The sequence below is a fragment of the Pleurodeles waltl genome, chromosome 9 (assembly GCF_031143425.1).
Source record: "Pleurodeles waltl isolate 20211129_DDA chromosome 9, aPleWal1.hap1.20221129, whole genome shotgun sequence".
Lineage (NCBI taxonomy): Eukaryota > Metazoa > Chordata > Amphibia > Caudata > Salamandridae > Pleurodeles > Pleurodeles waltl.
This window is the reverse complement of record NC_090448.1, coordinates 127,129,507-127,273,685: the sequence shown is the minus strand read 5'-3', so window position 1 is coordinate 127,273,685 and position 144,179 is coordinate 127,129,507.

Below are 144,179 nucleotides of genomic sequence, written 5' to 3'. Positions count from 1 at the left end.
CGAATCTAGTGAAAATTTTAAAAAAACAAGTGCAATCTCCCGCGCTTGTTCAGGATAGCCCCGGGTGGGCCATGTCCTGGAGGATTGTGGCAAACTAAAAAAAGGAGGGGGACACATGCGGTTCCCTTCCAAGGCTTTAATGAGCCAGGGGGACCACCACCTCCTGGGGCTTTTTTAAAAAATTTGAGGGGGCTACATGGAACCACCCTCTTGGTGCTTTAACATGCTCCAGGGATCACCACTTCCCTGGGGCCCAGCCAATATTTAAATGAGGTCCCCAAGGCTTGGCTATCCTACCTGGGTGATCTAGCACCACCTAGGGCACCCAGTATGCAATGATGGGGACCATGGGAGGAACCTGAAGGCCTAGGTCGTCCTAGCCGGCTCTTGGCCTCCTGTGAGAGCAGCCATTTGTCCTGCACACAGTGTGTGCAGGAGCAATGTTTCATCTGTTTCCCTGCCAGTATGACAACTTTCAAGACAACAACTGAAGAGACTGTTGTACTAATTTTTAAAGTTTTGGGGAGATTTGTCAAATATATATATATCTCTTCACACTGAGCGTTGAGGTTTCGAGTTCAGCTGGACTTGTTTCCCTTTTTTTTTTAAACTACAGATCTTTAAGGCTCATACTGAAACGTAATCTCACTCTCCTTAAATAACAAATACATTTTTCTTTTTAATTTGTCCAGTAATATCTCTTTCTAAGTATGTCATATATCAAAGTCTTAAAAACTATCTCTCTTCCTCTAACGCTCTTCCTCTACCTCTCTCTTTCAAATCTTTTAACTACTCACACGCCCATTCAGACGCTTATAGTCTAAAGCAGTTATAGTTGAGAGTTATTTCAAGTAACTATAACTCGTGCCCTAAGGTAATTATAACTCGCCCCCTGCCATGCACAGTTTTTTCCTCAATAATTTGACTGCTAATGTTTCACTTATATTTTTAGTGATGATATAGAAGTTGTCATGAGCGCTGTAATATATGGGGTAATTAGCAGTGCATGGTGAGGGCACAAATTATTGTTACCTTGGGGTGCAAGTAACAGTTACTTGAAATAACTCTATCTAACACTGCTGAATTTCTAAGGTTCTGTACAAGTAAATTCAGAACCCAACTATAACATCTGTCTAAACTTTGTTTTTTTCAGTGAATTTCTATGTTTTTTTTTAATGGAAAGGAATTTTAACTACTATACAGTAATCCAACCACTGCAATGCATGGCCTCAGACCATGCCGGCGGGTGTTGGCTGCAAGGCCTGTCTCTCTGGGTCTGAGAATAGGTGTAAGAGGATGTCTCTGGGTTAGACAGTAGTTGTGACAGTTTCTGCCTGGGTGTGAGAGGGTCTACGTGGCCATGAGAGTGGGTGTGAGAGTGTCTTTCTGGGTGTGAGCGTAACAGTGTGTCTATAGATGTGAGAGTGGGTTTAAGAGCATCTGTATGGGTGTGAGAGTGGGTGTGCGAGTGTCTGTCTGAGTTTGCGAGTGGCTGTGAGAGTGTCTCTGACCCTGGTTCTCAGGCAGGTCGCTCCCCTCACCGCCACGCAGCCTCCAGTGTGACCGCTCTCGCTCCTGTGCCCTGTGCTCCTGTGCCCTGACTGCCTTTTCCCGCCTCCAGTGACCTAGCACCAGCGTCCTCTTCATTTTGTGCCCGAGTGCCTGTGTCCGCTCTTTCTTCTGTACCCCGAGTGCCTGTGCCCCTGGTATTGTTCCACTGTACATTTTACCTTTTTGCCCTTACTGTGTTCTTTTTTCTTCCAGCCTCGCCGCGTCACCCCATCGCCGCCCGTTTTTTCCCGCCGCTACACTCCGGTAGCTCCGCCCCCTTGCTCCCCATTGGCCGCCCCGCTCCCACCTCCCAGCTGCTCCTCCCTCCCTCTTCCCCTCATATGGAGGCCACGCAGCGGCCGCGCCGCTGGTGCGACGCTGGCGCGCCAAAGGCAAGCCCGTCTGCGCCCGTCCGCGCCTGGACCGCGCCCAGCGCCAGACCCCCTGGCCCCCGCCGCTGCGAGCCTACCCGCCGGACCTACGAAGCCGCCACCCTCATCGCACTCAACACCGGCCGGATCCCCGGGTGCTGCCGAGCCGCCCCAACACGCATCCACGGACCCTTCACCTGCCAATCCTGCAAGTTCTCCTGCATCCAAACCCGCACCGCACCCGCCAAACCAAGCACCAGCAGCAACCATCTGAAGTGCATCCTGCTCAACACACGCTCCGTCCACAGACACGCCATGGAACTCTGGAACCTGCTCGACACCACATCTCCAGACGTCGCCTTCCTCACAGAAACCTGGATGAACGCCTCCTCAGCGCCCGACATCGCCATCGCCATCCCGGACGGATACCAGATCACCCGGAGGGACCGCGTCAACCAAATAGGAGGAGGCATCGCCATCGTCCACAAGAACACCATCCGCATCACGACCAACTCCGACGACACCCTCACAGCCGCCGAACACCTTCACTTCCAGATACACACCGACCCCAAGACCACACTCAGAGGCACCCTCATCTACAGACCCCCAGGACCCCGCACACAATTCAGCGAAGACCTCGCAGACTTCATCAGCCCACACGCCCTCCTCTCCGCTGACTACATCCTCCTAGGGGACCTCAACTTCCACCTGGAGAACAACAACGACAACAACACCACCACCCTGCTGGACAACCTCACCAACCTCGGACTCAAGCAACTGGTGAACACCCCCACCCACTACGCCGGACACACGCTGGACCCAGTCTTCACCTCCAGCAAGTACATCTCCTTCAGCCACTCCACCGGACTCCACTGGACAGACCACAGCTGTGTCCACTTCAGTTTCAGAAGAACCACGACTCACCACCACCCAAAACAGGCCCCCCGCAGGCACTGGAACAAGATCACCACCAACCAGCTCTCCACATCACTGAGCCTGAACCCCCCCGGCAGCTCAACGGACCCCAACCAAGCAGCCAACAACCTCACACAGTGGATCACCAACTGCGCCGACCACCTCGCACCGCTGAAAAGCCATCCCACCAGACCCAACAACAAGAAAGCCCCCTGGTTCAACAGCGACCTCAAGAACTCCAAGAAGAACTGCCGCACCCTCGAGAAAATCTGGCGAAAAAACCCAACTACAGACAACATGACCGCCCTCAAGCACGCCTCCCGCAAACACCACCAGCTGATCCGCACCACCAAGAAGACAGCATTCAAAGAACGACTAGACAACAACGCACACAACAGCAAGGAACTCTTCAACATCGTCAAAGAGCTCTCCAACCCCAGCGCCGGAAACAACGACATCACGCCCTCACAAGACCTCTGCGACTCACTCGCCTCGTTCCTTCACCGCAAGATAGCCGACATACACAACAGCTTCGGCGCACAGACCACGCACCCAACCACCAAACCAACGCCCCCAACACCACCCTCCGCGCCTGGACCCCGGTCAGCACCGAAGACACTATCCACACGATGAACACCATCCATTCCGGATCTCCGACCGACCCATGCCCCCACCACGTCTTCAACAAGGCCGACTGCATCATCGCACCCCATCTCCGGGACATCATTAACTGCTCCTTCAACACCGCCACCTTCCCGGAGAGCAGGAAGCATGCCGAACTCAGCGCCCTCCTGAAGAAACCCGCAGCCGACCCCACCGACCTCAAGAACTACCGCCCCATCTCGCTCCTCCCGTTCCCTGCCAAAGTCATCGAGAAGACCGTCAACAGACAGCTAGCTGCCTTCCTCAAGACTAACGGATCCCTCGACCACTCGCAGTCCGGCTTCCGTGCCAACCACAGCACCGAGACCGCCCTCATCACAGCCACTGATGACATCCGAGCCCTGCTCGACAACGGGGAAACAGCGGCACTCATCCTCCTGGACCTCTCTGCAGCGTTCGACACTGTCTGCCACCACACCCTAGTGCAACGCCTCAGCAACATCGGAATCCAAGAGAAGGCACTAGAGTGGATCATCTCGTTCCTCACCGGAAGAACCCAGAGAGTCCGCCTCCCCCGTTCAGTTCCGAGGCCACCAAAGTCATCTGCGGCGTACCGCAAGGATCGTCACTCAGCCCCACCCTATTCAACGTCTACATGAGCCCCCTCGCAGCCATTACACGCCAACACAACCTCAACATCATCTCCTATGCCGACGACACCCAGCTGATCCTCTCCCTCACCAACGACCCAGCCACCGCCAGAACCAATCTGCACGAAGGGATGAAAGACGTAGCCGAGTGGATGATGAATAGCCGCCTGAAGCTGAACGCAGACAAGACGGAAGTCCTCATCCTGGGATCTTCACCCTCTGCCTGGGACGACTCCTGGTGGCCCCCTGCACTGGGCAGCGCACCCAAACCAACGGACCACGCACGCAACCTGGGCTTCATCCTGGACTCCTCCCTCTCGATGACCAGACAAGTCAACGCTGTTTCATCATCATGCTTCAACATCCTACGCATGCTCCGAAAGATCTTCCGATGGATCCCCACCGAAACCAGGAAGACGGTCACCCAGGCACTCGTCACCAGTCGACTGGACTACGGAAACACCCTTTACACCGGAACCACGGCCAAACTACAGAAAAGACTCCAACGCATCCAGAACGCCTCCGCACGCCTCATCCTCAACATCCCTCGACACAGCCACATCTCCGGACACCTGAGAGACCTGCACTGGCTCCCCGTCAGCAAGAGAATCACGTTCCGTCTCCTCACCCACGCACACAAGGCCCTCCACGACATGGGCCCCAGGTACCTCAACAACCGCCTGACCTTCTACACTCCCACCCGCCAGCTACGATCGATCAGCCGCGCCCTCGCCGCCGTTCCACGCATCAGGAAAGCCACCGCGGGAGGAAGATCCTTCTCCTACCTGGCAGCCAAGACTTGGAACTCCCTCCCCATCCACCTCCGTCTGACCCAAGACCACCTCTCCTTCAGGAAGCAACTCAAGACCTGGCTGTTCGAGCAGTAGCGGTCCCCCCCTCCCCCAGCACCTTGAGACCCTCCGGGTGAGTAGCGCGCTTTACAAATGACTGATTGATTGATTGATTGATTGTTAGGGTATGAGAGTGGGTGTGAGAGAGTCTGTCTGGATGTCAGAGTGGATGTAAGAGTGTCCGTCTGGGTGTCAGAGTGGATGTGAGAGTGTCTGTCTGGGTATGAGAGTGTCTAGGTATGAAAGCAGATATGGGATTGTTTGTCTTGATGTCAGAGTGGATGTGAAAATACCTGTCTGGGTGTGAGAGCGGGCCTGACAATGCCTGTATGAGTGAGAGTGTGAGAGCGTCTCTCTGGGTGTGTGAATGGGTGTGAGGGCATCTGTTTAGGTGTGAGAGTGGTTCTGACAATGTCTATCTTGGTGTGAGAGTGGGTGTGAGAGTGTCTCTCAGCATGTCATAGTGGGTGTAAAAGTGTCTGCCTGGGTGTGAGAGTGGGTGTGGCAATGTCTGTCTGGGTGTGAAGTACGTGTGAGAGTGTTTGTCTGGATGTCAGAGTAGATGTGAGAGTATCTGTCTGGGTGTGAGAGTGAGTGTGAGAGTGTCTCTCTGGGTGTAAGAGTGGGTGTGACAATGTCTGTCTGGGTCTGAGGGTGAATGTGAGAGTGTTTGTCTGGGTATGAGAGCAGGTGTGACAGTGTCCGGGTGTGAGAGTGCATGTGAGAGTGTTTGTCTGGGTGTGAAAGTGGGTGTGCCTGTGTCTGTTTAGATGTGAGAGAGGGTGTAAGAGCATCTGTCTGGGTATGGGAATGTATTGTCTGGTGTGTGAGAGTGGGTGTGATAATGTCTGCTTGGGTGTGAGAGTGAGTGTGAGAGTCTCTCTCTTGGTGTGAGAATGGGTGTGCCAATGTCTGTCTGGGTGTGAGAATTGCTGTGAGTATCTGAGTGTGAGAGTGGTGAAAGTGTCTGGGTGCGAACGTATGTCAGAGTGTCTGTGAAAGTGTCTGTCTGATTGTGAGAGTGGATTTAAGAGTGTGTGTCTGGGTGTGAGAGTGGGTGTGAAAGTATCTCAAAATCTGTGGATTCAACTGCGGATTTACCTGCTGGGCTCCGTGCGGACATCAGGTAACAACAAACAAAATTGTTTAGACTATTTTGACCCATTTATTAATGTTTTATGACATTTAAATAAACCCCTCTGGGGTCAGGGAACCTCTACACTGATTACTTTATCTCCATTGCAGCCGCATTTCTGACCTGGGGACTGTTCCCTGATAAAACAAAATGGCGGCTGCAACTTCCCTGATAAGTTGCAGCCAGCCAATCAGATTCTTGGTTTCCCTGTTGATTCCGTTGAGTGATCTGGGGGGGATCCACGGAGTATCCATGTGCCCAGATATCTATATTTTGTGCCCTTTAATATCTCTAAAACTACTGAATGGATTTACACCAAATCACAAAAGCACTCTTTCTTGTCCAAGAGCTAGCGTTCTGTCAAATTTGGTGTAATTCTGTCCAGCTGTTCAGGCTGTAGTCATGTTCAAAATCCCTGTGGGAAAATGCGTTTTGGGACCTCCCTTTTTCCCAGCCCCCGCTTGACAGATCATCCCAAAACGTTCATGACAGCAGCTGAAGTGACCAAAGTATATATGCTGAAAATTACATAAAGATTCGTCAAGTGGTGCCAAAGTTCTGTGGAAACTAAGTCCTAAATATAATGACCTAGTGGACTTAGAGGCGATCGCCACTAGGTAATAAATATTTTTAAAATGTATGTGTATATATATATATATATATATATATATATTTACACATATATACGTATATCTATCTATGTATATATATATATATATATGCAAAACAGAGGAGAGAACTCAGAGTACTTCCCAGGTTTAGGTGGAGAGCAGCTCTAGTAAGGAGCACCCGCAGCTCTAGTAAGGAGCACCCTGCAACACCAGCAACACTCTAGATTTGCTCACCTCAAATGTCTGTTTTTCTAGCATAAGGTAATATATATTACCTTATGCTACATATATATATATATATATATATATACTCCACATAGAATTCAAACGCTGCCACTCAATGCAGATTCCATTTCATGTCAGAAAATCCATAATGCCATTGAACAAAAAATAGGGCAACGCGTTTCAACCATCATGGTCTTCTTCCTTGGCCCTTCAAGTATACAGCGCATGTGGCCCCTCCTACTCTCTATAGATCCACTGGCCCATAGACATAGAAAAAATCTCTCTTTTTTTTTTTTTTACCATATAAATGTGATTCTAAAATAGTAATAATTATCCAATAGCCTAATTCATAACTAGTATTTATAATTCTAGATAGTCATAAAAAATAACCTATCCCATTTAAACAATATACTAACGTACTAACAACATTGTTAATTGAACTAGTCGGGCAACCACATGAATTCCTGTAAAAATAAAAAAATAATAAGACTAAAAATAACCAGATCTGAAACCCTGCACAAATTTTCTCATATCTCTACAAATTCTGACTAACCAATGTGAATAAAAAGTTCCTCATCCTTATTTAATCCCCAAGGATGTCGGAAATTCAGCCGAATAATATATTCCGACTCCAACTTCCTCAATTGTTTTTCTCTGTCACCCCCTCGGGGTACCCAAAACCCTGTCAATACCAAAAAATGTCATCTTGTCCACCTTCCCATCATGTGCCAAGTTGCAGTGCTGCGCTACTGGTATGCGGTATCCTTATTCAATATTGCTCTCCAATGTTCAAGAATGCGTTTCTTGAGGGGAAAAATTGTGCTTCCAACATACTGCAGTCCACATGGGCACTCAATAACATAAATGGCAAAATCTGACTTGCAATTTATAAATTTCTTGATAGTCTCTTTTCTACCCGTGGGTAGCATGTACTGCTTACAACTTGCGCTGTATCTGCATGCTTTGCACTTGGCACATTTGTAGAAACATTGTTGTGTATCTAAAAAGGTTCCTTTTTCTTCCTTGTATAACTATGTACCAGGATGTCTCTCAAAGAGCTACTTCTTTTTACGTTATCATTGGAAGAGGACTGACTAACTGACCAATTGTTTTATCAGCCTTGATTAGATGCCAATATTTGATAAGGATCTTCTTAACTTCCAAAGAATATGCATTAAATGTTGTCACAAATCTCGGGGAATTAATGTCAGTATCTTTCTTTCTAGGAACTAGTAACTCTACCCTCTGAACTTCTCCTGCCTTACTGCAGGCATTCTTCACAATTTTATATGGGTACCCCCTGGATCTGAACCTCTGTGTCATTATCACTTGTTCCCTATCAAAGCTTTGTGGTGTGCTACAATTTCTCTTGGCTCTAAGCAATTCCCCAGAGGGTATGCTCCATTTAACATTAGGTGGGTGGTGACTTGAGGCGTGTAAAACACTATTCCCAGCTGTGGTGTTTCTGAACAATCTGGTATGTAGAGTGCCTTCTTCTACGCTAACCTCTACATCTAAAAATTCCATAATCTATTTGTGTGTTTTGTGCGGAAAATGCAAGTTCAAATCATTGTTTGGTAACGAATTCAGAAAATCACACAATAATAATTCAGGACCATCCCATATCATAAATATATCATCAATACATCGTGTCCAGAAAATAATATGCTGGAACCATTTCAAATTTTCATCCGCCATCACCAATTGTGTTTCCCACCACCCCATGAAGAGACAGGCATAACTAGGAGCAAAGCAACTCCCCATCGCAGTCCCGGTTATTTGTCTATATATATATATATATATATGGATGATGGATGTTTTGATCTATGGAACTCATAAATATCAGATAACTGGAATCCTTGGAGTGCCGCGTTTTGACTTCATTGTCAATTGTTGAGAATATATATATATATACGTATGTATATTATATATATTCACTTAAAAAACAAAGGTTACAGGGACTTTATAGCTAGGTTCCGAATTAACTTGCACAAACCCAGAGAAATTCAGCAGTTATAGCTGCAGGTATTTCATGTAACTATAACGTGCAGCCTATGTTAATTATAACTTATGCCCTCGCCATGCACTGCTTTTTCTTCAATAATGTAACTTTTGTTTCATTGATATTTTTATTAATGTTATAAAAGATGACATGAGTGTTGTTATATCTGGGGTAATTAGCAGTGTATGTCAAGGGTGCGAGTTATGGTTACCCTAAGCTGCAAGTTAAACTCCACCACTAACATGAACATTACATCCAGTGTTGCTTCCAGTACCTGACATAACTTGAGAGAAGAATTCATAGACAATGAGAATTGGTGTTAGTCTCGGTTTCAAAAGAAGTCTTTGAGGGTGCAAAGGACAGAAGAATGGCTATATCAAATCAGACCTTATGTTCCAGTGACTACATATTCATTGGTGTAAACTATTTTGCATTATAAAGTAGGGATTCTGTGTTCTAGCTGCTGGACTGTCTTCAATGCAGCTATCCAGTGACCTATATAGCTGGTACTAGAAAACTTAACAGCAGTGTTTTTATCTGGGACAATAAAATCAACACTGCCACTATCTCTTATGCCAGCCAGCAGAAAATGATAGCTGTAGCAACAGCTGCATCATTGATAATACATGGGAACCAAGGAATGAACGAATAGATCACTCCTCCATAATTGCTGTTTCAGGATCTGCAACCACTAAGGCCAATCTGAGTGATAGTCATTCTTACCTTTGCACTTTTTTATACTTCTTAACTTTTTCTGGCTTGAAGTTTCAGTAAGAGAGTAGTGCAACATCGCCTGTGCTCAAACAGGCATTGGAACATTAAAACTGGGAGGAGGCAGAGGCCTGATAGCCAATAAATAGATTATATGGTCAAGAGCAGCAGCACAAGCAAGTGCTGGACCATCCATCATCTCTACTACTTAAAACCTAGACTTCTACTTGAATGCAGATGGTGAATCACAAGCAGAGGAATCGTTCATTAATTCTGACCAAGATGGATGTAAAACCAGTGGCAATAAGACATCCATTTGATGTACAGTGAAGGAACTTTATTAACAGAAGACTTCATCTGCCAATGCCTCCACCAACTATTCACACCGCAGACTGAACATCCAAGATGCTACAGTGCAGCAACCACATCTCAGAAGAAATCTGATCAGAACCAAGGGGAAGAGCAGCAAGCACGGGAGACTGCGGTACTAGTCTCAATGTACGGGACTCTGTTGTTTTCAAGATACATGAATCACTTCAGCTTGCTTACTAAAGGGTCCAGATCAAAACTGTCAGAAACTGGGTTTATGGTTGGCAGAGGTTTCCACGCTGTCTAAGCAGCAACAACAATTTTAGTCGGGGTAAGTTACATACAACACCATAAATTAACCTGTGCTTGCCTTCTGGTAGTTTGGCACAGAGCAGAAAGGCCTAACTTAAGAGGCAATATGTAAAGTATTTGTGCAACATTTCAAACAGTAACACGGTCAAAATACTGCACAAAAAGACAGCGCACCTGGTTAGACAAATAAGGGTTAATTTCATGAGCAAAACAAGACCAAAACGACAAAAATCCAATAAGCAAAAGTTGAAATATACATTTTTCAAGATCGAAATGCAATATAGTGCTTAAAAGCATAAAGTGTTAACCTGGGACATCTGGTTGCACTAGATCAGGTTAAATCCAAAAGTTCAGGCCAATCGCAATGGAGTGTGGGTCAACCACAGTCCTTGGTAAGTCCTGCTGAAGTTTTACCTTCTCAGAAGTGAGCCAAGAGTCCCATTCACAGGGAAGGAGCAAGGAGAGTGTTGCAGGCGGTGGTCTGCGGCAAGGAAGAGTCGACCATGCACTGTGGACACGTGGACTGGAGCCTCCCAGTTGCAAGCAGTGATGCTTGCTATGCGATGAAAGAAACTTGCAGTGGCTCACACTGATTCTTTGTGTGAGCAGTGCAGTCATGAAGAGCCCAAAAGCTTGCATTCAGGAACCAAAAACCACTTCCAAGGGCCAACATCTGGAGAGGCACCTCTTGGGGGTCAGGAGCTGGTTGAAGATGGGTCCAGTAGCTTGAGCAGCTGAGTGGGAAGTATTTTGTATCCCTTAGACTTCAGAAAATAGGAGGCAAGCTAGCAAGCCCTTGGAGTCACTTTGGTTCTGGGATGTAGAGATGCAGGTCCAGTCCTTCTCACTATGAGGCAAGAGGGCAGCGGGCAGCAGGTCAGCTCAGCAAACCAGGAGTCCAGCAGAGTAGCAGCTCAGAAGAGTGGGAGTCCTTGTAGCAGTACTTCAGTCCTTTTTCCTGGCAGAGTATTCACAGATCCAGAAGTGTACTGAGTTGGTGGTATCAGGGGTCCAGTACTTATACCCAGTTGTGCCTTTGAAGTGGAGGAGACTTCAAAGCAATGGCTTTGAAGTGCACAGAGGTCATTTGTACCTACCCTGGCTCCAGATTCACTACACAGGGGTAGGCAGCCCTTTGTGTTGGGCAGGCCAGGTGTCAGCACCTCACTCTTATCCTGCCCAGAATCTCCCATTAGGCTGTGGCTGGGCTAACAGTCACCGCTAAGCTCCTTTTATGTTTGGCTGTCTAGAGGAAATCCACAAGCTCAGCTTTCACCCCACCCCAGAAATGGATTGGAGACAGGCAGTAGGCACCAAATGGCGAAAGGAAGAAAATGCCAACTTTCCAAATGTATATAAAAGGTATGCAATACAGTGATGAATGGAATGCTTGAATTAATCACAGCCACTAGTCATCCCTCAGAGCTGCATCCCAAGTGATTCCCAGCGATTGCCCACTATGCCAAAACTGAGGTGGCATGGTGCGCAAAACAATTATGGATTGGGTTGCAGACCTGAGCAACTGTCAGTGGCTGGGATTAATTCAAGCATTCCACTCATCACCTTGTTACTTTTGCATTTGCCACCCTAAGTGCACCGGGTATGCCCAGACATAGGGCCTGGGTTACTGTGCCACTGGGGCCAAGCTATACTTGTCTGAAATGCCCTAACTAGAGTGAAACTGGTCCTAGGTTGCTTGTGTTCTGGTTCAGGGAGGACTGGGCCTAACAGTTTGGGCTGGACTGTTCCCAGGAGGAGCAGGATCAAGACTGATGTTCACATGGCTGGGCCCAAACTGAGGTGGCATGGTAGGCTAAAAAATTAGGGATTGGGATGTGGCCCTGAGCGATTGCCAGTGGCTGAGATTAACTCAAGCATTCAATCCATCATCTTGTTTATGCATCTGCCATCCTATGTGTCCTGGCTACGCCCAGACCTGGTTCCCGGGCTCACTGTGCCATGGGAACTGAGCAGTACCTCACTGAAGAGCCCTACCTAGGGAGAAACCAGTCTTAGGTTGCTTGTGTTCCGATTCAGTGTGGACCTGGCCTGGCAGTTTGGTCCGAGCTGTTCCCATCAGGGGCAGGGTCAAGACTGATTTGCATATGGCTGGGTTCAGACTGGAATGAATGGTGGACTAGAAAATCATAGATTGGGATGCAGCCCGGAGGGATGGCCAAAGGCTGAGTTTAGTTCAAGCATTCCATCCACCACCTTGTTCTTTTTGCAGCTTTCTAAAAGTGGCATTTTCAGACCTGCAATTCAAATCCGAGTTCACCATAAGTTGTGATTTTAAATTGTGAGTCCATGGACCCCAAACATGACAAACTTATCTCTTCCAGATGTGAATTACAAGTATAGGATGTAATGAGGTAATCCCAATTTTATCCTTTGGGAGCGATATGCCTTGCAGTGGTGAAAAAAAGGGAATTTGGCAGTCTTTCACTACTAGGCCATGTAAAACTTAAAAGTACATGTCCTGCCTTTAAATACATTGCACCCTGCGCTGTGGGTCAGAGAGGGCCTACCTTAGGATGACTTATATATATATAAAAGTGGAAAGCTTGGGCTTGGCAAGAGCTTTATCTTGCCAAGTCAAAGTGGCAGTGTAAACTGCACAGACATGTTCTGCAACGGCAGACCTGAGACATGGTTTAGGGGCTACTTACGTGGGTGGCACAATCAGTGCAATTGGCCCATTAAGAGCATTTAATTTACAGGCTCTGGACACATGTAGTGCACTTTACTAGGTACATATAAGCAAATCGAATTTGCCAATGGGTCAATGTTACCATGTTTTAGGGGAGAGAGAGCACAAACCCGTTTGCCCTGGGTAGCAGTAGTAAAGTGCAGAGAGTCCTAAATCCAGCAAAAACGAGGTCAGAAAATGGAGCAGGGCAAGCAAAAAGTTGGGGGGAAGACCACCATAAGGCTGTCAGGTCTAACAAAAGGTTATAATAACAAATATTCCCAATACCAGGAAAGAGTTGATCTCTGAAATGTAAACACTTGGAAGCAGTGCCTTAGCAAGCCACCTATGTAACTGCATGAGGAACATCTTCACTGTGCACCTCACCACATGACTACTTCTCCTTGCTGGAGTCACTTGCCCAAACACAACACAGAACGTGTTACCTTCCATACATTTTACCCTCTCCCTACAGCATCCCCATATATTAGACTAAGGTTCTCTAGGCGCTACTCTTTTAATTTGAACTGAATTGTCCCTCTAGTGCCAGCAACACTTGATCACTAGTTAAGTAACGGTAAAGTTATTTAGATTTTACTATAGTTGTGTGGTAAATCTGACCCAGCACCGTCTAATTATGAGTAAAACACCGTTGAAATAAAAATGACTGTGTGAGACTGATATTCCCGGTAGTAAAAACCACACTAAATTAACAATTCTGTGGTGTTTAATATATACATGCACCATCCGATTTGAGCAGGTGGTAAATGCCTGCATGAACTCTGGGAGGAGTTGGTGTGGAGGGAGGGGCTTAAGGGCGGAGAAGAGGGAAAGGAAAGTTGACCTCTGTTAGGAGGGCATTATAAGCTCCCCATCAGAAAAAATGGAGCAAGAGGTTGGCTGTTACTGCGGGCAAATCCTCGTGGGATTTTACCGCCTGGTAAAATGTGGTCACCTCACTACACACCTAAATTTCACTTTACCTGCCTCATAATACGTACCACGGGTGATGATATGGAAACCACTGCTTGACTTCCATCCTTTTCTCTCTCTTTTTTATGAAGAGAAAATGTCCGGAAGTTAGTCTTAGGCTTGAGATAAAAGCACAAATGTAAAAGATGAGAACGAGGGGTCCTCCTGTACCGGTAGTCTGTGTCAAACTTCTACTCCATCAAAACATGTTGGTTGCTGTGGGAAAGTGTGTCTCAGTCCTCTTTTGACTTCCATTGCCGAATGACATTTTGCTTCCGTCATGTTTTTTGCTTCTATAATAAAGCTTTTGCACTACAGTGAAAGGTGAAATCAGGGCTATTTTTTCCATTGGGCATTTCCCTGGGGGCGAGAAGGGTACCAGTGGAGGATGCTTTATGAAGGCCGGTGGCGCTCCTGGGCCCTGGGGCTTATGGCAGCAGGCACAGTGGGGATAAAAGTAAAGAAAATAATAGTGGAATGAAGAAGCTATTGAGAGAGAGAGAAGTTGAACGAGTACGAATAAAAACAGAGAATGAGGGGTTGGGGCTGATATGAACAGTTTTGCTTCCTATTCCGAGACTGGGTGCAATACTAAGTAGCGTGCATTATTTTCCCTCCACTGACGCGACAAACTGTACGCAAAACCAAAAACGTTGTTGTTCATGAAACCTTTTACTCTTTACATTATCCTTCTTGCTTCATTGGCTTAGAACTTATGCTGTTTTATTCTTTGAAAGTACAGTGAAATTTACAACTGTAATTGAGGCAAAATGTCTGGCCGCCGTTCCCTGAGCCACACAGTCTGGATCTCGCGACACAGAATCATTGAGGTTAACTGGTCATAGGTCACAGGTCTGATTAATCCTTTCCTCGGACAGTGGGTGTCATTGTGGCACATTCTTCCGACATGTCTTTATCCACCTCATTTTCCCCTTAGTAACTTTTCTTCATTAAACAGATCTTGTTTTGTTGCCTTGGCTAGAGGAATGCGCAGACTTTTGTCATCCTTTCTTTTGTACGTATAACAGCATTGGTCCACTCTCTACACAATAGATTTACGTACACCCCACGTCATCTAGCGTGAGAGCAATTGCAGCAAGAAATGTCACCAGAAGCAGCAATTGGTTCATAAATAATTGCATTCCAATTGAAGCAGAGTACTGAGTGATATCTGAAAAGGCACACATGCATGCCACTTGCTGTTATAGTTGTAAACATTAGTCACGTTGGCGTTTCCACATTGTTTCCAATATGTTCAATGGCTGCATGGGTTTTACACACGAAAAGGTAAGTGCACTACCACGTGTAAATCACATCTGGTCTTCTTTCTATGTGCTCAAACACTTCTGTTTACCTTCCCATTGGCGGTATTTAACCCAATGAAAGTTGAGTTTTCTCCCTTTCGTGATGTCATGCACTGGACCACAGAGGGTGAAAATAAATCAGAAAAGCAAAACCACCCACTCTTACAAAAAGAGAATTATAAAAAGAAGGATGTACACACTTTTCATATAGGAAATCCACTCACTCCTGTGGTTGTGCTTTCCAGATGGGAAATCCACTCACTTTTTCGTATTGCAAGAGGGGTGGTCGCACTTTCCAGATGGGAAATCCACGTACCCTTTTGTATTTCAAGAGGGGTGGTCGCACTTTCCTGATAAAAATGCACTCACTCCTATGTATTGCCAGATGAGTGGTTGCACTTAAAAGATAGGAAATCCACCCACTTCCTCCGTATTGCGTGAGGGACGGTTGCACATTCTGGATGGGCCACATTACCAGTGCCAACTTAATTAAATTCTAATTTGCGTGCAAAATGGCAGTTCTGCATAGATGGGAATTCCCAACATAATGCTAGATATCACGCCTCCATCATTTGTGCCTACACTGATTTTGCGAGAAATAACCTGGTGGAATTTATCATCAGAAAATGGTCAGGAAAAATGAAAAAGTGGTACTCGGGGCAGGCGGATTCAATAATTCAAGTAACACTTGCAAACTCATCCTTAACTAATTGCTCCATTACTGTGGATTGCCCATGGTGACCCTCTTTTATGGAGCATGAATCTGATTGTACGAACGATACATAACTAAAGTGCAGTTCAAGAGATATTTACTGATAGCATGCAGTCCATCGGTCTGAAAACAAGTAACCTCTGCTGCTCTAGTAATAGCTATAATTCTGTTGCAGCTATAGGTTTGCGTGTATAGAAGTCACATTGTGCACCTATAACAAAAGCAGGAATAGGGTGACTATGAAGATGCAAGGGTCGTGGATGGCAGTGCGAGTAACTTCCCACAAGTCAGTTCTCTGGAAGGTTCTATCACTTAATGTCACATTTTTCTGCATGTAACAGACTGGGATAAGGATTGAGTGGAAATGATTGAGAATAATATTTTGTGACAGGAGACCACAGAAAGATGTGCATGGTCATCTGCACAGTGACTACTGCAAAGTCTTCAGGGGGGCTTCAAAGAATCCTCATTCAGAAGGGAAGTTCTGCCCTAGCCTGTTTGCCTGGACCTTTTGAACGTGGATGACATAACATGATTGTCAATGAGTCATGTCCAAAGTGCCTGGACTTGGACATATAGACTCGAGATACACTCAAGCTTGTGGAACTCCTCTTGGACACAAAGCTGGATGGTCATTGCTACTGTCGATGGACTCACAATCTGTAGCTCAGTGTTGATTATTTTCTCCTGGCTAGGCCAAATCTGAAGGTTCATGTTGAGTCTGTTGGCCTGCACCTCAGATACTACTAAGCTTGATTTCATGGAAATCCCCAGGCAGCCCAAAGATTCCAGAGACATGTACACAGCAGCTACAGTCCTCTCTAATCCTAGCCAGGGACTGAAAGAGGGCTGCCCAAGAGAACATCTGCTTTACGTGTAAGTAAGCTATTTAGTGACTGTCAAGCACACAACCTCAGTGTTCCACTTTTTGTTATTTCATCTTTTGATCCTATTTGTGTTGGAGTGGTGCAGCATCTATTTGCTTTCTAAGTTGCCCAGTTGGTGAACATGTTTGCCAGTGGCTTGACACCCATTTCCACTGCTCACGTGGCAATCTTTCCTCTTCATAATTGAATTTGCACCCAGATGCCCCCGAATGAGAAGCACTGAACAGGATACTTTCAGCAGTGAAATATCCATATTGTAGGAGACTGATACTATTAAACCTAAATTTAAGTAGACTTACATCTGTTGACCCTGAAACACAATTAGTATATGTTTGTGATCATTGCTGGACCAATCCATTGTTCTAGTAAGTGTATTGGTATTGTGTTTTCACTTCTAGGACTGTGGTGAAGTACACAATGACTTAGTCAATGAGTATGTGGTGTGAATAATCTGTGGCTTTGTTTTCAGCATTGTATTTTGGTTTGAGTGCCTATTTAATATTTTGATTTCTATGTTGTACCATATTTATATATCTTCGAGTTGTTATTTAGGTGCTGCACTAATCTAGCTGCACTGTCACTTCTTTATTGCTTGTGTCATAATTGTGTTATAATTGATCTTGACTTAGCTCACACCGCCATTGAACCATGCGTAGCCCCACATTTACGTCTTCTCACTGACTCTAGGAGGCTCCTTTTCCATTGCAGACCAAGTGGCTAGAATGCCAGTTAAGGGAGAGCACCAGCACTTCCGCCTGTAATAGCACTTGGTTGAGACTGTGACTGCACGTGGTGGTGACAACGTCTGGCACGTGCCCATTAACCTTTCAATAAGACTCGGGTGTCTTTTCAGAGGTGGAAAAGAAGCAGAAAGAATATTTTTGGGAGTAGTGAAAGCAAGATAACTGGAGGGAAAAAGAGAGGCAGCCACATTGGTTGTTACTCTCTCGTAGGAAATGGGTGTAGTTTGTAGAAGTGTGTAATACCTGATACATTCTTAGTAAGAATAAAGACATGGGACGTGTTATATTCTTAGCATTATTAACAAGTAATCTTGTGAGGAAAATCGGCGTCAGAAGAGCGTTAAAATAAACACGCGCATTGTTAATCGGTGCCTAACTGCCGTTCTAGCGCAAGCACTAGAATCTTTATTACTGGCTCCCTGACGTCATAAAAACAAACAATCGAAACTGAACATTGAGAGGGGTTTCTACGCGACCGCATACCAGCGGCTCGTGTAGATTACCCCTCACGAAATAAACTATCGGTAGTAAACATAACATTCCTCCACCACTCAAAATAAAATAACAAATTAACAAAACAAAAAAAAACACTGCAATGCATTTCAAAAATTCCTGAATACTCTAATTGCACACATAGGCCCTCATTCTGACCCTGGCGGTCGGCGGAGAGACGGCGGTCGGACCGCGAACAGACCGGCGGTATTAAAAATGGCATTCTGACCGCGGCGGTCCCCGCCGCGACCGACCGCCACTTCTCCACTCCGACCGCCACGGCGGTCATGACCGCCGGGCTGGAGTTTGCGCACTCCGGCCCGGCGGTCGTCCCAAGACCGCCAAGGGTATTATGACCCTGCCTACCGCCGCGGTTTCTTGCAGGCGGGAACCGCCGTGCGAACCATGGCGGTAAGCACTATCGGGGCCAGGGAATTCCTTCCCTGGCACTGATAGGGGTCTCCCCCACCCCCCACTACCCACCCGAGTCCTCCCCCCACACCCTCCACCCCCCTGCCACCCCTCAGAGGTGGTACGAACCCCCTCCCCACCCCCAGCCCGACATGCACATACATGCACCCCGACATGCACACACCCCCAACATGCACATATACACACCCCCTACACACACATACACAACGGGGACACATACCCGCACACATACATGCAGACATGCGCACCTGCCGAACAGCACACATTACCCATAGACACAGCAGCACCCCCCGCCCGCATACACGCACTCACACACCCCCTCTACACACTCACACGCACACCCCCATGCACGCCCACATCACACAACACCCCCCCACCCCCTCCCCTCACGGACGATCAACTTACCTTGTGCGTTGGTCCTCCGGGAGGCGACGGGAGCCATGGGGAGGTGACCGCCAACAGAAGACCGCCAACAGAAGACCGCCACACAGAAATGTGGGTCGTAATTCTGTGGGCGGTGTTCTGCTGGCGTGGCGGTGGAGGTTGACCAGTCTCCACTTTCCCGCCGACCGCCAGTGTGGCTGCTGGCGGTTTTCCGGCGGAACGCTCCCAGCGGTCAGAATGCGCACAGCGGCATACCGCCGCGGTCGGCGGTCTTCACCGCGGCGGTAACTCGGCGGTCTTGCGAAAAGACCGCCAGGGTCAGAATGAGGGCCATAGTCTTTCATTTTAACAGGAGCTGATATTCGGGAACGCAAAGTATATCTATCCCTGCCTCTTCTCGGCACAGTGCCAATCGGGGAAGAACTGTCTAAAGACTTGCTAATAGGCTTCTCTGTAACAACAACATCATCAGATGATTCAGTCTCATCCAGGGGCAAACACAGGTCCGCAGCAGGGAGCCTGTCTTGTGCTGGAGAACCCTGAGTCATACATTCCTTCGGCAGGACAACAGGTGTACTCAAAACTGGCTCCCGAGAATCATGTATGGGCAAATAATAGGGTTTAAAGAAAGATATATTCCTAGTCACTATCTCCTTGTCTCGTTGGACAGTGACCATCGTGCCTTTCACATTCACAACTGTCCAAGGGCTAGCTTCAAATGGGAGCTTGAACTTGCCTCCTGCATGTCTATTTTTTACTAACACCCAGTCTCCCACTCTCAAACGTCGCACCCAGGCTCGCCTCTTCTTAGACATCCGATCATTCAGCACCTGACGACTTCGCAAACGACTGGAAACTTGATCATGAAAACCACTCGAAGCATTCACTTGGGGCAACGTATCTCTCATACCCTGTACACGACACACTTCACTGGGAATAGCACCAGTGGTGCCATGGGGAGTCAGGCAGTACTCCCTTAGAAACTCAAACAGAGCACATTCTACATCCTTTTCCTGAGACACTGCAATTCTTAGCACCTTATTTAAAGTTCTCATAAATCGTTCAACTTCCCCATTAGCTTGAGGCCAGCGAGGGGTGATTTTTCGATGATGAATATCATGTGACACTAAATATTCTGAAAACTCAGCTCTTTGAATATGCCATGGGTGGCCATGATTTTTTCTAAACATGGCACAACTGGATCGGTAGTAGTAGAGGTCAAAACCTCCACCTCTGGGTATTTGGAGAAATCATCTTTGGCAACTAGCATATGGCGCCCATCAGGAAGACTGCCTAAATCCACACTCACTCGATGCCATGGAGTGGGGGGAATTGGTTCTGTTATGATCGGAGCAGGCAAATCAGCAGGTCTGAGGATTTGACATGTGTGGCAATGTTGGATCGTCTGTTCTACCCTAGCGTCCATGCCAGGAAACCATACTTTACTTCTCAGTCTCGCTTTGGTCTTTACAATCCCCTGATGGGAGATGTGAGCTAAATCAATCGTTCGTTGCTGCAATGCTTCAGGAATCACCAAACGATGACCTCGCAGTAAGCACTCTTCCGGGGACACCACCAACTCTTGGCGAATATTATGCAGGGAAGACAAAGTTACTTTGGCTTGTGTCGTTCTACGACCCATGTCTTGTTTTAGTAAATGCCACCTTCCATCACGAACACACGATATGGCTAACTGCAGCACTTCATCTACTCGGGTGGCCTCTTGAATTTCCTGGATTGAAATGGGATGTGGTCTTGACCGTTCCACCACCAATCTTACGTATTCTTCCACCTCCTCCGATTCCTTTTCCTCCTGAGTAGTGAGGGGTCTGGTGTGTCTAGACAGATAATCTGCCGGGTTTTGGGCTCCTGGTCAATACAGCACCACAAATTGATATTCCTGGAGCTGGAGGATCCATTTTTCTATCCTGGGTGGGGGTTGGGATGTTGACTTATTGAACAGGGGTATCAAAGGCTTGTGATCAGTATTTACTGTGAACGGATGGCCATAGATATACAAATGAAAATTACGACAGCCCCAATGGACCGCCAGCGCTTCTTTTTCTATGTGAGAGTAGCGTTGTTCTGTGGTCGTCAAAGCTCTACTCGCATAGGCTACCGGGGCCCATTCACCATCTGTTCCTTTTTGAGATAAAACTGCTCCCAATCCTACGGGACTGGCATCCACAGATATCTCGGTGTCTTTAGAAGAGTCAAAATACACCAACGTGGTGTCTGCCGACAACGCCCGTTTAGTCGCTTGAAAAGCATAATCCTGGCGAGCCGTCCACTCCCACGGAGTGTGAGTTTTCGTGAGTTCTCTTAATGGCGCTGTGAGAGACGTCAGATTAGGAATAAATCTTCCGCAGTAGGTCACCATTCCTAGAAAACTGCGAACACCTGTGACGGAGGTAGGAGGACGTGCCACCTGTATGTCAGCCACTTTTCCTGGATCAGGCCGGACCCCTTGTGTCAAGAAATGATAGCCAAAGAATGTGATATCTTGTTTCAAAAATTCGCATTTCTCCCTGTGTAGTGTCCGTCCGTTTTGTCTAAGTCTGTGGAAAGTAGCACGGAGTCTTTTGAGATGCCCTTCCACAGTAGGGGCATGCACAAGAATATCATCACTCACATTGATGACCCCTTCAAGCCCAGCTAACGCACCACGAATCGTGTCCTGAAACACTTCTGCGGCACTAGCAATGCCAAAACTGAGACGCTTGTACCGCCTCAGCCCCACATGAGTTGAAAATGTTGTTATGGCCCTTGATTCAGGAGAAAGCAACAGTTGGTGATATCCGGCCCGAAGGTCCATTTTAGAGAACCACCGTGACCCACTTACCTCTGCCACAATGTCATCCACCGTTGGTGTGAGGTGCCGCTCTCTCCGAATGGCCACATTCGGCAACCTCATATCCACGCATATGCGCACCTCACCTGGTTGTTTTGGCTTTCGAGTGACAACTATGGGTGACACCCATGGTGTCGGCCCCTCAACTTTTTCAATAATGCCAGCTTTTTCCAATTTGGCCAATTCCTCTTCCACCTTTGGCCTCAGGTGAAATGCTATGCGTCGATGTTTCAGGGCTACAGGTTCAATCGTTTTGTCGATGTGTAGTTTCACTTGTCGCTCCTTCAAACAACCAATGCCTTGGAAGATATCTGCATATTCTTCTTCCAGACTTTCTACGGCACCCACATGAACACTGAAAGCAAAAGTGACTAGTTCCAGTTCCTCAGCCGTGCGACAGCTCAGTAACATCCCTGTTCCAGTTTTTGTGACATACACCTTTGCTCTGGTAGCAGTGTCCTCATGTACAATGTCTGTCGTGAACACACCTGCCAAAGGAATTGGGGTTGCCGATCCAAATGCATATACCTGCACAGTGGTGGGCCGAAGTTGGGGACGATTTGGAAGCTGCCGGAATACCGACTGTGCCAGTATATTTATCGAGGCCCCAGTGTCAATGAGAGCAGGCACTTGATGACTATCAATTTTCACTGTGCACCTTGGAATTCTCTTCGCCCTACCATTGCCTGGTTGTGTGGTGTGAATAATATACACTGTGCCTTCCGGTTCGTCATCATCATCCATGTCTAGAACCTCATTCTGTTGTTGGATGGTTTGAGCTTCATGTATCATTTTCCGTCCCCCTGACTTAGGCTTCTTAGCTGACCTGCATACTTTCGCAAAATGGTTGAGACGTTGACAATTTGTACATTGCTTCCCCATTGCTGGACATTTTCCTTGGTGCGGATACACTCCTCCACACATGTAGCAGGTGCGACCCCCTCCCTCAGATTTATTCTTTTCTTTTTTCTTTATAGGTGTCGCCGCCACCACTGCGTTCACAGGTTCTGTCTTTATAGGTTTTACAAGTGCTGACTCCATATGGGCCGCCCTCACACGCGACAATTCCTTGGAGCGCCCCATTGTAAGTATGTCCACCATTGACATGCCTGGGACTTGTAAGATATGTTCCCTGAGCTTGGTAGAGTGACAGCCTTGAATAAACTGCGCACGAATCTCGTCAGCTGTATCAGGTAACGTACATGTGCTCGCTAACTCCCTGAGTCGAGCATAGAAGACATCTACAGACTCTTTCGGAAGTTGCCTGGCTTGCCTGAGAAGGTCACGCTCATAGTCTGGATTCGCCAATGGCTCGAAATATGCTGTAATTGCACGTTTCATAGTTTGATATGTGAATGGGGGACCATCTTCTACCACTGATTTGCTAACCTTGTGAACCCCAGGCCCTCCCAAATGTAAAAGCATCGGCCTTCTTCTTTCAGGGTGTATTGCTGCTGCCTCAAAATAGTTCTCCAAACGCTCCACCCATGTTCTCCATTTGGCAGTATGTGCTGATGGAGGACCATCAATTAGGAACGGTTCCAACGCCGGGAACAAATTCATGTTGCTGACAGTGTGTACTTGCCAAATAGGGACCACTTGCAACTGACGTTGACGTCCACTCAGTAATCTAAAGTGTCCCAAATACTCTGTGTTGTGTTCACAGGCACCTAGTTATTTTATTATTTATTTATTTATTTTTCCATCAAATGTGCAGTCCTACTGCCACGCCATGAAAACCTTGAATATAGGTTTATTTTTCCATTTCCTCACCTGCACTGCCTCAATGTTGTGTCTTCTCCCTGCTCCTGTCACTCATCAATAGTCCAGTGGCTGCAGCCCCTGTCTGAATTTCTTGAATAGCGCTCTTCCCATGTACTTTCCTCTAATCTCCTGATGGGGGCGTGGTTGTTTTCTTCTTCCTTTCTCTTTTTCTTTTTTTTTTTTTTTTTTTTTTAACAACAATTCTCTTGATGAGTTGAACTCACGTCAGCTCCTTCTGCCGCTGAGCGATTTAGAAACACGGCTGACTGCCCATGCTTCTACAGAGTCTACCACTTGAGAGACTCACCTCCTGAGTTTCTGCTCACCGAACACCTCAAAACGATGTCACATCAGCCACGCACCCGTCTGTTACACCAGCACCACAGGCCACTTGAGGTGAGAAAACAAATCTAAACTGGCATTGATTGGGGTGCGAGGGTCGTATCCCGGTCCTCGTCGCCAATTTTGTTATATTCTTAGCATTATTAACAAGTAATCTTGTGAGGAAAATCGGCGTCAGAAGAGCGTTAAAATAAACACACAACACGCATTGTTAATCGGTGCCTAACTGCTGTTCTAGCGCGAGCACTAGAATCTTTATTACTGGCTCCCTGACGTCATAAAAACAAACAATCGATACTGAACATTGAGAGGGGATTCTACGCAACCGCATACCAGCGGCTCGTGTAGATTACCCCTCACGAAATAAACTATCGGTAGTAAACATAACAGGACGTTGCACATATAAGCATTCAGTGAGTTGCACCAATAGGGTGTGTATGGGTTTGAAACAGATAGAAGAAGGTTGGAGTCACTGGTGGCTGGATGGGCGGGACCTTTTCCTCCGAAGAATAAACTTCAAGATCATACTGATGAAAAGTTTCGCCGGTCATTTGACCCCTGAAACCATCTTTATGGCGCTGGCGAGGAGGATGGAAACTTCCGGACTATAGTGATAGGAAGTTTCAGCGTGTCACTTGACTACTGAAACTATCTTTAATACATACTGTTATCTCACAAGGACACACTCATTATTAACAAAGTGAACAGCGCTTAAGTAAGACTAAATGGCCATTGTATATCATCTAAGAAAATATACAAATGTAGGGTGAGTAGAATTTTAAAGACAAAAACCGGGACATTTTACAAAAATAGAAGAAGGACTACAATTTAACCTCAACTGAGCGCGCATCAGCGTAGATTTACAGAAGAGGCACTAAGAACATAAATAAAATGTAATTTTTAAAGACAGTACTTTGACAGTTAATTAATTTGCTGCTAACTATCACTGCTTTGGAAAACATACCAGGGCACCTCTCACTGTTTTCAGTCGGACCCCTCTAAAAACCGGGACATGAGCTAATCTGTCGGACAGCTGGTGAAAAAACGGTACTATCCCGGCAAGTCCGGAACTCTTGGTCACCGATACAAAAGGCATAGAGTGATGCTATGGTGTACTCATGTTCGTGCATTAACGGCTAATGAAATAATTCGTTGAATACTGAAGTGGCTTATGCTGGCATAAAGGAGCGTTCAATAAATACGGAAATAAATGAGACGCACATACATGTAAAACCTTTGTATTACTTGATAGAGAGTAGAGTTGAATACATTTTTTAGATCTGGAGCACACCACATAAAATGGTGAAGACATTTCTGAACTGGTAAAGAAACCCATGATATCTGGTGCTCAAAGGGCAGAGAGTGAGAACGCTTAATTAAATATTCATGATAAGAAAATCAATCAGGCCTTAAATAAACCGACAGAGTGGCGGAATAGACACTGCCTTTTTAAAATCGAGTCTCCCCAGAGAAATTGTTCACATTGTAAAATGTGTCATTCTAAAATTCTCAATAGGCACTCAGAAAAAAGACTTTGCCGATTGGTACAGTGTCCTGATTTTGATGTGATAGTTTCCTTACAGATGCAGCAAATAGTCCTGTTGAATCTTCCGTCAACGCTTCCGGTTCTTTCTACTCACAACAGTGAATGGTTTGCCAATACCGCTCCTTCCTCGGCCCCTCTTTTCCTCTCGTCACGTATAGTAGCCCCCCTTCACTCTGAGAATGGGGAAGTCTACCTAGCTGGTGTAATCTACTCGCCACCGCAAAACACTGAAACAAACCAGTCATACTGCACAGCTCAGCATTTATATGAGACAACCTTAGGGATGAGTGGAGAGTGATAAACTGCAGCATGTCTACATTTGTGAATGAGAGACGAAGTCAGGGTGTTGTGTTAAGTAAATAAGCTATTATAGATACAAATAATAAAGAAAATATTTTGCATTTAGTCACAAGTAATTGAGGCTTAGTACAATATTGCACATCTCAAAATATACCTAGAGTATCGTTTCATATACCTTTTCAATCATACTTAGGAAGTACAAGCGTGCACACACACCATACACACACATTCCATTTGTGCAAGGCAGTAATACATAGAGAAATGAAGCACAGATAGTGCACTGTTGCATAAATGTTCCCTAAGAGATGCATACTTATTTATTCCCTATTATGGAGGGCTTCCACCTACTATGGGCTTGGCCATCTGAGTGTGCATAGCACACAGGGATCTATACTGATACACATTGTTTCACCAGAGTTGGCATGACCATGATGTTCTGAAACTCAAGTTGCCACAGATTGTTTCATTATTACACACTTAGGTATTTTGTGTGTAGAAGAAATCTTACATATTGTCCTTCTAATTCCAATTTCACGATGATCCTCTCTGAGATAAAAATTAAACCCCAGTGACACCATATTAGGTACCAACAGCCGACCAGCATCGGAGTATGGCTAACAAGATGGTTTCAGTGTTACAGATGTAGCAAGTTTTTGCTGAAAACATGTGGCAGACAAATGTTATAATTTTGATAGGGCAAGAGCAATAGAAGCATTATGATAAATAATTTCTTTACTTGTGGCACAAAAAATTGTATTTACATGATTATTGTGATAAAAAAATATGTGGGATCTGCTAAACGTTCCCAGAAGGAACCTTGGCAAGAGTTCCATATTCTCTAAAAGACATGACGTGAAATATCCAATAAGGTCTCTCTTCATGTTCAAATACACACATGAAGATATTAAGAGTGCAAACATAATGGCAGTCGTAAACATATGTAGAGAAAGAAGGAACAGAACTAAGCATAAACTAGTAAAAATGTCGGAAAAAATGGATTGAGCAATTTGTATATTGTCGATCATGAATTGAATAATGATTGTCAATTATTTTGTATGATTTAGATCAACATAACTGAACTGTGTACGTGTACCCTCCTGATGGCATGTAACAGGCATGGTAAGTGACAGCCTAGGTGTATCTTTCCATGTAGGATTCTTCTCATCATTACTTTATATGCATCTAGCTTGCTCTTGTCTCAATTCATATTCCTCTGTCTCATATCTAAGATTTGGCACGCCCTCCTGGTACATGGGAAATTAACATTTTCTAAGTTTGTAAGGCCTAAATTATTCTGTAACCTCTTCTCTTGTGTTCGAAAAGTCTCCTAATGTTGGAGAATGTCTTCTTACATACCAGGCCAATGTGATCAAGTTGTGTGATGATTTCCACAACTCCAAGGCATATAAACAGTGGAAGGTCCAGTTGCAACTGGTTCCAGGGTATCTTCTGCAACAACTCCAACTTCTCCTGTCTACAGGTCATTCGTTACTCCCAAGATAAATTTCACATAGGGTGCCTGGAGAAGAAATAACCTGTTGCCACACATATAATGGTGACCAGCACTTAATGTTCCTCACCAAATATTTACTGCAAGCAAGAGAGAGAAAAGCACACAAACAGAAAAAAGGTGGAATTTGGTGCACCGATTTTTTATTGCACCGCCGTAGCAGAGCTTTGGTCACCGACACTTAGGGGGTCATTACAACATTGGCGGTAAAAGGCGCTTACCACCATGCAGAAGACCGCCAATAAACCGCCACGGCCGCGGAATTCCGCCACAGCTATTATGACACACATCTCGGAATCCGCCGAAATTAAGACACCCACACAACTCCGCCACACCAAAGGTCAGTGATAAACTGGCGATAACAAAACTTCCACCTCCACACCAACAGAAACACGCCCATGCTATTACGACACACGAATCCACGCAGCGGTCTTTCAACCGCGGTATTCCATTGTCGGTGCACACCGCTGCGCTCAAAATACACACACTTCTACAAAACAGAGCCACATTGGACATTGTGAAATACACACACCTGATACACGTACACACACCACTCCCACACACCCAATACAATATAAAACACACACCCACATCACCCACAAACCCCTACGACCAAATAATCACGAACGAAGGCCAGAGAGAGAGCACAGAATAGACAACCCCATCACACAGAGGAACACGACACCATCACCCACACAACATCCACGCACAAAACACCACACACCACTACACTCACCACACTCATCACCACATACACCACCCCACACCACCCCATGTCACGCCAAAGACACCCCCGCTTCTCACAGGAGGAGCTCAGGGTCATGGTGGAGGAAATAATCCGGGTAGAGCCACAGCTATTTGGCTCACAGGTACAGCACACATCAATAGCCAGGAAGATGGAGTTATGGCGCAGAATAGTGGATAGGGTGAACGCGTGGGACAGCACCCAAGAAATAGGGAGGACATCAGGTAGAAGTGGAACGACCTACGGGGGAAGGTGCGTTCAACGGTCTCTAGGCTCAACATCGCGGTGCAGTGGACTGGCGGAGGACCCCCACCTCCTCCCCCACAACTAACAACATGGGAGGAGCAAGTCTTGACCATCATGCATCCTGAGGGCCTCGGAGGAGTCGGTGGAGGATGGGACACTGGTAAGTCAAATCTTAACTATCAGATCCCTCACCCTACCTGCATGCTCTCACACACCCCCACCCTCACACCCTCCCCTATCACTCCAAATCCTCACTAATGTACCCATAACACAAACCACCCATCCCAACACCAAGCCCTGCATGACACAACTAAGCATGGGCACCCCTCACTAAAGCATGCCCACTGCACATACCCAGAACACCCCACAACCATCATCACACAAACCCACACACAGGAATGCTTGCACTGGGGTACACAAACACCCACCCATTGCACACCATTACACACACACATGCAATAATCTTGCTCTTATGCCCCTGCAGGAACCCGAAGGACCGTCACCACACCAGTGGGTCCAGACAACACCACTCCACCCCCAGAAGAGGCCCACAGTGACGAAAGCAGCTCTGCCCTACTGGGTCCTGATGACCAGCCCGGACCATCGTGGGCCTCGGGACAGTCGGTTCCCCTTGCACAGGCACAGACCAACACCGACCTTCCACCCTCTGGTAACACCAGCACAGCACCCACCCAGCGGGCCCATACCTCCCTACCCAGGACAGGTCAATCAGCGGTGTGTCCACCACTACAGGGACCCCAGGGCAACCCACCACCCCAACAACAACAGCGACCTGGGGGCAGTGGTAGTGGGCACACGGTCCAGGGGACGGATGCACAGGAACACAGGGGAACTGGGAGGGCTGCTGTGCGACAGGGGACGGACAGGCCAAGGGAAACCACTCTCCACGAGGCCCTATCCTCCATCATGGGAGCATACCACCACTCCCAGGAGACGATGGCGATGGTCCTGGACAAGTTGCAGGAGACCCTGTGCCTGCAGGAGGAACAGTATTTGCAGTTCAGGGAGGAGCTCAGGACCATCAGCTCCGCCTTGGGCACCATCGTAGGGGTGCTGAAGGACATACAGCAGACCTTGAGGGACACCATTGCACTCCAAGGGGCCCCTGACACTAGCCAGGACGATGAACTGCCCACCACCTCCACCCGGCGCTAGTGGACAGGACGCCCGCCACAGGACCACCACACCAGCACCCCACCCCCTGCAGATGGACAACCACCACGCAAGCGGTCCCTGAGATCCAGGAACAGGACAGAGCAAGATGGCAAGACCCCGCTAGGAAATGAGACCACCCTGTTTGTCCTCCCACTGTACCACCTTGTTACCCTGTCCATACTTAAACTGCCCCAGCTCCACTTCCTATGCCCAGATGGGCAGTGCACCTGTGAGACTAATAGACTGGACTCTGCCATGGACATTCCTCCGCCATCACCCATCACCATTTTACAAACCCCTCACATTTCTGAGCACTTCAATAAACACCCTTGAAACACAAAACAATCTGGAGTCAGTCTGTGATTTAGTAAATATGTATTATCAATGACAGTGTCATAATGGGTTTCCCATTGTAAGGCTAACATACCTATGTCACACATCACAAGTCCTTGAAGGATGCAAGCAGATGACACGTTGGTAACCACACGTGTGAAACCGTAATGGAAGGGTACACAACTCAGTTACCAAATAGTGATTGAAATCGACAAACAGGATAGATGTAGACGTGTGAAAGTTAATGAAATGTTAAACATGAAAATGTTCTCACCTGTGTGTCACTGGAAATATTGCTGTATGACTGACTCCCTGTTGTCGTCTTCTTCCTTAGCTTCCTCCTCATCACTGTCCACAGGCTCCACAGACTCCACAGCTGCTACAACACCGTCATCTGGATCATCCTCCTGCAGAAAAGGCACCTGGCGTCGCAAAGCCAAATTATGGAGCAGGCGATGATGATCTCGCACACCTTCTTCGGTGAGTAGAATAGGGAACCACCTGTCATATGGAGGCACCTGAACCTGGCCTTCAGGAGGCCGAAGGTGCGTTCGATCACCCTCCTAGTCCGCCCATGGGCCTCATTGTACCGTTCCTCTGCCCTGGTCCTGGGATTCCTCACTGGGGTCAATAGCCAGGAAAGGTTGGGGTAACCAGAGTCCCCCAATAGCCATACACGGTGCCTCTGGAGTTGACCCATCATATCAGGGATGCTGCTATTCCGCAGGATGTAGGCGTCATGCACTGAGCCAGGGAACATAGCATTTACCTGCGAGGTGTACTGGTCTGCCAAACAGACCATCTGGACATTCATAGAATGATAACTCTTCCTGTTCCTGTACACCTGTTCACTCCTGTGGGGGGGACCAGAGCTACATGGGTCCCATCAATGGCACCTATGACGTTGGAGATATGTCCAAGGGCATAGAAGTCACCTTTCACTGTAGGCAAATCTGCCACCTCAGGGAAAATGATGTATCTCCTTACGTGTTTCAGCAGGGCAGGCAACACTCTGGACAACACGTTGGAAAACATAGGCTGGGACATCCCTGATGCCATGGCCACTGTTGTCTGAAAAGACCCACTTGCAAGGAAATGGAGCACTGATAGCACCTGCACGTCAGGGGGGATTCCAGTCGGATGGCGGATTGGTGACATCAGGTCTGGCTCCAACTGGGTACATAGTTCCTGGATTGTGGCACGGTCAAACCGGTAGGTGACGATGACATATCTCTCTTCCATTGTCAACAGGTCAACCAGCGGTCGGTACACCGGAGGATTCCGCCATCTTCTCACATGTCCCAGCTGACGGTGCCTACGAAGGACAACAGCGAAGAATCAGTCATTATTCCTCCAGGTATGTACCCACAGTTACACGCAAGACTACACCACTCACAAAACCCTTCCTGTATGTGTGTTGAGTGTAGGCCTAGCTATGTGTGACGCAGTAGTAAATGAAGCCATGTGGGCCCCTGAAATGGCAGCTGCCTGACCTATAAACTGGGACAATGGGATTGTGGGGTAACTGCGCTGGCGTTGCACACCGTCGCGGTAGGCGGTCGTAGACCGCGGTGCAATGCTGCATTGGTTAACATTGGACCCTATGGGTCCCAGGAGCTAATTAATAGGTGCACCGGCGGTGATGATGCGCACCGCCGCGGACGTCACCGCCATTTTCTAGCTGTTCACTCACTAGATACCTGACCTTCGACAGGAGAGGACCTACACTGCAAGTGCTGCTGTGACCACGGTCTGGAAGCGACGATGGCTGCTGCGTCTGGGGAAAGGGCCCCTGCCTTCACTGCACAGGAGTTGGAGAAACTGGTAGACAGGGTCCTCCCCCAGTACACGCTACTCTACGGTCCTCCAGACCAACAGGTTAGTACACAGGGAGCACGTTGTATGGGCTAGGCCTGGGTGGAGAGGGCTGGTTGGAAGAGGGAAGGGGGCAGAGTTCATAGAATATTTATGCATGGGAATGAATGGGCCACATGGCCAGAGTAGGGAGGGGGCCACTCACAACGACGGTGCAGTTGGTAATGACTGTTCCTCTTTCCTTGTGCATGTCATGTAGGTCAACGCCCACCAGAAGAGGGACATTTGGCGTGCCATCGCCAAAGAGGACCGGACCCTGGGGGCCCACCAGAGACGGGGCACCCACTGCCGTAAGAGATGGGAGGACATTCGCCGCTGCAGCAAGAAGACGGCGGAGGCTCAGCTGGGGATGGCCTCCCAACGTGGGAGGGGTGCCCGTCGCACCATGACCCCCCTGATGTTTCCGGATCCTGCCGGTGTCCTACCCGGAGTTGGATGGGCACTTGAGGGCATCACAGCAGACACAAGGGGGTGAGTACACTCTCATTCTGCGGACTTTGAGTGCAGTGGAAGTGTCTGGGTGGGGGAGGTGGGCTGTGGGTGTCCCTAGGCCAGGGTGAGTTCACCTCACGACAGCCTCCAGGACCTGCACCTGCACCCAAAACAGCTAAAGTGACACCTCCGACAACCACCTCCTCTTCCTCCACTCCCAGGCCCCCTCCAACTACCCATACCAGTGTTCGTCAGAAACTGTCCCTCTGTAAAGTTGACCTTTTTGCCCCCACCCCCCCCTCCAATTCATCAGTCCCATCGTAGCGCCTCAGCCAAAAAGCCTCCAATACCAGTGGTGCCTGTTCAAGGTTTGTGGAGTGCACCAGCCACCAGGGCAGGCAGTGTGACCCGGAGACAAGGCACTGGCAGCCCATCCCCTGTAAAGGCTCTAAAATTGGAGAGTGGACGACGGGACCATGTGAAGACTCCTGGTGGGAAAACAACTCACATGGGTTACAAGGGGATTGGAGAGTCAGCTGTGACTCCACCAAAGGTGGGGAAGGGCCAGAGGAAGTCTGCCCAGCCTGTTGTGAGTGTCACGGCGGAGAAGTGCGCCATCATTTCCGGCGGTCGAGACACAACCGCCAGCACCGTCGTCACTGGTCCAGAGACCACCGCCGGAGTCACAGCCCAGGAGGGCCCAAGTATCGTCAATGGTCAGGAGACCACCGCCAGAGTCATAGCCCAGGAGGGCACAAGTATAGTCACTGGTCAGGAGACCACAGCCAGAGTCACAGCCCAGGAGGGCCCAAGTATCGTCACTGGTCAGGAGACCACCGCCAGAGTCATAGCCCAGGAGGGCCCAAGTATCGTCACTGGTCAGGAGACCACCGCCAGAGTCACAGCCCAGGAGGGCCCAAGTATGGTCACTGGTCCAGAGACCACCACCAGAGTTACAGCCCAGGAGGGCCCAAGTATCGTCACTGGTCCAGAGACCACCGCCAGAGTCACAGCCCAGGGGGGCCCAAGTATCGACACTGGTCAGGAGACCACCGCCAGCGTCATAGCCCAGGAGGTCCCAAGTATCGTCACTGGTCAGGAGACCACCGCCAGAGTCACAGCCCAGGAGGGCCAAGTATCGTCACTGGTCCAGAGACCACTGCCAGAGTCACAGCCCAGGAGGGCCCAAGTATCGTCACTGGTCAGGAGACCACCGCCAGAGTCATAGCCCAGGAGGGCCCAAGTATCGTCACTGGTCAGGAGACCACCGCCAGAGTCACAGCCCAGGAGGGCCCAAGTATCGTCACTGGTCAGGAGATCACCGCCAGAGTCATAGCCCAGGAGGGCCCAAGTATCGTCACTGGTCAGGAGACCACCGCCAGAGTCACAGCCCAGGAGGGCCCAAGTGTCGTCACTGGTTCAGAGACCACCCCCAGAGTCACAGCCCAGGAAGGCCCAAGTATCGTCACTGGTCAGGAGACCACCGCCAGAGTCACAGCCCAGGAGGGCCCAAGTATCGTCACTGGTCCAGAGACCACCGCCAGAGTCACAGCCCAGGAGGGCACAAGTATCATCACTGGTCAGGAGACCACCGCCAGAGTCATAGCCCAGGAGCGCACAAGTATCGTCACTGGTCAGGAGACCACCGCCGGAGTCACAGCCCAGGAGGGCACAAGTATCGTCACTGGTCAGGAGACCACCGCCAGCGCCGGAGTCAGTGCCCTGGAGGGCCCCGGCTGCCACAGCCCCGCTGGGCAATGATGGAACGTCATGCCACACACCAATGCCCAGTGTAGAGAACCTCATGCCACACACCAATGCCCAGTGTAGGAAAAGTCATGCCACACACCAATGTCTGTTCCAGAACCACCATGGCAAAGCACCGCTGAACAGGTCAAAGACCACCATGTCAAAGCACCGCTGAACAGGGAGGGCAAAGACCGCCATGGTAAAGCACCGCTGAACAGGGCAAAGACCGCCATGGTAAAGCACCGCTGAACAGGTCAAAGACCGCAATGGTAAAGCACCGCTGAACAGGGCAAAGACCGCCATGGCAAAGCACCGCTGAACAGGGCAAAGACCGCCATGGCAAAGCACCGCTGAACAGGGCAAAGACCGCCATGGCAAAGCACCGCTGAACAGGGCAAAGACCGCCATGGCAAAGCACCGCTGAACAGGGCAAAGATTGCCATGGTAAAGCACCGCTGAACAGGGCAAGCACCGGGTACGAATGAATGGACCGCCACATCAGGCATCCTTATCCCATGTGCAGCTGGGACAGTGACAGGACAGGAACTTTCACGGGGAGACTCATCCAGTCTGGGCACCAGTCCCCACCAGTACCAGTGGAGACCTGCATCTACTTGAGAGACTGTGGCTTTGCACTCTCCAGGATGGCACAGTGGGCAAGCCACCCACTGTAGAGACTTGAGAGACTGTGGCTTTGCACTCCCCAGGATGGCACAGTGGGCAAGCCACCCACTTGTGCGACTTGAGAGACTGTGGCTTTGCACTACCCAGGATTGAACAGTGGGCAACCCACCCACTGTAGAGACTTGAGAGACTGTGGCTTTGCACTCCCCAGGATTGAACAGTGGTCAACCCACCCACTGTAGAGACTTGAGAGACTGTGGCTTTGCACTCCCCAGGATGTAACAGTGGGCAACCCACCCACTGTATAGACTTGAGAGACTGTGGCTTTGCACTCCTCAGGATGGCACAGTGGGCAAGCCTCCCACTATAGAGACTTGAGAGACTGTGGCTTTGCACTCCCCAGGATACATCAATGGGCATGGAGCCCCGTCGTGGATCTGGCTTTGCAGTCATCCGGCTGAGGTGCCCCCCTTCCCTTCCCCCTGAGGTGCCTGTAGTATTTCTATCTGATGCCCCGGCAGTGTTCTCTCCGATTGTGGTCAGGTATCCTTTGTGGGCCTCGCCCATGCATTTTTGGACTGTTGGTGCACGGACATTGTTATGTACATATCTGCACTACTTCTCGTATTGTATATAATTATGACTGATTTTCATATATATCTGTATATTTTTGCATGACATGTATATTGCCACATTACAATGTTTGACCGAATTTCGCTTTGTCTTTTCATTCTTCCGGGGGGATTGTGGGTTGTTACTGTGATTTTTGTGAATGCATTGGTGTGTATGTTGTAATATGCGAGGGTGGGGGTGTTTCGTGGGTGTCCCCCTAACTTTTGCCTCACCCGTGTCGTAGGTGCAGTACTCACTGTTGTCTTCAGCGCCTACGTAGCTGTTGGTCGTAGAGGAGCAGAAACACAAGCGCAGGGAGTATTTGGAGTTCCGGGTCCATGGAGTCCTCGTTCCTCGTGGGATGTGTTCAGGTGAGCGTTTTCCCATTGCAAAAGCTGTTTCCGCCGTGTTTTTATCCATGGTGAATCCGCCCCGGAAAAGGTGGCGGATTGGCGGGTTGTGATACTATGGGCGGTACATTGTCTTCCGCCTGTCTGTTGGCGGTGACCGCCGCACTGCTTGTCTGTACCGCCGTGGCGGGCGGTGTGTTAATGTGGCTGTCTTTGTTGGCGGTTTCCGCCAGGGTCATAATTCCCTTTTTTTGGCCGCTGGCCTGTTTGCGGTATTACCGCAGCTTTAACACTGTCCGCCAGGGTTGTAATGACCACCTAATTCTTTTACAAATAAAGCAATGACTGTGTCCCTAGAGGGGCACTTAGCTATGCTTGACAACAGCCCCTTAACCAATCAAATGAAAGTTAGTGCAATTTCTCTAGATACTACAGTGTGACCCACTTCCTGTTTATGTTAGGTTCTTTACTGTCTCAGAGTCCCATGTAGTACAGAAAAACCTAATTGACAGTTCTATGGTGAAAATACCCGTGCCTATTTTTGCATATTCAAATTTAGAAGATATTTGCACCTGGATTGGAAGTTGTACAATCCTCCAGTGCGATGGATTGTCAGCACATGTAACCATCAGGGAAGCAGCTTGATGATGGGCAGTTCATGCAGGATTTCTGTGTAAAAATGAATGCCCAATTGCAGAGGAACCTGTGGTTATTCACAAACATTTTGCAGCTTGTTTATCACCCTAGAAATGAATGCATATTTATTTCTGAAAAAGATAGAGTAAGTTTCTTTCTAGAGTGGGAAAGGAAAAGGAACAACCCCATATCTGTGGGTGAAGGGAAATCTGATTCATCATCCGGAAAGTGTTTACTCCATTGGGGAAAAAAAGAAAACAATGCACTTTTGTACAATTCTGCTTTCAGTACTCATCACCATCATCATCAAAGACCTTATTTTGATAATTAGTATCAGAAAAGTACATCACAAAACAGCACAAAGAACATATAAAATACATATAACTACAATAATGTATTAGGGAAAAAAGTAATAAAAAGCTGAAATACAGCTGAAATACAATTTTTACATGACATGTTGTAAAACGATAAAACTAGTACACAGAGAAGATCGTATTCAGTTTATATTCTAGCAGCAGATATAACAGCATAGCAGCTAGGAAAGTAGGAAGTCCCCAAAAAAATTTGCAGCACAATAAAATACTTTATCGGCCATAACAGTGGTATTAAAGCTGGTATAAAGTGCAGAATGTATAGGTTGATTGTGTCGACCACTGCATTAGTATACTGTGAAATATCTTGGTGGCAATGTATATTGCACATAGAGAGAATAGACCGGCCAGTGGTAGGGAGCAAAACTACTGTAGTGGAAACCACTTAGCTTCGAGTTTTGGTGGGCAATACAATTGCAAGGTGCCAAATGAAGGCCCCTCCTCATACATGCAACCCAGCTTTCCAGACAGTCTGCAATAGTACTAGATTTCAGTATCCACTGGCGAGCTATCAGAGCAGTAGTTGTCTTGTATACACTTGGTTTGTCTTAACCAAAGGCCATAAGGTATTTGGCTCAGCCAAATACAACTACTCTGCTTGTACTGTTCTGCAGATATCTATAGGCTCCATGTACTTTCTGGTGGCCAAATTTCTACAGAGGGGAACAATTCACTTTTTTTGGAGATGAAGGAAGAATGAGGAAAAGAAAACAACATTTGTTATGGTTTCCGAAACCCCTCGGCAAGCAAGGCATTATTTGTCACTGAAAGATTTGATAGACAGAGATCCATACCTAAATTGTAAGTACGGCTTCCTTGCAAGTGGGTGGGTGTTAGAAATGGGGTTTTTGGTTGGCAGTCAGGTTACCCCCTGTCCAAGCAAAAGCCCTCACTCTAGTCAGGGTAAGTCACACACAATCCAAGATTATCCTGTGCCCACCCTCTGGTAGCTTGGCACGAGCAGTCAGGCTTAACTTAGAAGGCAATGTGTAAAGTATTTGTGCAATAAATCATACAATACCACCATATAGCACCACAAAAATACACCACACAGTGTTTAGAAAAATATATATAATATTTATCAGGATAATTGTAGGTCAAAAAGAATAAAGTTGCAATGGGAAATTGTAGCGATATCACTGAAAAGTGATATAAAGGCCCTGATTCTGACCCCGGCGGTCTGAGACCGCCGGGGCCAGGGTCGGCGGGAGCACCGCCGACAGGCCGGCGGTGCCCCGCAGGGTATTCTGACCACGGCGCTTTGGCCGTGGTCAGATTTGGAAAACCGGCGGTCTCCCGCCGGTTTTCCGCTGCCCTTGAGAATCCTCCATGGCGGCGGAGCGTGCTCCGCCGCCATGGGGATTCTGACACCCCCTACCGTCATCCTGTTCCTGGCGGGTCTACCGCCAGGAACAGGATGGCGGTATGGGGTGCCGCGGGGCCCCTGGGGGCCCCACTTAGTATTTCAGTGTCTGCTATGCAGACACTGAAATACGCGATGGGTGCCACTGCACCCGTCGCACCTTCCCACTCCGCCGGCTCAATTCTGAGCCGGCGTCCTCGTGGGAAGGATGATTTGCCCTGGGCTGGCGGGCGGCCTTTTGGCGGTCGCCCGCCAGCCCAGGGCAAATCCCAAAATACCCTCAGCGGTCTTTCGACCGCGGAGCGGTATTTTGGTGGGGGAACTCTGGCGGGCGGCCTCCGCCGCCCGTCAGGGTCAGAATGACCCCGAAAGTGTCTTAAGTCTTTAGAAGATAAACAAAGTCTCTTTCAAGCACAAGTACCTGGTTTGGAGTGTAAAAATCTCCTCAGAGGGCCACAAAGGAAGAGGTGCGTGGAAAAAGGGTGTGTGCGTCGATTTCTCCCCAGCACACACGGACTTGCGTCGTTATTTTCCACGCGGGGAAGTCGTGCGTCATTTTCCGGCGCGCGGACAGTCTGTTTCTGTGGATCGCGGGGATTACCAGATGTCCCGGGTCTGTGCGTGGATTTTCCTGCTTGTTCTCCGGCTGCGCGTCGGTCTGCGGGGCTGCGCGTCGAAATTACGATCTCACGGCAGGCGTCGTGCCGATTTCTCCTGTAGACGTCGGTCTGCGGGGCTGCGGGTTGAAACTACGATCTCACGGCAGGCGTCGCGTCGATTTCTCCTCTAGAGGTCGGGCGGCGTTATCCTTGCGAAGCCGTGCGTCGGATTTTCGATCGTCCCCAGAGCGTCGCGTCGGTCAGCTTCGGTGTGCGGCATTTTTCTCGCCGCGGAACAAGCTGTGCGTCGAAATTTTCGGCGCACGGAGCGTCCAAGTGAAAAAGAGAAGTCTTTTTGGTCCTGAGACTTCAGGGAACAGGAGGCAAGCTCTATCCAAGCTCTTGGAGAGCTCTTTCACAGCCAGACAAGAGTTCAGCAAGGCAGCAGGGCAACAGCAAGACAGCAGTCCTTTGTAGAAAGCAGGCAGGTGAGTCCTTTGAGCAGCCAGGCAGTTCTTCTTGGCAGGATGTAGTTTCTGGTTCAGGTTTCTTCTCCAGCAAGGTAGGGCAGAGGCCCTGTTTTATACCCAAATGTGCCTTTGAAGTGGGGGAGACTTCAAAGAGTGGCTAAGAAGTGCACCAAGTCCCCTTTCAGTTCAACCCTGTCTGCCAGGGTCCCAGTAGGGGGTGTGGCAGTCCTTTGTGTGAGAGCAGGCCCTCCACCCTCCCAGCCCAGGAAGACCCATTAAAAATGCAGATGTATGCAAGTGAGGCTGAGTACCCTGTGTTTGGGGTGTGTCTGAGTGAATGCACAAGGAGCTGTCAACCAAGCCCAGCCAGACGTGGATTGTAAGGCACAGAAAGATTTAAGTGCAAAGAAATGCTCACTTTCTAAAAGTGGCATTTCTAGAATAGTAATATTAAATCCGACTTCACCAGTCGGCAGGATTTTGTATTACCATTCTGGCCATACTAAATATGACCTTCCTGCTCCTTTCAGATCAGCAGCTGCCACTTCAACAGTGTATGAGGGCAGCCCCAATGTTAGCCTATGAAGGGAGCAGGCCTCACAGTAGTGTTAAAACGATTTTAGGAGTTTTACACTACCAGGACATATAACTACCCAGGTACATGTCCTGCCTTTTACCTACACAGCACCCTGCTCTAGGGGTTACCTAGGGCACACATTAAGGGTGACTTATATGTAGAAAAAGGGGAGTTCTAGGCTTGGCAAGTACTTTTAAATGCCAAGTCGAGGTGGCAGTGAAACTGTGCACACAGGCCTTGCAATGGCAGGCCTGAGACAAGGAAAAGGGGCTACTTAAGTGGGTGGCACAACCAGTGCTGCAGGCCCACTAGTAGCCTTTAATTTACCAGCACTATGCACATGAAGTGCACCTTACTAGGGACTTATAAGTAAATTAATAGTCCAATCACGTATGATTCAAGGTTACCATGTTTTAAGGGAGAGAGCATATGCACTTTAGTACTGGTTAGCAGTGGTAAAGTGCGCAGAGTATAAAAACCAGCAAAAACAGTGTCCAAAAAGTGGAGGGAGGCAGGCAAAACGTTAGGGGTGACTACCCTAAGGCTGTCAGGTCTAACATGTGTCCCCCCCAGCTGAAAGTGGGGAGAGCTACCCGACCTCCTGGGAGCTCTCCTCGCTAAGGCGGAAGTACCTGGAGAGACCATCAGCATTGGCGTGGTCAACCCCTGGGCGATGTTCCACCGTAAAGTCCATCCCCTGTAGGGAAATGGACCACCTCAAGAGTTTTGGATTCTCTCCCCTCATCTGCATGAGCCATCTGAGGGGCCTGTGGTCTGTCTGAACCCGGAAGTGAGTCCCAAACAGGTAGGGTCTTAGCTTCTTCAGTGCCCAGACCACAGCAAAAGCTTCTCTCTCAATAGCACTCCACCTCTGTTCCACTGGTAATAGCCTTCTGCTAATAAAGACTACCGGTTGATCTCGGCCCTCCTCATTTAGCTGTGCTAGGACTGCCCCTATGCCATGCTCTGAAGCGTCTGTCTGCACGATAAATTCCTGGGAGTAGTCAGGGGCCTTGAGCACGGGGGCCGTGCACATGGCTTCCTTCAGGGCGTCAAAGGCTTTCTGACAAGCCTCTGTCCAATTCACCAACCTAGGTTGTTTCTTTGAAGTGAGTTCTGTCAAGGGTGACACAATGGTACCATAGCCCTTGACAAATCTGCGGTAGTATCCTGTGAGGCCTAAAACGGCTCTCACCTCAGTCTGCGTTCGTGGTGGTTGCCAGGCCTTGATAGTTTCAATCTTGGCCTGGAGTGGCTGCACCTTGCCACCACCCACTAGGTGTCCCAAGTACACCACGGAACCCTGCCCAATCTGGCACTTACTAGCCTTGATGGTCAGGTCTGCCTGTTGCAGGGCCTGAAGCACCTCCTTGAGATGAAGCAGGTGTTCCTCCCAGCTGGAACTGTAGACAGCTATGTCATCCAGGTAGGCTGCACAGAAGGCATCCTTGCCAGCTAGGACCCCGTTAACCAACCGTTGGAAGGTAGCAGGGGCATTTTTCACTCCAAACGGCATCACCCGGAACTGGTTATGGCCATCAGGGGTTGAAAATGCGGATCTTTCCTTAGCCCCCTCAGTCAGGGCGATCTCCCAGTACCCTGAAGTAAGATCAAATGTACTCAGGAACTTGGCAGCGCCCAGCCTGTCCACGAGCTCATCAGCTCGGGGGATGGGGTGAGCATCAGTCCGTGTGACTGAGTTGAGACCCCGGTAGTCCACACAGAACCGGAGTTCTGGCTTCGCACCTGGGGCAGTAGCCTTAGGGACCAACACCACTGGGCTGGCCCAGGGACTACTGGACTTCTCGATAACCCCTAGAGTCAACATCTTGGAGACCTCCTCCTTGATGCTGGCCTTCACCTTATCCGACAACCTGTAAATTTTGTTCTTCACAGGGAGACTGTCACCGGTGTCAATATCATGAACACAGAGGTGGGTCAGTCCAGGAGTAAGGGAGAACAGGGGGGAGAACTGCTCCAACAGCTCATAGCAGTCTCCTTTCTGGTTTAGAGTCAGGGAGTCAGAAAGAATGACCCCGCTTACTGACCCATCACCTTCTTGGGCAGAGAGGAGGTCGGGGAGAGGTTCACTCTCCTCTTCCGTTGCTTTATCTGTGACCAGAAGCATGTTGATCTCCGACCTCTCAAAATGAGCCTTCAGTCGGTTCACATGGAGCACCCTTAGGGGATTCCTAGGGGTTTGGAGGTCCACTAGGTAAGTGGCCTCCCCTTTCCGCTCCTTGATTTCAAATGGGCCAGACCAGCGGTCCTGGAGAGCTCTAGGCTCTACTGGCTCCATTACCCACACTTTGTCTCCAGGTTGAAACTCTACCAGGGTGGCCTTTTGGTCATACCAGTGTTTCATTACCTCTTGACTGGCCTCAAGGTTACTTTGGGCCTCTTTCCAGAAGCGGGTCATCTGGTTGCTGAGGGCCAACATGTAGCTGACCACGTCCTGAGGGGGTGCCTTTGGAGCTTTCTCCAATCCCTCCTTGACAATGCTTAAGGGTCCCCTGACAGGGTACCCATAGAGAATCTCAAAGGGACTGAACCCTACTCCCCTCTGGGGGACCTCTCTGTAAGCAAAGAGAAGGCATGGTAAGAGGACGTCCCACTTACGCCTCATGGCCTCAGGGAGGCCACCAATCATGCCTTTCAGGGTCTTGTTGAATCTCTCCACAAGACCATTAGACTGGGGGTGATAGGGCGTGGTGAACTTGTAGGTTACACCACACGCATCCCACAGAGACTTCATGTATGCAGACATGAAGTTAGTGCCTCTGTCAGACACTATCTCCTTGGGGAATCCCACACGGGTAAATATCCCCATCAGAGTTCTGGTCACCACCTGTGCAGTTACGGTCCTCAGAGGGATTGCCTCTGGGTAACGGGTGGCATGGTCCACCAAAACCAGGATGAACCTGTTGCCTAAGGCAGTTTTGGGGTCCAAGGGACCAACAATGTCGATGCCCACCCTTTCAAAGGGGGTGCCAACGACAGGAAGTGGAATCAGGGGGCTTTTAACCCTTTTTCCTGCTTTACCACTGGCCTGGCAGGTAGGACAAGATCTGCAGAATTTATCTGAGTGTGTCCTCATTTTGGGCCAATAAAAGTGGGTGACAAGCCTGTCAAAGGTCTTGTCTTGCCCCAAATGTCCTGCCAGGGGAATGTCGTGAGCCAGACCCAGTAGGAAGGTTCGGTAACATTGGGGGACCACCAGCGTACATGCTGCCCCAAAGGCCGGAACCTTAAGCTCACTGTAGAGGAGATCATTCTCCCAATATAGGTGGTGATTGCCAGAGGTGTCACCTGCTGCCTGGTTTGAGGCTTGTTTCCTCAGACCGTCTAGAGTGGGACATTCTTTCTGCGCCTTGCAGAATTCCTCCCTGGTGGGTCCACCCTCAACTTGCCAGCCAGCAAGCTCAGGTAAGTCACCTAGGGTGGCAATGTCTTCCCCAGTTGGCTCGGGAGCCTCCTCCTCAGGAGCCCCATCAGCCACTGCGGGAACTTCTGGGGCCGGTTTCCCGCACCCCTGGTCCCTCCTCTTGGCAGCTCTCTGGGCCATAGTTCTAGGCTCCAGACGCCCTTGACTTCCCTCGCGGTCAGCCATGGACCGTGTGGTCATGCAGACCCACTCAGGTAACCCTAACATCTCCAGGTGAGACTTGAGCTCCACTTCTTTCCAAGCAGTATGCTCAAGATCATTGCCTAACAGACAATCTACAGGCATGGCAGGACTCACAGCTACTTTCAGAGTACCAGAGACCCCCCCCCACTCAGAGGGAACCAGAGCCACCGGTAGGTGACTCTCGCGATTGTCAGCGACTATGACCTGGTGGAATGTATTAGGTACTATCTGCTCTGTTGACACCAGCTGACTCTTGATAGTAGTCATACTGGCTCCTGTGTCACGCAGAGCCTCCACCTTCTGCCCATCAATGGTGACCCACTGCCGGTACTTGGAAGTATTTTTGGGCATGTGGACCTTGGGCACCATTTCTCCTTCTCCCAGGGACACTAGGGAAATCTCTACCTGTTCCCCAAAGCTATCTGGGTCCATCTCCCCCCCGAGCGCTACACTAGTCAACCCAGGTGCCTGTCCGGTAGTGGACGGTGCCCTCTTGGGGCACTGGGGATCGCCTTTATAGTGACCATACTGGTAACACTCCATGCATTTGGGGTTAGATTTCCCTGACCTGTCATATGTCCCTGGCTTTTTCCCAAATTTGGAAAAGGAAGGGTTGCCACCCCCTCCCTGGGAATTCTTTTGGGGGCCTTTGGAGAGTTCCTTATCTGCAAGTTTATCTCCCCCCTCTTTCTTCTGTTGGGAACCCTGACGACCTTTGTGGGAGTCCCCCCCAGGTACCTTCTTGGACACTCTGGTGCTAACCCAGAGGTCCGCCTCCTCAGCAAGCTTCCTGGGATCAGTCAGCTTGCTATCCACTAAGTGCTGGCGCAACTCTGTATAAGTAGTATTAAGCATATGCTCTCTTAGAATCAAGTCATATAAACCTTTATAATCAGCTACTTTGTTGCCCCGCACCCATCCATTCAGTGCCTTACTGGAGAAGTCAAAGAAATCTACCCATGTTTGTGTGGTTTGTTTGGTGCTGTCCCTGAACCTCTGACGGTATCCCTCAGGGGTCAGCCCAAACTTGGCAAGTAAAGTGGCTTTCTGAAGTGGGTATGTGTTTTGATCAGGTGGATCCAATGTGAGGAGTGTATCCCTCCCCAATGGCGGTACATAACCCCACATAGCTACCCCCCATTGCCCTTCAGGAACCTCATGAGCCCTTAGTGCAACTTCATAAGCAGCTAACCATTTATCTATGTCATCTCCCACCACAAAACTGGGCACCACATTTTTGGGTATACGAACCTTCTTTTCTCCAGCAGGTCCTGTCAGTATGCTGCCACCATTATTGCTGGATTCAGACTGTCTTGCCTTGATCTCCAGCTCCTTGAGACTCAGTTCATGAGCCAACAATAGTTTCTTTTCAGCCAAAGCTCTCTCAGCCTCCACCTGTTTGGTTTCTCTTTCGGCTTCAATTTGTTTGGCTGCTCTTTCAGCTTCAGCTTGCTTGGCTTCCCTTTCTGCCCTTCTCTCCTCCTGTTGAGCCTCAATTTTCAGTTTTGCCATTTGCAATTGGAACTCCCTTTCTTCTCTCCTTTCCTCTGCGGTCAGGCTTTGCACAGAGACACTGCTCCCTGGTCTGGAAGGGGGCACAATTGCAGTGGTAACACCATCCACAGATAGTGAAAATTCCTCTGAGGTGCCATTCTCTGGCTCCTCTTCCTCATCATCCTCTAAATGGGCTTCTGCCCAGGCCCTCAGCGCCACTTGAAAGTCCTCCTTTCTGGAGGCCCTTTGGGTGGGTACCCTCAATGCCCTGCAGAATCCTCATAGTTGTTTGACCGTATATGTATCCAACTGTACTAGGTCAAAGTCCCCTGTCTGAGACCCAGTCAGAGACATGTTGAGTGAGGATTTAGTTTTTGAAAATTGTCAGGAGAAAAAACGGATTTGCAAAAAGAGATAAAAACCAAGTTGACCTTCAACTGTGGGTAGGTAGTGAAATACTTAGCTACTGTATGTCACTGCACAAATACAAGTCCTATCCTCACCGCTGATCACCAATGTTAGAAATGGGGTTTTTGGTTGGCAGTCAGGTTACCCCCTGTCCAAGAAAAAGCCCTCACTCTAGTCAGGGTAAGTCACACACAATCCAAGATTATCCTGTGCCCACCCTCTGGTAGCTTGGCACGAGCAGTCAGGCTTAACTTAGAAGGCAATGTGTAAAGTATTTGTGCAATAAATCATACAATACCACCATATAGCACCACAAAAATACACCACACAGTGTTTAGAAAAATATATATAATATTTATCAGGATAATTGTAGGTCAAAAAGAATAAAGTTGCAATGGGAAATTGTAGAGATATCACTGAAAAGTGATATAAAGTGTCTTAAGTCTTTAGAAGATAAACAAAGTCTCTTTCAAGCACAAGTACCTGTTTTGGAGTGTAAACATCTCCTCAGAGGGCCACAAAGGAAGAGGTGCGTGGAAAAAGGGTGTGTGCGTCGATTTCTCCCCAGCACACACGGACTTGCGTCGTTATTTTCCACGCGGGGAAGTCGTGCGTCGTTTTCCGGCGCGCGGACAGTCTCTTTCTGTGGATCGCGGGGATTACCAGATGTCCCGGGTCTGTGCGTGGATTTTCCTGCTTGTTCTCCGGCTGCGCGTCGGTCTGCGGGGCTGCGCGTCGAAATTACGATCTCACGGCAGGCGGTGCGTCGATTTCTCCTCTAGACGTCGGTCTGCGGGGCTGCGCGCTGAAATTACGATCTCACGGCAGGCGTCGCGTCGATTCCTCCTCTAGAGGTCGGGCGGCGTTATCCTTGCGAAGCCGTGCGTCGGATTTTCGATCGTCCCCAGAGCGTCGCGTCGGTCAGCTTCGGTGTGCGGCGTTTTTCTCGCCGCGGAACAAGCTGTGCGTCGAAATTTTCGGCGCACGGAGCGTCCAAGTGAAAAAGAGAAGTCTTTTTGGTCCTGAGACTTCAGGGAACAGGAGGCACGCTCTATCCAAGCCCTTGGAGAGCACTTTCACAGCCAGACAAGAGTTCAGCAAGGCAGCAGGGCAACAGCAAGACAGCAGTCCTTTGTAGAAAGCAGGCAGGTGAGTCCTTTGAGCAGCCAGGCAGTTCTTCTTGGCAGGATGTAGTTTCTGGTTCAGGTTTCTTCTCCAGCAAGTGTCTGATGAGGTAGGGCAGAGGCCCTGTTTTATACCTAAATGTGCCTTTGAAGTGAGGGAGACTTCAAAGAGTGGCTAAGAAGTGCACCAGGTCCCCTTTCAGTTCAACCCTGTCTGCCAGGGTCCCAGTAGGGGGTGTGGCAGTCCTTTGTGTGAGAGCAGGCCCTCCACCCTCCCAGCCCAGGAAGACCCATTCAAAATGCAGATGTATGCAAGTGAGGCTGAGTACCCTGTGTTTGGGGTGTGTCTGAGTGAATGCACAAGGAGCTGTCAACCAAGCCCAGCCAGACGTGGATTGTAAGGCACAGAAAGATTTAAGTGCAAAGAAATGCTCACTTTCTAAAAGTGACATTTCTAGAATAGTAATATTAAATCCGACTTCACCAGTCAGCAGGATTTTGTATTACCATTCTGGCCATACTAAATATGACCTTCCTGCTCCTTTCAGATCAGCAGCTGCCACTTCAACAGTGTATGAGGGCAGCCCCAATGTTAGCCTATGAAGGGAGCAGGCCTCACAGTAGTGTAAAAACGATTTTAGGAGTTTTACACTACCAGGACATATAACTACCCAGGTACATGTCCTGCCTTTTACCTACACAGCACCCTGCTCTAGGGGTTACCTAGGGCACACATTAAGGGTGACTTATATGTAGAAAAAGGGGAGTTCTAGGCTTGGCAAGTACTTTTAAATGCCAAGTCGAGGTGGCAGTGAAACTGCGCACACAGGCCTTGCAATGGCAGGCCTGAGACAAGGAAAAGGGGCTACTTAAGTGGGTGGCACAACCAGTGCTGCAGGCCCACTAGTAGCCTTTAATTTACCAGCCCTATGCACATGAAGTGCACCTTACTAGGGACTTATAAGTAAATTAATAGTCCAATCAGGTATGATTCAAGGTTACCATGTATTAAGGGAGAGAGCATATGCACTTTAGTACTGGTTAGCAGTGGTAAAGTGAGCAGAGTCTAAAAACCAGCAAAAACAGTGTCCAAAAAGTGGAGGGAGGCAGGCAAAAAGTTAGGGGTGACTACCCTAAGGCTGTCAGGTCTAACAGTGGGCAATTTCATCGATTATGCGCTCATACTGCACGCAGGGTTTAAAATCAGTGAAAACTGCTGATAGTCTTTACAGTTCAACATTTTCTCAATAGCGACCCATTCACAAAAGATTGTGTTAATACTTTCTTTAGAAATTGTACACAGTTCCTCAGGGGAAAACCAATATTGCTCGAGACTCAATTTCAGGAGTAGGTCCTTGATGGATTGAAGCCAAGGAGTTTTAACAGCACCCCTGAAAATCATAAGTTCTCTGATGACCACCTGATAAAATTCTAGAGCTGATGCCAGAATTTAAGTAGCCTGCACTCAGTTTTGTGGGCGATCCTTCTTTGGGCCAGGTCTAAATAAAGAGGGGTCAGCAACGTACTCCCAGGGAGGTTAGCAGAGGTCTTAAAAACCTGTGCTCTAAGGTAAAACTCTTTATAGTTGAGCAACCCCAAAGCTCTGCCCCATACATGACCAACCCTATAGCTTTCACATTATACATTTTGAGGGCTGCAGCTACCCTTCTAAATTTAGTTTTCCTAAAGATCTTTGCTATGCTTGTATTGTGCTGAATTATGGACAACTGTGCCTTTTCCAAATGCGATGCCCTGGAAAAGTTAGGTGTAAGTCTTATGCCTAAGTAACCAAAATCAGCCACCTCTTCAATTGGATTGGCACCCACCAACAGACACCTCTTATAACTACTGCAGGGCGGCTCCTCTATTAAGGCGGAGGAGCGTTGCCCCACTTCTTTCTCAACATGGAAAACAAAGTGATAATAAATCAGCTTATCATTTGATTTTCCTCACTGAGCCAAGTCTGGAGCAGGGCCAAGCCATCCTAATGGACAGTAGTAGAAGGGAGAAGGAGTGATGGGCACTGCTGCAGGTGCACATGTCGGTTTGGCTGGCTGTTTTAAGACGGCCTAACTGACGTGCGCACTGAGATCCTTCCACAGAACCTGTGCTGCATAGCCGGGTAGAAAACAGACACACGTTCCCAGGGCTTGACTGATCGTCAAACAATACTGCTCAGACCAGTCCCAGTGCTTCTCTCATGTTGGGCATTATGATCATGAGAGCAGCATCTGGGTTGGTGTAGGGAGTTGGGAGCCTGTGCATGAAGTACCAGGATTCAAGAGGAGGGGAGGACCAAAGTGGGGGCTGCCAGGTAAGTGCTATTATAATATTTTCTTCTTTTTCTCCCCTGCACTGCCCCCTGCGCTGCCCCCCACGCTACACTCCCAATTTTATTTCACAGCAGATGCCACTGAACTAGTGACCTTCTGTTGCGAGAAAAACATACTCTTAGGGCCTGATTTGGGTTTGGCGGATGGGCTACTCCCTCACAAATGTGACGGATATCTCGATTGCCATATTGCAATCTCCAAAGGCTATAATGGGATCGTAATACGATGAACAGGCTGTCTGTCACTTTTGTGATGGAGTGACCTCCTCCTCTAAACTCTAAATCAGGCCCTTAGTCTTTGACCTGTTAAGTTCTAGGCCCTGTTCTTGACAAAATAACTGAAAGCTCTCCAGCAGCTGTTGCAATCCCTGTGGTGACTTGGAAATCAGCAAGGTGTTTTCTGCAAAAAGGATGGTGGGGACCCTCCTCCACACTATTTTGGGCACATCACAGCCATCCCTATTCACAAACTTAATTGCTCAATTCATGTATAAGGTGAACAGGGTGGGGACCAAACACACCCTTGCCTGACCCCACAAGCCACATGGATGGGATCAGTTAAGGCCCCTTCCTCCCCCTTCTAACTTGGACGAGGTTGTCAGCATGCAGCCTTACAAGGATGTTCGGAAGGGGAGCCAATGTACCCTTGTCTTCCAGAACCCTCCAAAGCTTGTCTCTGGGAACCAGGTCAAAAGCAGGTCAAAGATCCACGAAGGCTGCATATAGTTTGACCTCCTTCCATTAGATGCTGATAAAGCAAAAAATCTGGCCCATAGTGCTTACATGGCCTCTTAAAACCAGCCTGCCAGTCCAACAAGACACTCTCTCCACTGATCCAGTGTTGTAAGTAGGCCAGAACCTGCTTGCAGAAGATTTTTTGAAGAGAGTCAAAAAAGCTTATGGCTCTGTAGTTCCCAGGACAGAACAGTTCCCCTTTTTACAAATGGTTATGACTTCTGCTATTTTTCACGAGGAAGGAATGTCCATACCAGAGAGAATCGAGTTGGAAAGCAAATTTATATATAGACCCCAAATATCCCGGTTTACTCTATATAAATTGTTTGAATCCTATCCGGACCTTGTGCACAAGTGGGAATACATGTATTATTGGTTCCGACGGGCACAGAATTCTCCTTTTCTGTGTCACACTTTGTTGAATACAAATTACTAAAATGCGCCACCAACATCTGGGGGTGAAGATGAAAATCTAATGCAGTTTTATGGCAGTGTAGGCAAGTGGTGGTTGACTTCCAAAAGTTCTTGTTATTTTTGGTGATTAAAGCTTCATGTAAGGACATCCACAACATGTTCTCCCAATCCCTTTTTGCTTGGGCCAGTACCTGCTGATAATGAGTCCTACATCTTGTGGTCTCAGGCTGGGAGTGAGATTTGATTGCTATTAAGAGCTCCTTTTAGCTAGCCTACAGTCTCCATAATATCAGGCATCAGGTTTAGCATGGTGCTTACCCTTTACATTCAACCTGACCTAGAAGCTCCCTAATCTGTGTAAACAGTTTAATAAATAATTATGAATCCTTTGATCCTACACTCAGGCGCTAGCTGAGATTAAGGATTCTACCTCCAACTTAACTCTACTTTTAACTACCTCTCGGGCAGTAGGATTTTTTTCAACCCATTCCCACCTAATAGATTTCCCATTGTTTAAGTGCAAAGATCTCCTACTTCTCTGATGCCCAAGCAACCCGATGAAGAGACTGGGTTGACCAAGAGTGACAAACAAAGAGCCTTATGGCCACTGTCAGGTCGGTCCACCACTTCCATGCCCAATATTGCCAGCCAGAGCTTTATGTCCGCCAAGAAATAATCAATTCTACTACTGCAGCCGGGTCTATTAAAGTTCATCATGCCCTGGTGATCAGAGGGGGTTCTACCATTAGTGGCCCTAAGATCAATATTTAATGTAAGTATCAATACCTGGGCAACTGTGGGAGTCCATCTCATAGTGGATAGATAAATTTGCGGAATACCCAACTGTCCGTCACAATCATGGATTAAAGCAAGGGTGAGTGGCAGCTAATAGTTCAAAAGAGGAGTTAAAATTGAAAGCCACCAACAATAGGCCACTTCCCGAGTGTTCAGAAAGGGCATGCTCTATTGCATTCAAAACCCTAAAATCAGCATTGCAGGCTCCCGTTCGTTTGTATACACTAAACATTTTCAGTGATAGGCCAGAAGGCAGCACCATCCTGACTGCTAGGATGTCAGGGGAAGCAATGGGAACAATTAAGATTTTGCACTGAAGAATGAGTTGGACCCAAATTCCCAGTTCCCCAGAAGGCATACCCCTGCCAGACTTAATCCCACTCACACAATAGGATGTAAACCCACTCCTGTGTGAGGGTGTTAGGCACCACATCTCCTGAAACAGAGAGACATCAAATGCATTGATAAACCGTCCGATTCCCCCTCAAGTAGCAACTTTGATACCCCATCTACATTCCAGGAAGCAATCTGTAGTAGTGACTGAGGCAGTAGACTGGGTTCAGCAGAGATTTGGGGGTTAGCAGCACTTGTATAATTCCCCTCCAAACTAGCAACATGATGTCTGTTCTCAAATTTGGTCTCTTTTACCAGCAAGCATTCACAGTTAGACTTCAAAGGATTGACCCCTGTAGTGCAGACATTTGAGTTGGGGAGTCATATGGTTGCAGATCCTCTCCAGAAAGACCTATAACCCTTGCACAGCGAGGGAGGACCTTAGACTCAGTCTGACAGGAGCCTTGCCAGTTTCACTTCCATCTTCTCCCACCTTCTCACCAACCCCACAGCTGTACAACTCAGGGGATGTAATCAATCTCGATATTTAATCAGTATGGCAGTATTTGCACAGGAAATATTTCGGGAGTTAATGGCCATAAGAACCTCCACCAGATCCCTATTTATAAAGGAGACCTGCACCCTATCATGTGGGTTATTTGGGTAAGGTAACCTTTCTGTACTTACAATGTCACTCTTAATGACTGAGTAACAATGCCTGACTTCACGAAACCAATGAGTGACTTTATTGATTAGCGAATATCTGTCTTCTATGGAACCTGGAGTCAGCTTGGGAACATTCATGAGGTATACACCAGTCAGGGTTTCCCCAACCTCCTTGGCGATATAGAAACCATTATGAATCATCCCTCTCACATATAACATCTGGGGTATCTCAGTAGGTGGATCACATATACCCAAAGTGCCCCTCCCTCACCCCAGGCCTGTACATGCAGCCCCCGACAGACCCACACTGGGAGAGCAGTCTTTAAGACCCCACCAACCTACATTGGTGCATGAGCAATAACAGGGAGCTTGCAAGACAAGGGGTGTTGAATTGGGTTGTCCAAAGGTAACTGATTTGACAGGGCTATATGGTGTGATGAGGTGGTGTCTCCAAAAATAATAGGGGACCCTTCCCTATTCCCTTCCACACCCCCAGAGCATGTTAGCATCTGTCCCCTGTTATTACACCCCTCAGAATTTTCCACTACCTTGTGAAGTTCCTTAACCTGGCCTCTCAAATCCCCAATGAGCCCCATCAAGCTCTGCAACAACAGAAAAATTCCTGAGTTTGAAATACCAAATTGGTGAGCCTGTGACCTCTCTGTCATATCATCATCTAGCGCGAGAACAGAATAACTACTACAACACTCAATTTCATCCACACCCTGGGCAGAGGGGGACTTCTCAGGGCTGACTATGGGGGAAGGAGTGGTTCTGGCATTTCTCTCACAGATGAAGCACGGGCACACAGCTAAGATTTCTCAAACATTTTAGGTATGCACTTTATGGTACATCTAGAGTGGCGATGACACTTGGGCCCATATTTATACTTTTTTAGCACCGCATTTGCGTAATTTTTTGACGCAAAATGCGGCTCAAACTTACAAAATACAATTGTATTTTCTAAGTTTGTGCCGCTTTTGTGTCAAAAAGCACTGCAAAAGCGGCACTACAAAAGTATAAATATGGGCCTTAGTGTCTGGAAGGGGGATAGAGTTAATCATGTCTGCACATTGTGATATGAGATTGTCAATCCTGTCTATAACACAGTTATCCCCTGCCGAAAAAGAGGATTTCTTATCTTTAGAGGCCTTTGCTTCCCCATCCATTGCCTTTCTTTTACCCATTTCTAGCTGAAAAATATGTGATAAAAAGAAGCAGATAGATAGAGAATACTAAATAAGGACTCAAAAGGAGCACAATAACACAAAATTATAGTCGAACAAGCCCCCCAAACCCTCTGTGTCACCCAGAAGAAAAGCAATTGACTTTACAGCCTTAAGATCACCCTCAAAAGGAGATCAAAAAGGTATCAGTCAAGTGGAAATAAAACAATTCTGTATTCGGGGAATCAAACGGATCAGTACTTCCTCCTGAATCTGGCAGAAACAGGCCAATCCAGATACCCAACATCAGCTCCCCAGGGTCTCCCGTAGTCTCTCCACCAATAAAGTCTTTGAAAAAGAGATTAAAAATAGAAGCGAAAGGTGTGACGAGCATAGGAAGAACAGGGCTGGCACAGCAACCAGGGCTAGTCAAAACTGCAGAGAGGAGTACGCATACTGTTCACCATACATGAGCGTTACCATCTTTAGCATCTAGCCCCGCAAGTCAGGACATTCACAATTCCTTATGGCTTATCACGTAGGCTACATGGAATTTGTGTGAATTAACATAAATGTGAAAAGCTACACGAATCAAAGATGTACATTTACAATTTACAGGTGTATGATTGTGAGAGAGCGTAGTTTGATATTACATATTATAGACGTGAAATGCTTATGATTAACAATGCTGCATTAAATAAAATATTCATTGAAACATATTCATTAACGTAAAGGATTTTCATGTGTTTAAACTAATGTCAACTGTAAGAAGTAATCGTTCATAGATTGCCAAAGCTGTGCACATTAAAACGCATAAGACTGCATTCGTTAGAACTCGTATATCTTAAGTTAGCGCGAGTCAAACAAAGCTGTGTAGCTCTCATATTAAAGAATATTTTTCTGTCTCTTCAGTGTACTGACTTGCAAAAGACCATGACCCAGCGATTGTTCTTTTCTTCACTAGTTTGCAACATCACCCGATTCTCCCATCCGCATGTTAGTAGCTTCTAGCATAACAAATATATACTTTGAAACATTAATAGACACTTGCAAGGACGACGAAGCGAGAAGAAGAGAACTTTTGACCTGATACGTGCAAAGTCGATGAAGTAATCCCGGATGAGCCACCTACGAAAATACGTCAATTATGTAGGCCAATTAGAAAATAAAGAATTATCGAGAAATGACAAAATGCATTACTTAATATATAATTTGATAGGTTACCAATGGTGGGGTGTATTAACTGACCAATAGAATTTTGGGGAAATGTATCACGAAAAAGAGATAAAAACCCATGACACAGGAGACAAACGGCATTAGGTAGGGAATAATATCGATTGCATCCCGAAACTCTGTCACTCTATTTTGTGACTTGAGACTTAGACAAAACCATCCTTGCCCATAGACTGCCCCCTTACACTTTTCTCCTTATGAGGAGAGTGTCTCTTGCCTTTAACTTAGATAGACTGACGGCGATCTAACTGATGTCCTGAAGACGAAGACTGATCCTGTATGCTGACCTATCTTGAGGAGGGTAATGATAAATGTTGTTAATGAAATCTACTTACTTGCTTTTCTTTCTAGGTACCAACTGCTGTATGTTTTGATTAGAGACCTTAGTTAGATGTTTTCCAAATTGGTGTTCAAAATTGTTTGCATGAAGCCCAACATGCTAATGCTAATTAGAGGTTAGACGAGGTATTCATTCTGACTGACAAACTGACGTGATTGACGTGATGCTATGCTGAACTAGTATCTTAGAAAGTTCGATGTATTACGATTTGCTTATATCCATCTGATTGTCTATGCTACTGATCTTTGCATTATTGAAAGCTTATTATAGTTGTCATCTTGTGACTATGCTTATATGCTTCCTGGTTTTGAGATTGATGCATTTGCTATTAGATTGTAATCAATATGGAATAAAACTCATAAAACTTCATAAAGGTGTGGTTATTCATGACTGAAAGGTCATGGTTGCGCCGAATGTTTATTAATGTCTAAAGCAAGATATATTTTGGTGTTAAATGTTGACAATGTTATTGACATATTGATTGATATTTTGATTAGTTATCTCGTCCTACGGTGTCTCACCACTGGGCCCAAAGATTCATCGGCCTAAAACGAGTCCTGATGTGTATAAATTAACATAGACGGACTCGTTAACAGTTCTGGTAGCAGAGTACGGTTTGACCCTTGGGGGCCCTAGGACGGAGTTTCATTGTTTAATTTGTTTTTCTGTGATAATGCAATTTGGAGAGATGATGAGTTGCTAGATTCGCCATGGCTTTCCCGGGATCTCGGAGCCTGCCTAAATGAGTTGGGAATGTTCTCGGCGCCATAGTATGTGTGGTTAGGGTCTTTGCGCTTATTAAATCTTATGCATTCTGCAGGTGGTTGTGAATATTTGAGTGCGTTTAGGCCAAATTAAGTGTTGTTTAGAAGGAGTAGGTGTACTCCACAGTATGAGAGTAGGGAAGTCGGCGTACTTCATGTGAATGCAGCGCTTATTGCTCAAAATTATCCACGTGGTTGGTTGTTGTATACGGGCCTATTGAGGTCTAAGACTCCGGAGTATGATGTTAAATATGGTTTATGTTGTAATCTGTGCAGTTTAGTAGGTCAATCGGGCGTGGTTGACAAGTCAAGTTTCGAGTTATGATGCATGTGTGAAACCTTCGATGGAGATTTGACAAGTTCTAAAGTGCACTAGAAGGAGTCATTGACAAGTCGAGAGTAGGATTTGCAGGTCGAATTCTGCTTGCGTATGAGGGAACTGAGAAGGAGAGAGTAGCGGCCGAGGCTTCAAGTGAAATCTCTGTAAAGTTCTGAAGCGAATGTGTTACCCTTCCTGTAGTAAACCGGCAGATTTGTGTTGTCATTTAAGTGCTGGCAATAATTCGCATTAGTTTGTATGAGTTGTAAGGAGTTAGTGAGGTGTGGACAAGCCGCAAGACTTTGTCAGCTGCAGTGTGTGTGAGTGTGACGTCAGTGGTGCCGCGCTGAGATAGGTCAGATGCCGAGTGGGGTCGCGCACGGATTGGCTGCCGTCCGTGAGAGGCAATAGGTTGAGCAAAGGGTAGGTGAAGAGTGTCCTGGGAACTAAGCCGTTTTCTGAATAAATACAAATAAAATGAATTTTGTTAAGGCATTCAAAAGCGCTTTGAAAGGAGATGTGTATATTGTTACAACTGATGGGGAACCTACGCCACCTGAGGGTACACCAGCTTATACGGTTATGGAGGAAAAGGGTGTTGCACCATGTTTATGGATAAAACAATGGCGCAAATTAACAGAGAAAGAGGGGTGTCTAGCGTTTCCGGAACATGGAACATTTAATCAAAAGGTGTTAGAAAATTTGAGGTGGATGTTAAGTACGCAGAAACCACCTCCAAGACCGGCACAATATGAGGCTTTGCCGATTTGGGACCTGATGGCTCTTAAACACAGACAAGAAAGATTTCACAGAAGATTGACAAGGGCAGAAAAGTCCTATGCAGAGGCTAGATGGGATAATGAGAACAAAATGTGGAGACGAGGAATAGTGAATGGGTTAAAGCTGTTTCCGGCAATAACACAGGGAGAGGAGACACAGGAAAAGAAAGCTTCTTGCAAAACTGACAAAGATTCAGACAAATTCAAAGAGAACAAAAGGCCCTGGGAAGAAGAGGATGATTTAGATGATGAGGCGTTTATGGATAGATTGTTACATGATCGTCCGCCACCGTACGCGGTGAACGACAGTGCTCCAAGTACTAGCTTGGATCCTGGGAACCAGACGAAGGAGAAGGGTGTTACTGATACGGTGCAGACTAGCGATACAGCTTTGATACAGAGTGGTGTCAGTGTACCCACTGCACCAGACTCGCCGATACAGTTGCAGCCTCCACCGCAGATAAAAAGAATTTACCCCGATGTCCCAGTACTCGAGACTACTACGAACTTGGTGGTGCCACCGGACCCGATATATACAAAGCCTAGGTTAATACAGATTGAGTCAACTCCACAGTTAGTGTCACAACCGCCACAACTGATACCTGGGTATAACCCCGTAGCGGGTCCTTTGAAAGAACCTGCACCAGGGATATTAGAGCAGACCTATGGTGTCGCCGCTCCAAGAAGTTTGGGATCAGGCCAGACACCTGCCGCTATATCGGTACCTATTACTGTTGGCCCCCCAGTACCATTATATGCACAGGAGAAAACAGGGACATGCGAATAGGGGATTATGACTCATGAAGCGATAAGAGGAGGGCCTATTAGAACTCCACAAATAATGGCCCAGGGAGGACAGGTTTGCGAACAATCAAGACCCTTAATGGACCTCAGTCCAATAGGGGCACCTCTTGAGGCAATGCGACAAGCAGGGTTGGGAGTCCTGACTCCCCAAACTATGAGTACTAATACCTCATACACTCCAATGATACATGCAGGGAACATTTCACTGCAGGGTTTTACAGTACAACAGTTGAATGAGTGGTTAGAGAAAACTTGCACTTCACAAAAAACTACAGTGACTACAGTCGAACCTGAAAAAGAAAAACAAGATGAATACCTGAATCTAGTACGACTAGGAGCGGAAGCTGCTGAATTGGTGGACGGAACAATGGGAGTAAATAGGTTGGAATCTTACACTGAGGCAGAATTAAGGTACTTATGCCCTAAAATTACCAAAGAGGTAGGCAAAGTACACCAGAAATTAACGAATTTGGCAGACAAATACAATATCGACATTGGAAACACGAAACATTTGAAACGGAGTTACAGATTAGATTTTGACACAAAAGATTTTGAACACATGAGATCTGCAGGCATGAAGACACACTTGAAAGAGTTGCTGCAAAGCGCACAAATTTGGGGAGCACTAGAGAAATGGGAAGGCCGGTGGGCAAAGAAAAGAGATAAGGGAAAAAGAGATAGCCCAGGATCTAATGAAACAACAGTCACACCTAATTTAGACACAGTGAAAATCCTACCTATGAGAGAAACAGCTGGTGGTGTCTTGGTGCATGTGCCTTGGTCCAGGGGAGACATTTTATCCTTTACGAATGATTATCCCAGGTTAAGAGAAAAACCGATTGAGTGGTATCAACAGACAGATAGATTCGTGAAGCTTGCGAAATGTCTCTGGGAAGACTTAAATACCTTGTTTGAGATTATTGTTCCGCCAGACTTGTGGCTCGAGTGCAAGAGAGGGGTAGATTGGCCCACAAAGGAACCGGCAAGGGATAAAGTGACTGGAGCACCTTCTGAAGAGGTGATTAAATATTATCATAAATTAATTGAGTTTTTGAAACAAAAGGTGTCGCCGAAGGTGACTGATTGGCAGAAGATCGACCGGACCTCTCAAGAGGTTAAAGAGTCAATACATGCATATTATGAAAGGTTGTTGAAGGCATTCAAACATTACCGTGGTACTGAAACAATTGAATCATCTTGTGTTCAGATTCGACGAAAGGGCTGAGACCGGAGGTCAGCCAAATGATTAAAAATCATCTGATTTGTTGGCAAGCTAAACCGATTGATGAAGTATTATAGTATGCAAAATACTGTAGTGACGAAATTCAGTTGAAGCAGAAAAAGTTGAAGGAGAAAGTGATGGTGATGCAGATAAGGGCTGCACAGGCTGGAATACAGGGAAATGGTGTTCAGCAAATGATACAGCAACAACCGCAATTGAATGGTGTGTTTCAGGCACAGCCAAGAGGTAGAGGTCGAGGGTTTGTGAACCGTGGTTCGGACATGAATAATGTCGCTATTCAAAATGATGGTCAAGAAATGAAAAAGATGTCACCATGTCATGCGTGCGGGGGCGTGGGGCATTGGAAACGGGATTGTCCGAATATGATGCAGGATGGTACGGTTCAGCAGAGTATTAATGCCGGTACACTACAAAATTCACGAGGTCCAAGAATGAGACACCAGAATCAGAATTATCAAAATAATTTGGTGCAAATGTCAGGGGTGCAACCCATGCAGCAAATGCAAATGCCACGTTTCCAAACAGTGTCAGTACAACCAATACAACAGCAGATCCCTATGGTGCCTAGACAGCAAATGCAGTTACCCCTAGCTCCGATGGGACAGCAACAGGTGATGCTTCCTCAGCAGGTCACAGGCCAGGTAACAAACCAAAACAACACTGTACAACAATTCCCATTAAGAGGTGAAAATTATATGAATGAAGATTGGTCAGATGACAGCACAGACAGTGAAGAGTGCAGACTTGCAGCATCTCTAGAGGTAGACCAGAGTGGCCCATATGTGGAGGGAAAAGTAATGGGCTACAAAGTTTCATTTTTAGTCGACACAGGAGCTACACGCTCTACGGTTCGCAGTGCAGAAGTACCGAGATTACCTCTCTCGGGGCGCACCATACGAGTGGTCGGTGTGGCTAACCAGTACCTGACTAATCCAATCACTGACCCAGTGCAGGTTGAAATCGGAAACTTTCAGGGCCTGCATAGATTTGATGTATGCGACTCAAGCCCAGTATCTTTATTAGGAAGAGACTTATTATGCAAAACCAAATGTTCGATTACCTGTTCCATTGGTGGAATAGAGGTACAGACAAACAGTGATGATGAGGGTCAACTCATAGAAGAAGGAGGAGGGATGAATGAAGATTACCCACTAATTACTCTATTACCAGTGTTTACCTTGGTCGATCTACCTGCTGATCTACAAGGATCTGTAACAGAGAAGGTGTGGGATTTGACTGGAAAAGAGGTCGGATTAATCAATGGAGTAGGTCCAGTCAAGGTGCAGATAAAGCCAAATGCAGTGTTCCCACAAGTGCCACAATACCACATGACTCAGGATGTCCTTATTGAAGTGACACAGATAATTGCAGATTTTCTCAGACAGGGAGTCTTGAAAGAAGTCCTGAGCAGTCCGTGTAACTCTCCTATTATGGGTTTGAGGAAGCCTTGTGGAAAGGTTCGAATTGTGCAGGACTTGAGAAAAATAAACGAAATTGTGATAAAATGCTGCCCTGTGGTTCCCAACCCAGCGGTAATAATGTTCCAGGTTCCTTGTGATGCTGAATGGTTTACTGTAGTAGACCTATCACAAGCATTTTTCTTGATACCACTTCACGAAGATAGCCAGTTTTTGTTCAGTTTCAAATTCCTGGATAAGGTGTACAGTTGGTGCAGAATTCCTCAGGGTTTTTCTGAGTCACCATCCATCTTCAATCAGATATTGAAGAAGGATTTGGAACCTCTTGTGCTGCCTTTCAATTCGACTCTTGTGCAGTACATTGATGATTTGTTGATTGCATCCAAAACCAGAGACAGCTGTAAATATGATACCATTGCATTGTTGAATCATTTAGGGAAGAACGGACATAAGGTATCACCTAAAAAGCTGCAGTACTGTCAAAAAGAAGTGAAGTATTTGGGGCATCTGATTGAGAAAGGGTCCCGAAGAATATCAAAAGAGAGAATAACAGCTGTTTTACAAATGAATCCCCCAACAACAAAGAGAGATGTCAGGATGTTCTTGGGAATGGTGGGCTACTGTCGCCAGTGGATACCCAACTTCTCGATCATTTCAAAGCCCTTAATAAAACTGACAGGAAAAGAAGTTAAGGAGAACCATACACAATCACTTTGACAAAAGAAGAGCTTGAGTCATTTTTAGAGCTGAAAGAGTGCATGTGCAGGGCTCCAGCATTAGGAATGCCTGATTATGAGAAACCATTTCTGTTGTTCTGTCATGAACGTGATGCTTGTTCTTTGTCTGTTTTAACACAGGTCCATGGAGATGCAAATCGCCCTGTAGCATATTTTTCAGCTACTTTGGACCCTGTCGCAGCAGCCTTACCGGGTTGTTTGCGAGCAGTCGCAGCAGTTGGTCCAAGCCTTTCACAATGTGAGGGCATAGTCATGGGATACACTTTGACAGTATTGGTTCCACATTCTGTTGGAATTCTGTTGACACGAACTAAGACACAACACATGACAAATGCACAACTTACCAAATATGAGACGATTATTCTGAGGTCACCCAATGTTACATTGAAAAGATGCACTGTGCTGAACCCGGCAACTCTACTTCCCAATGAGAATACAGAAATCAAAGATGGGGAAGAATTTGAGCATGATTGTCTGGAGGTGACTGAGCTCTGTACCAAACCTCGCCCAGATATACAGGATACCCAGTTAAAGGAAAACGATTGCATTATGTTCGTTGATGGGTCCTGCCTAAGAGATTCAACAGGAACATTGAGAGCTGGTTATGCAGTATGTACCATATCTGGCATAGTCGAGGCCTCCTGGCTCGAGAAAGTGTTTTCTGCACAGGTGGCAGAATTAATAGCTCTCACAAAAGCCTGCCATGCTGCTGTAAATTTGAAAGTCACAATCTATACTGACAGCAGATACGGATTTGGAATTGTACATGATTTTGGTCAACTCTGGTCACAGAGGGGTTTCATGACATCCTCTGGTTCACCAGTGAAAAATGGAGAACAAATAAGAGATTTGTTACATGCGATTCAGCTGCCTCTTGAAATTGCCGTGGTGAAGTGCAGTGCTCACACCAGATCACAAGACTTTGGGGGTCATTCCGACCCCGGCGGTCAAGGACCGCCGGGGCCGGGGATGCGGGAGCACCGCCAACAGGCTGGCGGTGCCCCGCAGGGCATTCTGACCGCGGCGGTTTGGCCGCGGTCAGACAAGGAAAACCGGCGGTCTCCCACTGGTTTTCCGCTGCCCTGGGAATCCCCCATGGCGGCGCAGCTTGCTGCGCCGCCATGGGGGATTCCGACCCCCTCACCGCCATCCTGTTCCTGGCGGCTCCGACCGCCAGGAACAGGATGGCGGTGAGGGGTGTTGTGGGGCCCCTGGGGGCCCCTGCAGTGCCCATGCCAATGGCATGGGCACTGCAGGGGCCCCCATAAGAGGGCCCCACTTTGTATTTCAGTGTCTGCTTTGCAGACACTGAAATACGCGACGGGTGCCACTGCACCCGTCGCACCTACCCACTCCGCCGGCTCCATTCGGAGCCGGCTTCCTCGTGGGGAGGGGTTTCCCGCTGGGCTGGCGGGCGGCCTTCTGGCGGTCGCCCACCAGCCCAGCGGGAAAGGCAGAATGGCCTCTGCGGTCTTTCGACCACGGAGCGGCCATATGGCGGCTCCCTCCAGGCGGGCGGCTCCCGCCGCCCGCGGGGGTCAGAATGACCCCCTTTGTGTCAATGGGGAATGGTTATGCAGACCAAGTTGCCAGATTTTGTGCATTAAACTGTATATCATTTAAAGAGCAGTGGGAACTGTTACCACAACCTGAGAATGACACAACCTTAAGCCTAGCATTACGAGTGGTTGATACCTTAGATGAATTAAAGACATTACAAAGCCACGCTAGTAAAGAAGAAAAACGTTCCTGGCAGAAAATGCAGTGTGTACAAAGAGCAGATGATATAAGGGTATCAGAAGAGGGAAAACTGGTTTTGCCAAACAGTCTTCTGTCACAATTTGCCCGATTATACCATGGGCAGGCACATTTAGGAAGAGATGCCATGATCAGATCCTTTAAGATTGATTGGTTCAATCCAAAATTCAGACATGCCGCAGAAATTACTTGTCACAGGTGCGTCATCTGTCAACAGATGAACACTGGAAGAGGAACCGTGGTAACTTTGAGCCACATTGGGAGAGCTGGTGGTCCATTTAATAAAATACAAATGGATTTCATTGAAATGCCTGTTTGTGGAGGTTTGAAGTACGTGTTAGTGATTGTGTGTGTTTTCAGTCATTGGATTGAGGCATATCCTACTCGTAGGAATGACAGTCTTACAGTTGCAAAACTACTACTCAGAGAATTAATACCAAGGTTCGGGTTTCCGGTTTCTATAGAATCAGATAGGGGAAGACACTTCGACAATGAGGTGATTAAACTTCTGTGTGCCGCACTCAACATTGAACAAAAGCTGCATTGTAGCTATCGCCCTGAAGCATCAGGACTAGTCGAACAGATGAATGGTTCTTTAAAATCAAAAATAGCAAAAATGTGTGCAGCAACAAACATGAAGTGGCCAGATGCATTACCTCTAGTGCTGATGTCTATGAGAAACACCCCAGATAAGAAAACGGGACTGTCCCCCCATGAAATCCTCATGGACAGAGCAATGAGGTTACCAGCGGTACCTGCAAATGCACTAGTGAATATTACAGATGATATGGTGTTGGATTACTGCAAAAGTTTGGCTGACGTGATTCGCTCTTTCTCTCACCAGGTGGAAGCTAACACGTTACCACCAATCGGCGAACCAGGACACTCTCTGCAAGCTGGAGATTGGGTGGTTGTTGAGAAGCACGTGAGAAAATCGTGTCTTGAGCCGCGTTGGAAAGGGCCATATCAAGTGATATTAACGACCACTACTGCTATAAAGTGTGCCGGGGTTCCCAACTGGATACATGCCAGCCATACAAAAAGGGTAACGTGTCCTATTGAAGAGGAACCTAAAAATTCCGGTACAGCAACTTCAGGAGGAGGAGTCTCAGAGTCAGAGATCAGTCAAGAAAGATCTGAGAATACAGGAGAGCCCGCTGAGAACAGCCGTGTCCCTCAAACTATCAGCGAGTTCGAGAGAGGTGACGGAGTGCCAATCTCAGTGGAGGCAGCAGGAGAACAGAGGCAAGGAGAGGTTCTCCCAGAAGCAGACAAATACAATTCAGAGCCTGAATACAGTGTCGAACCGGAGGACGACAGAGACGGAGAAGTGGTAAATTCAAATCGAAACGAATCAGAGTCTCCTGAACAAGTTGCAAGCCTATCAGGAGAAAACACCAAGGGCCAGATGTAGCAAATCGGCAATTTGCGACTTGCAAATTGCGAGTCCCTGCGACTCGCAATTTGCAAGTCGCAAATTGCTATGCAGTACGGTGTCTCAGACACCGACTGCAACTCGCTATGGGGTCGCAATGACCCACCTCATGAATATTCATGAGGTGGGTCGCAAATTGCGGCCCCATAGCGAGTATAGGCACTCGCTAACATGGAGGCCTGCTGACGTCAGCAGACCTCCATGTTCGTGACCTGCTTTTCAATAAAGCAGTTTTTTTTTTTAAGTGTAGCCCGTTTTCCTTGCAGGAAAACGAGCTGCACTTAAAAAAAAAACGAAACCTTTAGTTTTTTGGGTCCAGTCACAAACTGGAAGGGGTCCCATGGGGACCCCTTCCAATTTGCGAGTGGGTTACCATCCACTTGAAGTGGATGGTAACTGCGATGCCATTTGCGACCGCGTACGCGGTCGCAAATGGTATTGCATCCCACTGGGACTCGCAAATAGGAAGGGAACACCCCTTCCTATTTGCGAGTCGGAAATGCATATTGCGAGTCGGTAACGACTCGCAATATGCATGTCTGCATTGGCAAACGCGTTTAGCGAGTCGCAAACGGCAAATTTTGCCGTTTGCGACTCGCTAAACGTTTGCTACATCTGGCCCCATATCACAAGAGGAGGGTGCTGTCCAAGGTACCGAAGGGAAACGCCGAAGCAAGACACAGAGAGGCGACAATTGGCCAGACAAATCACACCTTAGAATAAGAGAAATAGCAAACGAAACAATAATACAGGAAAGCGATACCTCGCAAGCAGACGATCTGAGTGAAGGAGAACAACAAGGAGAACGAAGATTAAAAAGAAAGAGAATAGCAAACAGAAGATATACAGGTCCTGAATGGGCATATGCTACAACCTCTGAATGGCAACAAGAATTCTTAGCATTCTGTTTTGATCGAGAAATACCAGGCCAATACTACGGTACCCGAAAAATATACAACAGGAAAACTGAGATAAAGACTGAAATTGTGAAAGCTGGAAAAAAAAAAATAATAATAATAAAGAGTCTTAAGAAAAACTACTGGAAAGTGACATTAAACCTGGATTTGACTTTTAAAAATCTGATTACGACAAGCTGCTAACCTGAATTGACGAGAAGGGGTCCTGGAGTGAGTGAAGACGCTGTAAAATACGCAGAAAGAGTTTGCTTCTCAGAGTTGATTGTTGATCTGCTATTCTGATTCTATACAAACATGGCTTATAGTAGCAAAGGAAGTAAAGTGTGTGGTTGGTTAGGACTTATGATAGGTGTTGTATGCGCAATAATGATTGTGGGAGTGATTGTAGGAATGCCATGGAGAGAGAGTGAAACTATTAATGCAACTCCAAAACCTGAGACTACTACTACAACTAATAAACTATCACCATGGGAGAAATTCGAGCAAGACGCAAGACATCTGCATGAGGGAACTAATGTAAAAGGGGAACTTTCTACTAATGTTTTCTATCGCTTACTAAATGAGTATGTGGAAACTATGGATGCGAAAGACTGTTATGTATGTACTAAAATTCCTTCATCTGTGCAGGAGGGAGTTACTTATCACAGCCTCCCTCTTACGTATGGAATCAGCTGTAGCTTGCTATTAACAAGATTTTATGATCAAGAGCATGTGCAATACTTTTATTCAAATTTAGATGTTGTGTTTTCTTTTGTGCCTGTTATTGAATTCTTAAATAAATTAGCTAAAGAGCATGATATTAAAATAGTTAGAGGATTCTTTGAGCCAACACTAACATTTGGAACTGCTTATGCACATCGCAATAATTTAACCTGCTTACTGTCTCCTGTAGAGAAAAGCTTTTTAGATCACACAGATGATAGACGCAAAGCACTAAAGGAAAGATTAGAAAAAGGTTTAGAAAAACGCACTTATGCAAATGATTACGCTTATACGGCAATTAAAACACAAGGCAAATTAGCTATAGATGCACTACATGTAGGTAGACTTTGTATATATAGACCGAAATCTGATCAAGATAATTTGTTTGTGGGAACGAGTGAATGTAGGCATGTGTTTCTGTTTCAGAACAAATGGACCTTTATGTTAAATGGACAAGACCCAGCGATTCCTGGAATATATTACATCTGTGGGTTAAATGCATATTACCGTCTCCCTAAGGGATGGTATGGACATGTTATTTGGGAATAGTATTCCCAAAGATTTACCAGATTGATGACTTAAAACAAATACCTAAAATGTCTGAATTACAACATACCAGACAAAAACGAGAATCAGTGGCGGCTGTCATTGGTGACATATTTGGAGCTATAATCCCTTCAGTAGGGGTTATCCTAAATTCTATGAAAATTCAAAAGTTGTCTACTATTGTGGATAACATGCTGACAAATTTTACAGGAGCTATACTTCTGATGGATACTGAACTTGCTGCAGAAAGAGCTATGACTCTTCAAAACCGGCTTGCTTTAGACATTCTTTTAGCAAAAAGTGGAGGTGTGTGCAAAATGCTTAATGAACGTCATTGCTGTTCATTCATACCTGATAACAGTAAGAAAATTAGAAGCATGCTTACTAACCTTACTAGAGATAGTACAGATTTGAAGGATCTAAAAGATCCTGGTGTTTGGGAGAAGTTTGGGAAAGGAATTGCCCGAGTGGGAAGCTGGTTTACCAACATTTGGAATGGGGTACTTGCAAAAATTATGATGGGTTTATTAATTGTTCTGATTTGTTTATTGGGATTATGGGGAATATGCAAAATTAATGATCAAGTGAAAAGAAATTGGACAAAAAGAACAAAAAGAAATGAAGAAAGTGAAAGAGAGAAAATGTTCAATGAAATATGGGAAAGCTCACATAAAGGGCAGGATGTTGAAATGCGTATTATGCGCAAGGTGAAAAATTAAGATCAAAAGATTTTGTGATGACGAGCATCATCAGAGGAGGGACTGAGAGAGCGTAGTTTGATATTACATATTATAGACGTGAAATGCTTATGATTAACAATGCTGCATTGAATAAAATATTCATTGAAACATATTCATTAACGTAAAGGATTTTCATGTGTGTAAACTAATGTCAACTGTAAGAAGTAATCGTTCATAGATTGCCAAAGCTGTGCACATTAAAACGCATAAGACTGCATTCGTTAGAACTCGTATATCTTAAGTTAGCGCAAGTCAAACAAAGCTGTGTAGCTCTCATAATAAAGCGTATTTTTCTGTCTCTTCAGTGTACTGACTTGGAAAAGACCATGACCCAGCGATTGTTCTTTTCTTCACTAGTTTGAAACATCACCCGATTCTCCCATCCGTATGTTAGTAGCTTCTAGCATAACAAATATATACTTTGAAACATTAATGGACACTTCCAAGGACGACGAAGCGAGAAGAAGAGAACTTTTGACCTGATACGTGCAAAGTCGATGAAGTAATCCCGGATGAGCCACCTACGAAAATACGTCAGTTATGTAGACCAATTAGAAAATAAAGAATTATCGAGAAATGACAAAATGCATTACTTAATGTATAATTTGATAGGTTACCAATGGTGGGGTGTATTAACTGACCAACAGAATTTTGGGGGAATGTATCACGAAAAAGAGATAAAAACCCATGACACAGGAGACAAACGGCATTAGGTAGGGAATGATATCGATTGCATCGCGAAACTCTGTCACTCTATTTTGTGACTTGAGACTTAGACAAAACCATCCTTGCCCATAGACTGCCCCCTTACACTTTTCTCCTTATGAGGAGAGTGTCTCTTGCCTTTAACTTAGATAGACTGACGGCGATCTAACTGATGTCCTGAAGACGAAGACTGATCCTGTATGCTGACCTATCTTGAGGAGGGTAATGATAAATGTTGTTAATGAAATCTACTTACTTGCTTTTCTTTCTAGGTACCAACTGCTGTATGTTTTGATTAGAGACCTTAGTTAGATGTTTTCCAAATTGGTGTTCAAAATTGTTTGCATGAAGCCCAACATGCTAATGCTAATTAGTGGTTAGACGAGGTATTCATTCTGACTGACAAACTGACATGACTTATGTGATACTATGCTGAACTAGTATCTTAGAAAGTTCGATGTATTACGATTTGCTTATATCCATCTGATTGTCTATGCTACTGATCTTTGCATTATTGAAAGCTGATTATAGTTGTCATCTTGTGACTATGCTTATATGCTTCCTGGTTTTGAGATTGATGCATTTGCTATTAGATTGTAATCAATAGGGAATAAAACTCATAAAACGTCATAAAGGTGTGGTTATTCATGACTGAAAGGTCATGGTTGCGCTGAATGTTTATTAATGTCTAAAGCAAGATATATTTTGGTGTTAAATGTTGACAATGTTATTGACATATTGATTGATATTTTGATTAGTTATCTCGTCCTACGGTGTCTCACCACTGGGCCCAAAGATTCATCGGCCTAAAACGAGTCCTGATGTGTATAAATTAACATAGACGGACGCGTTAACAATTGTTTAAAAGGTACCCGTGCTATTACAGCAACAACCAATTTGGCCACCAGGGGTTTTGTTCAGGTTCAAGAGTAGGCACCCACAGAATGATCATTTTGCTATTAAAGTTAGTGTTGTCTCTGTGAAAGGCCTAATTGTATCCTATATACATTTCATGAAGGTCTGAATGGAAAGACATGTAATTATTTTACCTAGCACAGTGCACAGTTTCAGCTCACAATACCAACATAGTTTCCAAGCCAGTAATACCGCTCTCAAAATTATAATTTTTTTTTTATGTTGGAGAAAGTACATGGAGCGTGTAATTACCTCCTCTCATGAACAACTGTCCATCACTGCCTGCCTGCACAAAGAATCAATGTTAATGTCTGGATGCGATGTTGGATGTTTGTGTGCCACAGCATCTGGCCACCACTTTCTCATACCATATCAAAACGCACAGCCAATATTTATTCTTATCTCCCGATTTGCCTCACATTTTTTACTTCTCATATAACTATCCTCTACTTTGCAACCACCTTATCTCCCTAAACCCTATATGTAAACCCAATTCATTCACTCCCCCCTACGTTCCACATTGCATATGCATCTTCCTGGCACCTCCCTGCCCCCTTATCGTCACACTTCTATTTAATATTTTTTCCTTACCTTATCCATCTTCTCCTCGTTTACTTACCTATTGATTACCACTCACTCGCTCTACTCCCATACCATTATATAAACAATCTGTGCCCCATCCCTTTCACCTTCCACCACATTGCTCCACCCCTACTTTTTGCTAAGCTGCTCTTCCCTCTAAAGTTAATGTTACTGACCCTTTCTTACATTCCATTTTCCCAATCACATCTGCCTTCCGTATGCTAATTACCTCCTACACAAACCATCACACTCCTCATGTATCACAGCTACTGTGCCATTTCGGACATTCCATCTTTCCTTAATTTAAGTTCTGCTTCTACTTCATACCCCTCCAGTGCTATATGTGATGATCAATGTAGTGCTAAGGATCTAACTAAAGAAGGCAATGCCCTTTCTGTCAATTACCCTCTCCCGTTGCTGTTCCAACCTCTCTCTCACATATCCTCTATTACTTCATGTTCTTTTCTCATAATGCATATCCACTCTCCACATCAACTAATACCTCTTGCTTGTCTTTCATCATTAATAAACATTTATCTTCTTGTTTTCCTACCTACCCTACCACTGTGAATGACTTAAAACACCTCCAGGAGTCAGACAGCAACTAGGAACTCTGATTTCACCCCTTCTTCCGGCAAACCCTCCCGCAACATTATCCACCTCACACCTCCAACTAATTTCTTCTTTTTGACTGAACTGCCTCCTTATCTAAGCTCATCCATTGAATAAGAATCACTTTAATATCTAGTGTCTGTTTTTGGACTCAAACCCAGACCTTCAGTTCATTACCAAAGCCTACTAAGTGACAATGCATCCCTATCTTATAGTCTAATAGGAAGCCATCCTATTTGAATGGGGATCCTTAAATGAAACCACCCCAAGTAGGCTGGAGTAAGCTTAGCAATTACCTTTCAAGAACCCTTTACAGGCGATGGGTTGTCAGGGTTATGAACAACCTAGCAAATAGGAATGTCTTCTTGACCACTGCACCCTGTCACCTGCCTTCTCCTGCTCATTCATTTGGTATGTAGCCCTTCATGGCACAAGAGAGAGCATATGAGGAAACTTAGCTGGAAGTGGTGTTGGATGTCACAGTAAATCACAAAAATCTATTGGCCCCTATTTAAGAAAAGCGCCACTTTTCTTGCGCTCCTTAGCGCCACCTTAACGCTGCCAAGTGTGCAACCTACTAAACATACGGCAGACCATGACACAAATATTGGCACTAATCCTGCAAAGTACATATGGGCCCATTGAAAACAATGGTATGCCCCCTTTTAATACCTGCTCTGTGCAGGTTTTAAAAATAGCAGGCAAATATGGCACAGTGGAATCTCATAGGTTCCACTGCACCATTATTGCTGTCCCCCTAACGGGAGGATGTCCCCCCTTGCATACATTATGCCTGGCGCAGGCATAATGTGGCGCAAGGGGTTACAAAGTGGGGCAATGCATACATTGCGCCACTTTGTAATTCTGGCGTGACGAAGTCAGCCTCGCTGAGCCACATTAGCGTAAAGAAAATGATGCTAATGTGGCACATGGAGGTGCTAGGCTCTCTTACATGTGGGCTTATGTATCTTGGGAGACATGCACATCTGGCTCAACCACCGTAACCTCAACCAAACAAGATCCCTGGAGAGGCACATTTAGATTGACACACATGTGACACTTTGCTATGCAAGACTAACTGAAAACCTTCTAAAAAGTTAGAGAGACCAATGCCACATCTACTTGTATGTGACCTCACTATCAAAACATCTACCACAGAAGCAGTGAACATCAGAACTACATACAAACTGTACTAGAAGCTCTATTTCCCAGTATTGGATTCTCAGCATGGTAGAATGTCTCTTGCGAATGCATAGCAAATGTGTAATCATTCTGTAATTGGCTTGTTGAAGGCTACACCAAACTGATACTAGTGAACATGTACACATGCCATAATAATAGAAACATGGTCCCATGTTTCAATAAAAAGATAAAAAAGCTGAGGGCAGAACTAGGGGCCAGATGTAGCAAAGTTTTGCGACTCGCAAACGGGCCGAATCGCAATTTGCGACAGTGCAAAATCGGAAATGGGATGCAAAAAGCCCATTTCCGACTTGCAAAAAGCGATGGGACCCGTTTGCGAGTCGCATCCCTTGCGACCCCATTTTGCGATCCGCAAATAGCAAGTCGCAATTTGCGAGTCGCAAACCTTATGCAATTGCAACTCGCAAATTGCGACTAGTCGCAAAAAGCCCAGTTTGCATGTCCCATTTACCACTAACTCAGAGCAGGTGGTAACCATTACCAAAGTATAAAAGGGGACCCAGAAGCCATCTGGGTTACTCAAGACGGTGGAGATATACCTGATAGCAGTGAGGAGGAGAGTCTACGCAGCCCAGCAGAGGAGGAGGAGGGGCCACAGACAGGAGAAGATATATAGAACCAGGCAGACTCTTTTTCAGCAAACTGAAGAGGAGATCTATGACAAATACCGCCTTAGCAGCGCAGCCATTCTAGAATTAATAGATTTACTCAAACCACAGCTAGAACACCAGACTCTGCGTGGCTGTGCCATTCCTACGCATGTGCAAGTACTATGCTCACTGCACCTCTTGGCCTCAGGGAGCTATCAGGGGGTCATTGCTGTGGCAGGTGGGGTATCCCAAAGTGCAGTGTCAAGGTTCCTCAGGGCCTTCCTAGATGCCTTAGTCATGCACATGTCTCACTTCATGTACTTACCAAGGAATGAGGCAGAAATGAACAGCACCAAGCTGGACTTTTACCGCATTGCCCACTTTCCCCATGTCATAGGGTGTGTAGATGGGACACACATTCAAATATGCCCCCCTGCAAATCTGGAACACATTTTCCGCAACAGGAAGTGTACCCACTCACTCAACATACAGGTTGTGTGCGATGCCCATTATGTCATCACGGACATCGTAGCTAAGTTTCCAGGCAGTACCCATGACTCATACATTTTTAGGCATAGTGGGATACATCAACGCCTGGAACGTGGGGAATTCGGAGACGGTTACCTCCTAGGTAGAGCCACAGACACTTGCAGACATACACACAGGTCACTGTGCACGACTATCTGGACTTCCTAACAGTGTACTTTTGTGCCCAACAGGTGACAGTGCCTATGCTCTCAGGCCTTGGATCATGACTCCGTTTTTAACACCCAGAACTGAATCTGAGAGGCAATACAACAGTGCGCATAAGAGGACCAGGAACCTGATAGAGCGCACCTTCGGACTCCTGAAGGCAAGATTCAGATGCCTCCACCGCAGTGGAGGCGCCCTCCAATACACCCCCATTACCGCATTCAAAATTGTGGTCGCATGCGCCATCCTCCACAACATAGCCACCCGACGTGGGCTACCTCTCACCCCTGCAGACCCAGATCCTGATGATGAAGAGCAAGAACAACCACATCGCCATCATGGGGATAGGAGTCTAGCTAATCAAGGCAGACTGAGACGGGAACACATTGCAACACAATATTTTGGACGGTACGTGTCAACTCCCACCATACTCACCTATTAACCAAAAGACCCATTTGTTAAGTGGAACAAAAATAACTGTTTTATTACTGTAATTAAGAACTATATACAAGTAGAAATTGTCCATGGGCAGGAAAATGCCAACCACTCATGTGGCACATTAACGCCATGTGCCACAGTTAATGGTCCTGGGTGTTATCTATGTTCTCCTGCCCCTCCTGCCAGCCTGGCTGGTCCCTGCTGCGTCCATGGTGCTCTGCCTACCACTCCTCAGCACCCTGCTGTCAGTGGCAGAGACACTGCTCACTGTTGAGCCCTCTTCACTGTCTTGGGGTGTTTCCCCTGTGGCCCTTGACATTTCCCGTGTCTCCATAAGTTCTATTATGTGGGTGAGACGTCCCAGGCCCCTGGCAACATCCCCAGCAAAATGGCCCATCTCTATTTGCAGCCCAACTGTCCTCCTCGACAGGCCTGTTGTATTAATGGCGAGCCTGCCGATCGATGTGGCCATCCTGTCCAGTCGTTGCATTATCTGGTGATCTCTGCGCCGCCCAGCCTCTGCCTGGGCCAGCAGTCCTCCCGCCAGTTCCCTAATGGCAAGGGCAATGTCCCCCAGTGTTCTGGCACATCATGTCCATGCGTCTGTTGAGGTGCTGCATGCTTGCATGGTTGGTTCTCACAAAGCGGTGCAGCACACCACTAATCCTGCCCAAAATTCTGTTCTGCAGGCGCTGACCCCGCAGCAGATGTGCCTCACTGTTGGTTGGAGGAAGTCTCCTGGATGCAGACAGCAGCCCAGATGGTCTTGCCCTGCGACGCCTGCGCAGCGGTGGCTGCCCTGTGCTCCCACCTGTGTCCTCCCTGCCTGTTGCTGGGGCAGCTTCTGGCGTGAAAGTTGCAGCAGGTGTTACTACTGCAGGGATGCTGCTGACGGTGCAGGTGGGGGTGCTGGCGGGTCCTGGGGTGTCCTCCTGGGCCTGGGTGCTTGGGGTGTTGGGGGTGTCTTGCTGGAGACCTGTGGGACATGGGGAACAGACTGTCAGTGTCTACTATCTATAGCACACAACCTATTAAACATTTGTCTATGAACTGCCTATTTGACTACATTTCCCATAATGCATCATTCTGGCAATTTCTACCCTGAAATGGAGCTATTTTGGTTGTGCATGCACCTGTGTACATGGTGGGTGGGGGTTGACATTGATAGGGGTACAGGCTTATCACATGGTACTCACCGGTTGATGTGCTGGGCTCTGAGGTGTCCAGGTCCCCAAATCCACACACTGCCTCCTGCTCCAATGTTTCTTCCACCCTTTCTTCCAGGGGTGTGGGTGGTGGCACAGATGATGGTCCCCCTCCAGTGCCTCTCATCTCCCGGAGCCTTTCAGCCACCCTCTCCTTGGTCCGGGAGCGGAGGTCATACCACCTCTTCTTAATGTCCTCGATTGTCCTGTGGCTCACACCCAGGGAATTGATTTTATCTTGGATGTCCTGCCAGAGTTTTTTTTTGGTGGCCTCAGGAACATTGAGGGCTGCTCTCCCAAAAAGCTCATCATGGTGCTGACAGCATTCCTCTGTCAGCACCTCCAGCTCCCTCTCAGAAAATTTGAGTTTTCTTTTTCGTGGGGTTCCCTCCATGGCAGCTGCTGTTTGTTCTGTGTGAAGACTGGCAGTTATAAAAGGGTGTGGTCCTCCCTCCTCCCAGGTGTATTAGTGAACTTCCTGGCTGTGATGTCATCATCATGTGCCAGGAAGTGTTTCCAGAGTGTTCTGGTGTGCTTTCTGGAGTGTTCTGCTGCACCTGCAAGCAATTTTCGAGGTAATCGCAATTTGCGACATCTACTCGCTAATTGCGAGTTCGTTTTTTGCACACTCGCAAAAAGCGACCTCGCAATCTGCGGACTCGCACAATGCGTTGCGAGTCCGGCTGCGAGTCGCAAAATCAGATCGTTTTTTTTTCTGGCATTCCAAATTGCGACTCGCATTTTGCGAGTCGCATCAACTCGCAAAATGCGAGTCACAATTTTTATTTTTGCTACATCTGGCCCTAGGTTCTTTGCCTTCCCCTCTCCTCTCAAGACTTCCCAGATTAGACAACTCATCAAAAAAAAGAGAACCCCCAACTACTAAAGCCACCCAGCTAACGAGTGGTCTTCAATGACCCATTTGTGGGGAAAAAAGTGAAAGAGCTTCCTTCATACAAATCTCTGACTCCAGAGAAGGAAGCAGACTAGTTCCTGACCAGCAATCAGGCTTCCACCTGCTTCTAGCTGAAAATGACTGTGGATATGCATGGGGTAGATGCACTACTACCTATGGGTCTGTATGTGACCTTTAACACCGCGTATCAACAGATACTAACAATTCAACTTGAGGAGATGGGCATTCAAGCAAGAACTCTTTTCAGAATCTCCTTCTGTTGTCATTCAGGTCCAACATCATCTCACTGACCTCGATCACAATAGCACCTGAACAACAGTGATATACCTCAACTCACCACTTCCATTAGACCACTATCCCTTCCAGTTTCTAGAACTTATCACCTACAACTATGTTCATGCCGCACAGATCATCTGAAAACTGGAAACCCCAAAAGATCAATATTTATCAGAATGTACCCATTAGCCTTCTATAAATGAATAATTAGGTTCTATAATATACTGTACTCCATCAAAACTGCAATTATAACTTGTGGAAAATGGAAACATTCAATCAACTCACCAGTATCATATCACAGGACCTTGATACTCCACCAGCTACATCAAATGAAGTAACAATTTGGAAGTGATTATGGACTGCATCATTTTCTTGGCCCCTTTAGGTTAGCAAAGTCACAAGAGCCATCATACTTGTCATGCTACAGCTAAGGTAAACAAATAGTCTTTAAATTAGGACCTTACTCAACTCCTCAAAAACTGCAATGGATCCAGAACTTGGCATCGTGACAACTCCTAAACCTCTGTCCATGGAAGCTCTTCACATTGGTAATCCAGTCATTTCAATGACTCAATTTAGCTTAATGCACTGCCTTCAAGAAATGCTACATTGTCCTCAGCCCGTCGCCAAACACACGTGCACTCAGTGCACTCTCCCCTCCTTCCCCTCTAACTTCCCCCTGGCCCAGTCCCACCCCTCCCTTGCACTGCTGGCTGAGCCAGCAGATGAAAAATGAAACAATAGAAAACTATTTTTTCATTTTTCATCTCCTTGCTCTTGGCCAGTGGGGCAACGCGCCTTCCTTAAAGCGAAGGAGCCACCCTTGTAGTAGACCTTCATCAGGAGAATATGTGATTTTCTGTAAGGAAAACATATGCCATTTATAAAACAAGAGTTAGTCCACAAAGAAAGTTAACAACTATTTCCAAAACAAGAAATGTAAACATGCCACTAACCAGATGAAAACACTTACAAAGTTGTTTGTTAGCAATTGGATCTCTAGTTGGCAGAGGTATGCACCCTATCCACGTAGTGACCACAAGTCACACCAGATACACACCATAAATTAACATGGGCTCACCCTCTGGTAGATGGCACAGAGCAGTCAGGCTTAACTTAAGAGGCAATGTGTAAAGTATTTGTGCAACACTTAATACAGTAAAACAGTGAAAACACCACACAAAAATAATCCACACCAGTTTAGAAAAATAGATCTTAATTTAATGAATAAAACAAGAATAGAACAAAAAATCCAATAAGTAGAAAGTGTGTCTTTTTAAAGAATATCTGGAATTGTAGTGCTTAAAAGATTACAGCACCAACCATGGCTATCTGTTCGTGCTAGACCGGCGTAAATTCAAAGTTCAGGCTGACCACAATGGATCGCAGGCCGGCTACAGGGGCCAACATTGTCCTGCTGAAACAGTACTTTGTGTGGAGGGCTGGGTTGATGTTGAGGATCCGATGCAGGAGCAGGAGGGTTGATGCAAAGGTGATGCGTTGTTTCTAATTCATACAGTTGGGGATGCATCATCATTAAGTCGCGCAGTCATTAAAATTGTCCTTAAAGGTGTGGTGTTGAATCCTTTGCGATGAAACTGATGTGTCATTGTCTGGACACACAGCCGGTGATGCACAAGTGATGCACCGGGGCTAATGATGATGCATCGATCCTGAACCATGCAATCAAAGATGTGAAGCCCTCATTCTCAGTGGCCATGTGTCAGCATCGAGGAGAGATGCAGTGGTTCCAGTCAGCGCAGTGCTGGCGATGCACGGGTTTTCATAGAACACAACCGTAGAATCCACTTCCAAGGGCTGAGGACTTGATTGACACCACTTGGCAAGGTAGGACTCACAGCTGGCAGTGTCCAGAAGCTATAGCAGAGGTGAATGAAGTCTTTGATGTCCCTAAGACCTCAGAACATGAGACAAGCCAGTAAGCCCTTAAAGTCACTTTGGTTCTGTGGATGTAGGGATGCAGATCCTGTCCGTCTTCATCTCAGGCAAGGAGGATAGCTGACAGCAGGACAGGCACAGCAAAGCAGGAGTCCAGAAGAGTCCCTTCAATGCACAGGAGTCCTTCTCACTGATAGAAGGTCCTCAAGTCCAGAGGTGTACTGATTTGGTGGGGTTTAGGGTCCTGTACGTATACCCAGTTGTGCCTTTGAAGTGGAGGAGACTTCAAAGAGAGGTCTTTGAACTGCACACATTCCCTGCTCTTTGTTCCCTGGTTCCAGACACACTACAGGAGTTATGCAGCCCTTTGTGAGGGCTCAGGACCCAGCCCACTTAGGTGTAAGAATCAGCCCCTTCCCATCCTTCCCAGGATGACCCATCAAGGTATTAGTGGCCCATTAGGCACACCTAAGCCCCCTTTGTGTGTGGCTATCTAGAGAGAAAGCACAAAAGCCCAGCTGTCACCTACTCAGATTGTGTATTCAGAGACAGGCAGAGACACAATATGGTTAGAGTAATAAAATTCCAACTTTCTAAAAGTGGCAATTTCAGACTTACAACTTAAAATCCAACTTCACTGTAAATTGTGATTTTAAATTGTGGGTCCAGAGGCACCAAACTTGAGATATCTATCTGATCCCAATTGGAAACTACACTTATAAAAGGTAATACAGCGATCCCAATGTTAACCCAATGGGAGAGCTAGGCCTTGCAGTAGTGAGAAATTAACGTAAGCGTTACCTGGACATCTATAATCTAAAAGTAGACATCCACATTTTAAATACACTGCACCCTGCCCACGGAGCAGTCCAGGACCTACCTTACAGGTGACTTATATGCATTAAAAAGGAAGGTCTGAACCTTTCAAGAGGGTTAACTTACCAGGTCGAACTGTCAGAAAGGCTCTGCAATGGCAAGCCTGAGACATGTTTAAGGGGTGGGTGGCACAATTAGTGTTGCCTGCCCACTAGGAGCATTTAATTTATAGGCCCTGGGCACATGTAGCACACTTTACTAGGGACTTCACAATTACATTAAACATGCCAATTGTAAATAGGCCAATGTTACCATTTGTTAATGAAAGAGAACATGCACTTTAGCACTGATCAGCAGTGGTAGAGTGCCCAGTTTCCGAAAGCCAGCAAAAACAAAGTCAGCAAAACAGGTCAGGAGACAAAACTTCAGGGGGGAACCAGGCCAAGGATACCGTGTCTAACAAAACATATTTAGACATTGGTAGCTGGTCCACCAAACCACCAAGTTTTTGGAGGCCCCTGGACTTGTCTCCACTCCGCCATTTATTTTTCTGTTTTCATCCCAACTGCAATTAGGCACATAGGAGTATTGGACATGTGAGATTTCCACAAACTTTTGACAATGCATATAATACTGGGATTTCTGGAAGTGTATTTTACAACTAATTAATTCCTAGTCGTTTCAGAAATGTATCCTTAATTTTCTGCTGCCTTCAGTTGTCCCTTAAGAAATCATGGTAATTCAAATATTGGATTGCATGGCAATTCCAGAGAATCACATCACCAACATTGGAGAAACCCAGAAGAAAGAGCAGTTAGGGAGTGAATTAGTGAGTATGCAAGGATAAATAATACAAACATAGATAACCATAAAATACCAAATTGATTGCGCTTAGCAGTAAATAGGCACACAATATTTGTTTAGTAAATAACTCTATAATGAATATCCGTATGACCATGCACTATCATTGAATTTTAATTTTAGAGATGTAATGTACTAATTGAGTGCAAATCACACCTTTATAGGGGCTCAAAAGTACTTACCAAATCATTTACAATTTGTTTTTGGGTCCTGGTCTTTTAAGGTGGTTCCAGCATTTTGGGATTGCAAAACCATAGGCTACATATGTCACCCCTAAATCAATGCAATAACGTGTATGCATTTGGGTACCTGCCCCAACCAACATTCAAGGTTAAGCCCGCTCAATCTGGGTGTTAAATGAGGATCTGCATTAAATCACCTCTTCTGATCACTTTATGAACTTGATTAGTCCAATGTCTTTTTCTTACGATGTTAAGCACACATCAATGTGCAGTTTTTCCTACTCTGCCATGGCTGCCATAAATGAGAAAATGGCTTTACCATGATTATGACTGCCTATCTTCTAAAGATAGGTACTTTTTCATTGTCTCTGTAAACTTTGGTCTGGTTCCACTTGATATGAAATTAATGTGAACCACTCTTTCAGCAGCCATCCTTAGAATATTGAGACTGAAGCAATATCTAATGGTCAACCAACTATATGTAGCAAAATCTCCTGAGTGCGCACTGACAGAGCACAACCATATATTTATTGAAGGAAACAATCTTCTGTACCAATTCCTGCAAGGGGCAGAGGGCTCCTTGCCTATTCCAACACAGATAGTGATGGACTCTTAATATTGATTTTGTAAGTTATGATTTATATATTTGTTCTAGAGTTTTGTAAATCGTTGCATATCACCTTACTGTTACTTAAGAATGCTGTCAGTTAAGGTCTGTAATAACGGTGGGCTTGCAAGGTTAAAGTGGAATTGGAAAAGGCAGGTAACCATGTGTATTATTCATCAACTATGACACTGGTCCTGGATTGAGTTTACTTAAAAGACAGCCAGATAAGGTCAGTTTTCAGAAGGGTCTGAAACCGCTTGCAATTTGGTTCAGATCTCAGGTTTCAGGCAAGGATGTTCAAGAGTTTAAGGTGGCCATTTATACTTTTAGAGAGAGGGAACCACAAAGACCACCGGGTCACAATCGAGGGTTTCCCACCTTATTGAGGCAGACCTAGACCGAACAAATGAGAACAGAAAAATTCCCTCTTTGAGGGTTTGTTTCTGAAATGCAAAATACAATGTTGAGGGTACCTAATCAACAAGGAAGCCCATTGGCATTTAGCTGTGATGAGCATCCCTCCATTACATCAGTGGATGCACTTTCATCACAGAGATCTGCACCTGTATGGCAACGTTTCCCAATAAAGTGGGTGGTGAAGGTAAGGTTGTCTGCTGACTCAGTAGGCTGGCAGAATCCAAACCCAGTCTTAAATAATCCAATAACTCTTACCACACCCAATGACCTGTCTCTGTTTTTCATGCTCATGTATGATCCTTCTGTGATTAAATGGGCAGACATTGATTAAGGCATTAAATGTGATCCTTATATTGCCTGAAAGCAAATAGAATCCTTTAGGTGAAGATTTGGATTGATCCTTTTTATAAAGTTAATCCATAATTTGACTGCCTGCCTTTGAAGTCTTTGGAGCCTGGCTATTAATTTCATGGAGAGACCAGCACAAATGATGCTGTACACAACCCTAGCATGTTTGGGTGGGGAATACTTTTCAGCCTTGTTTGCTTGACCACTTTCATTCAGTTGACTTTCCAACCTTTTTCCAGTCCCGTCTCCCTCCTTTGTGCCATAACAATGGTGAGCTTTATATGATCTTATTTGGATTTACTGGTGACTTTTCTCGTGCCTTATTTGAATTTACTTGCTACCCTTTTAAGAAATGGGGTCTCCAGTTGGCAGTCAGATTACATCCTGTCCAAGTAGAGACTCTCACTCTTGTCAGGTTAAGAGAATCACACTCCTCAGATAACCCCTGCTCACCTCCTTTGTAGCTTGGCACGAGCAGTCAGGCTTATCTCAGAGGCAATGCATTAAGTATCTATACCCACGCACAGCAAAACAGTGAAAAAACTACAGACACCACAACAGTTTAGCAAAATAGCCAATATTTATCTAAGTAGAACAAGAGCAAAACGACAAAAATCCAACATACACAAGCAATAATACAAATGTTTAAAGGCTAAATCGCAATAATAGTATTTAGAAACACAGTAGTTCCAACTGGTGCTATCACTGCGTCGTGACAGAGTTGTTCCCCTGATGCATGTCGCGAGGGAGTGTGGCACTGGTCACCGACTCGCACAGACCCCACGTACAGTACCTTAGAAATGAGGCAGAGTCAAAGACGTGGCACGGAGTCGGGGAGGTGAGGCGTCGCTGGAGGCAGTGTAGCATTGGTTCCGTACTGCTAGGCAGGAGGTGAGGCGTTGGCTCCTTACTGTTGCACAAGGGAGGTGAAACATTGGTTTGTTACTGAGGCAGCAGAGGTGAGGCGTTGGCGGGGTCGATAAGTCCAGTGGGTCAAGGCATGATGGGGTGACCTCTAGGGGTTGCAGTCATACCAAGGGGCCCCAGGTGCCACGGCAGAGTCGGGTGTCACAGACGTCGGTGGCATAACTCTTGGGACTAACAATGTTGCGGGACTTCAGAGGCACTGTGGTGGTGACAGGCCTGCAGTGACGAATGTGGTCATCGCACTTCAGCAGGGACCACAGCTTTGGTGCAGGCAGCGGCATAGAGCCAGGCAGCAGCACCCACTCTGGAGTTGTCCAGAGTCGATGTGCCTGTTTCTTCTTGTTTTATGCCAGATTACACTACCAAGGGCCCAGGAACTGGAGTGGGCACTTCTTGGTAAGTCAGGGTCCTCAGCAAGAGAACCCAGGGGATGGCAGGTGAAGTCTTTGATGTCCCTGAGACTTCTTAACAGGAGGCAAGCTCAGTCCAAGCCCTTGGAGAAACTTAAAAAGCAGGATACACAGCAAAGTCCAGTCTTTGTCCTCTCCAAAGCAGAAGCAGCAGATGCAGGCCAACCCAGCAAAGCACACACAGCAATGCAGCGGTACTTCTCCTCACAGCTCTTCAGCTCTTCTGATTGGCAGAGTCTCCTGTTGATCCAGAAGTGTTCTAAGAGTCTGGGGTTTTAGGTCCAATACTTATAGCCATTTGTGCCTTTGAAGTAGGAAAACTATAAAGGAAAGTATTTCCTGCCCTGGTCCCAGACACACTCTAGGGGGTTAGAGAGTGCATTGTGTGAAGACAGGCACAGCCCTATTCAGGTGCAAGTGTTATCTCCTCCCACCACTCTAGCCCTGGAAGACCCATCAGGATATGCAGTGTACACATCAGCTCCTTTTGTGTGACTGTCTAGAGTGGATTCACAACCAGCTCAACTGTCATCCTGACACAGACGTGTATTCCACAGCCAGGCAAAGGCACAGAATGGTTAAGCAAGAAAATGTCCACTTTCTAAAGCTGGCATTTTCAAACACACAAGTTAAAAACCACCTTCACTAAAAGATGTATTTTTTAATTGTGATTGCAGAGACCCCAAACTCCATATCTCTAGCTGCTTCCAATGAGAAAGTCGCTTAAGAGATATTTCAAGGCAATCCCTATGTTAACATATGGGAGAGATAGGCCTTCCAATAGTGAACAACGAATTGGGCAGTATTTCACTATCAGAACATGTAAAACACACCAGTACATGTCCTGTCTTTTAAATACACTGCACCCTGCCCACGGGCTACCTTGGGCTTAATTTAGAGGTGCCTTACATTTACTAAAAGGGAAGGATTGGGCCTGGCAAATGAGCGCACTTGTCAGGTCGACATGGCAGTTTAAAACTGCACACAAAGACATTGCAATGGCAGGACCGAGACACGTTTACAGGGCTACTCGTGTGGGTGGCACAATCAGTGCTGCAGGCCCACTAGTAGCATTTGATTTACAGGTCCTGGGCACACATGGTGCACTACACTAAGGACTTACTATTAAATCAAATATGCCAATCATGGATAACCAAACATAATCACAATTTACACAGGGAACACTTGCACTTTAACACTCATCAGCAGTGGTAAAGTGCCCAGAGTACCAAAACCAGCAAAAACGAAATCCAGCACAGTCAAAAACACAGGAGGCAGAGGCAAAAAAAGGGGAATCCACACCAAGGATGCAATACTGAACACTCTCCTGCTCCGCACACTTCAATGCTACCTTCTTTAACTTTGGATCAAATGTTTTTAGCAGTGATTGACAGCTACTCCCCATTATCAGTAGTTGGCTGAATTTTATTTGGCTGTAATGACATGCTTCTGAAGATTACGAAATAGTGAAGTGTGACAGGACAGCCACCTGAAAGTCTGTTTTCGGCATGTTCTATCCAAATTTCAAAGTTAACAAATATTGGTGGGATGTTTGACAGTAAATGATAACTGTTCTTTTGTTTTTAGCTGTGCATTGGGATTTACAGTGTTCAGAGTAGAAATTTCAAGTCCATTATGTAACTGGTGGGACAGTAGTTGGTGTATTCCCTGCCTCACTTTTTCTTCGCAGTTCTTGACTGAGTGGTAGAAATAGTAATAGTTCCGCCCATAAACATAGTTTGGAACCTAAACTGCAGCCCAACAACCCCCAAATAAGCTATATGATGAATTATTTGCTTAAAAATCAAACCTAGCATTTATTTCCAAGACTTTTCCAAAACATAGCTAAGCAGCTGTCCAAGACACTCAGCATTTGTTCCTGGATTGGCAATGAACCATACATTCATAGTCATGCTGCTGCACCACCCATCCAGCCATTTCCAGGCAAATGGCACACTTTTGTGTGTGGGATTCTTTCATGCAGTCATTTGCCCAAGGAATTTCAAAAATTTGTGCGAGGATTCTGGGGTTTCCTAAAGCCTGAAGCAGATGCATGGATGCCTGACCAAAGAATTGAATCACAAGAGGTGAATCTTACTTACTCATTCCTTAGACCTTATATTGACAGTTTTTAAAACACCCACCAATTTGTGTGAGGAAAAAGGAGTTAAATAGCACGCAACCACAAAAGGGGCTTTCTTGCTGCTTCCAGAAAACGAAAACTCTCACGGAGTTGGAAAGAGAGGCTTCCAGATTGTATCAGATTCAAGCACTTGTCAAATGCTCTTGAGATTGCATCAACAAGACAAGGAAATGCCAAGCCAAATATTGAAGAGCCCACTTAGCCAACCTGCTCAAAATGCCATTCCATCTGCTCCAGGTTTGCTCTATTATGCTCATACACGAGTCAAGAGCTCCACTGCCCTGACCAGTACCAATACTTTCCTTATCATGGTCCAACTGCAGATCTGGTCAATGAGGCAATGTTCACTTCTTGGAACTCTTCTTTGTGTATTGCATATGGCTCCATCTCAAAGACCTTTCTTCAGAAATTAGGCGCCTGATTAAGAGTTGGCAGTCCACCTTATTTAAAGAGCATAATATGCTGCTAAGTACGCACCTGTCACACTCAAAATCAGGCCCTTAGTTTGAGTGTAGAAGAGCTCAAATGGTAACCCTTTTGTTTAATGGCCAATGAGAATATTCTATAACAGGGGTCTCAGCAGTCATTATTTGTAAGGCCCTGTTACAGGTGTAGAAGAGCTGTATCCCGGGGAAGGATGCCATTCCATCAAATCACAACTGTCCCAATGTACCTCCACTTGAATGTTCCAGATGCAGGAACACCACTCCATGATTTAGCGGCTGCAAAAGAAACCATTAATATTGTAGGAGGATCGGGCAGTGGGATTTGGCACGAGCGCAGCCTGGCTTCCAACCAAACCCTGTTACTCATGGGCCAGCTCACCTGTCTGGCTCCAGTCATCCTTACCACTAGCAGTCTCACCACCATTCCCACTTTGGCTGTTTTGTTCCCATTTACCACAAGCTTACAGCAGGTTGTAGATGAGAGCATTGATCTGCACAGAATTGGGAATTCCCTGCATAACCTGACCTAGAAACAAGCAGATAAGAATGGTTATTCCACATTCTGTGGGGATTAACTCATAATTGACCAGCACTGGCAGGGGACACGGTGTGAACACTGTATCTGTGTTTTTGGTACAGTTTGGCCGCAACCGTACAGTACATCTTGTAATTGGGGCCCATAAGCTACTTCCCTACTAAACATTTCCCAGTCTGTAAACTGTCTTCTTCAGATGGTTGCCTTATTCTAGGAGCAGTTACACAAGGCGCATTCTCAAGCGTTTACGTTATTAAACGGACAAACAGCAATTTATAAAGGAGGGACTATCTTAAGAAGTTCTAAAAGATCTGGGAGTCTGTCGAAAATACTATTGACCAGATAGGGTGCGGGGGAGCCTCTCAGGGGTGTCTTGTAAGTTACAAGGTTCCCACTAGACCTGGCCAACCCTGACCTCTGTAAAACATTACTATTACCTGGCACCCTTCAAATGTATGACCTGCTGATGAGCTACTGATGGATGGCGAGGCAGGCACTTCAAATTATAATTATGATAAAGCACCACGTATTGTAGCTACTACTTTAACGTCCTGGGTTTCTGATTCTGAAAACTGCTGAAGAATATCTAACAAAAATATATCCTGACTGGCTGACCATCATTTTATTTTCTAAGTATATCATGAGTATTTCCTTTTGTTGTGGCCATCAATCACCTTATTGTGCAAGCAGTCCTATTGATTACCCTAAAACCTTGTGTGGGATGTTTTCTTCAGGAGACACGTTCAATAACGCGGCGGGCTATGTGAAACGCATTCAAGCTCCGTGATGACTTGTAATTTCACAACTCCCTTAAAAACAGAGGGAAAAAGACTTCTATTTTTTAAATCTTTTTTTATATAGTTTATGTACTTCATCTCCAAACGAAATAGGAGAACTAATGCCTGGTGCTATAGGGGTGTTTGAATCGTCTGAAACAGCAGTAGCTGAAGAGGCCATAGAGCATGCTAAGCGAAGACAGCCCCTTGTCAATTGTTAAAACAGTTCTTTTTCTAAAGCAGTTTTGAGCATCCGGGACTCACCCAAGGCTTGCCTATCTATTGCTAAAGGAATAGTGTTCTTCCGTGGAATACTCGGGGCTGGCTGTCACCTCGCTGTTATAACTGTTAAATAATGGATCTTGTAAAACACTAGCAAAGGTAGCACATATGATGGAAAGTGAAAGGGGAGCTACTAAGCACGACCATTTTCACCATGACAAGAAAAAAAGAAAAAAACTGCCCATGTTGGCATTATTGGTATAATCGAAGTCAAAATGTTAGCGCTATTTTAACATTTGTTTATTTTGGTGTTCTCTGTGTTTAAAGCACACTGACACGTTTTATTGTTTCACTCGAAACAGAAAACAAATATATATTCCGTGTGCGCTTCCTTAAACATTTTTTAATTTATGAGACTAAAGTAAGCTTAAATGAAATAACCTCTGGAGTAAGACGTGACCAGTTGTCTTGCTTGAATTTTCATTTTTATTTGATCTTTGTTTTTAATTTAAACACCATCTTCACAACGCCCTCTCGTATCTAAAGCGCCTTTAACAAATGGGACTGTTAAGGGGGTCAATAGCCCATAATTGGGTGTTTTGGGAACGGCAACTTGTATCTCTTTCATGGGAAGGATACTGTGGCAGCCGTAATTATGGCCCCGACACCTGATCCTTTGTTGTCAAGTCACAACTAAGAACCGAAAGCTTATATTTTGCCCTGCTCTGCTCAGAGGGCCGCCAAAGCTGACTCTCTGATCTCATGATCATGGTTTGTGGGGCACAACTGACAAAAGCTGAAAATCACACCTTCCGCGGTATTTGTCTTGCACTGCATAGTGCTTCTTTGAAAGTTGGAGGATGTTTTGACTTTCAATGAAAAGTTTGTTTTTCTTGCTTTTCTTGCTATTTTCCGTAAAAGTGTGTGTTTTCCTGTTGCTTACACATAGTGAAATAGTTTAGCTAAACGGGGAGCTAATCTTATTGCATGTACATATTTTCGCAAGTGGTCCAAGTCTGGCATGAAGTAAAATCCCCACAATTGACAGAACTTGCATCTCCTGAGGCCTTGCACTTGGGATGCTGTAATCATTAGCCCAGATTTGACGCATCATTAAATTAATTCGTGCTTATGTAGTGCCTCAACAGATTTTTCCGTCGATTCTGTTCAAAACATCCAAAAGTCCAATATTCTGTCTAGTGATTTTCTATTTTAGCGATGCGAACCATCACATTTAAATTATCCATTATGGATCACAAAAAGTACTTGCACAACCAATTTTAATGACTACAATTGTATTTTTTTTATGTGTGACTGTGACACATTCCCTGCAAACAGTCATTAGTTATTGATTCATACTTTGTTGAAGTTCTCGAAGCATGATGAGATTTCCTCTAGATTAAACAAAGTAGTCAAAATAAGCTGCTAATGTTTGCGTAAAGGTGTACAATTGGGCATTCCAATGGGAATAATGCAGCATTCCAAGGGTAATGCCAGCGGAGTGTCTAGTGATACACAACGCAACACAATATGGAAAGTTAGCACCCTTTTTGTCAAACAGGATCAAGATACCACAAATATATTGGGACATGCGAATTTTGGCGAGGTTATCACCTAATTCCATATGTTATTTTCTCAAAAAAAAGAATAGGTGATATTTATTGCACCCAATAAATTCTGGGATGTCGGATTTCATCAGGTGCACTACATTGTGACTATTCTCCTAGGGCTCTTTCTAGTAGGGGTGTGCACAATTGGCATAGTTTTGTGAAATTTCATACAAACTGCAAAATCAGATGGAAGCATGTGAAATGTAACTATGCCATTTTGTGCTAAAAATAGCCTGAACAACACAAGTGCTTTAAAAAATAGATGCCTGTGTTCTGTTTGTTTGCGTTGCTACCATGCTCCCAAACGGATTTGAAATTACAAAACATGGCATAATGGCGTAAATGGGAATTTCATGTAACAAGTATGACATGAGATGTTAGAAATAATGCAAGGTTAGGCCGCCATAAGGAAAATTTTGACCTGATCTACTAAAAATCAGGCTCTAAGGGGGTTATTACAACTTTGGAGGAGGTGTTAATCTGTCCCAAAAGTGACAGTAAAGTGACGGATATACCACCAGCCGTATTACGAGTTCCATAAGATATAATGGACTCTTAATACGGCTGGTGGTATATCCGTCACTTTACTGTCACTTTTGGGACGGATTAACACCACCTCCAAAGTTGTAATAACCCCATAAAAGGGAATGTAGAGGTTAGTCAGAAACCTCTGAGATTTAGCACACTTCTATGAGCAAAAGGTACAGCCATATTTTGGAAGTTTGAGTAGTTAAAATCAATAATTGTAGAGTCTAACATCTGTTTATATTATGGATACGTTATTTGCTGAGTAGCCTTGTTTGAAGGAGAAATCCTTCAGTAAACATGCTCCCGTAGGATATTCCATCCATTTCAACTGAAATAAGCCACAACTCCATTAATGAACATAACTCTGCCAGCAGATAGAGATAGACCATATGCTGGCACAGAAGGCAGTTAGTCCACCAGTCCACTGGGGATATCTATGAGGCATAAGGGATCCTTGGCACAGATGAGGTAGGAAGCACTCAATTTTTTGTGCTTTGTTCTCATCTCTGCACCCAAAGATGAACCACACTATGGCCTAGTAGACACAATGTTAATAAAATCACAGAAATCATTATTTTGTTTCAAAGTTGTGTAATCACTCAAACAGTGGAATTGGATTTTGACTAAAAATATCCATTGTTTGTAGAATTCATTTGTTTTTTATTTATATCTTGCATAGCAAGCTCCACAGATGAGGCATTGTCCAACTTCAAAGACTGCACACAACTTTCACGCTGTCTGAATGTTTGCATGTTGCATTTGAAACAATCAAAAGTGAAGTACGTCTTACGGCTGCATACTCCCACTTTAAAGCTACCTCCTTTATCATGTATTTATTGTACAGATCACAAGTTGACACATGTCAGGAGAACATTTTTATCCTCACTTTTGTGCATTTGTTTTTCTGTAATTTCAGATTTAAAACAAACCTCCAAGTACCAGAAATCATATGAGAAAACAGAAAACTATTCTTGGAATAGAGCTTCATGCAAACCTAAGCACTGAGCAAGAGGAATAAATCTCTGTTTTGGAGCCAAATTTTAGAATGACTGTGAAAAATGTGGTTGTTAGTTGAGGGGGATGTGAACTCTTCTCAAGCAGCAGCCACAATCCCTGTCAGACTGAACCACATACATTCACTAAATTGATCCATGCTTCACCCTCTATAAGCTATTTAAAAAATAGAGTAAACTTTACTAAATTAGTTGACAACAAAATGACAGAAATCCGATCAATAGAATTGGAGATAGGCATTTTTAAAGATTTAAGCTAAGTAGAGCACCCAAAAGCACAAATAGTCACTCGTGGTTATCTGGTCATGAAAGACCGAGTAAAAGTCACAAGTTCAGACCGACTGTGATGGAGTGCACCCCTTGTAGAGGTACCAGGTTAGTCCTCTCATAAAGTTACCTTCTAAAGTCCAGAGCGAAAAGGTCAGTTCCAGTGGATGAGGCTGCAAGATGTTGGGAGAGCATTGTGGATGGTCGTCAATGTAGTGCAAACAGCAGGCCAGGTGTTCCGGTAGCTCAGAAAAGGAGGTCATTCAGCTGACCCTTGGAGTCAGTTCAACTTGGGATGATGAGTTTTGGTCCAGTCTTCAGGGCAGGCCTCAAGCAGCAGGGTGTCCTTCTTCTGTAGTATCAACAGATCCAGAAGTGTACTGAAGAGTCTGCCTCAAGGTCCTATTTTTATACCTGGTGCTCAGTTTGAAGTGGGAGAAGCTTCTAGAGTTTCCCCTACAGAGGTGTCTGGAATTTCCTCCTTCCCTGCCCTGGTCTCAGTCTGTCTGGGGAAGCAGAAGGCTAGTGTGAAGTCCTTTGTGAGTGAGCTGGGTCAGTGCTTTAAAGTGTGGTAAGTGCCACCCAGACCTTGCATTGTGTGGCTGCCTAGGAGGAATACACAAAGGGAAACTGCCAAGCGTACCTACGCATACGACCGAGGAACATACTGCAGACACCAAATGGTTAGGAGAAGAAAATGGCAACTTTCTAAAAGTAGCATTTTCAGAATTGTGAAATAAAATCTGACTTTACCATTAAAGAGGACTTTAACTTACAATTCACCAGACACCAAACATGGCTTTCCCAGCTGCTCCCATACAAAGCTATCTGTAATAAGGTAACCCAATGTTATCCTATGGGAGAAGTAGGCCTTTCAATAGTGAAAAATGAATTGAGGAGTTTTTCACTACCAGGGCATGTCAAACCTAAAAGTACATTTCAAACATTTTATATACAAAGCATCCTGCATTAAGGGCTGTTTGGAGCCTACCTTAGGGGAGCATTATATACATTAAAACAGAAGGTTTGGGCCCGGCAAATGGTTTCTTTGGCCAGGGGGAAATTACAATTTCAAACCACAGACAAAGGCTGCAATGGCAGGTCAGATACAGATTTACAAAGGCTACTTGTGTGGGTGGCACAATAAGTGCTGCAGGCCCACCAGTTGCATTTAATTTACAGGGCAGTGGTACATGTAGTACCACTCCAGTTACTAGGGACTGATAAGTAAATTAAATGTGCCAATTTGTGAACCCAATTTTACCATGTATAAAAGACAGGGCTTAGCTGTCGTAAAGTGTGCAGAGTCATAAAATGAACAAAAATGGGTTCAGAAAACCGAAGATGTGAAGGCAAAAATGTGGTGGGTGACCCAGCAGAGAGGGCCAAGTCCAACAATGACATAATGCTTACATGTAGCAATATTGTGGAAACTAGACACGGGAATAATAATATGTTCTTATATAATGTTCATGTCGCACGTTTGCAATATGTAAGCCCTATAAATAACAGGTGTTACTGTTACTCAATTCTAAGGCAGTCAGTTTATGAATCTCAGGATGATCGAGCATTGCCAGGATTCAAACTTGCTGAACATACCTTGTCAGCTGGGAGACAATGTATTCAGAGTGAAAGATGGACTACAGTTTGTTACTAATAATTGTGTTGTTTCACAGTTATTTCTCCTAGTTGATCACTGCAGATTTGCATTGTGTGAGAGCAAAGAAACAGTACTATTGGCATTGAAACACATGATCTGCACCAGAGAAGAAAGCTGAGGAGGGACTCAGAGGTAAGGTGGTGCAATACAACATAGTGAGTGACTGGAATGTATTGACAAAAAATATGAAAGGATGAACAGTGACAGGAAAAAAAGTGTGGCAAGGAAAGGGGGCGATGACAGATTAAGTTTGAATAATGGAATACTGGTGCCAGGAAGGTAAAATAAGTGATTGATGAAAAGTGTAACAGGAAAATCCTAAAAGTGACATAATGTGACAGAGGAATAGAGAGTGGAAGACAAACGCTGACAGAAAAATAGACTGAACTAGTGAAATCAAGTGAAAAGAGTAGTGAAAAGGAAGAATGGAGAATAATGTATTGACTATGAAAGAAATAACAAGTGAAAGCTTTCTGAAATAGGCTAAAAAGTAAATAGTACAAAAGAACAAAATGAACTGACTCTGACTAAAGGAACTGCACTCACACTCACCCCCCCCCCGTTCTGAAAGAAATGAGAAGTCCCTTATCAATGTGAATTAGTTTGGTGAGGACATACTTGTGTGCACTGATATGTGTGGCATCAGTGGAACAGATCAAAAAGAGGGCATGTATTCCATTTGCTGGAAAAAGAACTGTAGGCATATGTGTGTATGAAACCTATTTTGGGAGAAATTAGTGATATAAAAATAATAAGCAAATTCCTTTAATTGTGTACTGCACTCAGGGGTAAGAAAAACATCAGCTATGATTGTGACTACACAATCACAAATGCAGACTTTTACATATTGAAAACCCAACAGTCATAAATTACATGAATATAAAAGCATAAACTACACAAGTGGTAATTTACAACTGTACAGTGGTTGATTTCTAAAAAAGTGACACAACCCTTTTCGTGAGGTCACTGCAGCCTGCACCCCTAATTTCCCCTGCCAGTGCTGGCAATGATTGAAATAACATAAGTACAAACCATCACACTGCTACAAGCATGACAAGTTAAACTATCCTATGCCACCAAAGCTATAATAATGGTTTAAGCAACAGGTATTATTCATTTGTAATGTATATTGACTTACTAAACACTGTTGTATTAATCTCAAAGTCTGACAGACACAGCCATCATATGGTGGACTGCCACTAGAGCTGGTCCTGACAATCAAGTGTCGGTCTAGGGCACCAGAACCCAGCAGCTCAAATTAAGCACTGCAACTGTATTAATAAACAGGGCTCTTAATATTTATGGGGGTTCCTTCTTGAGAACATTTCAAATGCAAACATACTGTGCCAGTCAACCAGTGCACGACCCTAGTATCATTGCAAAAATACGATAGGACACAAATATCATGAAAAATATATTATGATGTCAAGAACATTGTGGGACTGACTATTGCTGATACAAATATATGTTTTAAGTGCTTAATATCATCATTTTAAGTATTGCCTATATAAATATATATATATATATATATATATATATATATATATATATATATATATATATATATATATATATATATACATATATATATATGTATACATATATATATATATATATATATATATATATATATATATATATATATATATATATATTCCAGCATTCACTTCTTTCCCTACTCCTGAAAAGAAGTACATCTACTCCTATTTGCAGTGGTTCCAGGCGCTTTATTAAGATTGGAGATATGCTGCAGGGTGGCTCACTAACCCAACGAGTTTCTGCTTTATGAAGCCTTGATCACGGGTAAGTCTCTCTGTGTTCGGGAATGACCATGTGTATTTAAAGACGCCGGTCATAATCTCCTTCAGAGTGTGCAATTAAAACAAGTAAAACATTTACAGGTGTCCCAAAGTGGCGTGATCCACAATACCATTCAGTACCAAAATGCTGCTTTCAATCCCAATTCAAAATTGTTCGAAGGCAAAGGGATGTGAAAGGGAGGATTTCCTTTTGCTGGCTGCAGTGGTATATAAAGTAGATATCTGTGTCCACAATACTTTTTGGCAATATTTAGTACTGCAATATTTTTGTTGGCAACATTATGACTTAGAGGCAGTCACCCAAATGTGACATACAATAGAAGGGCATTAGTCATATTGTGTGATTTTTGTCACAAACAAACAATGACAGAGATGGCTATAACTCGTATGTCCAGTTTTCAGAGAAATTAGTAAAGTTTAGTGATTTTTTTGTAGGGACAATGCCATTGCACCGCTTCAAAAACATGTTTGATTTTGACATTGCTACAGTAATAACTTAAATCTCTGTCATCCCAACAGTTATATTTGTTAATGTGTTAATTCAGTGTAACCTCTTGGGTTCTGTTACATATGTACATTAACCATTCAGTCAGTCAGTCAGTCATAAAAACTTCATTTGGTTAGTTAAAACCATACAGATTTAAGCAGGCAAAATAAAATACATAAAGCATTGATTAAAAATGTCAGATCATGGTTTAAGCAAAATAAAAAATCATCCAATGACCAAAGTTTTTCAACGTTTGATAGTGGCATTAAAAATGATAACTATTATATCTAACATCAACTCGTTGGAAAGCAGCTGAAAATGCAAGAAAAAATATCTATGTAGTCTAAAATCCAATTGCTTAAGTGGAATTAACCATTGCTTTCTCATATGTAGAAATAATTGCAAAAAAAGAACAAAATGTATAGTAGACTGCACATACGATAAGTTGGATTCGAGCCCTGTGCAAAAGCTGAATTGAAAGTGAACAACACCCAACATAAACTCTGCTGTTGACACTCATTACAGGTAAGCTTCATCGGAGGTAACTGATTTGCTAAGGAGAAAACTGATGATTGTGGGCTGTGAGAGTTCACGCTCTTTTCATGAATAAAAAGAAGCCTTGTACCAGGTCTTGTCCTTTCTGGTAATAATAGATGGATTGTTTAACATATCAGGCCTTTCTAGTTCAAGACATAAAGACAGTGGAATGGCAAGGAAAGCGAATTGGAAATAGCCATCCAGGTGCAAGTTCGAGGAAGCCCTAAAAACATTAAACTGTTTAATACTTGTCTATTGTGGAATGTACAAAACAGTGTTCCTCAACAAGGTATTTAGATTTTATTGGAAAACTACACGTCCAGCTACTACCGTAAGGTTATAGTACACACAGGGGAACCAGAATTTTGACCAAGGTGGGAAAGTCCACAACTGACAATAGAAACATCAGAAGAGTGTCAGACATTGGTTTCCAAAGACTCCAAGTGGGCGTATTTATTAGCAGCAGAAACTAAAAATACGTATTAAAGGGGGAGCCCAGATGGCACGAACAAAAACTGCTGAGTGTTAGGGTTCAGAGAAAAAGCCCAAAGGAACAGTTTATTTTATCATGCTCATGAATTGTAATTACTGGTTGGTTTAGATGACAGGCCACCTGCTACAGCAGTATTTCTAAAATGCATAACTATCAAATCACCAGCTTTCGATTTTGGAAGATTCCCTAAACAGGAAGCAAGTCTAATCATATTAATGCCCTCCTAAAAGGAACAACGGACTCAAAGCTTGGAACTAATTCAGCAAAGAGCTTTGTTTTTTAACTGGACATTTATAGGTCGCGGAGTTCAGGAGGCAGGGGCAGGACATTTGTTAAAAACAACAAAGATTGGTGTTTCTTTGGTAAATCACAATCAATGTAGTGACATTATTTTTAATGTAGGTAAGTTTTGAAGCACGCCAGGGAACAGTAGAAGAGGAAATGGAAGTCTTAATAGTATTTGGGTAACCGGCAGACAAATTAATAATTGGAACGTGGCATGAGTCTGTTATGATTCTTTGTGTAGTAAACATTTTAGCAACAAAAGGATGCTTTCTAAGGAACAGGATAGCAGTCTCAACAGCAGAGGGTATGTTAAGAACATCATTAAAACAATGTAATTATTGTTTCAAAATTAATCAAGAAATTCTCCACTGGAGATAGGGCAGATAGGGCTATAGCACAAAGAGACTTCTGGAGGGTCATGAACAATGGCTTCTAATGTCATAGATTTATTCATAACACTAGGATTCTTTCTTCATTCAGCATTTGAACAAGTAGCCAGCAGCCAAGAACAGGTCAGGTCACAAAGCATTGAACATTGGTCAGCTGTAGCTCAACTGAGATGACCTCTTTGGTAGTGGCAACCACAGCGTTAGACAAGAAAATAACCTTGCAACTGAAGCTGTTGAAGAGTGAATCTTACCAAAGGATATCAAAGTAGAAGATTTTCTTTTGGCCAAGTTGAAAAATAGCACACAAGGCCAAGAGAGAAGCCCAACCAGCTCTGGGCTCTGGTGAGCACAGATGGACCTGGTCTTTGCCCGGGCACTGCCAATGCTTATACCAAGCACATCCTGCACAATAGGAGAGAGGCATGCTTATTATAGCATCTGTAATGAGGAGTGGTCTCCTTTACCTGCCTTCCTCCTGGAATACTGGTCACTGCAGTCCGAAGTTCTTAGAAGTCGCACTCAGCAGAAGGGAGGCATGCTATTTATAACACCTGTGATGGGATGGGTGTCTCCTTTGTCTTCATGCCCTGTGGAATAATGAGCACTGTAGCCCAAGGTCCTTAGACTTTGTAGTGTCATAGGCAATGAGGTCTACCCCAGAAGCGACCATTGACCATTTGCCCAAAAGAGTTGACTTTGGGCACTGCAAACTACCTTGCTGTTACTAGGTAGGAAACTATGAATAAATCTTTCATGTAGAATTAAGACAGAAGGGTATGGTTCTTTCGGAATTATGTAAATATTCTTTTTTGCATGATTGATTAAAATCTTTACAATATTTATAAAAGGCAAAAAGATTCAGACTAAACAGTCTGAGCAAATTGAAATATATACAAATAAATCATTGTTTTAAAAGAAGAACGAAGCAAACTGTAAAAATAAGCCTAAAATTAGCAGCAACCATAGTAAGTGCTCAACAGTGACTTGGATGATCCTAAAGTGTAAATATTCTATTAAAAGCCTAGGATAGCAAGGGGCATTTGCCCTCACATCAAAAGGTGAGGTGCCAAGTAATGACTCAACATAAAAAAGTATGTCTGCCCAGTCGAGTGCGGGAGATTAAAAAAGTCACATAAAAAAAACCCAATAAAGACCATATTTATGGAAGCAATAGTAGCAACCATTGTGTGCGATCCACAAGTTCAGGAAATAAACACTGCTTGTCATCAATTGGTTTGCTACAGGGGGAGAGTATAGTCAGTCTTATAAAAGTATTTAAGAAACGGCTCTGTCAATGTAAATACAAAGTTCCTGGCTTCAATGCAGGTTCTTATTCTGTGTGTTATAAACAGTGTTTTTAACAGGGTGCCCTGGGCGTTTCTGGAGTGACTAAATTATTATTCCTCAAATTTGAAAGAAAATAGCATGTGTTAGAATAAGGCCAGCTGCTGATGCCCAGATATTTCAAGTATGTTCCCTCAACTCCTCCATGTTTTAATGAAAACATTCTACAGAGTTTATAAAAAAAATTTATGTGTCTGAGGGAGGCCTGTAGAGAAAATTGTCTACATATTTGTCTTCATATTTGGGACTTAAAGACTGCTCTAAATGGTAGAGAAGCTAGCCTTTTGGTGCTCTCCATGGACATAGAAATGCTGATTCTGCCATTGAAGCCTACTAGCAAAGTGGGACTTCTCTTCTGAATCTGGAGAATGCAGATGGTCTGAAGACAGAGGACCGTGGCTCTGCCTGGATGAAATCCAGCAGACCAGTTATAACTGCATTAATTCGTAGGGGCTATGCAGATATGGATTGTTGTGCTACAGATCTCACAGCCTTGAGGGCATTGACATCATCAGTCCAGCAAAATCTTGTGAGGACTACCCTTGACAACGAGGGGGAGCGTTAATGATAAAGTCAGCACTTGGCACTTTAGACTGACTGCCAATCAGTGAAGACTCACACTGACCTTTCCCAACTTGTCACAGAGTAGGGTGGCATCAGTCTCAGAGACTCCCCTCCACCCTGTGAAGAGTTAAGAAAGACCCACTTCATTGACTATTGCTTGACAAGGTTGGCCTTTGAGAAGTAACTGCAGGCTCCTGTTGTCCGAAGCCTTCAGCTCCTTCTGGGCCATCAAGCTTCTGCCTCCCACCACTTACTGGTACTGCCTTCTGTTCAGAGTCCTGGTAATAAGTTCTGATATGTAAGTGCTTTGTTGAATGTTTTGATGCATCTATGTGTGTATGTAAGAACACATGTGTGAGTAGTTCACTGACGGACTGATTCACAAAGGTAAACTTACACTTTTGTGTACGTTTTATGAATTTCTTTTTCGTATTCACAAAAGTATGGTACAACTTTATGATTGCACAATTTCCACACTCATAGTGGTGACTCTGCACTTAAAAATTAGAACTGCCCTGTCTTTTTGTGTGCAGAGTCTCTGCCACGAGTGCGGAGTATCTGAAGTCATAAAGTTGCTACTCGTAACATAAATTTGTGAATGCAAAAAATTGTAAACTTACACAAAAGTATAAGTTTACCTTTGTGAATCAGGCCCTAAGTGCACTTGTGACTAAGTGCAAGAGTGTGTGCATGTGTGTACATGTGGATGGATGAGTGTAAGTATGTGCATCTGTGTGCTTGTATATGGGTGAGTATGAGGGTGCGTGGGTAGGCACATCTATGTGTTTGAGAATGGATGTGTGTGACTGTATCTGTGTAAGAAATTGGGTCATTTGTTGAGGGGAGTGAGAGCCCCACTCAAGTAATAAACATCCCTTGTCAGTGGGAGCCACAGAAGTCACTAAATAAACCTGTATTTGGTCTCTGATAGCTTGGCACAAAGCATTTAGCACGACTTTAACTTAGATGCAATGTGTAAAGTATTTATACACCAGTCAAACAGTAATAATATGAAAACACGACACATAGAGAAATCTCAAAGCAGTTTATAAAAATACAGTAAATGGTAATAAATATAATGACACCAAAATGACATAAATCCAAAATGTAGAACTAGAGTTATGAATTTTTTACATTTCAGGTGAAAAGAATTCCAAGAAGTACAAAGCACCAATTTTGGCTATTTGAGCATGCTTGACTGGGTAAACATCAAACGTTCAAGCCAACCGCAAAGGAGTACTGGTCGGATACAGGGACCAGGTTCATCCAATTGGAAAGATTACCTACTCCCCCAGTCTAGTTGAATGTGAGAAGCCTCAGCTGCAGCTGTTGACAGGAGTTGATGAGGAGATCATGGTCGGTGCAAAGAGCAGGTCACTGTCAGAGCTTCTCATTGGTGAGAGTCATGGGCAATTATTTCTATCACATAGAGTAGGTCTCAGTTGGAGCTTCGCAATGGCATGAGACATGGGTGGGTGTTTCTAAGGTGAAGAGACCAGAATCTTTGGATTTTCACCTGTCCAGCTCTTGCAGTTTGCAGGTTGGAGGACTACACTCTGACATCAGTCAAGGGTCCAGCACCCTGGGAGACACCTCCTGAGGGTCAGGACGCACCACAGCAAAGCTCATCAGCAGGTTCCAAGCAGGTTCTGTTTGTGCTGGTCAGCTGGGCATTTGCGGGGATGCCCCTGGAAGCTTCTGTGTCCCTGTAGCTCAAGCAAGAGTTCAGCCAACTGATCCTTGGATTCACTTCTGGGGGCCTGGGTTCAAGGCAAGAAGGCCCAATTTTGCTTCAGGCTTCAGACAGCAGAGCAGCCCTGCATCTGAGTTCCCACAGGAACAGGAGTGCTCTGATGAGAGGTCCTGATGGTGTGACCTTTATACACAGTGCCACCCTGTGTGTGGGGTCAAACCCTGGCCTATTCCCAAATGAGTTCTGGCCAGTTCTTCTTTCTTCCTAGTGTTTGGCTCCAATGTGTCTACGGTAACAAAGGGCAGGCAGGCGCAGGTGTGGACTACATTTGCCAGTGACAGGGCAGGCATCTTCACAAGTCAGGAAGCGGGTTGGCATAACCCTCAGGGTACCCTTTGAAGCTCAGGAGGGGCTGAGTACAATCCACTAGGTCATCCTGCTTAGGAGAGGAAGACCCCTCCCCACATCCAAGACCCTTTTGTTCTCTGTCTGGAAGAAACACACACATTAACAGTTATGTGACTCTGGGCACTGACAGAAAGGCTAATTTGGTGTATTTAGAAAATTGCCAACTTTCTAAAAGTGGTATTTTCAAGCTAGTAACATAAAATCTGACCTTACCATTAAAGAGGATTTTAGATTACAATTGAAATGAGTGTAAGAAGTAGTTTACTACCTGTTCCCAATCTGAAGTTATCACGTATTAAGTCTAAAATGGTAACCCATTATTATGTTATGGGAGATGTAGCACTGCTGCAGTGAAAAATGACTTTGGAAGTTTTTCAATGCAAGAACATGTAAAACTTATGCACACAGCACTATTAACTGCATAATATTTCTTCTGGCCAGAGCCTGGAGCGCCCCTTGGGATCACTTGAGGCCACCCTAGGGGGGCCCACCCCCCAGTTTGAAGACCCCTGCAATAGAGCCTTTTGATGAAAGCAGTTTATTATATAGTGTTGTTGTGCAACCTCACAGTGTAGTAAACAAACAAATCCGTTTTGGGTCAAATAAGGCTTGTTTACAAACCCTTTGTACAACCCTGAGTATCTGTGGCTTCTAGAAGTCAGACTTTGTGAAAGGAACAAGTGCAAAGCATTTACAAGAATGGCTCCTATTTTTTATGAATTTTAGAAATGAACAAAATCCATCAGAGGACTCCATAAATGTTTTTCTTTCAAAATGCAAATAAGCACTATCAACTATCATGGCTACCTGGGAAATGTTTGAAAACTTTTGTGAAGTTGTGTTCAACTACTCCAGTCCCCCTTGGGCAACCAACTCTGGCAGGGAGCAAGTCAGAGAGACCAGTAAGGCTTGGAAGCCTACCTTGCAGTCAAGGTGGCCTGTAGTTCAGTTCCAGGCTCTAGGGGTGAACTGCCATGGACATCAATGGAGTGGTCCTGTTGCAAGGGATACAGGATGTTGAAGATGCTGAAAGATGCTGTAGATGCTGCTCCTGTGATGGGGTTCTTCTTGAGGTCACTCCTTGGTCCTCAAACATAACAAGGTGACTTTGGCCATAAGGGTCGATGTCCCTTGAAGGCTGGTTGAAGTCCAGCCAAAAACTAGTTGCTACTTGTCTCCGGTTACAGAGAAACCTCCTTTAACTGGAGCTAGTGTCCTTCTTGGGGGACCAATCTGTACTCCCATGACTCCCACAGGTCAGCAGACTTGGTTGTAATTTTTGAGTTTCGGGACCCTGTCTCCCAGGCTTCACTTTGGCGATCAGTGGTTGTCAAGTGATTGTTGCTATCAACTCGCAATTGCAGTTTTTTTTTTTAGCTTTTGTGGCTCTGTAGCTGTAACAGGAAGTCAGCCAACTCACTCTTGGAGACCTTTGTTCTATTGGGGCTCGGGACGATTTTTTCTTGAGCAGGGCTCCACAGGCACAGTTCTCTCTTTGCTCGTCCAAGGATCAGTCTGTGCAGCCCAAACCCTGGTGCAGTAACTTTTTGTCATGTCAAGGGAACTGCAGGGCAATCCTTCTTTGGTCTTCTCTCCAGTGCAGATGTGATCTGAGGTCTGTGTGCCAGGGATGTGCCAGAGGTGCCAATTTCTATGCCCAAATGTTGTCCTGGGGGTTGCAGTGACTATAAGTGAATGGGTTCCCATGTGCCCTCTAGCCTAACGATGACTCCCTGCTATTCCAGAATGCAATATTCTGCGCACTCCCAAGATGGCACTACTCTTGTGTGCGGAGCTTGGTAGCCCACCCATATGGTGAGGCTACCTGAGGTCTACATGCCCACATGACAACAGGTTTTCCAACTGCTTCCCCCTTCTCTGTCCCTGAAGCCATCCTGTCTACCAGAACAAAAAAGCACCCACTCTCTTTTGTGTTCAACTTTTGCCCTTCAAAGGTGACTTAACATTTAAAGATTGGCTTTTGGGGAGACACACTGTTTACCTTTCCTGCTAGGGACAGGTAACACCTTTTCCAATGGCAGGCCCTTTGTGTTCCTTCCTGAGAGGTGTTCACACCTGTCCCGAGGAAGGCAGTAGGCTGTCTTGTGGCTAGCAACCATAAACGGTCACTGGAAATCTTTCACATGGTGGGCAACAGAGTGGCAACTTTTTAAAGTTGTTATATACTCAAAAATTACATCAAATATCAAATTTGAGTTGGCCATTACGTCAGATTTAATGTAAAAATTATTTTGATACCTTGAAGTACCAATTTTAGTAGACCCATTCAGAAGTTAACAGGAGGTGGGGGGGTCCAGTAGCGTAGACCACAGCACATAGTTATGTGAATAGCAGTTTGTAGTACAGTAGTAGTACTATTGTAGTATTACTAACATACTATTAAATGCAGTTTATGAATAGGTCCCTTTGATTGCACTAGGACACAGCTCTTTGTTTTTGTACTAGACCCATTCATGACCACAAATGCTTGTTCAAACATAAGCATTTCACATTTTTTATGCCAGCCTCTTAGATTGCAAGAGTAATTCAACTACATTTTTAGGTAGTTGAGTAACAGGTGAACTATTTATTCTGAAGTTGAAGACTTCCTGTGAAAACCTTTCTATCTGCACCTTAGATGCGTGCATCTTCTGAGGGTATTTATGCTGAATGGAAAATTAGCATTTGTTGACCCTGCTGCTTGAACTAGCATGGTTATATGATGATAAAGCAAGCAGATACCCCGTTGTGCAAATTTGTCTACTTGCCAATTAAGATATTGTTGGTTTTAAACTATTTAAGGAAAACACATTCCTCCCCAATATCAATACATAAATCTGCAACTGTAACTATTATGTTAACCAATTAGTACGCCTAAATTGATATTTTAGAAGAATAAATACTGACTTTTTCCTTTAACATGTTTACAGCTAGAATTCGGATCACTGCCTGTCTCTTGAGCATGGCTAGATACGAATATTTCCTGTTGCTAACTTTCAATTTCCCTGAGGCCAAGGTTCGTGAAAAATGACACTGTGCATATCAGTTGTACACATTCCACATTAGCTGAGAAGCCACGAGCTCCATTATACTAGATAGATTTTCAGCACAGTAGTTGGCTGGGTGCCAGCACTTTCAAAGGTTTTGTTTAAGTGTGCTGAAAGACACCACTTTGTTGGTGTGCCCTTTCTCTGGTTTACAGAGCTACTTTTGGTCTGCAGAGCTACATTTTACGTTTCTTAGTGCCTGCCACTGGAAATAAGGCGCTTTGCTTAATTATTAGGTTTGCATTTGTTGGTCAATATTCTGAAAAATGGACCGGGATGGTGAGATACGGTTACATGTTGCAACATTTTATCAGAAAGAGAATGAGAGCGGTTGCACAAATCCATATGACACGAGAGCTAGCACATCAACAAGTCTACAACATAAACGAGGAAAGACGTCTAAACAGATACAGCTCATTTAAAAGGTTGTAAAACATTAAGGGCCTCATTCTAAGTGAACCAGAGATTGGCACTTCCGTTGCTTTTCAATGGTTAGTCCTCATTTCTCCATAACTCACTTGACACTTCACCTCCTACAAAAGATAACTCCATGAATCTCATAATTGTAATTACACCAGAAGCCACAATAAATATAGGGCAGCTAGTACTAAGGTCATAGGTCTTTGTTTTAACCCCTACTGGGGTTTTATGCTGAGAGATTGACCAGGCTTCTTTGCTGTTATGGATGGTCAAGGCATTTCTGAAGATCACTAAGCATGTGGCGGGAACTGGCATCACTCACAACTAAAAATACAAATCTTGCAAGCTTCGTAAAAGTGTGGAGCCAGACAACTGAAAACCCAAAAAACATAGGGCAGCTTCTTCAGCAATGTGAGGTAGTGGGAAATTTCCAAACAGCTGATCAGAGTACTCTGGGGTCTTGAGCGGTGACTTCCAATCTGTGGCTCTGAGCCCTTCTGCCATGACAAAGTCATGGGTTACTGCCTCTCCAAACTGCAAGACATTTCAGGTGATGGTTCTCTGATTAGACCAGCCCGATGATGCATTCCACCTCCACCTGATCCTAAGGTCTATTTCCACCTTTCTTGAACCGGCATTGTCCCCTGCAACGCCCATAGGCTCCCAGCATATCTTACCGGGTGACTCAAGGATGAGTGCAGTCTGTAATGAGCCGTTTTAAATGTTGACCTACCAGATATCGACTACCAATATAATGTCAAGGTTTTGTGATTTATAATAGTAAATCTTTAGCTCTGTATGTATGACTTACCTTTATGATATAGTGGTAGTTGATATTTTAAAGTTCATATTTTAACAAACAACGCTATGACCACACTAGAATAGGAAATAGCCACATGGAGGTGGGTAGGAGTTTCCACTACAACCGTAACAAATCAGGCAAAATCATAAAATGTTTGCGAGGACTCCATTTTCCTAATTTTACCCAACTATGTGAATGCCATGCAATTTTCTATTACTTACAACCTATGAGACTCCAGATCATAACCGGTGCAGTGTAAGCAATGAACTCCCACAATATTATTAATTTGTGCTGTGGTAAGTAGATACACATTCAATGAGCAAACCTGTGCTTACCCACGATATCTATGATATAAAGGTGAATGATTTTCCTCAGACAAATTCTAGTAATGTATAAAAAACAAGGAACCAATCAGTGAATTTCCCAAACCAATATTGTAACATGATGAAAAATGTGATGATTTAAGCAAGTCCAAAACAACAAATGTTGGATAAGGGATCAGCTGTTAGGAATTTTTAAAGAAAATGTTATAAAAAAACACCAATAAAAAATGAAAAAGGGATTGAAAAGTTAATGATACATTAAATACATTGCCAAAAGATCCACCAGAGGATACTTTTCGGCCAAAAGTGTAAAACAGTTACCTGCAAACAAACTGTGCAGCTGAACAAAGGCTGGTAAAATAGGAGATAGTTCAGTTAACTTGTAAGATGGTATTTTCAAATTCTCCCAAAATTTGCATATTGTTGAATACCTTCCTTCTGATCATTTCTAAAGTCTTCAAATAGCCCAGCACGAATTCCTACAGCTGGTCTACATAAAGTAGATTTTTATATCCTTCTAGGCCACAGACTCACTCAAACTGGCTTTAGTCTAAGGCCATATCCTACAAGAATGTGTATCAAGCTGGCTATTGGGAAAGCAAAGTTCAAGAGGCAAGCTCACACTTGCCCTGTTTAGGGGAAACAACCCACTATCAGGTTTCCTTCATTTCAGTTTCATGGATCGCCAAAGAAGCATGTGCTGTAATTAAAATCTCTTGCCTTCCTGTCAGAGCACTGTGAACAAGATATCTGCTACCAAAGGTGCTTTGTTCTTTCCTGAGATTGATTTCAAACCTTACCCATTGAGCTAGGAGATTTAAATACTGCCAGTACAAGTGAGTTAACCTGCCACAATTAGCATGGAGATTGTGCAGGATCAGGCAAAGATAAGCATCATTTTCATGAGCCATCTTTGTGGCATATTCATCAAAAGTCCATGGTCACCAATGAGTTGGATTTTTGCTAACTATGCTGTGAAGCTGGTTTTTGTAGCCCTTTCCCAAGTCTCTTATAGATAAGTCATTTTTAAAGGTACAGCAGACCCTGATAAAACATAAAGGATGTTTTAGCCTTATGAAGAAAATGCACTTTGGAATAATCCCTTTATTGCCACTCCATATTTGATATGGCACACTTTTACATATTATGTGGTCAGTCCTTGTGGGCTTCAAAGTGGAATTTTCCAGCTGGCAAAAAGGTGAATATTGACATGTAGCCCACATGTGAAATCTGACTTATGTGCCAGTGGTGCACGTCTTGTGAGATTTTACCGTGGCTTTACTAAGGAGTTAGGTATGTCAATTAGAGGTAAACAGTGTTGCATAGTTAAGGGGTAGAACATGTACAATGAGAGTTATATTGTACCCTTCCAATGCCAAAGTGAAAATATGACAATTAATACATCCCCATCAAAGCAAACAAATCCATGGAGAACACACAAAAGGGACAATACCATACACAACACCTTTGCTCTCCTAATGCCTGACTTTGCAACCCCTGAAAATAATAGGTGACAAATTATACTTGTTCTGGGTGTATAATACCGGTTGGAATGGAGATATGACCACTTTAATGCTTCGTCTCTGTCTTGCAAATATCAGGTAGAAAGTGGCGAATCCGATGGGTTTTTTCTCCTGCGACATCAACCATTTTCTTTTGTGCCTGTAGCGTTTTAGTGGGCATACAGTTTTCAATCCTTTTGAGAAATATGGCAAAACTTAAAACATGTAGTCAGCTCACAATCTTTTTTTCCAAACTCGATACTATTCAATATATTGTGTTCTTTTAACTATCTGTTGACCTTGGAACATTTTCTTCTTTAATTTGCTAAACCATGAGTGCGACGAGGAGAAGATGTAGGCATTGCCTTACTAATCGATGCCCATGTGGAAATATCTTGAAGTGCCCCTCTACTGAAAATTAACCACATTTAATATTTCTGTCCTTGGACAACATCTCTACAGACCACATGCCTTTGGGCTGTTTAATTAAACACAGCCTCCTAGCTTCATTTAAAATTGACTAGGCGTACCCCTTTATTGGGTTGCGTTTGTCACCAGCTCAATTAAAATAATAACCTTTCTATGTTTCATTGAAAACATGAATTCACATAAGACGGCTGCACCGATTGGAAGCCTACTTGTGAAAGATTCCCCTACATTTGAAGCAGATTTGGAACACTGTTGAGATTCACATGATATCCAGAGCAGCACAGATTTCCAGGAGTATGCCTACTGTGCAAAATTTACTTTATTTTCTTTTAAAAATATCCTTTTTATTTTTTAGCTCCACAGAGAAAATAGATTCCTGATGACAAATCTTCTTGTCTTATACTTGCCTGAACTATCAGCCTCCTCCCTTATACATTCTGAAACAGCACTTAGATGGCTCTCAAGAAATAACGTGTTCCCAGTGTGGGTAGTTTAATTTGTGTTGCTAGCATGGGGAAGTATGTGCAAAGGGTATAATAATACACACAGCCTTATGAGCATGTGGGTGTTCACTGCAAATCAGTCATAAAAGATTTTTTCCACTATTGCAATTCCAATTTAAAACAACAGAATTCACTTAGTGAAAATTGCTGTTGTAATTTTACATGTTTGAAGATCTTTGGGCCAGATGTACTAAGGAATTTGCAGTCGCAAACCCTGCCATGGTGAAATAACAAGGTTTGCAACAGCAAAATCCCTTTTTCCACTGTACTAATCCTAGCCAGTGCTAAGGTGCTTGTGGTCTCTCCTCAAAACATGGTAGAATTGGCTAATACCCAATTGGCATATTAATTTACTAATAAGTAAATGGGGAATGTTTGGTGGTTCTTTCCATAAGCCCTGCTGCGAAGGAGGAGGGGCCATTGTGGACGTGGTATAAAGCGCAGTGACTGCTCCCATGCTACGGGATGCACGTGGGCTGCGCCAGGGCTTCAACGGCAGGAAGCAGGTCTTTCTGTAATGGTCCATTCTTGAATGGCCTGCTGGTTCGATTACATATTTAAACATGCCCGCCATAGAGACTACAGGAATAATATGAACCTGCTTTAAGATGGCCGCCACGGAAGGCGCCGTAGCATGCACATGCAGCTAGAGGGCGAACCGGGCTTTTGTTGTTAGTGTCCCCCTTTATATTTATCTTCATTTCGATTTTTTGGTCAAGAAAGAGTAATCTTTAATGCGTAAGCTGTAAATGATGCGAGTAGATTTTTGAACAACGGAGCAATCGGACCGCATTGGCCAGACAACTTGAAACCGGGAGGAATCGTCGGGTGAGCAGAAGTGGTCGGGCTACAAGTCAAAGCTAGAAATAAGCTACGATATGGCAGTATGCTCAATGGATACATCTGTGCGACCTTGAAGTAAACATTTTGACTGAAATCGGTAGCAGAAGGATAGCAATGTATAATTGAATTTGGAAGGTTATAGTGTAGTGTGGTTAGTTTTCCGTATTCATTGCGCTTTAGCTTCAGGCTTTAGGCCTTTGTGCACTTTGCCCTGAATATATTTTATTCATTTGCTGACAGCTTAGAGCCTCTGTGCACTTTGCTCTACATGCTTTTTATTAGGCTTCGTACTGTTATTTTTCAAATAGCCAGTTCTACGGTGTTGTTTTTTATTCATATCACACTGTTTTGCCTACTTCAGCACTGGAGTTCTCCATAACATATTTACTCTGTGCTTCAGTCAAGGATACAGTCTGGTACATTGCCGATAGACGTGGTAGGAGTTTAGACTTGGCATTCCTGCGTAGGGACATTTTGTGATCACGATAACATGTTAGTTATAAAATCACTTCCTTGTCCCAATACACGCAAGAGGGAGATTCCGACCAGGGAACCACCACTAGACGCTGACTGCCTCGTTGCAGATGCTGAACCAAGATCACAGGTCTTTGCTCAGGTATGAGGGCTGATGTCTCCACAGTGATTCTAATAGGCAAGCTAGAAGCTTAACATGCTGTGCTCTGAATAGAACAAGCAGAGGGAGAGTAGAAACTGTTAGACAATATGATAGCTTTGTTCTTATGTTTTACTCTCCTGGTGACTATTTCAATCCTACTGTGTTGTATCGTTCTGGTTATTGCGGCTCACGCCTTAATATCTAAAATACAGTCATTTTATTAAAACATTATATAAAACTTATACTGTCTTTTGTCATTTGTATATGAGATCATATTGGAAATAAGAGAGTTGGTTTGGATCTGAGTAACCACGACTTCCCTGAGAAGTTCCAAAGATGTCATGCGCTCGGCTGCCAAATCATTCCTTCCACATGGGAGAAATGAGGCACTGCTAGTTAGCCGGAGCAAAAACCAGATTTAGGGTGACAGAGTTCTTTACACGTGGGTCAGACTCAGTCCCCCACACCGTTATAGATCCTGCTACCTAGAAATCCAGTAGTCTCATTTAGAATAATGAGAGCCCACGCGACATGGCGCCGCCAACGTTTGGTCTGGCTCTAATGTTTAGGTCCGACTGACTCTCTTGGTCTCATATATATTTTGACTCCTCGGTTCCTAATACGGAGACGTCCGTGGGGCTGAGGGTTTCCTCCGCCACGGCATAGGTGCTTCCTGTTGCTTAGTGGTTGGTTGTTCAAGCTTGAACTTTGAAAGGAAAAACCCCGATATTGGTGTGCCTTCTCTGACCTGAGGCTATTTTTTATAAAATGGCGAATCCTAATGTAGTGAATATAGCAATTAATATGCGTCATCCGCTCATGGGACATCTGTTGACACATGGACTGACAGTCCAGGGGGGTCTAGTCACTTTTGTGGTGGACGCCCATGCAGCCTATAGAACGGAACTTTTTTATTCTTGGGTCGGATTTCCAGCAGTGGATGGGGGAACAAATACTTTTCACGAATACACAGTTGCGAATGTCCCTGGACAATACAGGGCTTAGGCTTATTTAGAAATACCTCTATCTTATCAAGAACACCATAATTGGCTTGATGGCGCCCTCCCACACTCAGTAGCACAAGTTAGGTTAGGTCCACTGAGTAATGATGGTCCTACCTGGCCTTTATTGGCTACATATACACCACATCCTGCGGTTGCTCAATTGGCAGTGGTTGAAGTTCGTCGTTTATATACAGAATTAACGGCTACATATAGACGATTAGTTCAGTTTGTCATGCAGACACTAAATACGAATGCAGCGCGTGCTGCTCCAGCGCACCCACAGGCTGTGGTTCCGGGTATTAATCCGGCCACTGTGCACTCAGTTATGGGTAAAGTACCGGCTAAACGGGAGGAGACTCCGTTTTGGCTGGCGCAAAAAATTAATACGCTGGAAGCAGTATTTCCCCATACGGGACCTCAGGATAAACATAGAATTTTGACGATGTGTTTGCCATACGGGATGGTTCCTCCGGTGGACCTTTGTAATACCTGGGGCACGGTGTTTGCCGCGCTCTACACTACGCACACGGTACACCGACATTAGCTAATTTACCGGACGTACTTAAACAGATTCAGGATGAATATGGGGCTGCCCCGGCCTTGGATTTGGGCATGCAGTTGCTGGGCAATTTTGCCACAGTTTCTTCTATTATTTTGAGTAATCTCAAAGGAGAGGCAGTAGCACTAGCAGTGCGAATGCGTCTTCGGGATGTTCCGCTGCTTAATCAGGAGCGGGAGCTTCCGAGAATAATAGCGGAAACATATTCTAGTATTGGTCGTGATAGCCTAGGGGCTAGACCACAAAAACCCCAGTTACAGGGTAAAAATAATAAAGATAATGCTAAACAGCAACAACCTGAGGGTTCGAAAAAGCGCTGGGAAAAGAAACAGCAAACACCTAAGAAAGATGGTGGGCAGTCTCCGCAACCGGAGACCCCACAGAATAAGTATAATCTCAGGAATAGGGATACTTTGAAGACGCCTGATAGATATCAATATACTGATACACGCCAATCTCGTTCCTTTCAGGACTCCTCGGAAAAGAGAAGTGAGAGAGGTGGGCGGTCAGAGCGGAGGACGGAGTACGTGAAACCGAGACAGGATTCACAACGCTCAGCGGAGGTTTCTATTAAACAAGAAGAGAAACCGCTGCAACAAAAACAGCAATTTAAGAAGAAGAAAGTGGCAGCTGTCTCAGTCAGACATGCCGCTCAAGAAGAGAGTTCTCTTGACGAACAAGACATGGGCGTTAGCACTGTTAGACAGCGCGGCAGAGGTCACATTAGTTCGCCGGAGTCTTCTAGAGCATCTGGAGGTGAAAGCGACTGATGACTTCATACAAGTCGAGACGGCGGATATGCGAGTCTCTGATCCTGATAGAGTATATGAAGTAACTCTGCGATTGGAAGGGGACATTGACTGTATTATAAACGCCATTTTTTGGGACCATGTGGTAAAATCATATGATGTTCTGTTGGCCGAACAAGATTGGCCACCTGACTTTGTTCGCGACTGTCCAGTTGGGGAGGAGGTTATTACACCTTCCTTCTCACCACTTGTTCCGAGAGAACTCACGGAGTCCTATAGTAAATCATGGGCTCTAGCACAGGCTCCCGCCTTGTATAGAAATAACGTGGGGTGGGACAGACAATCACCTTATCATGTAATTCCGATAAAGGGCGAACCTCAGCCACAACCGCAGTATCCTATCAAATTTGAAGCTAGGGCATCGGTTAGAAAAATTCTTACACAATTGGAGTATCAGGGTGTAATTGAGCCCTGTGTCTCGCCGATGAATAACCCCTTGTTTCCGGTAGCTAAACCGGACCATTCATATAGGATAGTGGTGGATTACCGACATTTGAATAGTCATACACGCACATATGCAATACAGAATTCACATAGCGCAGCGCTTATGAGTAATATAGTGCATAAGAAATACAAAACAACATTGGATATCTCGAATGGATTTTTCTGCCAGAATATAGCGCCCGAGAGTCAGGACTATACCTGTTTCAGTGCGTTTGGCTCTCAGAATTTTTTTGGTCGTTTGCCTCAGGGGTATAAGAATAGCCCAGGACTGTTTTCGGCTCGTGTAACTGAAATGCTGCATGAGTTCGACCCTGAAGCATTATCACATGTTGATGACATATATCTGACAGATGATGAGATTCTGCAACATCTAAGGTGTGTATCGCGCATTGTTGTGGGGTTTGCTGATATAGGCTATAAGTTTAATTTTAAGAAATCAAAGATTGCCTTCCTCAGCGTCATTTTCCTGGGATATGAGTTGTCGAGTGAGGGCAAGAGCCTAGCGCCACATTTTTTGGAGAAATGTGCTTTATTGCAGCCTCCTAATACGGTTCGGAAGCTCCAGTCATTGTTGGGGTTTCTGAATTTTGGCAGAACTTACATTCCTGATTATGCGACGCGTATAAAACCCTTATACGAGTTGATTCGCCCGAATTTTTTGAGTAGATTTTGGACGATTGAACATACACACATACTACGAGAATTACAGAGTGATCTCTTAGCAGTTAGACACTTACACACACGGGACAATAAGACACATTTAGTCATCAGGGTGATACCTGGGGCTGTTGGGTTTACTTATGTCACCTTTAACGAGGGGGAGACAGTCCCGATTGCATACAAGTCTCACTTGTATTCAGCTGCAGAGCAACGTTTTGCACAAACTGAGAAAATTCTCACTGCAGTACAGATGGCTGTCATTAAAGAAAGACCGCTGGCCCAGGGTCAACGCATTGTTGTTGTTTCCCCAATTCCGGCCTTAGAGGCAGTTACAAAAGCGAGTGTTCCAAATTCGAAGGCTTTACACCCGCGATGGATACAATGGGCTACGTCTTTGACAGCCACTGATGTAGATTATGTATTTGACCCTAAACTGCAGACTCAAGAATTTCTTCAATATGAAATTGAATACCCTGTTCCTGCTGGTACGTTGCCTATTGACCAATATCAAGTGGTCATGTATACCGATGGCTCTGCGCAACCGGCGGTTGGTACTTAACAACAGTATTCTGCTGCATGTGCGGTGGTGAGCGGCACTATGGAGGGGGATGTGTTCTGCCCCCGACATACTTATACTAAAACCTTGGGAGATTGCACGGCACAGCTGGCTGAGCTCAAAGCTCTATTGTTAGCGTTGGAGCACGCGGATCCGGCGCTTTTAACCTTGCTGGTCTGTGACTCCTACTACTGTGTGCAGTCTTTCAACGAATATCTACACTATTGGAAGATGAATGGGTTCAGAGATTCTGAAGGCAACACCATTAAACATAAAATGTTGTGGGGTAAGGTTGCGGATCTGAAGGAAACGCTTCCAAATGTCCATGTTGTACATACACTTGGACACCAGCGTGTTGGAATACACGTTGCTGGGAATACTTTGGCTGATGAAGCCATGAAATCGGCAGTGGCTGTCGCCACTGTGGCCGCAGTTACTCGTTCGAGTTCCAAACCAGACACAGAAATTTCGGCTGCCATAAAGGCTACAGCTGCTGGCACGCCCTTTCCTAAAGGATTCCCTTCAAAATATAGTTACTGCATGAATGGTGCGCTAAATGCTACTGTTACAATTCCAGGCATTGGTGTACGTGAAATTCCCAATAAAATTGAGAGACCTCGATTGATTTCTGCAGCACATGAGGGGGTGGCTTCTGCACATGCTGGGGTGGCTGCCACGATTTCACTTTTACAGGCTCGTTACTGGTGGCCTGGTCTCTATAAAGAGACGAAGCAATATGTCCTTTGTTGTGACGTTTGTCAACAAATTAAAGCATCGTCGGCTAGACGCCCGCAGCAGACGCCCCTTCTGATTTCAAATAAACCATTACAGTGTGTGTACTTGGATCATTGTGGTCAGCTGACACCAGATTGTGCATACAAATATATATTGGTTGCTGTAGATTCGTGCTCCAGATTTGTGTGGGTCTGGCCACAACGCTCGGCTGACGCTCGAACTGTTATTAAAGATTTGCGCATCTTTGTCGATATATTTGCAGTTGCGGCATTTCATTCGGACCAGGGCCCTGCTTTTGCCTCTAAGGCATTCAGGGACACCATGGCTTCGTTGGAGGTCCAACTCCAATTCTCGTCTCCATTTCATCCCGAGGGAAATTCTGTCGTGGAGCGTTTAAATCGTGATTTAAAGCAGTCCTTAACGGCCAGAGTTATAGGTACGGGTTGTGGTTGGCTAGCCCACCTATATGGAGTACAGAGAGCACTTAATAACTTGCCTAGAAGGTCACTGGGGGGTCGTACTTCATATGAGTGCCTGTTTGGAACACGAATGTATGTTCCTGATCTAGATGGTCCTGGTGTGGAGGCGGCAGATACGCCCTTTGACATAAATGATCGTGTCACTGTTTTGCAGGATTTACAACAATTCCGTGAAGATAACTCTTCTGCCAGTGCTGCCTCCTCAGGAATTAAGGATGAGCCAGTAACACCTACTGGTTGGATACACAGGATTGGGGATCTGGTGCGTGAAAAGGTCGCTGTTAAAAAAGAATTTGGTCCTTCTTATCGAGAATCTGTCCCTGTGTTGGGGGTAAGCGGCACGAGAACTGTGATTTTACCGCCGCTGCGAGGGGCCAAAGGAAATCGCTTTGTTTCCATTGATAATGTCAAGTTACAACATGTGGCCGATTCTGCACAGCAGACCAAGAGGGACACCCAGTAGTTCCGGAATCCCTCTCACTACTGGGGAAGAAGTCCCGCTGCAGGTGATTTTCACCGACACTGTTTCCTCTCCGAGCTTGGGGAGGGTGGATGATGATCTTGCGATTGTTCCACCGACGGCGATTAATATGGAATCTTGTGATCAAATTGCTGTACGTTCTACTGACGTTTCTGAACATGTGGTTTATAGCGTGCCACGGCGAGAGCCTCCATCTGCTTCTTCGTTCACAGTTGCACCTTTTGCTAGAACTGCTTCTGGCTGCTTCAACGACGCTGATAATGATGTGTCCGGCTCCTCGTCCTCGATGTCTTCTGTCCACGGTCCACGACGGCTGCTGGGTTGGCTTAAACGCACATATTTTGTTTTTCCTTGGAACTATTTTTGGCTGTTTTTGGCCGTGATGACTATTTTATTATGGTTGGGATTTGTGGTTACTTTTTTTCTGATAATACATGGTCATTTTCTTCCTGATCGATCTGACATTGAGCACGTGGAGACTGTGTTAAAGCCGCATTTTTCGTCTCATATGGTTCGAAGAGACTTGTCCACAGTAAACATTTCTGCTATACCAGTTCCGGATGGAATTGTGTGGGATAAAGTAATGTTTGATATATATGGTCCCACTGAATTGATTCAAATACCGTATGTCCTCAAATTATCAATGAATGATATTGTTATACCTGGCATTGTTTCTGATGATTGGGATGTGAAGACAGTAGATTCTATGCTAACGGATTTGCAATATTGTACTGTCTATGACGATGAAGATGCTTACCAGTTTAGAGATAATCATGGTGACATGTTTTGTTACAACTATTATGGACACCACTTTATTCATAAAGCTAGTAGCCCTAAGCCCATGTTTAATTATGTGCAATGGGAACATTGCTCGACTCCTCCACAAGGGAGTTCGAAAACGTATTATGATAAATTTGCATATTTTTCTGGGCATGATCAACGCAATGCTAAGTCCTACTATTTTAAAGTTGCATCGTATTCTAATAAGCAAATGTTATTGACCGATACTAAATTACTGTATTCCAATTTGTTTGTATCTAAACTTTCGGTCGAGGGATATGAATACTGGATTAAAACTGTTGACTTAAAAAGTGTTTGGGGTTCGAAAAATTGGCATATGCGGGGCAGGGACACGTTATTTAGAGCATGTATTATCCCGGTCCAAATGATTTTCCTCAATGACACAGTACAACAGACTAGCTGTTTGGGCTTAGCGACAATTAAGGAGTTGACTTTGCCTAGTATACCTGTCCCTTCTAAATTAACAAATTGGCAGCACTATGTAAATGCTACTTTTCGTGACTTTACACATTGGGTCCAAAATGGTACGCTTAACACTTCATCGTTACATCCAGGCGGGTGGTTATTATGGCCTGTAGACACTAATATGTGTCATCAACGTTTTGTCACCTCTTCAGGGGGGTTCAGGACTAGTAGGGCAGACCCTCGTTATGTATCACCAGAACATGCTGATATTATAACTACATACAGTGTGGGGAAGCTTTGTCAGCAATGGTTGAAGTCATCCACGCTGGATGCAGTTAAGTCACATCTCACGTTACTGTCTAATGATACTGACTTACAAGATTTTTTGTCAGGTCCCAAAGTACCACGGAAGAAAAGGTTCTTATACGAGGTTTATAATGAGATTTGGAAGCTTTCACAACAAGAGGCTGCAGCCCGGTTGAGGCAGATTGATCAGGAAAATCTGATGCAGACTTTGTCTGTTGTTGACAATGGCATGCATACCCTTTCTGACCGTGTTTACACGATTGACAGCATTGTTTCCTCTGCCATTGACATTATTAAATCGGACATGTCTTCTTTATATCATGGGCAGAGTCAGACGCGGTCCATCATGCAGCTGGGTTGGACTCTTCAGACCTTGAAGGCGGGTCGCGTTCCATGGCAGCACATTCGTGCCAGAGAGATCTTTATCTCTTTTAATTTGACTCGTCAACAACAACTGATGGCTAAAAAGGAAGCGACATATGTTATGTTAAATATTGAGAAATTAGAGAAACTGCCTTTCACGGTAGCTGAGATTCCGTCAGCTGAATGGTTGATTCATGGGGTTATTAATTTGCCTATCTCTACTTTGCAATTTACTTCGTGTTTGAAGCACATTCCGTTGGGTAGATATGAACTATTGGGAGACAGTTACATACACGAGGTGTGGGACCTTCCCTTTCAGTACAGATGTGTTAATGGTTTGAAGGACGTTTTTCTTAGCGGCAGCGAATGCGAAGCTTCTGTCAGCCATTCAATGGTTTGTAAACAGCTGTCCTTGCACGGGGCGTGTAACGCTTCGATTGCTAACTTGGCTTGTTATCTGAAGGGAGTTCCAGTCCCGGTTATTAAAAACACTTTCCAGGTGCTTTCTAACGGCAGTTACATTGTTCTTAACAGCGAACGCTGCTGTGGCATGTGTGCCGGAATAGTTTACATCGTCGTTGTCAACAAGGCCGTTACGTGCTGCGGGAATGTGTTGTTTCCCCCCACTCAATTTAGGGAGGTAGCGGACATCTGGCCTCATATTGCTACTTCCAAGGTTGATTTCGACAAGTTGAGTCGGCTAAAAGCTTTATTGTTTCAAAAGCATGTGGCCCTTACATCTGCTAGCGAGACCTACGCACTTCAGGTGGCAAGGTCATCGGCGGAGATACAGTCCCTTTTGAATACTAACTTTCCGAATCACTTCGGTGAACTTGTGGGACGTATATTTAATGCATCCAGCACTGCTGGTATTGCACATTTTTTCAAAGTCGTTGGTGTTGGTTTTGCTCATACCTTCTCTTCCATTTTCGGTTGGATACCTTCGGCTATACATTCTATTTTCGGAAGCATTTTTGGGGGGTTCCCGATTACTTTGGCTTTATTGGCTGGAGTCTTGCTGTTGTTGCTATTTTTTCGCAATGGCTGTCCCGTCACGACGAGATCCTGTATTGCTGCTCCCGTCAGCGCAGCTGTGTCGTGAACGCATGATGCAGCATTTTGGAGCGACACTCCTGGGACATTTGGAGTGTGACTGGTCTCTTTCATTCAGACCGGTTTTGGATTGTGTGCAACCCGTGTTTCGATGCCTTTGGTGCTCGTTTGAACATGCACTGGCTCTCTGTCTATCACTGCTGCGCTCTCCAATGGTCGATACTGATCTGTTGATGTTCCCGATTAGGGCTCATTCCCAGACTTGTGTACTACGGATGCGCTTGCTTCATGAGGCAGTTTATGAGATTCCCTTCCTGGAGGAAGATGGTATTGTCTCTTTCATTGGCCCTGCACGGGGTGCCACCCTGAATGGTTTTGGGGCTTTGGATCACACCTGCTCCATGGTACTTTGTGGCGTGGATCTTCCGATATTGACATATATCGAAGTGGAGGAACTCCTGCGTTCTATTGCTTCTGTCTGACGATTGGATTTTTACGAAATTGACACTATATTGATTTGGCTTTATGGTCACATGTTACCTAAATTTATGGCTTTGTTGTCTTCTCACCTTGTCGAAATAATTGTTTTAGGTATTGTTTATATTTGGGGCATCCTTTTATATTATTGGAACCACTTGCTACCGACAAGGGGAGGGTGTAGTGTGGTTAGTTTTCTGTATTCATTGCGCTTTAGCTTCAGGCTTTAGGCCTTTGTGCACTTTGCCCTGAATATATTTTATTCATTTGCTGACAGCTTAGAGCCTCTGTGCACTTTGCTCTACATGCTTTTTATTAGGCTTCGTACTGTTATTTTTCAAATAGCCAGTTCTACGGTGTTGTTTTTTATTCATATCACACTGTTTTGCCTACTTCAGCACTGGAGTTCTCCATAACATATTTACTCTGTGCTTCAGTCAAGGATACAGTCTGGTACATTGCCGATAGACGTGGTAGGAGTTTAGACTTGGCATTCCTGCGTAGGGACATTTTGTGATCACGATAACATGTTAGTTATAAAATCACTTCCTTGTCCCAATACACGCAAGAGGGAGATTCCGACCAGGGAACCACCACTAGACGCTGACTGCCTCGTTGCAGATGCTGAACCAAGATCACAGGTCTTTGCTCAGGTATGTGGGCTGATGTCTCCACAGTGATTCTAATAGGCAAGCTAGAAGCTTAACATGCTGTGCTCTGAATAGAACAAGCAGAGGGAGAGTAGAAACTGTTAGACAATATGATAGCTTTGTTCTTATGTTTTACTCTCCTGGTGACTATTTCAATCCTACTGTGTTGTATCGTTCTGGTTATTGCGGCTCACGCCTTAATATCTAAAATACAGTCGTTTTATTAAAACATTATATAAAACTTATACTGTCTTTTGTCATTTGTATATGAGATCATATTGGAAATAAGAGAGTTGGTTTGGATCTGAGTAACCACGACTTCCCTGAGAAGTTCCAAAGATGTCATGCGCTCGGCTGCCAAATCATTCCTTCCACATGGGAGAAATGAGGCACTGCTAGTTAGCCGGAGCAAAAAACGGATTTAGGGTGACAGAGTTCTTTACACGTGGGTCAGACTCGGTCCCCCACACCGTTATAGATCCTGCTACCTAGAAATCCAGTAGTCTCATTTAGAATAATGAGAGCCCACGCGACAATAGCAAGTCAGTAGTGTCCCATTTTCTGTTTTCTTTTAGGTCTTTCAATTATGTTGGCCACTTATTAATACCAATTTGGTAATCTTTCCAAGACAGGCAGTAAGTGTCAGTTTGACTCGTGTATGGGGCTGTGCTGGTAGCTTGCTATAATGAACTCACATTAAGGGGCATATTTATACTCCGTTTACGCCGAATTTGCGTCGTTTTTTTTGACGCAAATTCGGCGCAAAACTAACGCCATATTTATACTTTGGCGTTAGACGCGTCTAGCGCCAAAGTATGAGGAAAGAGCGTCATTTTTTGGCGTGAACGCCTTCCTTGCGTTAATGAGATTCAAGGTAGGCGTTCCCGTCCAAAAAAATGACTGCGACACAAATGCGTCGTATTTATACTCCCGGGCAAAAATCACGCCCGGGAGTAGGCGGGGCAAAAAACCCTGCATTTGCGCCTCTTTTTAACGCCTGGGTCAGGGCAGGCGTTAAGGGACCTGTGGGCTCAAAATGAGCCCACAGCTGCCCTCCCATGCCCCCAGGGACACCCCCTGCCACCCTTGCCCACCCCAGGAGGACACCCAAGGATGGAGGGACCCATCCCAGGGACATTCAGGTAAGTTCAGGTAAGTATAAATTTTTATTTTTTTATATTTTTTTTGGGCATAGGGGGGCCTGATTTGTGCCCCCCTACATGCCTCAATGCCCAATGACCATGCCCAGGGGACATAAGTCCCCTGGGCATGGCCATTGGGCAAGGGGGCATGACTCCTGTCTTTACTAAGACAGGAGTCATGTAAATGGCGTCTGGGCATCGTTAAAAATGGCGCAAATCGGGTGGAGGCGATTTTTTAGCGTCAACCTGACTTGCACCATTTTTAAGACGCCCTAACGCCATTTTCCCCAACGCCGGCGCTGCCTGGTGTACGTGGTTTTTTTCCACGCACACCAGGCAGCGCCGGTCTGCTAGCGCCGGCTAACGCCATTCAATAAATACGGCGCCCGCATGGCGCTTCAGAATGGCGTTAGCCGGCGCTAAACTTTTTGACGCTAAACTGCGTTAGCGCAGTTTAGCGTCAAAAAGTATAAATACGGGCCTAAATGCCACTTATGGGCTTTGATTTGCATCAAAGAAGCACTCCTGACTCAGTTATTGTTTGCCTCAATTTTTCTTCTAATGTATATGTTTTGCATGTTCTTTGCATGGACTGCACTTGGATAATAGGAGGTTCTGCTTGATGAGAAACAAATAAAGGTCTTATAGATAAAAAAACTTCTTTGTCCTATAGTCCTAAAGAGGCCCAAAATCAGTATGGTTTGTGCTTGCGGACACTGGTGCTTGTTTGTCCGTATGCTTGATATTCCTCTCTTGCTAAGTTTGGGTGTTGTGAGGGCATGATAATTTGCCAGAGGCTACTAAGCTCTCACGGTGGACTACCTCAAAATAATTGTTGTGGTTTATTCTCATTCTTTCTTTTGTTTAGGTGGTGGAGGGGAGATTTGCATTTTTGATAGCTGAGAGGTGTAGTGAGTTGGGGTCAGGGCTTTTGGAGGGGTTGTGCTTCTGTCTGGTTGGTTCATCGGGTCACAGATAGATGATGGGGAAGTGTACAGACCATATGTCGAAGGCTAGGAACGAACACTCAGCACCGCAAGTTTACACTGTTGAGGGCTTCCTGAACCAGGCTGTGGGTGTGGAGTCTAAAGAGATCGAGTTGGCAGAAAACAGGCTTTCACTCACTATGGAGGGTTCTCCCTTGCCCTCCTCCTCCTCTCTCTGTCCCGGGCCTGTTACTCCATCATCCCAGGACACTGGTACCCCTGGAGAGGATTTGGGGGAGCAGGCTGATACGGTAGGACTTGCTCCCTCCTCCTTGATAAGGCTGAGTTCTGTTTCCCTTTCTGGGGTGTTGGAGGGAGGAGAGAATGAGAGAGATGTATGTCATATTCCATCTAGCCCACCCATAAATCTCAGGTGTAAATGGAAGAGGCAGGGGGTGCCCCCATCCCGAGTGTATTGGCTGTTAGAGTGGCAGTTCAAACTGATAAGCATTGCTCCCACTCTCAGAATACGGACCCTGTTAGGGAGAGTATGTTGTTGGAGCTTTGTAAATTGCTTAATGATAAATTGGACCCACTCCTGGCAAGGCTGTCATCCACTGAGTGTCAGGTGGCCTCATTACAGGACCAACTTGGGAGAGGGGGAGTTCCAGGTGACTCGGAGTGTATACCAACTGCTCCGGCCGCACCTGTTACAGATTTATCTGACTGTCCCTGTGTGTGCTGTTTCACTGCCACTTTGACTTGGCACTTAATACTACATGCCAAGCCATAAAACTCCCCTTTTTCTACATATAAGGAAGCCCTAAGGTAGGCCTTAGGTAACCCATAGGGCAGGGTGCTAAGTAAGTAAAAGGCAGGACATGCACTTATGTTTTTCAGATGTCCTGGTAGTGAAAAACTCAAAAATGTATTTTTCACTACTGTGAGGCCTGCTCCTCTCGTAGGCCAGCATTAGGGCTGCCCTTAGATACTCTTTAAGTGGTAGATTCTGATCTGAAAGGAGTAGCCTTTCATGCTTAGTATGGCCACAATGGTAATAGGAAACCTGCTTACTGGTGACGTTGGATTTAATATTACTATTTAAGCAATGACAGTTTTAGAAAATGGGATTTCTCTGCACGTACTGCCTTCTGTGCCTTGCAGCCTGTCTCCAATCCATGCATGGGCTGTGCTGGTAGAAAGCTCCCCTTGTGCATTCCACCCAGACAGCCATAACCGCAGGAAACTCAGCCACATCTGCATTCATCTGCATACTCCGTGAGTCTCCCTGGGCAGGAAGGGTGGAGAGGCACTCAAAGGCCAGTGGCCTGACCCCACACAAAGGACTGATAATCTCCAACAGGGATCCTGGCAGACAGGGCTGGGTTGAAAGGGGACCTTGTGCATTTCAAAACCACTCTTAGAAGTTTCTCCCACCTCAAAGGTATTTGTGGGTATATATTGTGGGTCTGTGACCCTCCAAAATCAGACACTTCTGGATCTACAACTGGACTCTGTCAGATGGACTGCCTGGCTGCCCAAAGGACTAAGCTGAACTGCTTTGCTGGAAGGATTGCTGCCCTGCCTGTTGCTCTGTTGCTTGCTGGCCCATGACTCTGCTGGAAGGACTCTGCCTTCTCCACATGTGCTCTCCAAGGGATTGGATTGAGCTTCCCTCCTGTTCTGAAGTCTCAGGGTCACTAAGACTTCACCAAAGAGAAGAAAATCCCCATGTGTTGGAAAATAGACGCAACACCTTCAGAAATCGACGCAGTGCCTGCTTCATAGCTGAAAGATTGCTGCAGTGCCTGCTCCTTCTTACCAGTGCATCAACGATTTTCAATGCATCGTCCCTGAGTGTCAAAATATCTCTGCATCACAGTGAGGAACAAAGGCTTTACTACTGGAAATCAACGCATCACCTTACAGCAAGGAAAGAAACAATGCATAATCTGTGCCACAATAGAAAATCTAATGCAGTGATCTATTTTTCATCGCCTCTTCTCCTCTGTGGCCCAGTGTGTCATTTTTTCTTTGCACATCTAAGGTACTGTGTGTTAAAATTATGCAAACATTGATTCTTAAGTATTGAGCCTCATTTAAACCTCTAAAAAGTGATATCTTGACTTGCGCATATTGGATGTTTGTCATTTTGGTCTTATTGTATTCAAACAAATAATATCTATTTTCCTAAAAGGATGTGGAGTTCTTTTTGTGGTATTTTCACTGTGTTACTGTATGAGTTATTGCACAAATGCTTTACACATTTCCTTCTAAGTTAAGCATGCCTGCTTTGTGTCAAACTACCAAAGGGTGAGCACAGGATATTTAGGTTGCTAGTGACTTACCCTGACTAGGACTGTGGTCCCTACTTGGATAAAGGTGTAAACCTCTGCCAACTAGAGACCCAATTTCTAACAGCGCAGGAGGCTGTCTGGGAAATTAGTGACTCCAACATAACAGGGGTGTGGTCTGAAAGTGTGAGGAGTAAGTGTGACACTCTGGTGACCCATAACTGGACATCATGAGAAACTATCCAGTAATCAATTGTGGACAAGGTGTGCCATGAAACAGGTGACCTCTAAACTGTCCGCCCCGGTGTGTCTCCATATTTCTTCCAAGTAGCTGTTCTGTATCATACTTAGGGGGTCATTCTGACCCTGGCGGCCGGTGACCGCCAGGGTCACCGACCACGGGAGCACCGCCAACAGGCTGGCGGTGCTCCCGAGGGCATTCTGACCGCGACGGTTCAGCCGCGGTCAGAAAGGGTAAACCGGCGGTCTCCCGCCGGTTTACCGCTGCCCCAGTGAATCCTCCGCTCCGCCGCCATGAGGATTCAGACACCCCCTACCGCCATCCTGTTCATGGCGGGAAACCCGCCATGAACAGGATGGCGGTAGGGGGTGGCGCGGGGCCCCTGGGGGCCCCTGCAGTGCCCATGCCAATGGCATGGGCACTGCAGGGGCCCCCGTAAGAGGGCCCCAAAAAGTATTTCAGTGTCTGCTTTGCAGACACTGAAATACGCGACGGGTGCAACTGCACCCGTCGCACCCCTGCAACTACGCCGGCTCAATTCTGAGCCGGCGTCCTCGTTGCAGGGGCATTTCCTCTGGGCCGGCGGGCGCTCTTTTGGAGAGCGCCCGCCGGCCCAGAGGAAATGTTTGAATGGCCGCCGCGGTCTTTTGACCGCGGTGCGGTCATTTGGCGGCGGTACCTTGGCGGACGGCCTCCGCCGTCCGCCAAGGTTAAAATCACCCCCTTAGTGTCTGTGCTGTGTTAGGGTGTGGGCATCTAGATACCCCAGAACGATCCATCTGATTGTCCAGTGTAACATTAAAATCACCACCCCATATTAAAGCCCTGGGTCTGAAGCCATCCATCAGCTACCAGAGCTCGGGGAAGAAGAGCTCAGGATGACCGTGTTTGGGCCATAAACAACTGCAATGTGCAATGTTCCTGCTAGGATAACATAACATCCATCTTTGTAGATGAGGGTATGTGTCAGGTGCCATCGCAGCCCTTTGTATAGCAGAATTGCAACACCCCCGGTGTACTTGGAGTACAGTGAGGTATGGGTTTTTCTGCACTCTTGGCATGCAGCCCCGGAGCGGACAAATGTGTGAGGTGCAGCTCCTGTAAAGAGCAAATGTCCACCCGATGTTTGGTGAGATATGTTAGGAACAAGTGGGTTTTTCTGTGGTCATTGAGTCCACAGATGTTCCAAGTGAGGCATTTTGTGGAGGTAATCTCTTGGTAGGCAAGATTTCCTGTCAAGTGACTTGGACTGACTGGGTGAAGTCTCGATACACGGAGAGTTTGTTTCCCTGGAACTGGATCAACTGGTGCTCAGGTGCAAGTTCTAGGACCACATCACCATCTTTGTAGTTCAAAAGACATGCAACAATGGGATGAGCTAGCACACCTGGGGGTGGGGGTCTTGGCCTCAGCGAGCGATAAGCCTGCTTGATGATGAAAACTGAAGATAAGGCCTCCCCGAGTAGGTCACAGAGCATGGTCTCCACAAAGTCCTATATTTTGTTAATTGGGGTGGGTTCTGGGATCCGAGGTACCCGCGAGGTTGTTGTGCCTAGACCTGGCTTTAAGGTCTTCATTTTTAGCTTTAAGAAGTTTGAGAATTTTGTTGGCTGCACTCTGTTTCACCTGATCCAGGTGACTGGTAAGTATGTCTAGTTTCACACCGATAGCTTTTAAACTTGTCTTTACATCAAGCAGGAGTTCCTGACGTGAAAGAAGGAGACCACCAGGACAGCGCCACAATGATCAGTACTGAGAATTAGAATGTACAGTGCTGCTGGCACCCCCTCACCTGGAGGCCCCCCATTGGGGCAGAGTGGGGAGGGAGGTTGAGTGAGTTATTCAACAATAAAGACGTTGATGTATCCTCTCCCCCAATGGCCAAGGAACGGGCCCCCACAGTATTTGGATCCAGAGATTGCCCTGATGCTAGTACCAGGAAGTCAGCAGGAGTGCGGGAGGGCTGGGCAGCAGTTAGCACCCCCGCAGGCACTTGCCATGGAGCAGGTAGGGTAGCCGGTTCCCAGGCCCGTCCGAAGGCCTTCACTGTTTCTGCACGGCCCAGGCTCCATGCTGTCATCAACAGGACCCAGACTGACCTCCCATGCACCAAATGCAGGTCAGTTACTGCTAAAATTCACTCGCATGTGCGCCGTGGAGCCTGGGTGCTGCAGCAGCCGTTGAGCCTTGTTTTGGGCCGTCAATGTGCTGGATGCTTGGAGGATTGTGAGTTCAGTCGTCACAGACTCTCTATACGGAGCGCCCATCTTGCAGCCTGGCTAGGCTCCCCCCCTACAACACCAACATGATTAAATGTCAAAACAAAGATCAGGACCAAAATGAATGCTAAAGTTCTTGCACCTAAATTATAGTCACACAATGCAAAGGAGGAAGGCATCCTGTGACAGAAACGTACATATGGCAACACCCAACCTGCCGAATGGAGAACAGCAGCAACACATTTGTTTTTAAAAAACACATGCATTTCAGAGACAGACAGCCCTGCGATAACCCACAGCCTCTGTTGCTGGCCAGTAAGCGAAAATGTCCCTTTCCACACTCCACAATTACCAGATCAAGCAAGCTGCCCATGGAAGGAGCATTGATAGGAAGGAGCAGCTAAACTGAAAGCCTAAAACCTAGGCCTAACACCATATACATTGTGCTCCAAAACAGAAAACGTACGGATCCAGAGATATGCATTCCAGAATCCCTCTGATTGTCCTATAAGAGCACACATGCCCAAAAGAACGAAACGGGATGGGGCCTGTGCCCGCTAAAGTTGGGGTGCTCTCACACCAGGGACACGAGTAGAAGATCAGGCCCCCACTAGCTTGTGCCAAGTCCTGGGGCCCAAGGGAAGCCTGATGCCCCACTCACACGCTTGCTGAAGCAATGGTGACGGAAAGCACACACCAGTTTCCTGAAAACAGACTTCTACCCAAAGGCAGTCTAGACAAGTAGCAAACCGTCTCGGGGTGGAAACAGATAAAAGCAGGATGTAGCTGGAGTGAAGCTGCTTGTGTATTCATGAGGGGCGGAGCTACACATGTAAAACAAAGAAGTCTGCAGGGTGAGACTAGCACTCATGGAATAATGACTAGAATGAGAAAGATGGACAAGGACGTCATGGATTATGTTGTCTGTCTGTAAATCGTACTCTACCAGGTGGTTATTGGTCACAAGTTAGTGTTATAAAAAATAGATTAATTACAATGCTCTTGTTATCTCTGAGACTATACGAATTGTATAAAAAAGCATAAACAAATGTGCGTCATGACAATGAAGTATTCTGCCCCCCAATTACTAAAGAAACGACACATCGCTAATTGAGTTTTGAACAAACAAAAAAATGTATAGGTTGTCAAACATTAAAACACAGCCACGTTTAACTAAAATCAACAAGTTCATATGTATCAGATACAAATACCAACAAACTTAACTTCAGTGTTGTGAAGATATGTAATTGTTCGATTTTACTCATTGCGGTTCAACCGGTCTTTTAAAAAGTGCAAACTTAACTGCTAAATAACTAGAACATACCTACAGTTTCCACGATGCCAGGAGGAAGATAATTTGTTTCAAGATGGTATGTACAGTAACTGCATTTTTCCTAAATTGAACCTGCAGGTTGCTGCATGTTTTTGTTAAAGTATGCCTTCCAGTACCTTCTCTCCATGTTACGTAAAATAGGCCACACGTGGAGCTTTAAGCCTCCTGGGGATAGTTTCTGCAATCAACAACGGAAGAAATACAATATTTCATTTGTACATCGATTTAATGAACTCGACTTAATGTTAAAGATGTGAGGTACAACACTGTGGAAATAAGTAGTGTTCTGGACATTCGTGGATGAGGCCTTGGTTCACTAAAGCTTTGCTGTGAGTAGGCATGACTTACTCTTGCAGTACTCTTGACTTACGTTTTAGTTAAATAGCTTTGTAATAGAACCATGGGCAGTGATGCAAGCAGAGTAAAATTAAATGGTAGTAAAAGGCAGTCATAACTGCAATGAAGTAGGCACCTTGTCCCGACAGGCCTTGATGCCACTGCACTTGTGGCACTATGGGTAGCTACATCCTGCCTGAGTTTAGGAGTAAGCCAGGAGTACTACAAGAGTGGGTCCAAGCAAAATCTTCCCAACATCGTTGTTTATTTTGATCTTATCGGAGACCATAATTGCTTCTGCTCTTGTAACCAAAATTATCATTCAAGTTTTGAAAACAAGATGTCATACATTGCTTTTTTGTGGTCTGCTGAAAGAATCTGCACGACTAAGGAGAAATATTATTCAGCTATTATAATCAGACTCTGAACAAAGACATTACACATACAATATTTCAGTGTCAAATTACTTTCCACATCGTCATCGATTTTAGCATAGCTAAACATTCAGTGATTGAAAAAGGCATTATGTACATTATAATTTAAGACACATAAAAGTAATTAAAGAATAAAGCACAAGTAGAGTATGTTTTCATAGTTCTATTAATAGTGTTAGAACCTGAGGTATTATGGTAATCCAGAAAAGTATAAAAGACAAAAAAAAGCTTCATTGTATATATCTTAGTCTCCCATGTGCAAATATTTCTGAAAATCTAAACGGAACTTATGGCCAGATGTGCTAAGCTCTAGTTCACAAAAAGCAGTTGTAAATTGTGCACTGACCTTTTGTGATCATTAGTTTATGTTGTGAACAGATTATGACCTAATAGGTTGGTTCACAAAAGAATGATTCACAGGGGGTGGCTGTTAGACGGGTCAGCCTTAGAGTGTTCTTAACCAAACTTGTTGCCTTTACCCCTTCTATTTTTCGGACTTTGTTTTTGTTGGCCTTAGGACTCTGTGCACTTTACCACTGCTAACGATTGCTAAAATGCTTGTGCTCACTCCCTAAAACATGGTAAAGTTGGCTTTCACCTGATTGGCATAATTAATTTACTTATAAGTCCCTAGTAAAGTAGCATACCATTTAAATCAGGGTACGTTAATCAAATGCTATTAGTGAGCCTACAGCACTTTTTTTTGTGCCACCTGGTTAAGTAGCCCTTAAAACATGTCCCAGGTGTGCCATTGCACCCTGCTGGCAGTTTTAACCTGCCTATTCGACTTGGCAAAATAACCCCCATGCCAAGCCTTAACCTCTATTTGTATTGCATATGTATCCCCTAAAGTAAGCCTAGACAATCCATACTGCAGGGTGCATTGTAATTTGAAAGTTGGACATGTATGTTTAAGTTTTACGCGCCCTAGTAAATAAAAGTTCACAATTTTGTTTTTCTCTACTGTGAGGCTTATCTCTCCCATAGAATAACATTGGGTTCCCTTATTACAGTAAATAATTGGTAACGTTTGATTGGGAACTAGTATGAAAGTAATGTCTGATGTCTGAAGAATTGTAATTTAATATATTTTTTAATGGTAAAGTCAGATTTTAAGTCACATTCTGAAAACGCCATGTTTAGAAAATTTGTATTTTCTTGCCCTAATTATTGAGTGCCTGTACCCTGTTTCTAGTTCCCAATGCTAGGTGTAGATGGCAGTTGGCCTTGGTGTATTCCTCCCAGACAACCACACAATAGCTGGACTAGGCGCGTCTGGATCGGCATTCTCAGGCAACATGAGGAGGAAGAGCTGTGCATAGCCTCCACTTGCACTTCAAAAGACTGTGCCTCAGCTCTTGCCTAAACAACTCTATGCTGCCCAATTGTGCCTAAGGACAGACTGGCACTAGGGCAGTGAGGCAGGAAGTTGAAGGCACATCTGTGGGAGGAAGCCTCCAGAGGTTTCTTCCACTTCAAAGGGGCCACCAGGTTTAAAATAGGACCCACAGATCCACTCTTCAGTTCCCTCCTGGACTTGCAGAGGGACTCTCCAAAGGACTGCCTGCTGCTCTGGCCTGCTGTGTATTTCAGAGGACTGCTTCCCTGCACCAAGAAGGACTGCCCTGCTGCCTGAACCCTGCTACGAGGCCCCAGAGGCCTGCCTTGCTTCATCGCCATGCTCCTCTGCTTGAACCCAGGACTTCCAGAATGACAGCAAAGGTGGTTTGGTTGACCTCCTGATCAAAGCCTTAGGAACAGAATATACTACAACCATCTTGAACCTGCACCAGGACCTAGCCTGAGTGAGTCATGACTCTCAAAGTGACACCACTCCAGTCCTGGACCCTTGGAAGTGGTGCTAGAGGTGCCCTTGTAGCCCAAATCCAAAACTTAGGACTTTAAAAATGTAATGCAAAAAGTGCTCTGAGAGCCGAGAGGAGGTGGAGACCTACCTGATTACTGATCCACCCAAAGTGCATCTCCAGTCAGCCTGACTTTGCGCTAACTCCCGCTATGTTCATCTCCAGAGCAGGAAATCCTGTTTAATGGCTCCTTGAAGAAGGCCTCGTCGCCTGCAGCATGAAGGTTCATCTTGCTGGAGCGTTTTTACTTCACAAAAAGAGATTAAGTCAGAACGCAGGAATCTTCACATCAAGTTCACCCAGTAACTCCCCGACAATGACGCGTTGTCCCCGGACACTTCTGGCTGACTTTCCCAGCTGAACTGTTGTTTTCAACAACATTTTTCTTAAAAATTTCTGCTAAATCCGAAGTTAAGTAGAGACCAGGCACAATCCACTTTGTGTGCCCTACCCGCACTCCATTGCAGTCGGCCATATCATTTTACTTTGCCGCGGCCTTGAGCAAATAGTTGTCTTCACTTTGCGCTTTGATCTTTTAGGCACTATTTTACACTTAACACTTAAAAAATCTATAACTCTTATTCTCCTAATTGGATTTTTGCCATTTCAGTGTGGAATAGTTTATTAACAAGTGCTTTAATGATGTGGGATTTTTCTTGTTTTGTGGTTTCACTTCATTACTGTTTAAGTGCTGCATAAATACTTCACAAATTGCCTCTTAGTTAAGCCTGACTGCTTTTGTGACAAGCTACAAGAGGGTTAAGCACAGGTTGCTTAAGTAAAGTTTCACCCCCTCAACCAACAACCCAATTTCTCACAGTAATTCTTTGCAAAATGTTGTTATAGGCAGCCAGTGCTATTTTTATTCCTTTTGTCTTTTTGCTTGTTTGCTGATGATGGCCTGAAGTTTGCATGAGGGGTTGAAAGCAGGCCATGTGAGATTAAGGGATAATGGACATTTTCAGATGGTAGATTTCGAGGGATAATTACATTTCAACATTTTGCTTGTGTTGTGAATATTGTCCAGTTTTGTCTTCCTACTGTGGTGTGTTTTACTTTCTGGGACCAAGTTTGTATGACATGAATGTATTTTTAATGTAATTTTCACATTGTCTCTGTTTGTGTCCTAAAAATATTTTTAACATTATTTTAGGAGCTTGATGGATGCCAAATTTTGCTTAGCTTCAGAATGCATGTGCCTGTTGTTAACTACCACTGGGGTGGCTCTAGGAGTTCAGACCAATATAGCCAGACATTTGCCATTGGTCTTCAACAAGTGTTTGTCCACCATTTGTTGTATTAGATGGGTCATTAATTACTTTTCTTCAACTTTTAAAAGTAGTTTGCAGGGTTTATCTTTCTTTGTTCTGTTTATATTTATTTCTGCTGCTTTACTTATGGTGTGCTCAGCCCCTGGATAGGACTAGTCACAGTTTTGGTGTATATTTGTGCAAACTTTTCCCCTGTGAGCTTTCTATGGTGGATGGAAAGGAAAGGGCTCCAACCAGCGTGGGCAGCCATGCTCTCTTTCCTTTCCATGCCTCCTTCTTTGCTGGCCGTGTAACAAAGGCTGTTGTGTGGACCCAATGTGTGTCTTATGTGGTAATTTTGTCTTTGTTCTTCATATCCCCTTCTTTGATTGCCATTTTGTGGAGGTAATGTGTCTGGCTGTGTCATCAGTGGGTATTTTGTCTTTGTTTTCTATAAGACCTGGCAGCTCTTGGCGTGGTTTCCCCTGCCTTTTTGCTTTTGACCTCCTGTTTTAATCCTGTGCTGAATTTTGTTTGTGCTGGTTTTAGGACTCTGGGTACTCTACCACTGCTGCCCAGTGCTAGAGTGCAAGGAATCCCAGTCTAAATTGTATTGGTGATTGTGATTGGTTTATCCATGTCTGGCATACTTGATGTATTTGTAAGTCCCTAGTATAGTGCACCAGGTGTGCCCAGGGCCTGTAAATCAAAGGCTACTAATGGGCGTAAGCACCACTGATTGTGCCACCCACATGGTTAGCCCTGCAAACAAGTGTTAGGCCTGCCATTGCAGTGCCTGTGTCTGCAGTTTTAAACTGCCATGTCGACTTGGCAAGTGCACCCTCTTGCCAGGACCAAACGTTCCCTTTTTATTACCTGTAAGACACACCTAAGGTAGGCCCAAGGCATCCCCAAGGACAGGGTGCAGTCTATTTAAAAGGTAGGACAAGAACAGGTGTCTTTTACATGCTCTGATAGTGAAATGCTACTAATTTTGTTTTTCACTATTGCAAGATCTATCTCCCCCTTAGGATAACATGGGGATTGCCTTGAAATAATATCTTTTAAATGTAATTTCCCATTCTGAGCAGGTGGAGATATGGTGTTTGAGGTCTCTGAACTCACAATTTAAAAATCCATGTTTTGATTTTGAGTTGTAAGTTTGAAAATGCCACTTTAATAAAGTTGGCATTTTCTTGCTTAACCATTCTGAGCCTCTGCCTGTCTGCTGAATACATGTCTGGGTCAGAATGGCAGTTGGTCTGTTTGTGCATTCACTCTAGACAGTCACACAAAGGGAGCTTAGGTGTGCCCTGCAAATCCTGATGGCCCATCACCAGGCTGGTGGGTCTTCTTGAACTAGTTAGGAGCTGACACTTGCACCTGAATAGGGCTGTGCCTGTCCTCACACAATGTCTTCTCAAGCCCTCTGGAGTGTATATGGGTTCAGGACAGGGCAGGTAAGGCAGGGCCTTGTGCACTACAAAGACCTCTGCCTACTTCAAAGACAGAAATAGGTATAAGTACTTGACCTCTGACACCACATAGTTAGAACACTACTCGATTGAGGACATTGTGCCAGGAAGAAGAGATGGATGCTGTAGGAGGGACTGCCACTCCCCCTGTTGCTTTGTTGTGCTGGCCTGCTGCTTGATGCTTCTGTCTTGGGAGTAAAAGGACTGGACTTTGCTTTCTACATCCTGCTTTCCAAGGTTCTGCAAGGGATTGAACTGTTAAGAAGTCTCAGAGCCATCAAAGACTTCATCTGCCCGCACTTGGGCTCTCCTGCTGAGAGTCCTGACTTGCCAAGTGTTGTCAAATCATGTTCCTGTGCCTTTGGCAGTGAGTTCTAGTGAAACCAGGGAGAAACTGGTACATTGACTTCTAGAGCAAATTCAGAACCAGCACCACTCCCCGACCCAGCTTCACTGCCTGAAATGGAGCTGTGGTCCCCGCTGAGTGAGATGAGCATGACCTTCAACACAGGCCCCAACACCGTGCCTCCAAAGTCCCACCACAGCATGAGTCCAGAGTCCGTGACACCTGACTCTGCTTCTACCTCCACACTTGTGGACCTGTGGTGCAATTGCAACACAGTGAAAGTGATACCTCACATTTTGACTTGCTAGATTCATGAACCCCCCATTGTCATAAGGAATCGACAGCCCTCGCCACCAATGCTGCATCACCTCCCCTGCAACTGTAAGGAACTGATGCCTCAACTTCCCTGCCTAGCAGTAAGGAACCAACACCTCACCTCCCCGGTGACAGTAAGAAACCAACACTGCACCGGCCCCAGTGCTGCCTAATCTACCCGACACTGTGCAATGTCTTTGTTTCCTTATCGTTTTCCAAGGTACTGTAAGCCTATATGACTGCATAACTGGCCACTCCTCCCTCACAGGTGACACCAGACTGTTGGAACGGACTCTGTCAAGCCATTGTGATAGCCCCATTTGGAGCAATTGTGTTTCTAAGCACTATACTACATTTAATCTTTGAAAATTCATACCTTTACTTGTGTATGTTGGATTTGTGTCATTTTGGTCTTGTTTCACACAGATAAATATTGGCTATTTTGCTAAACTGGTAAGGACTACTTTAGTGGTACTTTCATTGTGCTATTATTTGTGTGTGTGTGTGTGTGTGTGTGTACAAATACTTTACACATTGCCTTTTAGATAAGCCTAACTGCTTGAGCCAATATACCAAGGGAGTGAGCAGGGGGTTATCTTAGCTGTGTGACTCCCATACCCCAACTAAAGTGAGGGTCCCTACCTGGACAGGGTACAAATCACTGCCAACTAGAGACACCATTTCTAACATTGTCTATGCCTCCATCTTTTCTGCCAACACAGTGACAGCTGATTTGTGGAGCTAGTGTGTGGGGGTTCATAGACAGCCATTTTGGCTTTGATCATTATGCTTCTTCATTGCTGGCCAATGTCAGGTGGTCAGCAACCACCACTTTGTGGAGCTATTTTGTGTTTCTGGTTATTGATCATTTTGCTCCACTCTTAAAAGCCATTGTCTAAGAACATGGCTATTCGAAGAAGCCCATTTCATCTTTATTCAGTTTTTTGTTTTTTCCTTATTTATTTTTCTTGATATATTTAATTATGCTTATGGTTGACTGTAGTACTCTGTAGTAAACAGTTGTTTTTAATTTATTTATTCAAAAAGCCAGTGAGGGACACCAGGAATTAATATTTATATTATTGTACTCAATTTGTCACTAGCCTCCCAAAGGGGCCCTAGGCCAACAAGAATTTTTTTAATATTAATGTATTGGATATTTTGCCTGCCCTGTGCTTCCCATACAGAACACCCGGTCCTTTGAGGGACACCAACAATTTATTAAATAATATATTTGATTTTGTCTGCCTCCCATAAGGACTTTGTTTGCCCTGAAAGAACACAAGGTGTTTGGTATATTCATTTATTTATTTGTTTGCCACCCTCTGCCTCCCACAGGGGGGGTATGAACCCTGGAGGAGAGGCAGGTATTTTGTTCTTATTTATTAGATTTGTTTCCTGCTCTCCCTTTCTTTTATAGGAGCCCCGTAGCCCTGGATGAACACCAGATATTTTTACATGAATTTATTTGATTTGTGTCAGCCCTCAATCTCCCATAGAATCCCCATGGGCTCAGGAGGGACACCAACATTTTGTTAATTTATTTGGGATTTTTAGATGCCCTCCTCTCTTCTATGGGGTCCACATGCCAGAAGGAACACCATGTAAATTTTTATAATAATTTAATCAATGCTTATAATATTGTTATGATGATGATGATGATTACATATACTGCACTGGCAAAAATTGCCAAGTTCCTCTTCCTTCTTTATTACCTGCAGGTGCACAAGAGGATATTACTGACTGATGCAGAGATGAGTCTGTGAATTAGTTGACACAGGAGTTCAGAGACCTCACTGCTAAGTGTTTCTGCTCCTGACTCATACAAGAAGTAGAGAAGATGGCCCCAAAGAAGCAAGTTTGTGGCAAGAAAGTAGCCAGAAAGGAGAAGAGGCCTTTTGCCAGTGCCACCAATGGCATCAAGCTCTCATCCTTTTTCTGGCAATGTGACACTCAGCTTATTCTCTCCTTCTCCAGGGACCTAACCACAACCAGAGCCAGATTCCACATGTGCATTATGAGTGTTGACAAATGAATGAGAGAGAACTGCCAGAAGCTTAACACCAGCAAAATTTTCAGCAAAAGCTCCACATCCTAGAACACCTCCTAGTGGCCAGCGGATCTAGGGCTAGCGCCCTCCCTGTCCAGTCATGTCAGGAACCTCTGCATCATCCTCGACAGCAAGCTGACTATGAAATCCAAGATCAACGCAGTCTCATCAGCCTGCTTATTCACTCTGAGGATGCTATGGATGATCTTCCAATGGTTCCCCACGAACATCAAATGCACTGACACACAACCCCTCAGCACAAGCAGACTAGACTATGGCACCACACTCTACTATGGGATCTGTACACAACTCCTTCAGTGACTGCAGGCCATCCAGACTGCCATGGCCAGACTCATCCTCGACCTCTCCTGGTGGACCTACATCTCCCCCCACCTCAAGGAACTCCACTAGCTCCCACTATAGACGAGATGCCAATTCAAGCTACTAACCCAAGCATACAAGGCGCTTCACAACCTAGGACCAGTCCACATCAACCACTGCCTACACTTCCACCAACCAGCCAGTTAACTTTGATCCACCTCCCTAGCGATCACCCCCACTCCCCGCATCTACAGAAGCAGGAGCAGAGGATGGTCCTTCTCCTACATTGCAGCAAAAGATTGGAACGACCTCCTCCTGCAGCTCCACATCTCCACTTTTATACCAGAATTCCGAAAAGCACACAAGACCTGTCTTTTTGGCTCAGGCTATTGCACCTTGAAAGCACCTGAATATCCAGTTGTTTCATTAGCTGAGCTGTACACATCGACTGATTGACTGATTGATTGACTGACCTGTTACACCCTCCACAAGGCAGGATGAAGCTGGAAGGAGGATCATCCCTGGATCAACAAACAGCACCACCAGGAGCAGCACCACCACAACCACCAAAACCTAAGTAGATGTCTGTCAGTGCTGCAATGACTGCAGTCATGGCTGAAAGCTGTGAATTTGAAATTGAGTTGTCCCAGCAGAAAACAAACTTTTCACAGTAACCTCAGCAGCAGCCATGGTCTGCTACACTGATCTTCCTGAGATCGGCTTGATAAGAAAGATCTCATTCCTAGCCTTTAAGCTCTTTACATTTGGCCACATGAGAAGCACATCTCAGAATGCTCAGTTTGCTGCAAACCATTGTGTTCTGGTAAAATAGATGGAACTTGTGGTTTCAGGGGCTAACTGGCCCATTTGAATAATATCAACATGCAATCGTATCTGAAGAACATCTCAAAACTCAAAAAGATAGCTGTTGATGAGCCTAATTGACACAAGGAGGTGATGGTGAGCAAGAAAATATCATGGGGAGTAGCAGTGTGACTGTCGCTCATAGTGTACTAAAGGGATACAGTCATCGGAAAGCATCCAAGTAGCTTACCTGCTACCTGTATGTCACTTGTAGGGGGATCCTCATAAAGAAAACAGTCACATCAACTCACTGCTAAGTTTATGTTCAGAAAGAAGTAACCATACCACCAAACCCAAGAAAACTTCAATTTATGAATAAAGCTGACCACGATGTTAGCTATTGACTTCATGTCTTTTTCTTTGTTGAAGGGAGTGGAGTTTTTGGAATTTGTGGAGACCTCTGTCCAAAATAAAAATGTTCCAAGCCAGATGAATTTTTTAACAGTTGCTGTGCCAGTGCTTTACTTTCAGGAATGCAGGAGAGTGCTTTTCATTCCATCCACCACACGACAGACATGTGGAACAGTTATTAATCTATACCCTATATGCGCATCACTACTCTCTGTGTCTGCTTTGAGAGGGCCAAGCAAAGGCTAACCATTGGCCTCACCATTCAGGCACCGTTCAATTCATTTAGTGGCATACAGCAGTGCCAACATCCTGGAAGATGTTAACACCTAAGTTTACTAATGGCTTCATCCTAGATGCCTCAGCATTGGATTTGTTGCCACTCACAATGGCTGCAATATTGTCAAAGTCATGACTGATGGAAGATCTTTCAGAATCCTATGTTTAGCGCATTACATCAGCCTAATTGTGCAGGACTTCCTAAAAAAAGAAGCAGAGGTCAACTACATAATGTTCATCTGTCACTGGATTTGCACTAATTTATTTTGTCATTCTTTCAAAGCCCAGAAGCGTTGAGGATCATTCAGCATGCTAATAGAATATCTGTAAAAGCTGTCATACAGGAAGTGTCAACCCATTGGACCTTCATCTTCTACGTGCAGCAATGCCTGTTTGTACAGTACAGGTCTATTAATGACTGTGTACTACAAAGGAGAGGGGAAGCAACTGTAAAAGTCATGACGATTTAGGTTGACAAATGGGGACTAGTGGAGAGTGTGATACACATACAAGTGACATTTGAGATTTGGACATTGGAACTCAGCAAGGAGTACGCAATTCCATAATCCTAGCTGACCTGCTGTTCCCTATGGTGCAGGAACCTTTGCAAACTGTAGCACAAATACTTCACAATGTCAATAAAGAATCAGCTGATTTTGCCAATAGTGTAATCCTTTTTTTAAGTTATGTTTTTATTATTCTCAGACTAAAAACAATGCAACAATGGAAATGTCTGTGTCTCCATATAAAATAAAATTAATGCTATGGAATCAACCAGTGCGGCATGAATATAAACAATAATTATACAGCAGTTCATATCTGGCATGTTAAACAATGACAATGGGCAGACAATGAAAGTCGCTGTATTAGTGCAAAGGCCATAAATAGTTCATTTCAGCAGTGATAGAAGCAGCATTGGGGAAGAGGGGGCAGGTAACCAAAAAATGGGAAGAGGGAGAGCACATATAATCAAGAATCAGTGGATTTCATAAGCATAACACAGGAACCTGAGAAGTCAGGGTGACAATTTAAGTGCTTGTGATAATAGGTCATCTTGCAATGGACCCCATGTATTCCTGAACGTGCTAGATGGAAGTAGCATGGAATAGTACATATCTAATTGCTCTTGACAATGCTCCAGATCTAGTAACAAGTCCTGAATATAAGGTGCAATCCCCCAGCCCTATCCGACGCTTAGCAAGGAGCAGTGTGAGGGCAAGAAGCTTTCAATCATCATTGTGCATTTTTGCCCAAAGACACAAAAGCCCCTGCCCCAGTCCAGGGCATAATTGCATGTGCGAGATGTCAGAAAGCATGGAAAAAACAGAGGTCCTTTAAGTTGCAATGGGAGGGCATTACCAAGCCAAATGCATGAGGTCTGCTCCACTCCCACAACATCTGTCACACTTGTCATGGGCACTTAGCTTATATTTACACAATTTGGATGGGGTGTATTAGACCTAACAGCATTAGAGTGGTCTTCACCCAAATGGTTTTCCTGTTTGCCTCACATTTTTGCTGATTTCTTTTTGTTGTCCTTAGAACTCTGAGCACTTTACCACTACTGACCAGTGCTAAAGTGCATGTGCTCTTTCCCCTAAACATGGATTGATTGGCATATTTAATTTACTTATACTTCCCTAGTAAAGTGCACTACATGTGCCCAGGGTCTGTAAATTGAATGCTACTAGTGGGACTGCAGCACAGCTTATGCCACCCACTCAAGTAGCCCTTAAACATGCCTCAGGCCTGCCATTGGGGGGGCCTGTATTTGCAGTTTTCCTGCCATGTCAACTTGCCATTTAAAACCCCATGCAAAGACTTAAACTCCCCTGTTTTATATATAAGGCACACCTAAGGTCCCATAGGGCAGGTTGCTATGTAATTAAAAGGCAGGACAGATACCACTAAGTTTTACATGTCCTGGTAGTGAAAAACTCTCACATTTATTTGTCACTAGTGTGAGGCCTACCCCTAACATTGGGGCTCCTTATTACATTCAATAAGCTGCAATTCCTATTTGAGAAGAGTAGAAATCTCATGTTTAGTATCTATTAAATTGCAATACTAAATCCTCTCTAATGGTAAAGTCTGATTTATCGTTACAATTTTGAAAATGCCACTTTTAAAAAGTTACCATTTTACTGCTTTTAGCCCTGTGCACCTGAAACTTGTCTCTATTGTCTCTAATACATGTCTAATACATGTCTGGGCGGCAGCTGGACTTTGTGCATTCCCTCCAGTCAGCCACACACAAAGGGAGCTTAGGTGTGGCTAATGGGCCATCAAAATCCTTATGGCCCATCCAGGACAGGATGGGTGGGAGGAGCTGACACTTATACCTGAACTGGCAGTGTCCTGCCTCAACACAAAAAGCTGCATAACCCTCTGTAGCGAGTCTGGAGCCAGGGCTTGAAGAAGGAACCTCTGTGCACCTCACAGACCCTTCTTTGAAGTCAACCCCATTTCAAGGGTAAATCTGGGTATAGGTACTGGACATCTGACCCTTCCAAATCAGTACACTACTGGATCTGTGAAGAATACTGCCAGGGAGGATTGTTGTGCTGCTACAAGAACTGCTACTCTGGACTGCTGCTCTGGGAGAACTCCTTTTCTGCTGTGCTGCCCTGCTGTCTGCTGCCATGTCAAGGAAAGGCTGGACCCACCACACTCAAAATCAAAGTGCCTTTTGTTCCTCTGAAGTCTCAGTGACACAAAACCTTCGGACCATCATCACCTGCAGCCTCTGAACGTTGCCTGCTGCAAGTCTTGACCTGCCAAGTGGTGCCAATCCAGTACTGATCCCGTGGAAGTGTTTATAAATTGCTGCAACTACCAGAAACTGCACAGCGCCACTGTTGTGCCGATCGGAACTGGTGCAACTCCACTGAAGCTAACACATCGCTGCGAGGATTGAGGCCATCACATGGCCGCTGCTGCAAGATCGACACTGATGCATTACCCCTGTTGCACATACTGGACTGGCACATCGCACTAGGAAGTACCGCATGACCTCTGGAACCACAGCATTGGAACCAACGCATCATCACCACTGCATGGAAACCTGGTGCATTGCATTCAAAACAGCTGCATTTTGGAACCAACACTTTGTTCTATGGAACTGACGCATCACTGCAGTTGCATGGAGAAACCTGGTGCAACACCCAGACTCCGTGAAGATCATCAACGCATCTTGTGCAGGGACAAGGATTAAGGTACTGTTACTCAGTGGACACTGCCTGGGTCCTTTAGCCAGCATGTGCTCCATCATGGGCAGCCTGAACTTTTGACTTCATCCCGGTCCACCACGACTAGATACCCTAGTAGGTGCTTATTGCCTCTAAGCACTATTTTCATATAAATTCTTTATAAATTCATATCTCAACTTCTACCAATTTAATTTTTATTTTTTTGGCCTTGTTTCATTTATAACAATATGATCCATTTTTCTAAACTGGTATAGAGTCGTTTTGTGGTGTTTTCACTGTATTGCTGTTTGAAGTGTTGCAGATTGCCTCCAAAGTTAAGCCTGCTTGCTCTGTGCTAAGATACCAGATGGTGAGCATTGGTTCATTTATGCTGTGTGACTGATTTACCTTGACTAGGATTGTGGCTCCTGCTTGGAAAGGGTGCATACCTCTGCCAAACAGAAACCCAAATTCTAAAAGGGTGTCATAAAGGACAACATTAAAATGCAGAGCTTGCCATCGGGGTAAAGGGACTGAGTCAGACTGCATGTGCCTGCCCACTCCCTATCAGAGACAGATTTACCCAGATCTTCCTCCCAATGGGCCTTGGCATGCTTTGAACCCAGTGGCATCTCAGATTATACAGAAGCATAAAGACAAGATTGAAGATGCCCCAAAGGGGGTGCAGTGAGTAGAACCTCAAATGTATTACAAAGAGATGGTGCTGCTGGGAAGTCAGGGTAATGGTCCTAGTGCTTTGACCAGAGAGGAAAGAAAGTGAAGATATCTAGTGAGTCCAATGGTTCACCCATACCTGTAGTTATTCTCTCACAGAATTGCCCAGCAGGGAAGAGTCCGTCCCTCTCTGTTACACCCCAGCGTGATACTCTCTGGGCATCCATTCACTCCCGTAGTATAGAGTATAGGTAGGGTGACCTGTTGTCTAGGGGAATATAGCAGTCGATGGCCAAGTTTACCCTGTAATCGGAGCCAAACTTGCTATGTGCACAGTGCCAGATTGCTGTGGGCCCAGGCTGATCAGGGACGGAAGAGGAGTGCGTTTGGGTGCGGTATGCACTATAGGGAGGATGCTTGAGTCAATAATGGGATTATGAAGCTTGTTCACAGACATAATAGAGCTTAAAATCAGGGGTCACAGGGCCATCCCAATTATAAGGCGAAGTTAGGGTTTCCCAGCAGAGTCTGGGTGAACCCCCTGCCCAGGCGAGGCACACCCTAAGGTTGGCCAGGGTGCAAACAAATTGCACGGGGGAGGGATGGTTAGCAGGAGATCAAAATATGCAATGTACGCCTGCAGGGTATGAGATTGCCGAGAAGAATATAAATGAGAATTGTAATCTGCGAATTCTGACATTTCCCCCTTCGCACGAATATCATAGTGCCATATTCAGGTGTCAATTGAATAACTGCCTGGGGACCATGATGCTGTCACAATAGGTGGCTAAAGTCCGGCTGTGTCCATCACATAAACACACCCTGTAATGTAGTGACTCAAGTGTTTTTATTCGCTGTCAGTATGTGGTATTCTGTTTGAGCAGATTGAAGCACTGCGTGCAAATGGGGACAATAATCAGTCTCCTTGTCACTCTCCAGTTTAGAAAGATGTTATTCCAGTGTATCTAACTGACTCCGTAAAGCTTTTCAGATCGAGACATACACATTCCCCTGATCTACACCTTAAAAGTTTCCCATATTATACCCACCAAACCGATCAAGCCCTCGTTTGTTACAAAGAACTCGGTGATATCATGGTGCAGATCTGATTGAAACACCGGATCCACAGATGCCTGAGGAGAAAGTTTTGATGTAAAAACAGATTGTTTAAAGACGGGAAAAGCCAGGGTAAGTAACACAGAGGAATGGTCTGAAAGGGTCTTTGGGAGATGTTCTATGCGCTTGACCCAGCTGCATGGATGATCGCTATGCAACCATTGATCCAGTCTAGCCCAAGGCCCGTGGACAGTGAATATGTGTGTGCCCTCTTTAATCTCGGGATGTCGAGCCCCCCATATGTCAATTAGATCATTTATATTCATGAGGTCGCACAATGTATGATAGTGGCATGGTGGGTGCAGGAAACCAGAGTACAGCAATCTATTTCCCAGGCCAATTCAAAATTAAAATCGTCAAATCAGAGAACACTACCGGAGGAAAGAGCTATGAGGTGTTTCCAATTTTCCTGGATAATTTCAGGGCTATGTGTTAAGCCTATAGGTGTTGACAAAGGTGAGTGTTTCCCATTTATTTATACTTGCCGGATAACAAATCTTCCCTGAGGGTCGGATGTTACCTCCAGTAGACAGACAGTGAGCCCTTTCTTAATCAGTAGGGCCACACTCCTAGCATAAGCTGAGTAATTGGTAAAAATCCTATGAGAGGTCCTTTTGCTAGCAAAAGATACATCTGCCCGAACTTTAGGTGTGTCTCATGTAGTAGCGTGATGTGAATGTTATGACGCAGTAAGTATACTTGTACCTTCTGTTTTTTCCACAATTCATTCAGGCCTTGAACATTCCAGAATATAAAGTTATTATCAAATGTTGTAATGGTGTAATGTGGCATGCGAAGCTGGGTAGGGTATCATGAACTGGAGCAATTGACAGAAAAAGGGCAGAGGAAATGCATAAATTGCACCACATTCTTAGGCAGGTGAGCACACCATGATCCCATGACCAGTAGATCAGACACCAGTCCTCATTATGACTTTGTCGGTCTCTGAGCGAGACCGCCAAAGCCACAGTTTTCCGCCCTCCATATAATGGGTACTGATGGATTTTGGCCACACTGTGGGTGAATATCCAGCAGTAGCCATGGTGGCAGGCGGTGGTGCTCTGGTGTTGCTACCACCGGCACCGCCCGTCGTGTAGGACACCGCCATCCATATTAAGACCATTTATACGGCCTGGCGGTGTCCTGCTGGCGGGGTGTTGCTGGCAGTAGCAGCGCACCTTCCCATTCCCTGCCAGATGACCTCCTTGCCGGACAAGGTAAGTCACGTGTCCAACAGGGGAGGGGATGGGAGGGTGAGGGGTGTTATGAGTGAGTGTGTGGTGTCTGCATGTTTGTATGAGTGTGTGTGAATGCAACTGTGAATGTTGTGGTGTATGCGTGTAAGTGAATGTGTATGAATGTTGAAGTGAGTGCGTGTCTGCATGTCAGTGTGTATGCAGGTGAGTATGTGTGAGTGAATGCATGTATAGATGAGTGTGAGAGAATGCATGTATGGATGAGTGGATGCGTGTCTGGAAGAGGAGGTGAATGGGTGTATGTGTGGTGTGTGTGGGTGTCTGTGTGCACGTATGCAGGGGATGTGGGGCGTCAGGTAAGTAGGGAGGATGGGGGCGCTATATGAATAGTGGGGATGGGTGGCACTATGTGAGTAGGGGGGGCACTATGTGAGTAGAGGGGGTGGGGGACGCTGTGACTGTAGGGGTGGGGGAGCCATCTACTGGTGACAGGGGAGGAATTCCCTGTCACCAGTAGCCCTACCGCATTGGTTTTCGCGGAGGTGCTACCGCTGTGGAAACCATGGTGGTAGGCTGGCTCCTAATACCACCTGCGGTCCTCTGTGGACCGCCAGGTCAGAGATGAACATCTCGGCCCAGCGGCTCAGCGGTTCATACCCGTCGAGTGAAGATGTGACGGGTTGGCAGCGGCCTGGCGGTGATACCACCACATTAACCGCCAGTGTCATAATGACCACCATAATGTTTGCAACAACCCCACCACCCTCCTGCCACCCACACTGATCACCCTACTTATCAGTGTAAACCCTAGGAACATAAACAGTACCATTAGGAAGGAAACAGAAAGAAACCAAAAACTATTGTAAAGACCAGGAGAATAAACGTGCAGTGCTGTGGGGATGAATTCTATGGAGCCATTCACCCCATCCTCAAACAAACTTGAGGGTTTAATCACAAAGAAATAGCATATATGTATAAAAGTAGTCCTCAGAAGGCAAAGTCAAGTTGTTCGCTAAAAATTCAGCAGTATGTTATGAGTGCTTATCCGTTGACAGTTCCATGGACAACAAATACCACATTATAAACAAATTTACAGAGTGTAGGATTGCTAGTTATCACCCAATGCCCATCTCAGATGAAAGTTGATTACAATCCTCTCAGTCACAAGGAGGACAACATGATAAGAGCCAGGATATTCAAATATCTGGACCCACAGTGTCTGATAGGCCAATGTCACAGATCAGCGTAGAAGACTGGTTATTATGGCAACTTCGAGTATGGAGCCCAAGGCCGCTCTTGATGCCCCATAGGGCTTCAGATGGAGAAGTAAAAACAGACACAGTCACTTTACCATTTACTTTGCATCAAAGGTGAGCTGAGTATAATATAACATAGGGTCTGCTATGATCACGTAGAAAGGTCTTTGCCTCCTGGAAGATGCTCCAAGTCTCCTGCACCCTTAGGGTAAAGTCTGGGAAAATGGAGAGCTTAGAGCCCTGGTAAGATAAAGTATCCCCTCTCCCTATGCAAGGAGCAGTACAGTGTCCCGGTCATGATAGCTCAACAGTCAGGCAATGAAAGGGCACATAGGGGCCTAACAAGCAGTAAGCGCAGTCACCAAGGAAGCATTTGGAGAAGGAGTCAGAGTCAAAAAGTTCACAAAGCAATTTTTCAATGAATAACTCCATCTTCTGAGTGTTGGTAGATTCAGGAATACCCACCAGGAGTAATCTTTTCTGCCTAGAGCGGGCCTCCAAGTCCTTGTACTTGGCTGCTATATTGAGAAGTTCAGTGTGGAGCTTTCGATAGTTATATGCTAATGTAGCTTTATCTGCCCACAATGTGAATATTTGTTGTTCTGTATCGGTGGTTCGCATTTCCTGTCTCATAAGGTGACCCTAATCCAGTCGGCTGATCAAGTTATCAACTTTAATGTCTATGCATTGGAGGCTAGCACTCATCTGAAGCAGTAAATTGTGAGGGCCTGAGTTGATAGAGAGGTTCTTGGCACTCTCCATTGTGCTTCCAACATCTGTGTTTTTGCAAGCTGTATCCCTATGAGGTTCAAACTCGAGCTTGCGTTGCTTCAGGTCGGTTTTACCCATTGTTGGAGAAGATATAGTGGACTCAAATCCCTCAGTCTGTTGAGTCTCCCTACTCAAATGAGACAGAACTAACCTTGTATGGTACAAGTGGTCAAGTTACAACAGCAAGGGTGTTAGTAAAGCAGGCCAGAGAGGTTAGAGAAGGATGGCAACCACAAGACTCCCCCAAAAGCATCCCTCAGGGCTGTCCTCCCAGTGATAATGCTTAGGTAAAGACCACCACTGATCCGGTCAGGTACACTGACATGAATAAGTACACCAGGAACTACAGCTGAATGAGAGGAGCAGGGGTGGTATGAGTCGGGCTGGTAAACATGTGCCCCACTGGGTCCCCTCTTCCTGCCAGCTGCTCCTGGTGGGCAGGACCATAGTTGCACAGATTCCACAGAGAAGGAATTCTGCACACCCAGGGAACAGCAAGCAAAGTAATAGTCACATCAACAGGAGTATCTCAGGATGGTAATGGATCAAGCAACACTGTGGCACCCACAATTGACAGTTCAGTACACCATAAGATGGACAACATAGGATCCATTAGGGCCCCACACTTTAGTATGATGTCCATTGAGGCAGAAATATGGCAGATACCTAAGGGCCTCTCCACCACTCATGCAGGGAGCCAATATAATGAGATGTAGACAGCTGAGGGGAGACTAGCTGAAACTTTCAGATGGAAGAAACGCAGGACCACATTCCACTCACCAAGTGCACTCACAGTACAGGCAGCGGCAGTCAAGGTCCCCCAGGCAAGCATGGTGTCCAGGGCACCACCCACTAGGGCACTCGGAAGTGGGCCTAAGCAGTGCACCCACCACAGCCCGCACCTGGGAGTCAGTCATGGCTCACCCCCCGTGCAGTCTAGGTCCAAGCAGACTGCAAGGTCCTCGGACCAACCCACATCCAACGACAGCTTGGACCGCACACTGGTTGCAAGCCAAGGCCAGACGCCTCCCGACAGGCTTCCTCCTTGATTCACAACCAAGGAAGGACCCCATTTGCTAGTCGCCCAGCTGTGTGTGGGGTGAGAGAACTCCCGGGACTGCCTCTAGCCTATCCACTCCCCTGCGCCTCGTTAATTGGTGTTGGTTGGTCTGCATGGCTGCACAACTCTGACTGGCCACAAAAGGTGCCTTAGGTCTCCAGAGAGATTGCACTCCTGGGGGCAGCAAATCTGCAGACAAACCACGGACCCTCCCGACTCACAACCTGCTAGGCTGCATCGCCTTTTCAGACACTGGAAAGCCAGTGGTCATATAGGCCTCAGTCCATTTGGGCCCACCTCCAGTCCATGCCACTCCTGTTACAGCTTCTATAATAAGTCAGCAATTTTCAGGTCAACTGGTCACCAGCAGCCCAAGGATACAGGCACAGAGAAATTCAGTGATCAGGCCCAGATGATGGATTTATGAGGATTCGTTGGGTAGAAGAGTGGAACTTCCTTTTCAGGCTGTCAGGAAAACTATTGCCAGCATTGTTAAGTTCTTCCCTCAGCAAAAATGATTCTTCTTTTCCTTGTACCCACATTGGTTGCAGCGGCGTCTTCCCTCCCGGTGGCCTTTGCGGAGGCTGTTCTTAAAACCAGCTTCTTCAGGTTTAACTGCCACTCAACA